The 144,179-nt window shown below is 41.4% G+C and overlaps 1 protein-coding gene across 1 annotated transcript; it reads right to left on the bottom strand.

Moving 5' to 3' along the window:
• Positions 1-41,421: 41,421 nt before the first annotated feature.
• LOC120936730 (protein tilB homolog) lies at positions 41,422-100,718 on the bottom strand. The gene is made up of 7 exons (XM_040349309.1): positions 100,525-100,718; positions 85,437-85,587; positions 64,427-64,520; positions 64,159-64,277; positions 57,177-57,319; positions 51,689-51,886; positions 41,422-41,670 (listed from the first exon to the last, which is right to left on the bottom strand). The coding sequence occupies exons 1-7, from the start codon at positions 100,533-100,535 to the stop codon at positions 41,556-41,558; spliced, it is 831 nt and encodes a 276-aa protein (XP_040205243.1). The 5' UTR covers positions 100,536-100,718; the 3' UTR covers positions 41,422-41,555.
• Between the last annotated feature and the right edge of the window lie 43,461 nt (positions 100,719-144,179).

The following is a 144,179-nucleotide window of genomic DNA, read 5'->3' as shown; positions in this document are numbered from 1 at the left end:
GAAACTGCTTTGCAGAGTGGCAGCGGCACCCGGCAATCTACCACAATTTTATGGGCAGAGTGATCACACCAGTTTCTTTGTGATTAAGATATCATTGTGAAAATTGATGTCAGGACATGGAGCCTACATGGAGGTAAGTCCCCCTGAACACCAATGCAGGTGTATTTTATTAGCCCACTGACACAGCGGGAACCTTTTATGAGCCCACTGACAACGATGGGAGGGGGGGGGGGGGTTTATTGGTCCACTAAAATCAGTGCTTTGGGGGCGAATTATTTTACTATTACCCCTGACATCAATGTGGGAGCATCTTTTATTAGCCCACTGACACCAGTGGGGGAGGCTTGTTTACTAACCAATTGACAGCAATGTTGATGGGTTCTGTTATTATCACACTGACACCAATGATGAGGAGGGATGCTTTTATGAGCCTCCTGACACTAATGGGAAAAAGGGGGGGGGGTTGTAATTAGCCCACTGACACCAATGCCTGGAGGAGTTATTTTATTAGTCCACTGACAGCCATCCCAGGGGTTTTCGTTTTTTTTGCTTAACATATTAATTATAGTGGAATAAACATTCCTAAGTATACTCTTTGTTAAGATTCCTAACTAGTTCCTCTCTAACGTCCTGCAGTCACCAGGGGAATAGCTGTTGGATTGGGCGCTGGGCCCTGCGTGACTACTGTGGCCATCTTTGGTGAGGGCAAAGCTTATTTAAGCCACCGGCCCCCTGACTTTGCACGCATTATGCAAGCGGTTAGTGTAGAGACAGGTTCCCCATCTGTTAGGGACAGTGTATAGCAGCAGTGAGAGCTTCCAGAGGAGTAGAGAACCCCATTGAAGCTGCACCTTAGTCTCATCGAAGCACCAAGCAAAAGCAAGGTGTAAACAGGACTGTAAGCTAACCATTTTATTTAGTGGCAGGGGCTTTGACTGGCGTTCGGAGAGCTTTAACAAAACATGTCCGAAGCCTTGTTTTGAAGCAAGTGTAAACTAGCTCTAACTGTTTTTTTTTCTGCCTCCTTGTGACATCCTCCATGAGCTCCTGAGCCTCCCTACGTCCAACACTTCTGTTTATTTGGAACGAGCAGTGTACATTAGCTGCAGTCACATGCACTACCCTATGCACACTGTAAATCCCATAGTCCTTAGTCTATCTCGGGAGCAAGCAAGAGTGTGTGGCTATACTCCTACATACAGTGGGACCATGGAGGATGAAAATAGCCACCCTCTAACAGGAAGTTGGATCACAGCAGCAAAAAGAAAATATTTGGCGATTCAGAGGAGGCGAGAGCAATAGACATTACTTTATAAGTGTATCGCCTGGTTACTAAGGGGGTCAGAGAGTTATTAGCTCAGACCCAGCTGATTTGTTCAAATTTGGGTCTCTGTCTCAGCTTGTCTGACTGTGGGCTCATTCTGTCGTTTCTGGGGTGCTGTTCCCACCCCAGGACGACAGGTAGCAGCAGTGGAGTCGAGGTTTGGGTGCTCTTCCCCAGCAGCCTATCAGGAGGGTTTTTCCCCGCTGTGCATGCTGGGGGAAGGTACTTTTGAGACAGACACCATTGGTCTGGGTTCTTCTTCGAGTGCGGCACCCACCTTCCGGGTGTCAGCATCACGGCCCCCCGCGAAATGGCCTTCCAGGCCAGGGTGCGCGTGCCACGTGGTGTTCCTGGTTCCGGGACCACATTGGTCCTGAACATTTAAAGCTGTGGCCAGGCCTCAGTAACTGGGTGTCGACCTGGGCTTGAACCTGGGACCTCTTCTGTGTCTGGCATTAACGCTTCTCATTGAGCTATCTGGGATGCTGGATAGCTCCTTGTCTGATCTGCTGGACAAACCTTCCCGATCCATTGGAATACTCTGTCTTGTGTCTTGATTGTTGTTAAACCTTGAACCCCTTGCTCCTCCCATAAACTTCCTATAAAAACCTTGTCTTAGCACTTCCCCATTGCCAGGTTATTGTGCCTTCCCAGCCAGTGCCTTGCGATTTGTCTGCACTGCTGCCATTTGTCCCTGCAACCACCCGTGTTTGACCCTCAGCCTGTTCCTGGACTACTCTTCTGCCTGATCCTAATCTGCAACCACCCGTGTTTGACCCTCGGCCTGTTCTTTGACTACTCTTCTGCCTGATCCCAACCTGCAGCCACTCGTGATTCATCCCTTGGCTTGTTTACTGACCACGCTGCTGTTTCATCCTTGTCTGCTCATCCACTACTGTACCCCGGCTTGCTCACACCCTGGTGGGGTAAACTTGAGGACTGCGACCTGGTACTAGCTTGCAGCTAAATCCACCTCCACCATCAGGAGCTCTGGGGAAAACCAGCTAGTACTTAGACTCCGCACCTCAGGGGAGCCTGCGTCATCTGCCAGAAGTGACGGCCTGTATACCTGTCCTGCGACTGCTATAGCTATTGGCCTCTGAGCCTGACTCCAGATCGTGACACTGGGTCCCCAATCCTGAGAAGATCCCAAGCGAGATAACTGTTCGGTGAGGAGTCCATCTGAGGAGAGCCAAGAGAGCCTGGCGATCCAATAGGGTCTCGACAATCCACCGGGGATCAAGGTAACCGGGTACTGAGAGGTTGGACGTTGGTAACCTGCAAACTACCTGAAGGAGATCCAGGCCAAAGTCTTTTAAGGAGAGTTATCTCCGCTATTTCAATCCTAAGGAGGGTCTGTGGCAGAGACTTTTCCTCTAAGTTCCGAGTGATACTCTGGCTGCCAGGTCAGTGAGAGAGCCCTGTCCAGGTACGCTATACCCACTCCGGCTGGAGCGGCAAAGAAGACTAAGTGTTGTTGGAAGCAGGACTGTTTCCATACTACTACAACTGAATCTGCTATTTCTCCTTCTGCTTCATCACCTCTACTCTTCACCACAAGTTTTATTGTTTTACCTAGCTGAGTAATAAAGAGCACAGAAAAAGACACCTGTCGTGGACAATCCATTACTGCTATATGCACCATACACCCTTAGACGGCGGAGGAGCCATGAGGTAACATGCCACCCAAAACAAACCAGCAGCTCCTTCAGGGGTAGTGCTACATAAGTTAAGAATTCTTTCTTTCTAAACCAGAGTTGGGTTGCATTCACTCAGTGCTACTATTGTAAAAAAGCATCCTGACAGAAGGACAGTGGGGGCTAGGAGAATGTAATTTCCCTACACCGACGCAATGTGCAAGTGTAGTGCCAGCTATCCCATGTGTTTGCTAATTTGTTGGCGCCTGTGTCAGGTTTCCACATAAAAGAGCCATGTTTCATTCTGACTATCAAGACGCATTATGTTTTTCAAGCAAAAATGAGCAATGTTTATCATCTTCCACATGTGTAGGATTACCCTTCCTGTTACTTTCCTAGCAACTAAATCCAGCTGACTTCTTTGTCTTTCTATAGCTTCAAAGCTATTAACCCTAATAAAGTGCCCACCGTCTGCCAGCCGCCTCATTCCATTTTATTACTATGTTAATTCACAGTAACTCCTCTACTTTGTTTCTAAATATCATATGACAAGCCGCCTGGCACTTCTTCCTGGTGAAAGTTGCTGTCAGTGGATTTTAATAGACTACAAATTGACTGACTCTGTTTTGAATCAGCAGTACGAGGTTGCCTCGGTAACTCAAAGGTCTTTTGACTGTGGCCTATTAAATTAAGTTTTCCCTATCAGTTCTGCTTAATTTTCGCTGCGTTCCTGATATGTCAGTATATAGGAAAGAAGTAGAAAGCATATCAAAAACAAATCAGCTACGTGAGTGTTCACCGTCTTTGTGTTGTGCTGACTTATTTCTGGGAAAATGATTTACATGCCCGCTAACGAGGTGGTGTTTTCCGTAGGGTGGGATATTCGCTGTTAATTTTCTCCGCTGCGGTACTCAGAGTTCTTGGGCATGAGGCAGAAGCAATTCCACTTTCTCTGGCTTTAATAATTGGATGGTGCAATTCAATCTACTTTGCCAGAGGATTTAAAATGCTGGGCCAATTTTCAATAATGATTCAGAAGGTAAGATGCCTGAATGTGCTTAATGGAAACAGAGCAGCATATAACTAATGTGACCACATTTATCTTCCTCTACACAAGTGGAGTACGATGTATACCTCTGGGATCCAGCTAAAGCTACAGCAAGCACAGAGACTTTATATACTGCATACTCCTGCAAAGATTATACTGGAGCTTAGTCTGGGAAGACATGCTGCCTTAGGGCAGTCTGGTGACTACGTGAATGATGTAGTAGGCGTTAATGTTATTTCACAAGCTGAGCTAGGCCCAGCCAATTGCCGATCACTGAGATGCTTATAGCACTATTAGCATGCTGTATGCAGATGGTCATGCCACAATAATTAGGAATTAATTCAGCATGGCAGTACAATGATGTAATTTTCCTTTTTGATGTTAACAATGGCCCAGAGTTGGCTTTTAAGAGATCGCTTATTATATATATATATATATATATATATATATATATATATATATAGAGTGCCATCATTCCTTCTGCATTATTACATAGGAAGATCCCTTAAAGTGTATCTATGTTTATGATGCTTAAAGTAGAAAAAGAGGCCGTGCTGTGAAACTGCATGCAGTAAGTAGCCTGGATTAAAGTGAGTTGTAAACCTCTGAAAAACGAGCAACGCATGTCCATCTATAGTGTGTACTTGCCTTGATCTAAAGCACCTAGTGTGATTTCTCTTTGCTTTGCCATTCACTGAGCATCTCTAAAGCCTCGTACACACAATCGGATATCTGATGGAATCTAATCCGATGGATTTTTTCGTCGGATATCCGATGAAGCTGACTTTCATCAGTCTTGCCTACACACCATCAGTCAAAAACCTGACCGTGTCCAACGTGGTGGAGTAAAACACTACGACATGCTGAGAAAAATGAAGTTCAATGCTTCCGAGCATGCGTCGAGTTGATTCTGAACATGCATGGATTTTTCTTCCGATGAAGTTCCACCCAGACGATCATTTTTTTTCCTGTCAGTTTTTTATCCATAGGAAAATTTTAAAACATGTTCTATTTTTTTTTCAAAGATTGAAAACAAACCGATGGGGCCCACACACGATCGTTTTTTCTGATGAAAATGGTCCATCGGTCCGTTTTCATCAGACAAACCGATTGTGTGTACAGGGCTTTAGTCCACAAATCAGGTTTTATGTGCACCAGAAGTGTGCAGTGACTTTGTGGGACCTTCCTACTGTGGGGTAGATTCAGGTAGATTGGCGCATCTTTATACCGGCGTAGCACATCTCATTTGCGATACGCCGACGTATATCAGAGAGGCAAGTACAATATTCACAATGCACTTGCTCCTAACGTTGCGCCGGCGTAACTTAATTTCGTCGGCGTAAGTGTAAGTGGGTGTGACCTTATGCAAATGATGGTCGGAACGTGTAGTAGTGATATACGCCCGGCGTATCCTGAACGGAGCATGCGCAGTGAAGTGGACGTATGATCGCTCCCCTGTGCGCATGCTCACAACTACGCCAGCCCAACTTCCTGGGATATGCCGAGCCTATAAATACACCCAGACATGCGCCCATCCGGTGCAAAAGTACATCCTGATTCCCCCCCCCCTATAGGGAAAGTACTTTTACTAAGCAATGGCGGCTGGTGCAAATACCAAGAAGAGGGATCGGAGGAAGAGAAACTATTGCCCGGAGGAGAGGGCAATTATTGTTGCGGGCATAGTGGAACATGATAAGTTTCTCCATGGTGCCCTCAGTAACCAGACAAGCAAGGCCCGCAAAAAGGAGATCCTGACGGAGCTCAGCCTGCAGGTCAGTGCCGTGGGCAATGCCACCAGGACCACACACGACATCCAAAAGAAGATCAATGATCTAAAAAGGAAGGTCCGTGAGAAGTTGGGTGCAATATCAAGTCATGCCAGGGGCACAGGAGGAGGACCACCCTGTACTGTGCGGTTGACCCCGGAGGACGAGATGATCGCCCAATGCCGCAGCGTGAGCAGGTGGAGGGCATGGAGGGGTACGACTCCGGACACCAGGCCTTGAGGACAGGTAAGTGTATTTTATCTCCTATACAGTGTGTAGCATGTGAGGGGTGGAAGGGAACATGTGACAAGTGTGTGGGTCCACCAACATGTGAATGCTTTGCGTCATCCACAGATGTGTAGGAGGGAGCTGGGCCGTCGTCGGCTGCAGGGCGACCCATGCCATCCAGGGTTGAGAGTGCCCATACCTCTCCCCTGGAGGAAGTATAGGAGGAGAACAGGGACATGGAGGATGCCATTTTTATCCTTGAAGAAAATCCCAGCATCCCTGAACCCTCTCAACCCTCCTCCCCCATCCCTGAACCCTCTCAACCCTCCTCCCCCATCATGGGACCCTCACAACCCTCCTCCCCTATCAGTGAACCCTCCCAACCCTCCTCCTCCATCAGGGGAAGCTCCACACGGGCCTCCCCATATGCACGGCCCAAAGCCTCTCCTGCCCCCAGGAAGGCCACCAAAAAAACGAGAGGGGTTCCAGAGGCCATCCAGGAAACCCTTGCGAGGGATCAGGCCCGCCAGACCCAGCATGTGGGTGCTGTTGCATGGGACATAAAGCAGCTCGCAGACAGCCTGGCCTCCTCTGCCCAGATACCAGAGTGTTTGGGGGATATCAGCGCCAATTCTGCAGCAGTTGCAACATGTGTTGGGGAGCTGCAGGCCACGACCTCTCGCCTGGTGTCTGAGGTCAAGAGCCTCAAAGTGGCTGTAAAGGCCAATACGGCAGAGGTAAGGCACCTGAGGCGGCAACAAAATATCAACACCACCCACCAGCTGCGGATGCACGCTGAGACCACCGCGGTGCTCACCCACATAACGTTGGCGTTGGAGGGCAGGCAGCCAGAACCTGCCAGGAGTGGGAGACTTGAGGAGGAGTCTCCAGATGATGCTCCACCCCCACATGAAGTTGCCCCCAGGCAAGTGAGGAGCCAAAAATGGGGCACCAGGCAGAGCCCACGACGGGGCAATTGATTATTTTATTTATTTTTTGTTCATCTCCGGTGAGGAGATTTATTTTTATTTTATCTCCGGTGAGGAGATTTATTTTTATTTTATCTCCGGCGAGGAGCGTTTTGTTTTATTTTAATACTGCACAAGATCAGTAGTGCAGGCTACAGCGTGACTGGTGTGTGAATGTGGGGGGTGACACTCCTGACAGTTAGGCCTTGTACACACGGTCGGACCAAACCGATGTGACTGGTCCGTCGGACCGTTTTCATCGGTTCACCTCTGAAGTGGCCGTACGGCCTGATATGCTTACACACCGTCAGTCCAAAAACCAGATCGGGTCAGACCGCAGACACGTGACCCACGTTCGACGTCACTATAAAGGGGTAGGCCAAAGCCTTCGTTACCGCCCTTGAGTCCGCTTTTGCTAATTCCGTGTAACTGCGTGTTAGTGAAAGGTTGGTGAGAGCCGATTCGCGCTTTTCAGTCTCCGTGCTTTTTCAGATCGTATTCTCGGGTTCAGTGTGTGCTTGTGGGATCGTATTTGTCATTCAGTGCTGGCTTTCGGGTCGTTTCTGCTTTGCAGTGCCGTCCTGTCTGCTCGTATATGGGTGCAGTGCGATCTTTACAGGTATTGCTGGATTTGGGGATGCTATCTGTTTGAAGTGCGTTCTGACTAGCCGGCCGGTTTGAAGCCATGATGGAGCAGCGTGATTTTGCAAGAATTCGTGCTGCGTATGGGCTGTCTTCTGCAGTTCATACAAACTCAAGGACTTTGGCCAGGACCAGAGGGAGGAGGAAGTCCTGGGCCAAGAATTGGTTGCGCCAGCGTGACCAATTTTCTCATATGCCTCTGCTTAAGGAAATCCAGGAGAATAATCCTGATGGATCCTCAGGAACTTTCTCCGTACGACGGACCCCGTTTTCCACCGTCTATTGGATCCTCTGTCCCCCTATATCACGAGGCAGGACACTGTGATGCGCCAAGCCATCACGGCCGAGCAGAGGCTTATTGCCACGTTGCGGTACCTGGCGACTGGGAGGAGCCTGCAGGACCTCAAGTTCTCGACAGGCATCTCTCCCCAGGCGCTTGGGATCATCATACCGGAGACGTGTTCTGCCATCATACAAGTCATGCAGGAGGAGTATATTAAGGTAAGCTTCCTCCTTTAAACTTCACAATTTAGGTATTTTTCATGTATGCTAATATGTTTTTTTTTTTTTTTTTGCAGATTTACCTACTTCCTATGATTGTATTATGCTGTGAATATTCCCCTTTGTCCCCATGCCTGTTTGAAGCTTTACATGCTATTTTATTGTCCTACATGCATCTTTCCCTTCACTAAACCTGTCCAGCATGCTATCCTAGGGCCAAACACACCTAGCCTAGTATTTTTTCAACCTTATTTTTGTCTGCTCCATTGTAGTTTTGTCCCCCCCCCCCCCCTTATATATATTTTTTGTTTTTTTTTATTTAGTAAATATTTTTAGGCATAGTGCTACCTGTTTTCAATTTTTATGGCCTACACTCAGCTTGCACCCCCCCCTAAAATTGTTTAATGCCCCATCAGAGAGGTGAGGAGTCTGATTGAAGTGGGCCTATATTTTTGGACATGTAATACTCACTCCAATGCTAGTAAATGTTATAATAATGATGTAGCACAAGGATTTGTTTGTCCCCACAGTTTCCCTCCACGCCACAGGAATGGCAGACTGTGGCTTCCCAATTTGCCCAGCGGTGTGATTTTCCGAACTGCGGAGGGGCAATCGATGGGAAACACGTCCGCATAGTGCCGCCACCCCGTTCGGGGTCGTACTATTTTAACTACAAAGGTTTTCATAGTATCGTGTTGATGGCTGTGGTGTGGGCGCAGTACGAGTTTCTGTATGTGGACGTGGGGACGAACGGTCGGCTGTCAGATGGGGGAGTGTTCGCGCAGACGGAGTTTGCCAAGCGTCTACAATCTGGTGGTCTGGAACTGCCACAGGATGAAGACAATTTGGAGGGACTTCCGTTTGTTTTTCTCGCGGATGAAGCTTTCGGGCTTGGACCTCACCTCATGTGGCCTTTTCCCCAGAGGACCCTCACCCCAGAGAGGAGGGTTTTCAATTTTTGGTTGGCCAGAGCTCAGAGGGTAGTCGAGAATGCCTTTGGGATACTCGCCAGCCGGTTCCGCCTGTTCCTGACAGCGATACATCTGGCGGAATATAAATTGAACACTGTTGTTTATGCCCGTTGCATTTTGCACAATTTTTTACACAGGCACTCCCAGTCGTACCTAGCCAACATTGGTGCTGAGGCAAGACTACCCTCAGATATCTTCCCCAAAAGAAAGAAAGATTAATTACCTAATAAATAATTTGACCATTGGAATTTATACAGTTGTTTGTCATTCTTGCTTTGGTTTCATTTTCTCTGTCTCCCTGGGTCTCCTTCAAGTGCACTTCTAGTGCCAAATGTATCATTCTATTTCTCATAATGTCCATTTCCGTACTGCATTCCATAATCTGTTGGATGACAATTTGGGCACTAGCCCTGGAAAAAGTTGAACTACCACTTGCAGGGATACCACCATCTTCATCCCCTAAAAAAACTAAAAATAATATTCTGAGTAATATGCAGGCCTACCTACATCACTTTTTCCCTTGAAGGCTGGGGGGATACTGACCTGTTGTGCTGATAATCTCCACCTCTCCATATTCAACAACTCCTTCTTCCACCACTCCTTCCTCCTCGATTTCTTCCACCTCTACATCTACCATCACTCCTTCTTCCACCACTCCATCTTCCATCACTCCTTCTTCCACCACTCCATCTTCCATCACTCCTTCTTCCACCACTCCATCTCCCATCACTCCTTCTTCCACCACTCCATCTTCAACATCCTCCTCCTCCACATGCTGTGGTTGGTGGGGTTTATTGGGTCTGGCCCTCCTTGCCTCCTCCGAAGGCTGTCCTCTTCTTTCCCCTAATAACAAGAAAAAAAGGTAGACTCAGCACACTGAGTTTTGAGGGCAGAAAGAGCAAACATTGTTTAGAAGTGAGCTCTAATTTTGTGTTTAGGAGCATTCCTACAAACATAAACTTTGTTTGTCTGACTTCTCCCAAGCTGGGATCCTGCCCCTTTTTGGCAAAGTGACACACATGGATGCACCCCAAATATAATATTTGTGGGTGACCCTATTAAAAAAGTTAGTTAGGGGGGGACACACAGGTGCTACTAAGTACAGATATGAAAACAGCTGTTTACTATCACTGTATGAATGAATGGTTCACGTTTGCCCTTCACATTCTAGCAAAGTTGAACAAACACATCATCTTGTCAACATTGTTTATAAACGATGTTTTTCGCAAAAAAGTCATGTCCACAGGTGTGCTTTTCCTGGAATAACGGAAAACATCGGATTTGTGAAGAACGATGTGGAGGAACGATGTTTACTATGAAGGGTCAAATACTACCCTTAGCCAGGTTCAATAACTTAGCCAGGTTCAAAGTACTACCAGGCCAAAAAAGCACATGGAGCAAAACATGTTTACAAATTAGAAAGTCAATTGCAAAATAAACATTAAAATTACCTACTTTTATCTAGAATTCGCTTGATCCTCAACTGCTCTGACTCACGCAGTTTCAAGTCAGACCATCTCTTTCTCAGCTGTTCCTTGGACCTTGTGACCCCAAATCTGGCATACAGTCTCCTTACCACTTTCTCCATAATTTTGGCCTTCCTACGATTAGGGGTGTTGTATGGGCCATAATCCCCATCATACTCCTTCCTCAGCAGAACCTCCACCATCTCCACCATTTCGTCTCGTGACATGTTTGTCGCTTTGAATCGCCTTGGCCTGGGATCGGGACGTTCCCGCCTCCTGGAAAAGAGGCGTGGAAAAGAGGTAAGGGTCCGTCATGGGCTGGCGAAGAGGGCGGCGCTTCACGCATACGCGGGGATATAACAAGAATGACGTGATTACGTGAGTTAACGCGGAGTCTGCTCGAGCGGAAGTTTGTCATGGGAGAAACAAAGGTACTTTTAAAACTAGAACCAGCAAAGGCCTAGAGACTTGAGTCTAATGGGATGTGGGGTTTATATGTTGATTGCACCCTTGCACAATTATGTAGCTTGGGGCCCACCATGCTTTTTTTACCTCCTTTTGCTTGGAGACTGCTTCAAATATAGATGTGAGATTTAAAAACATCATACTTTTAGTGTGTATCACATCAGGCAACATGTGTGATGGTGGACAGAGGTAATTAGCCACTGTATCATCTCATCAATGCTGAGAGGGGCATGATATCTACACTGAATAGTGCTTTGATGAATGCTATCATTACCTTGTAATGTGATTATGCCACTTATTTAGTGAAATTAAAACACAGGAATTGCAGGTAAAGTCAGCATTTACACCAACAATGGGGCAGAGCTGGGCATCATTTTAGCCGCAGGAGACAGTGGGGTAGATTCAGTAAGCAATTGCGTCTGCATAACCATAGTTACGCAGCGCAATTGCTTAGTTGCGCCGGCGTAACGACTTTTCTGTATTCAGAAAGCTTGTTTCGCCGACTGCAGCCTAAGATATGACTGGCATAAGGCTCTTATGCCGTCGTATCGTAGGCTGCATTCTTACGATGGCCGCTAGGTGGCGTTCCCATAGTGGTCAGCGTAGAGTATGCAAATTGCATACTAACGCCGATTCACAACCGTACGCGCCCTATGTACGCAGTTTACGTCGTTTACGTTCGTCGGGTTCCGCGTAAGGCTGCCCGTGCTATTAGCAGGGGCAGCCAATGCTAAGTATACCCGTCGTTCCCGCGTTGTGATGTTTGAAAATTACGTCGTTTGCGTAAGTGAATCGTGAATGGCGCTGGACGCCATTTACGTTCACGTTGAAGCAAATGACGTCCTTGCGACGTCATTTGCCGCAATGCACATCGGGAAAGTTTCCCGACGGAGCATGCGCACTACGTTCGGCGCGGGAACGCGCCTAATTTAAATGATCCACGCCCCCTACGGGATCATTTAAATTACGCGCCCTTACGCCGGGCAGTTTTAAGGAGCGCCCGCGCAAATTACGTAGCTACTGCTTCATGAATGAAGCATAGCGCAGGTAATTTACGGAGGCGCAGCGTTAAAACGGTACGCTGCGCCTCCGTAAGAGGGCGCAATTCCTACCTGAATCCAGCCCAGTGTGTTTGAGGCTCAAAAGATTGGGCGCAGAATCTGACAATGTCAAAGCTGAGCCAAGTGGTTCTAATTAGATTTTTTTGGTAATCTCATTTCAGATGGACCTACTGAATCTCAAAGAGAATCTGGAAAGGATGATCCAAAAGTATAGGGAACTCCCATGCCTATGGGATGCGAGGCTCCCATCATATCATCGGACCGATATGAGAACGGAAGCACTCAACCAAGTTGCAACATACATGCAGACATGGATACCGGAGTGCACAGGCATCATGATCCGGGAAAAAATAAATAACATCAGGGGCACATACAGAAAGGCCTATCGGAAACAACACATACCACAGAGGTCAGGAGCAGCAGCACGTGCTGCAAAGGAACCCAAGCTGTGGTACTACACAGAGCTCAGTTTTTTGGATGATCAAATGGATGGCCGGGATTCACTTTCCAGTCTTCCTTCCACACTTTCTTCCGGGCGTCGTCCCACCAGAACTTCCACGGTTCCCCCCACCCCTGCAGAGTGTGATCAGGAGCTGGCTGACATGGAGGACGCAGATCTGCCGGGCTTCAGTGAGGTATAGTAGTTTACAACATATTTCTTGGCTGCAAAATCTGGTGGGTTTATTGAGATGAATTTGTTAGCAACAAGGAAAGCTTGTAAACACAACCAAAAGTTGGGGGCACAAAAAAATGTGTCAGGGATGCCAAATGCAGGGTTCCAGAATGAGAGTCTGTTCAATTTCTATTCGTACAAATAAAAATGTCAAGAGCATGAAAATGTGTGTAATTGATTGTGCAAAATATTAAAACATGTCCCTTTTTACTACACAGGAGGAGACCAGCCAGGAGGCGGCAGATACCCAAAATGTCAGCCAGGTGAAAGGGGTGAGTGGCAGCCAGGAGGAGGCCGGGCCCAGTGGATGTCAGCCAGTCCTCAGGCTCAGCACCATCTCCCAAGTGCCTCCCCTCCAGATGCACCCACCAGGCCAAAGGAGGTGCTTGAGGCAGATGGAGGAGGAGAGCATGCAGGTCATGAGGGAGGCAGCTGAATTAATGAGGGCCCCCCTGAACCCCGCGGAGAGCTTCAGCACTTCCCTGGCCCATGACCTGCAGGAATTGGGAGAGGTGCAACGTGACCTGGCTAAGGATATGCTAAACCAGGTCATGTGGTGGGCCAGAAGGGACTGGCTGACCAGGGACATTGAACTGAGTGACCCGGCCCGGCCTGCTAGTCCTCTTGTGACTCCTGCTGCCCCACCTTCACCACCTGCAAGGGGCCGTGGACGGGGCCGTGGAAGTTCTGCTGCAAGGCAGCCCAGAGGGAAGGCTGGAAAGAAGACCAGAAAGTGAATCCCTGCCTTCCTGCTGATTTTTCTAAAAAATTAGCTTAGTGTAGTACCACAGCTTGGGGTCTGTTATGGCATTTTCTGCTGCTTTTGAGTTCTGTGGTTTGTGTTGCACATTGTGACCCCTGATGTTGTTTATTTTGTCCCTGATCATGGTGGACTGTGCCTTTGGTATCTATAAAGTCTGCATGTATGTTGTAAATTGGTTGAGTGTTTCCATCCTTTTTCTTATTTGCCTTTTCCAGAATAAATGGAAATTTAGTTTACGTTACAACCTTGTCTATTGTGTTTTTCTGGTGAATAGCCATCAAACATTTCAAAAATACAATGTGTAATTAACAAAGTACACAAACTCCTTGAAGGGGGGGAGGGGAACATTGGTGTGATAACTTGGCATCAAAAACAAAAAAACAGGCTAAACTCCAAAAAAATATATATATATATATATAAAGTATATAAAACATTGGTGTGATAACTTGGCACAAAACAGCAAAAAAATATTGTGTAGTACAAAGAAATATTTTTGAGATCTGGCTAAGGAAACATGATTACAAAAAAGGAGATCAGAAGCAAAAAACAAAATAATTCTGTATGGGAGAACGCTGGCTAAATAGCATCAGCTAAACAATGTGTTCATTCTAGCAATAGAGCGAAGAAACAAATGCTCAGCAAGAAACGGAACACTACTTTGAAAAATGTAGAATGTGCCATCTCAAAAACGAATGCAAGGTTTACAAGAACGAGCGCTCCCGTCCCCTCATTTAGTCTGAGCATACGCGGGTTTTGAACCGACGCGTCGGCTTTTGAACCAATGCTTTTCTGTACTAACCATCGGTTTGGTCCGATCGGCCAGTGGTCCATCGGTTCGGTTTTGAAGCATGTTTTAACATTTTGGACCGAAGGAAAACAGACCGATGGCCTATACACACGGTCGGTTTGGTCCGATGAAAATGAACTTCGGTTCATTCTCATTGGACTAAACCGACCGTGTGTACGGGGCCTTAGTTTTATACCATCCAAGTTGCGTGTTTAACAAAATATGACTTTTCTATTTTGTTCCATGGTTGAAGAATTTTTAGATGAACATATGGCAGAAAAATAAAGATCCCTGTAAGACTGTGTAAAATGTCTATGCTCTGTTGGCACAAGATTTAAAGAATTATTTCACTGATTATCGGTATGAATGATAATTCAGAAATAACAACAGTGTAAACAACAAAGAACCTGACAAGTTTTATAGATAATATTAATACAATAAGATCATTTACAGAAATGGAAAGACAATAAATAGTGGTATTGTACATTGAAATCAGCAATTGCTTTCATTTTCCAACCTTCAAAAAAATAATCAATTGGAATAGGATTACTTGCTATGGATAGCTATGCCTTTCTTATCTGTCTTACATCACGATTATCCTATTATATTACACAAACATGATTCTGCCAGTATTGCTGTGCATGAGAAGATTGGAGATTACCTCATAAAATGAGATAAATGTGGGGTTTAAACAGAAAATGTAATATGGTATCTTGTTTCCCTGTGCAAAAATAAAGTGTAGAATGTAATTATTAGGCTTACCTAGAGGTATTCATATCTAGTCGATATTTCCAGAAATGATTTACTTTGCAAAACAGGCAGATGCAAATGCACAGGTTTCGGAAATGGAGAAGGCTGGTCTTCGAACATTACTTTAAAGTGACTCTGTCACTCAGATATAAAGTGCAAACATCCCACTATGCCTGATTGCTGGGCCCTTCTCATTAGGCAGAGCACCTCATATACATTTCTATTTACCAGTAACTATGATGGACTACACAAACAGACACACATTTGCAAATATATGTGGAAGCCGCAGCAACTATGCCTAGGCTCCTCTGTGTACTGTGGTCCTAACGCTATACTTTTTAAAAGACTCTTATGTAAGGGCATAAGGTTTTTTTACCTTCATACCTTCCATATTCTGCAGCAGCCCCCTCTTATACTTAACCGGGGCCCCATCTCAATCCAGCGATGTGCACGAGAGCAGGAGCTCCCCCGTGTCTCTTCCTCTTCATTGAATTAGACAGCAATGTCAGCCATTTTCTCCCACTATTGTCAATCATAGCCAGTGAGCCAATGAAGAGAGAGCGGGGGCGGGCCATGCTGCGCTTCATGTGTAAATGGACACACAGAGCAGCTGCTTGGGAGCGAGTCTGCTCGGGTGCCCCCATAGCAAGCTGCTTGCAATGGGGCACTTGGCAGGAGGGAGGGACTAGAATTGGGGCTGCTCTGTGCAAAACCACTGCACAGAGCAGGTAAGTATGACATCTGTGTTTTTTTTATTTGCCTTTAATGTTAATTTGAAGTGATATTAAAGTTTTTTTTAAAGAAAACACAAATGTTATACTAACCTGCTCTGTGCAGGGGTTTTGCACAGAGCAGACACAATTATCTTCTTCTTGGGTCTCGCGCCAGGGCTCCAGGCCGCCTCCCTCCTGCACAGTGCCCCCACAGCAAGCAGCTTGCTATGGGGGCACCTGAGCCAAGCCACTGCTCTGTGTGTCCATTCAGACATGGAACCAATCTCTCCGGGCTTAGCCAATCAGGAGGGAGAGTCCCTGACAGCCGAATCTCCCAAGCAACATCACTGGATCAAGATGCAGCTCAGGTAAGTATTAGGGGGGCTGAGGAAGGATTTAAAGTGTATGTCTAACTGACAGTACATAAGTAAACCTGAGTAATCATAAACAAACAAACCCACAGAAGCTGGTCTTTTTGTTCACCACACACATCCACCACACAGTACTGTTGAGACATTTCCTCCATGGCTCCCTATTGGAAGTAATGCACAGCTTACATTAGAGCTTGTGCTGATGAGCTTTGGGCCGATAGCATCATTTTGAATTCAATATGAGATGCTTCGGATACTATTCAAAATTCAATGACATGTGCATTTGACCCATGGTTGACCTGAAACATGGCCTGGTAATAAATGGATTTTACAGACTGCAGCTCAAGTGCTTAAGATTTAGTGACTCCAAAGGTTTTGACACACATGCATTAATGTAACAGCCAGGGAACTTGTATTTTCAGAAGAAGAGATAAACAATGGCAGCCTACATATTTCTCTCTGGTATACTTTAAACTAGTCTAGGCCATTTGCCCTAAGGCAGAATATGATCTTTGACAGGCTGTCTTGACAGAGGCTTTGAGAACGTGGTGATCTCAACATTACAATAGAATTATCAGTATATTTTGTTCTATAATGTGTCACCAGCCAGGTTTAGGAGTAAAAGGTAAAACCCAACTCTAGGCTGATTATAAATGTAGCTATGTAATGTGATCCACACTGCACTGCATTGGTTAAAAGCTAATTTGGCGGAGAGGGAGGTAATGGGGGATTGGTACACACACTTACCATATTCCTCACCCATGCAGACTTTCTCCTCCTGTGCAACCCGTTCCCCCGATATTTACTTCACTTTACTGGCTCTACTGGTTACAGTTCTGTGATGTCACATTGTACAATGCAGGAACAACGGTCTGCCCATTTCCAAGGATGTTGAACAGCAGAAGAGATTGCCGGCTGCCAGGGAACTCTTGGTTTTGCTTGGTTTTATTCCAAGGATACCGTACTCAGCATACTTGGGTTTATTCCAAGGATACTGTATTTAGCATACCTGGTTTTATTCCAAGGATACTGTACTTGGCATACTTGGTTTTATTCCAAGGATACGGTACTCAGCATACTTGGTTTTATTCCAAGGATATTGTACTCGGCATACTTGGTTTTATTCCAAGGATACTGTACTCGACATACTTGTTTTTTTTCCAAGGATACTGTACTCAGCATACTTGGTTTTAATCCAAGGATACTGTACTCAGTATACCTGGTTTTATTCCAAGGATACTGTACTTGGCATACTTGGTTTTATTCCAAGGATACTGTACTTGGCATACTTGGTTTTATTCCAAGGATACTGTACTCGGCTTACTTGGTTTTATTCCAAGGATATTGTACTCAGCATACCTGGTTTTATTCCAAGGATATTGTACTCAGCATACTTGGTTTTATTCCAAGGATACTGTACTTGGCATACTTGGTTTATTCCAAGGATATTGTACTCGGCGTACTTGGTTTTATTCCAAGGATACTGTACTCAGCATACCTGGTTTTATTCCAAGGATATTGTACTCGGCATACTTGGTTTTATTCCAAAAATACTGTACACGGCATACTTGGTTTTATTCCAAAAATACTGTACTCGGCGTACTTGGTTTTATTCCAAGGATACTGTACTCGGCATACTTGGTTTTAGAGCTATGTATGCTTAACTCTGTGTACTGAAGGCATAGAATACAGGTTAGTTCAGGCTGGAAGCAGGCATATTAGATGTTCAGATAACCCTTTGGATAACATTGGCGGACTCCCAATAGGTAATTGCATGGAGGCTTGGGACACTCTTGCAGTTTATTTATTCAACATCACATTTGCAGTAGGGTCCATGAGCACATTTGCTGGAAGGCTGAGAGAGTACGTACACTGAGTACAAACAGAGAGGTGCAGCTGCTCTACTTGGCCTTGTGTATTGATGTCTAAAGGCTGCAAAGTCCTCTGGATTTAAATCTCTGATGCACTACAGGTGTTGGGTACAGCTTCCTATACAAGTGAATAGTTTACGGGGCTGTAAACCCTGATGGCCTGATGGCTTCTGCATTGGCATTTACCCACATATATAACATATTTTTCACAATAGGAAAGTGGCACTTTTGAGAGAATATGTTGTAAGCTCATGCTTGGGTAAACACTGATGCAGAAAGTATTGTATTGGCCATGTAAAGCTATTCACTTGTATGTGGCATCCCAGGTGTGGGAAAGCACTGGGAATTTTAGTTTTTTCAGCCTCTCGATGTCCCTGTGCTTGAGGCTGTAAAGTTTCACCAGACTGCAGCTTATATATTGTCTGCATAAAAGGGGACATTCAGGTTGCTGGACATAAGTACGTTTTTTACGAAACAGAGGTAGGGCGAGTAGCGTGCTGTCATCACCCAAGAAGCTCCTGACGTTCCCCCAGTGGACGGGTGCCTGAGAGTTTTGTGTACCGGCCGGCACATTAGATTCAAGGCAAATTTTAAACTGCATAACTGTAAGTGCAATTTTAACTTTTTAAATACATTTCTACACATTTAATGCACTATGTGGAGCTGTCACTATTTCTTACATGGTGGGCAATGTTACTGCTGAAATTTCTTGAAGAACGAGATCCAACAGGACCGCATATCCGAAACTGCGAGATTGGGACCTATTATATGCTGTTTCTGATCCCCTGTAATAAGGGATCGTGGGAATTCGGTAAGAGGCCAATTTATAAGCTTGGTGGAGGAGATATCACGTTTTCCTTTGGACACATTTATACCCAATCTGTAATGTGGCACAGATGCATGGGTGTTTGACATACTACCTGCTGTCTAACGGACTTTCTGCTGTTAATATTTTGGACTATTAACTCATTCATAGCCAAAGTTCACATTTAGCTAATGTCTTTTTGATCCAAGTGTTTTTTCGTTTGTTTTTTGTTTTCACTTGTAAATCACCATCCCCATCACTGGTGTGGGATTTTGAGATGGCTGCATGCTGCACCCTAGTGGCCATTATAGGTCGCTCCTGACATAGCAGCCGGCCTTTCACTTATATCACTATAGATCACCCACTTGCATACGCTTGTGTCCGGCAAAGAGGGTGGTTGAGGTAGCGCGATTTATATTTTTCTTATGTTTATTTCTTGTAATTATTGTTTACATAATAATCGCAGCACCTGGAGGGATTAGACTGTGACCACGTTGCAGTTTATTTTCCCTTTTCTCATCTTTTCGGTATTTTTTAGCGCAGTTTCTTTTCATTTTTCAGATTTTTTTTGTGTGCCGTATGTCTGCCCTGGCTGCAGTAGGGGACAGTGTGGTGCACGATTCTGCAGGGAGGCTGCACACTGAAGGTTTTTTTTTTTTAATGCATAGAAAAATAAAAAATAAAACAAAAAAACCCAGATCTCATATGTAAGAGGTCCTGCCATGCTTTTTTTCTATTACAAGGGATGTTTACATTCCTTGTAATAGGAATAAAAGTGACACATTTTTTTTTAAAAAGAACAGTGTAAAAATAAAAGGTAAAATAAATAAGAAATAAGAATTTAACCGCGCCTTGTCCTGCCAAGCTCGCATGCAGAAGCGAACGCATACATGATTAACACCCCATATGAAAATGGTGTTCAAACCACATATGTGAGATATCGCTGCAATCGTTAGAGTGAGAGCAATAATTCTAGCCCTAGACCTCCTCTGTAACTCAAAACATGCAACCTGTAAACGTCACCTATGGAGATTTTTAAGGGTAAAAGTTTGTCGCCATTCCATGAAGCGTGACATGTTGGGTCGTATTTTACTGGGCGTAACATTATCTTTCACAATATAAAAAAAATTGGGCTAAATTTTCAGATTTTTTCTCCAAAAAAAGTGCGCTTGTAAGACTGTTGCGCAGATACGGAGTGACAAAAAGTATTGCAACACCCGCCATTTTATTTTCTAGTGTGTTGGGAAAATATATATAATGTTTGGGGGTTTAGTATATAATGTATATGTTGGTTCTATGAGCACATCGAGGCGTTCGGGTAATGACTGCGCTCCAAATAAGCATTTTAATAAATTTAATGAATAATTTCCTAGCAAAAAAAAAATGTTTTAACTTGTAAACACCGAATCTCAGAGGAAGGCTCAGGGCTTAAAGCGGAGGTTCACCCAAAAAAAAAAATGTTAACATTACATTCAGCCGAGTTGTTAGAATGACAATCAGCTGTTTTTTTAATCTCCTTCCCATACATACCGTTTTATAGATATATGTTCACCGCAGCTTCCGGGTATGTAATCTGCGGGACTGGGCATTCCTAATTGATTGACATGCTTCCGACCGGTGCATACAGCACGTCACAAGTTGCCGAAAGAAGCCGAACGTTGGTGCACAGGCGCAGTATAGAGCCGACTCGCAGTCCGGCTTCTTTCGGCAACTCGTGACGCACTGTATGCGCCGGTCGGAAGCATGTCAATCAATTAGGAATGCCCAGTCCCGCAGATTCCATACCCGGAAGCCGGGGTGAACATATATATATAAAACGGTATGTACGGCAAGGAGATTAAAAAAAACAGCCGATTGTCATTCTAACAACTCGGCTGAATGTAATGTTAAAAAATGTTTTGGGGTGAACCCCCGCTTTAAGTTAGGGTGACCAGACATCCCTGATTTCCAGGGACAGTCTCGGATTGAGCACACTGTGACCAGGTGCTCAATTCAGGTCTGTCTCCGGCTTTGTCCCCAGGTTGGATTTGAACAGGGGCTGGGGCAATTTCAAAGACAGTCAGTGCAGAATTAAAAAAAAAATATTGAATTACACACCCCAGCTCCACCGCACCTACTGGCTTAGGGGGTGTATTTTTTCCATTATCTGTGCCCCTTTCTGATGATCATATGCTGGTCAGAGTGGAGGGACCATTTCATCAGTTTCAGGGCACATGCCCATTCATCTCCACTCACATGTTCTTCTGCCTTGGCCTAAGTCCCAGCCAGCCACCTGCCTGTTTATCTCCTTGCCTTCCCTGGTGAAGTGATCTTCCTCTGCTCCCCACCCAGTAGTAGCTGGGGCCCGGAGACAGTGAGACTTGAGAGGCTGCAAGGCGGGCGGTGGCAGTGATGGACAGAGAGAGGCAGCTGAACTCAGCTGATGGTGTCCATCAGCAGGAACAGGCGCTATTCACAGAAAGACATTTTTCTCCTTGGTTGGCTTAGCAAAAACTATATCCTCTGTCACATTTGGCGGGCAGTACTGCTGCCTTATTCAAGTGGATGGGGTCATGCCTCAACCACTCTGTAATCACAAGAGTGTGGTTGCAGCTCCTTGGTGCAATATTTAAAGGGTTAAAGCAGGCAGTTAGGAGGTGTCATATCGCAAGGTCTGCTGCACATCTAAACGTAACAGCCTAATTGCGAATACATGCTACTGTGTGGCTGACACAAAGTAACGTAATTTGCTCCATCCCCCTGTAATTGATTGTGGCTATTCACATGTACTGTAATTTTAGTTGCAAGGTTGAACTGCTAACCTCACAGCTTAAAGAAAATAATCAGCCTGACAAGTAGGAGGATGCAAGTAGTATGCTATAGAAGATGACTGCCGGAACAATCAGCGGTACTTTATATTTTTGCTTTGTGCAAAAAAAATTTTCTAAAAGCTCTGCACAACGTGGATATATTATTATATTATAATATATTGTATATCTCCCTGTGATTTTTTTTTTTAAATAATATTAGTTCCATTGTTTACAAAAAAAATGAACCCATTAATTGCGTCAGTGCTTTGTCATTCAATAATCAAACACTGCAAAGTAGAAAGAATTGCCTTAAATGTAGTCCCCATAACCTCCCAGGTGTCCTCAGTGCTTAGGAACAGGTTTAATCTTGTCAAAGTTCTTCATCTGCGCTGCCCTGTCAGTGGATGAGCTGTTTGCAGTGGCACATACATTAATCACCTCAAGGCTGGATGACTGCAATGTACTCAGTGTTGGGATGATCCTCTAACTCATTTGCAGGCTGCAGCCAGTACTGAATACAGAAATGAGACTCCTGCTCTGAAGAGAATTAATCAACAAGAGTCGTTCAGTAGCACAAAGCAAGTGTGGGACTGCTGGCTGCTTCGTTTGGGAATGTATATTGATTTTGTCAGAAATGACATATCCACCCATTTTTGCCCTTCATCCCTTTTATAAGGCTGCCATCGGCTGTACTTGTTTTAACTCTCTTTACCCGATGAAAGTCTTGTATGTTGAGGTCATCAGTTTAGATCTTGCTTATTTGAAAAAGACACCTCTTCTCTTAATCTTCCAAGTAACTGGCATTCGTGCTTGTGCGAGCATACATCATCTATCAAGATAGCGTTGCTGGGCAGACACAGATGCCCACCAATGCTGCCACGGGAAAGTACCTCTGCATGCATTTACTTTATGGATAAATTCTAATGCATTGTGGTGCACTGTTAAAAAAAAACGTACACATTTTAAACTGATGTTTAAAATCCTTTATGTATTACATATATTTAAATATGAAAAAATGCTCAATCTATTTCATTAGGCAATTTTCTCAAAATCTACAACTCTAACATGCAATTCAGGCGCAAAATTGCAGTTGAGAAATGCAGAAGTCGGAATCAACATTAATTACAGAGGTTGTGTCTGCAGTGGAGAAAAGAGGATTGATCTCCCGCATATATCAGTGGCTGCTTTACTGAATTCTGCTGCACTTAAGTGTAGGGCTTCATGGTCAGAAGATATAGGGGAGATAAATGGCCTCAGTCCCCCTTATCTCCCTATCCACTTCCCACAAGCTTTCACAGCTCTTTATTTTACACCAGGCCTATAGAACTACAGCAAAACTATTTTATTGGGGTCTAAGGGACTCACTCCTATGCCCTAAATGTCACCCTCATAGAGGTTATTTCATACATCTGATTTGGAGATGCCCGAAACTCAAGCGTCACTGGACTCAGGTGGTACAAACTATTTCATTAGTTGACCAAGCAAACATACCTACTGAACCCTTAGTATGTCTATTGGACCCTGTGACGGGAGTCACTTTGGGTGGGGGGGTCTGTGGAACCCAGCTTACCCTAGAGAGGTCAGGAAGCTCCAGGTACAGTTTCCTAGGTCCCTCTTATGTGTAAGTTACCCTGTGTCTATTAGGGGCACAGGGTGACTGAGAAAATGAGGGACAGCTACTTAAAGCGGGTGCGGCTCTATACGGCGCCTACGCACTGACGTTCGGCTACTTTCGGAAACTCGTGACGCGCTGTATGCGACGGTCGGAAGGCTGTCAATCAAATAGGAACGCCCAGTCCCGCAGCCCATACCCGGAAGCGGCGGAGAACATCTATCTCTAAAACGGTAAGTACTGCATCGATTTTTTTAAAAAAAACACCCGATTCTGCTTCCCATAATTAGCCTCAATCTAATGTTAACAATTGATTTTTTGGGTGAACCTCCACTTTAATGGCTACTGAGGAGGATGTGGTTTGGATTACTTCAAATGAGACAGTAATATTTATCAACAGAGATATATGGAGACTATTCCTGGTTTTGTTTTGGAAGGGCCAGCAAATCCTGCGTAATGTCTGAAAATGTGCTGCTTAAATTCCAACCAAATACAAGTCAGTAAGGGACCAATCGGCATGGAAGTGTCAAAAATGGCATTGGGAGCTGGGCACTGCCATCTGGTACTTGTACCAGTGAAACAAAAAAAATCCCCAATTATCTTCAGGGCAGCACAATGTCTCATGATTTCAGGGACAATGATCTAGAGGAGTGCATACCTGGCTCTCCTTGGCTGGGATTACTCCTGTTAGTATTTTAGTGTAGGACCTTCCCTCCTCATATCTTTCTCGTTTTTCTACAGAGTCTCTTCTTCGCTTTGGGAGAAACAAACCTTCCTCCATGGCACAGAAGCTGTAATGAAGCCCTCCCATACCCACATTAGTTACGCTCTGGACCTTCCCCTGTATTACCATTAGAAGGTGTGGTGTATGGGGGGGTGGTTCTCCCATATGGCCATCTGAGCCACCAATGTATATTATTGACTGTTGTGGATGGACCATGGTTGCCATCATCCCTGGGTCCTTTGTGGGGCTGCACACAGCTGAAGCAGGTCCATTCTTCTTCTCCCTGGGTATCACCGAGATGGGAGCAAAGGAGTCTGGCAGCCCCTGACCACTATATTAAGACATGTGATGTACTTCCTGTGGCAGGCCAGGATGGAATGCAGCCTAGGTACACCATGGGTCTCCTCTTAAGTGCTTTTCAGCGCTTTGGAATTCGCTGTGCATTTATTGCAATGGGCAGGGGCGTTATGGGGGCCCTGTTTACATCACTCCCAAAGCGCCCCAAAGATGCTCATGCAGGACTTTTCCAAACTCCTGCAAGCGCAGCGCCCTGGTGTGAAAGCACCCATTGTAATGAATGGGGGGGCAGTTTTTAGGCGCTTTACAGGCACTATTTCTATTGCTAAATCACCTGAAAACTGCTAAGTGGTGAAAGGGGTCTAAGGTAAGCAGAAGCTCCAACCTGTTATTTCTTCCATACATGTATGTTACACTTGTTGAAATGCAGAGATACTGGGTCTGCTTACTCATTTTACCCTCAATCTAACTCGCCTTTAGTCCTTTTTTGCAGCAAGGAAAGATTATTGCCGAGGGGGTATCTGCTGTAGTATAATCATGACTCTTTGAGTTAGGCTTTAGGCTATAGCCCACCGCTAGGCTTACTAGAAAGATAACATTTAGATCCTGCAATACTTAATTTACAAGCTCTCAGGCTAAACTTCTGTGTAAGGACTGCTTGACAAACCTGTACTTAATGATTGCTCATTAACGCATGCAGGTGTTGGACTTCTTATTACACTCATACACCCTCCAGGCTAATATGTTTGCTACCTCTTCTTTCAGTGTCAGCAGCTTCAATTTATCACTAGGACTGGACTCATTAAGGACTTTATGAGCTGGGAGTCTTTGATTGTCTCCCATCTGAAGTGTGGGCTAGATAAGGGTACTCATATGAACGACAGTGTAGTGGGGGCATCACTGTGTACAGTATATGAATTGATTAAATACGTAGTAATGATGTGACTCATTTGCTTTTCTGCAAAAACCTTTGGCTATGTTCAGGACAGAGAGCTGAATCTGTACTTATAATTAGTTACTAGTGTCTACTATACATCCTAGTTGGCGTGCCCAACCTTAAACCTCTATCACCTGGTGAACTTCTATCCCTGAGTTCCTCCACTGGATAGATGTATGTGTTGGTAAACAGGACAAGGTTATAGCTATGATATGTTAATATGCTAATTGTCTGCTTGTGGGAATGGGCTTAATTTGTATATAATTTGCTGATTGTTGGGTATTTCTTAAAAAAACATAATGACTCCCATGAGGCTGCTTCTTCAGTATAACTCCTATGCATTAAAATATACATCATTGGAGCTTATGCTTGTAATAATTTGTCTATGTTGTTGTTGTTTTATCATGAACATACATATGAAATAGGTAAATTAGGAGCAGGTGCACTAAGATTTCTCTTTGCTTTGTGGCATATGCTTGTTTGCATAAAAGGCTCCATGAATTAGGCTTTTTTAGTTAAAATATACCTTAACCCAAGGGTGCCCGACCAGTAGCCCGGGGGCCACATGTGGCCCACGGAGCCTTCTCATGTGGCCCGCGACCTGCTCTGGGATGCAATAGAATACTGTTATTAAAGGTCGGTTTTATTACTAAAATCACAGTGTATATATGGGCATATCTGTTCTGCAGTGGTTACTGGGCTGCTTTCAAACTGATCTGCAGGTGCAGAGCAGTTTACTTGCAGGGTACCTGCACTAAGCCATAGACTTCTGTTATTACCTGTAAGTTTGGTGAGCTTTCTGAAAGTGCACCAAACCTACAGCATATAGAAGTCTATTGCAAATAAACCGCAGCGCATCAGTTTGAAAGCAGCATTGGGCCTCTTTCACATGGTCAGTCCGACAGTCTGACCAATTGGACCTTCCATTCACCTCTAAGTAGTGGCAGACAAAAACCGACTTGTGTTCTACCTCCAATACAAAAAAAGTATTGTGGGCTGTGTCCGTGTCTGCTCTGCAAATGCAGAGCAGACACGGACATGCCATCCACCCGCTTTGCTCATTGTGGCCCACGACCGGTTTACCAAGTTGCTTAAGTGGCCCTCGCTTATCAAAAGGTGGGCACCCCTGCCTTAACCACTTATGGTCCACTCTATAGCAGTTTTTATATATGTGATCTGAGGATTCCAGGTAGAGGGCACACATGCATGCTGCCATCGGCAGCTAGCTTTGGCTGTGATTACACACAGCCGAAGCCATTCGGCGGGTGCACGGTACCCGATGTCCTCCAGCACCCACCGATCGTTAGGCAGAGAGACAGAACTGCGATCTGCCTATGTAAACAAAACAGGGAATAAATTCCATCTCTTCCCCTAGTAAAAGCACCTCACACAGTATAATAAAACACTGGCTAGGCACACAGTTAACCCTTTGATTGCCCATTATGTTTAACCCCTTCCCAGACAGTGTCATTAGTATAGTGACAGTGTATATTTTTTTAGGACTGATCACTGTATTAGTGTCACTAGCCCCTGAAAAAGTGTGAGTTGTGTCAAAATGTCTGCTGCAATATTGCAGTCCTGCAGTCGCTGATTGCCACCATTTTTAAGTAAATAAAATAAATACCAATCAACATACGTTTATAAGGATTTTATTTTACCAAAAATATGTAGCAGAATACATATTTCCCTAAATTTATGAAGAAATTATATATATATATATTTTTTTATTTATGAGTGAGTGAAAAAACTTATATAGCGCAGCACATGCAAACTAATCCCCTCTGGGCGCTCGTTGTCCATTTCTCCTTTGTCATCAAAAGAGATGGGTTTTGATCTTTCTTCTAAAGGCCAAGTGGTTCTCCTCCAACCGAATGCTGGTTGGTAAAGCGTTCCATAGTCTGGGACCTTGGACCGCAAATCTTCTTTCTCCTTTGGACTTGAATCTGGCTTTGGGTATCTGGAGTAGATTTTGGTTGGTGGATAGCCCCTGGAAGAAGTAAGTTTTTTCGAAACAGACGTAGGGCGGATCGGCGCGCTATCGTCACCCTAAAGGCTCCAAACGTTCCCCCAGTGGACGAGTGTCTTGAATTTGTTATCCGGCCGGCACATTAGATTCAAGGCAATCTTTTAACTGCATTTCCGTAAGTGTATTACCATTTTTTAATATACCTCTTTACTCATTTAATACACTATGTGGAGCTATTATTATTCTTACATGGTGGGCACTGTTGCCGGTAAAAATCACTTGTGAATGAGACCCAATTCGATCATATATGTCTGAACCACGTGACTAGGAGTGACTACCCTTTACATGCTGTTTATGATGCCCTGTAATAAGGGATCGTGGGGATCTGGTAAGGAGCCAATCCATAGCCTGGTGGAGGATATATCACTGTTTTCTTTGGATACGTTTTCAACTTAGATGAAATTCAGCACAAACCACGGGTGTTTGATAATACATTTGCTAAAACTTATGGACTTTACTGTCACAGTTTACTATTTCCTAATATAATCTTATATTTTAAATTTTTTATTTCCATTCCTAGCTTTGGTTTATATATGTTTTTTTTATTGAAATGTATATAATTTATTCTTTTTTTGATATTTTTTATATCACTGTTTATTAATATTGAAGGGTTCTGAGATTGCCACACAGCGCCTCTAGTGGCTATCAAACTCCATTAATTTTGGTATAGTAATGAGCTATATATATCACCATATATCACTCACGTTTAAATCACAGTTTTGCGCTTTTAAAAAGTTTTTTATGTTTAGAGTCAGCGCGATTTATATATTTCTCACATTTTTTCACTTGTATTTATTGTTTACATGCTAATCGCAGCTCTCAGAGTGAATAGACTGTCATTGGGTTGTAGGTCCCTTTTTCCTCTTTTTTCACTTTTTTCTGTTTATGATGTTTTAGCGCAGTTTCTTTCCAATTTTCCAGGTTTATAGCAGAAAGTAAAAAATAGAATTTTTTCTTGTTTCAAAATTATTGGTCTTTTTTTGTTTATAGCACACAAAACAAAAAACGCAGAGGTGATTAAATACCACCAAAAGAAAGCTCTATTTGTGGGGAAAAAATGACATTTTTTTGGGGTACAGCGTTGTATGACTGCACAATTGTCAGTTAAATTAATGCAGTGCCAAAAATTGGCCTGATCATAAAGGGGGTAAATCTTCCAGAGGACAAGTGGTTAACACAGACATTCTGCAGCATAGCTGAATTTATGCCTTAATGTACATAGACAATATGGGAGTAGAAGATTTAGGGAAAAGATCATAGGTTGCTGAGGCCTGACTAAGGTATCTTTATGCAATGCATAAGGCCTCATAAATTAAATTTGTGATGCTTCTTTTAGTATTGTATTCCCCAGGGGTCAAGTCCTGGGGGGAAAAAAGCGGGAACTCCCACCCAAGATCCACTCCCCCACCAAAAAATAAATAAATGATACGCTCATATGCATAATTACTAAACCGCATGTATTTTTTTCTTTTTCGATCCACTGTACCTTAGTAATCCTTTATGTTACTGGCCGCTTCCTGTATATGGATTCATCGGGTATTGTGCGGGTATTCCATCACTTCCTCGATGCCGCAATGTCTCCTGGGAGCTTTTGTCATTGTTCCCAGGAGATATTGCGGAGGTCTGCCGTGAGTTATCGCCGGATTTAGAAAGAACTTTAAGCAAGACAGTGACTCGAGCTGGGCATCGCCGATTAGTGAAGGATTGGCTTCGGGCGGCTCGGCTGCTCTCAGCTGCTCTAGTCTTGCAAAGGGAACTGCGTTCCTGCTGTGAAAAAAGTGCAGGAACTCCGTTCCCACGCGTTCCCGCAGGACTTGAGCCCTGGTATTCCCCCACTCGCACTGCCAGACACGAGTAGAGGAGAGCCGATTGACTGCTCTCCTGACAGAGAAGGGGTCTGTGCTGATTATCAGTGCAGCGCTTTCTGTGGATGCCCACCCAAGACCACCAGGGATGCCGACCCAGGACCACCAGGTATGCCAATCAATGTCCAATAGGGATGGCACTTAGTGCCCATCAGTGATGCCTATCAGTCCCTCCTGATCTGTGCTGCGTAACAGTGCCATCTATAAGTGCCACCTATCAGTGCCCATAAGTGCCCACCAGTGCCACCCATCAGTGCCACCTATTAGGTGTCTAGCTACACCTGATTGAGTTTACAAGTCATTTTTAGGAGAGGGGTGATCCTTTTTCAAACTCAGTGATTCTCAGTGAATCTGACAGCGCTCGTCCCGCCCCCCTCCCCATTCTCTCCGAGGCAGCCCAAATTGCAGTATTGGTGTATAACACGCACACACTATTTGCAACCGATTTGCAGGGTGAAAAAAGTGAGTGTTATACACCAATAAATACAGTAATCACCCCCCTTTAAAATAATCAAATGTTGTTGCTTTGTAGGCTGAAATGAAGACAGACATGGTTTTTGTTTTATCCAGCTGTATTTACTAGTGCAACTTATAACATCCAAGTGAAAGATATAACACCAACATGTCAGAAAAAAATGTAAACAAATCAAAGAATCGCTGAGTTGAAAAAAGAATCTGGGCTCTGACTAAGCCATGCAAGGACATTCACATTTTTCTCCTTCAACCACTGTGTGGTCATTTTTTCTGTGCACTTTGGGTCATTGTCATGTTGGAAGGTAAACTTTCTTCTCAATGACAACTTTCTGACAGAGAGCAGCAGATTTTCCTCAAGAATTTTCCTTCTATCTTGACAAGTACTCCAGTCCCTTCTGCAGAGAACCCCCCCCCCCCCCCCCAATAACAGGATATTACCACATCCATGTATTACTGTAGGAATGGTGTTATTTGGCTAGTGAGCTGTATTGGATTTTCGCCAGACATATTGTTTGGTGTTGAAGCCAAATAGTTCAGACCATCTGACCACCTAAATGTACCTTGACGATTCTGAGCCACATGGAAAAAGGTGTTATCGTCAGATGAGACTAAACTATTTTTGTTGGTGTTATATCTTTCACTTGGATGTTATAAGTTTCACTAGTAAATACAGCTTTAAAAAAACAAAAACGGTGTCGGTTTTCATTTTGGGCTGCAAAGCAAAAAAAATTATTATTTAAAAAGGGGGGAGTGCTGATTCTTTTATATACCCACTGTATATGCAGGTGTGGGATCTGTATGGTCCTAATCAGACAAGTGTATTAGCCTTAAAATGCCTACCAGCGATCATATCCATGGACTATTGGGCGTCAAACATGTGTCTTTAACTGGAAGTTGCCCAAAATGCTCTTGAGGTACTAGCTTGTTCTGAAGCACGTGTTTTGATAAGCACCATTCCAGGTTTGTTGGAAAACAGTTAGAGGATCTCCCTGTGACCACTGATCTTGTCTTCAAGTCTCTTAGACAAAGAGAGACGCTGCATCGTCTTCAGGAGCTCCTGCAACATTCTCTAAATGCTGTAACATTCATCTGGAGATATTTCTATTCATAAATATATATACCAGGGTATATGTGTACAATTCCGCCAGGACTCCTGCTGATAATACATGTCTGTATATTGGATGTATGTACTGTTATTAATCACTTCTTATATAAAGCTTGTATTATATGGAATCACTGCAAACTTTATTATCAAACCCACTCTTCTTCTTAGCAAAGGTTCTGGTTCTCTTATTTACTTACAGGTTTAGCCCAAAATCCTGTTTGAGGAGGGCTTTTCTCATTTTCTCATTTCTCAACTCCCCTCCCCAAAAGAGGGCTACACTAACTACTGTAGGGAGCCTCTCCCGATTGCTACCAGAAAAAGGCTGTTCCAGTGGGGTGGCCCTTTGCCCTTGGGCCCCAGATTTTGCAGCTGCTTGCCTTTGTTATCAGAGTTACAACAGATTTCAGTCTGAGGGATACTGTTTATCAGGATATTGCAAGAAGCTGTTTATGTCCTAAACTGTTTTGCTGAAGCAGTGAAGCCTCGTACACACGACCGAGGAACTTGACGGGCGAAACACATTGTTTTCCTCATCGAGTTCCTTGTCAGGCTGTAGAGGAACTCGACAAGGCAAGTTTCTCCATTCCCGTCGAGGAAATGGAGAACATGCTTTCTTTTTGTCTCATCGAGTTTCTCGACAGTTTCCTCGACGAAAATGTACACACGACCGTTTTCCTCGGCAAAAAAATATCTCCCAGCAAGTTTCTTGCTGGTTTTTGCCGAGAAACTTGGTCGTGTGTACGAGTGTAATGACACTGCCTATGTTAAGTAATTAGAACTGTTGGATCACAGCTGCAGAGGCTTCTCAGGTCTAACCACCAAAACACTCTCTTAATTAGCCAGAAAGTTTGGGGTTAATTCATCACAACCTCAATCCGTACCAACATAAGAAAGCTTATTATTTCATAAGCCAAATATAATAAATGTCTATAGTAATAGAGTCTCTTGAAATGAAAAGGAATCCTACTGTATAGTTCCTAGTTCCTAGGGAGTAATATGTCACACTTGAATCTATGGCAGAGTACTAATATCTGATAATATATTGTTACTTCACAATATAGGCTTAGTACTATAGTAAGCAAAGTCCATCAATGTAATAAATGGGAAATAGTAACAGAAATACAGGTTCAATGCAGTCCTTTTGTGTAACAAGCAAGTGAGTGTGACTCAGTTCAACAGGTATGAATATGAACAGGATACTTGCGGTTGTGCTGGGTCTTGTGGTACACTGCTGCAGGATGTAAGTTGGAGAAAGCCAGGAGACTTATTGTGGAGGAGTCCTTGAAGGTCTAGAGTGAAGTACTGGAGAATGGAGGTTCACAACCTGCTGGTGCAGGGGGTTAATGATCGCTCGGTAGAGGTGCTGGAACTGGGAAAGGTCCTTAGAGGCTCCTGGGTTCAGTGGTGTGATCCGCTCTTCCACAGGTGACGGCAGGCATCCGACAGAATAACCGAACACCCTGCCGTCATCTGTGGGAAGTTTAAATAGCCGCGATTTCGCGGGGAAAACGGGAAGGGTCCTGAGACGCACTTCCGCGTTCCAGCTTGGAACGCAAACGTCCGCGCACCGGAAGTGACGCGGACATCTCGCAGAACGGAGCGCAGCTGCTAGGATAGGGCACAGCTGCGCTCGTTCTGCGAGAAGTAACATCAAAGATGTTACATACTCCCCTCCTCAAGGGGGCACCACCAGTGCTCCCAGAAATAGAGGGTCGAGTAGGATATCTCGAATGAAATTGTCTGATTAGACGTGGGGCATGTATGTCTGAAGAATCCTCCCAAGAGTCATCAAGTTGATCATAACCTTTCCAACGTATAAGGTATTGAAGAGTGGAACCACGTTTCCTAGAGTCCAGTATTTTCTCAACTTCGTATTCAGTCTCACCATGGACCTTGATTGGTGAAGGAGGACATGGCTTTCTATTAGGAAATGGATTAGAAACAAAAGGTTTAATGAGAGAAACATGAAATGAAGAATGTATCTTCCAGTCTGAGGGTAAAAGTAATTTGACAGCATTAGGACTGATTAAATGTGATATCTGGAATGGTCCAGTGAATTGGGTGCCTAGTTTCTTTGATGGTATTTTAAGCTGAAGATTGCGGGTGGAAAGCCAGACTAAATCCCCAACCTTATATTTAGGAGGTACCGATCTGTGAGCATCATAGTAGTGTTTTTGTCTTTGTTGAGCAAATTTTAAGTTAGAACGGAGAATCTCCAGTGTATCCTTTAAAGTAGATAGATAATGATCAGCTGCTGGAACACTATTTGGGAGGTAAGAGGTTGGTAAACTGTTGGGGTGGAAACCAAAATTGGCGAAAAAAGGTGTGAATCGAGACGAAGAACTGGTGGAATTGTTATAAGAGAACTCAGCAAGGGGTAGAAGTTGAAACCAATCATCCTGTAGATGTGTACAGTAACAGCGTAGATATTGTTCCAGGATTTGGTTGACACGTTCTGTCTGCCCATTTGTCTGAGGGTGGTAGGCAGTGGACATGCGGTGGTCAATCTGTAGAGCATTACATAGGACTTTCCAAAATCTAGAAACAAACTGACTGCCGCGATCCGAAATGATTTTTGAGGGTAAACCATGTAATTTGAGAATATTGGAGATGAATGCGTTTGCTGTCTCAAGGGAAGTTGGTAACTTCTTCAAAGGGACGAAGTGTGCCATCTTGGTTAAGAGGTCTACTATGACCATGATGGTGTTGGCACCATTGGATTTAGGAAGATCAACTATAAAGTCCATCGACACAACTTCCCAAGGTCTATTAGGTAGAAGCGAGAAGACCGAAAGGAGGTCTCCTAAAATGTTTGTTACGAGCACAAATTTCACATGAACTAACATATTCATGGACCGTCTTAGCCAGATTGGGCCACCAGTAATCTCTCCTGATGAGGTGAGTAGTCTTGTTGATCCCAGGGTGTGCGGCTAGGGGTGAGTCATGAAGATGTCTAAGTAACGAGAGTTGTAAGTTAGGGGGAACGAAGATCTTGTCGTTGAAAGTATAAACTCCATCTGGTAATCTAGTAAGGTCTTTTGGTAGACAAGAGCGATCTTTGGAGAGTGATTGAGAAATTAATTGCCTAAAGGTGGTGGAAACGCCAATGAATCGGTTTGATGGAATGATAGAAAGTGGAGGAATCTCAGTAGTTTGGTCTTCATTCATACGAGACAAGGAGTCGGCTTTGATGTTTTGTGTGCCAGGCCTGTAGGATATATAAAAATCAAACCTGTCAAAAAATAAGCTCCATCTGACCTGACGGGCAGAGAGCGTCTTACATGTTTTCAGATGTTGTAAGTTACGGTGATCGGTCAGGATTGTTATTGGATGAGTGCTACCCTCCAATAGGTGTCTCCAATTCTCTAAAGCATCTTTAATTGCAAGGAGTTCCTTTTCACCGATGGGGTAGTTCTTTTCTGCTGGCGAGAGGGTCCTGGAGTAAAAAGCTACAGGGTGAAGTGGCTCTGATAGACTTGGACGTTGGGACAGGATAGCACCCAAAGCATAATGAGAGGCGTCTACTTCTACAGTGAAGTGGTATTGGGGGTTAGGTAGTTGTAAGATGGGGGCTGAAGTGTAACAGTGCTTTAGGGTGTCAAAAGAATCCTGGGCTTCCTTTGACCAGGAGAAAGGTGTCTTCGAGCTAGTGAGAGTACTCAATGGTTTGACAATTGCTGAGAAATTTTTGATAAATTTGCGATAATAGTTTGAGAAACCGAGGAACCGTTGAAGAGCTTTTCTAGAGTGAGGTATTGGCCAGGAGGTAATACATTTTACTTTAGAAGAGTCCATTTGGATACCTTGAGGTGTAATTTGGTAGCCTAGAAAAGATATAGTTGTCTGGCTGAAAACACATTTCTCCAGTTTGGCATATAGGGAATGTGTTCTAAGTCTGGCCAAAACCCAACGAACATGTTTAGTGTGTTCCTCAAAAGCATCAGAGTAGATCAAAATGTCATCCAGATAAATTACTACGCAGACGTCAAGCAGATCCCTAAAAATGTCATTTATGAACCACTGGAAGGTTGCAGGTGCGTTACAAAGTCCAAATGGCATCACAGTGTATTCATAAAGACCATAACGAGTCTTGAAAGCAGTCTTCCACTCATCACCTGGACGAATCCTGATCAAATTATAGGCACCCCTAAGGTCTAATTTTGTGAAAACCTTTGAGGTTTGAAGACGTTCAATGAGCTCTGGAATGAGAGGTAAGGGGTAGCGGTTCTTCACAGTGATACTATTGAGGGCACGGTAATCAATGATAGGCCGTAGTGAGCCATCCTTGTTTTTGACAAAGAACATGGCGGCACTTGCGGGAGAAGTGGATGGTCTAATAAAGCCCTTTTTCAGGTTCTCATCAAGGTAACTCTTAAGGTGTACAAGCTCTGGTTGTGATAGGGGATAGATACGTGCAGTTGGAATTGGAGAGCTAGGAATGAGATCTATAGGGCAATCATAAATTCGATGGGGGGGAAGAACCTCTGCCTTGGATTTACTGAAAACATCTGAAAAATCTTGCAAATAAGTAGGGAGATCTTTATAGTAAATCTCCGTGGAGAGAATAGTGAAAATGGGGTAGCAAGTTTCTTGGCAAAATGTGGAGTTTAGATTGAGTGAGTGGTTAGTCCAGAGGAAAGTAGGCTGATGTAAGAGTAGCCAAGGTAACCCGAGAACTATTGGAAAAAGCAGAGATGGAATGACATCAAAGACAAGGGTCTCTGTATGGTTATTCCCGCAAGTAACCAGTAGGGGTGTGGTTTGAGAGGAAATTGGACCTGAGGTGGAACTAGAACCATCAATAAATGTGACAGAGAGAGGATTTTGCTTAACCACACAAGGAATTTTATTTGAATTGACAATTGCTAAATCAATAAAATTTCCACAGGCACCGGTGTCGACCATCGCGTCAATGGTAGTTCTATTTTGATCCCACTGTAATGTAAGAGTGACATAAATAAATTGATTAGTGGTAGTTCCAGGTGGATTGATCTTACAAATGTTAGAAATGTTACCTTCTGAGTTCCTCTTTAGAAGTGGACAAGTGGAGACCATATGGTCTGGGGCTGAACAGTAGAGGCAAAGGTTATTAGCTCTGCGCCGTTGTTTCTCAGCCAATGATAAAGGACCTTTGACAGCTCCTAGTTTCATGGGAACATCCTTTGGAGGTGACTTAGATCTCCTGAATTGTGGAGGTAAGTAAGTGTTAAATCGTTCAGCCTTCCTTTCACGGAGACGCCGGTCAATGGTGAGAGATAAATGCATCAGATCTTCTAGGGATGGAGGAAGCTCTACGTGAGCTAACTCGTCCTTCATTGGTTCAGATAAACCTAATCTAAATTGATTACGGAGTGAAATGTCTGTCCACTGTGTCTCTCTGCTCCAACACTTGAATTCCGAAATATAGTCCTCCACATGTCTTTTCCCTTGTTTAAGGCTCCTAATGGTGTTCTCAGCTGTAAGCTGTTTGTTAGGGTCCTCGTAGAGGAGTGACATCTCATCCAAAAATGTATTAAATGCCCCCAGTAAATCACCATGTTCTTCGACATACGCATCAGCCCAGACCCTAGGCTCTCCTTTCAAATATGATATGAGGGTGAGGATACGAACCCTATCTGAATGATAAGTGCGGGGGCGCAGTTCAAACATGAGGCGGCAAGCACTAACAAATTGGCGGAAACATTTTCGTTCCCCTGAAAAGGGTTCAGGGGGGCAAACTTTGGGTTCAGGTCTCTCCCTGGGTAATGCAAAATTTTGGTTGCGTAAAGCATCATTTTCTTGACGTAAATCATTGACAGTGGCAGTGAGGTTATCCACTCTTTGTGAAAGTCCAACTAGGTGGTTAGCAAGCTCTGCTGGATCCATTATCCTTTTAAAAGGGGGTTCGGTTATTATGTAATGACACTGCCTATGTTAAGTAATTAGAACTGTTGGATCACAGCTGCAGAGGCTTCTCAGGTCTAACCACCAAAACACTCTCTTAATTAGCCAGAAAGTTTGGGGTTAATTCATCACAACCTCAATCCGTACCAACATAAGAAAGCTTATTATTTCATAAGCCAAATATAATAAATGTCTATAGTAATAGAGTCTCTTGAAATGAAAAGGAATCCTACTGTATAGTTCCTAGTTCCTAGGGAGTAATATGTCACACTTGAATCTATGGCAGAGTACTAATATCTGATAATATATTGTTACTTCACAATATAGGCTTAGTACTATAGTAAGCAAAGTCCATCAATGTAATAAATGGGAAATAGTAACAGAAATACAGGTTCAATGCAGTCCTTTTGTGTAACAAGCAAGTGAGTGTGACTCAGTTCAACAGGTATGAATATGAACAGGATACTTGCGGTTGTGCTGGGTCTTGTGGTACACTGCTGCAGGATGTAAGTTGGAGAAAGCCAGGAGACTTATTGTGGAGGAGTCCTTGAAGGTCTAGAGTGAAGTACTGGAGAGTGGAGGTTCACAACCTGCTGGTGCAGGGGGTTAATGATCGCTCGGTAGAGGTGCTGGAACTGGGAAAGGTCCTTAGAGGCTCCTGGGTTCAGTGGTGTGATCCGCTCTTCCACAGGTGACGGCAGGCATCCGACAGAATAACCGAACACCCTGCCGTCATCTGTGGGAAGTTTAAATAGCCGCGATTTCGCGGGGAAAACGGAAAGGGTCCTGAGACGCACTTCCGCGTTCCAGCTTGGAACGCAAACGTCCGCGCACCGGAAGTGACGCGGACATCTCGCAGAACGGAGCGCAGCTGCTAGGATAGGGCACAGCTGCGCTCGTTCTGCGAGAAGTAACATCAAAGATGTTACAACGAGGCCTGATTCTCAGATAGACTCTCTGTTGTCTTATAGAGACTTTGCTATGCAGGCACATGTTACACTGATTGAGACACAGAGACATTGCCATGAAGAGTCCATGGTGGTGCACATTTCATATATTGTTTAACTGTTCTGCAGTGTATGCATGCTTGTTGCCATCCTGAACCTGTTTTGCATTATTGACTCTAATTTTGTACCTCTTTTAATTAACTGAAAATTAGTTATTTCCTGTTTGGCCATTTAACTACCTACCTATTTAACTACCTACCTATTCTATTATAACCCCACTCCAGGAAGAAATTAGGTTTCTACCTCCCATACCAGCTACCCTCCTACAGTGGGGAGAACAAGTATTTGATACACTGCCGATTTTGCAGGTTTTCCTACTTACAAAGCATGTAGAGGTCTGTCATTTTTATCATAGGTACTCTTCAACTGTGAGAGTTGGAATCTAAAACATCATAAAATCCAGAAAATTACATTGTATGATTTTTAAATAATTAATTTGCATTTTATTGCATGACATAAGTATTTGATCACCTACCAACCAGTAAGAATTCCGGCTTTCACAGACCTGTTATTTTTTCTTTAAAAAGCCCTCCTGTTCTTCACTCATTACCTGTATTAACTGCACCTGTTTGAACTTGTTACCTGTATAAAAGACATTCCACACACTCAATCAAACAGACTCCAACCTCTCCACAATGGCCAAGACCAGAGAGCTGTGTAAGGACATCAGGGATAAAATTGTAGACCTGCACAAGGCTGGGATGGGATAAAGGACAATAGGCAAGCAGCTTGGTGAAAAGCCAACAACTGTTAGCGCAATTATTACAAAATGGAAGAAGTTAATCTCCCTTAGTCTGGGGCTCCATGTAAGATCTCACCTCATGGGGCATCAATGATTATGAGAAAGGTGAGGGATCAACCCAGAACTACACAGCAGGACCTGGTCAATGGCCTGATGAGAGCTGGGACCACAGTCTCAAAGAAAACCATTAGTAACACACTACGCCATCATGGATTAAAATCCTGCAGGGCACACAAGGTCCCCCTGCTCAAGCCAGCGCATGTCCAGGCCCGTCTGAAGCTTGCCAATGACCATCTGGATGATCCTGAGAAGGAATGGGAGAAGGTTATGTGGTCTGATGAGACAAAAATCAAGATTTTTGGTATAAACTTTATTCGCCGTGTTTGGAGGAAGAAGAAGAATGAGTACAACCCCAAGAACACCATCCCAACCGTGAAGCATGGAGGTGGAAACATCATTCTTTGGGGATGCTTTTCTGCAAAGGGGACAGGATGACTGCACCGTATTGAGGGGAGGATAGATGGGGACATGTATCATGAGAGCTTGAGCAACAACCTCCTTCCCTCAGTAAGAGCATTGAATATGGGTCGTGGCTGGGTCTTCCAGCATTACAACAACCCGAAACACACAGCCAGGGCAGCTAAGGCCGCGTACACACGGTCGGACAAAACCGATGAGAATGAACCGAGGTTCAGTTTCATCGGTCCAAACCGACCACGTGTATAGCCCATCGGTCTGTTTTCCTTCGGTCCAAAATTTTAAAACATGCTACAAAATCGAACCGATGGACCGCTGCCAGATGGGTCCAAACCGATGGTTAGTACAGAAAGCATCGGTTCAAAACCCACGCATGCTCAGAATCAAGTCGACGCATGCTTGGAAGCATTGAACTTCGTTTTATTCAGCACGTTGTGTGTTTGACATCACCGCGTTCTGACCCGATCGGTTTTTGGAACGATGGTGTGTACGCACATCAGACCATCAGGCCACTTCAGCGGTGAACTGATGGAAATGGCCCGTCGGACCATTCTCATCGGTTTGGAACGACCGTGTGTACACGGCCTAAGACATAGCTCCATAAGAGCCTGTCTCCAGACCTGAACCCAATAGAAAATCTTTGGAGGGAGCTGAAAGTCCGTATTGCTCAGCAACAGCCCCGAAACCTGAAGGATCTGGAGAAGCTCTGTATGGAGAAGTGGGCCAAAATCCCTGCTGCAGTGTGTGCAAACCTGGTCAAGAACTACAGGAAACTTATGATCTCTGTAATTTCAAACAAAGGTTTCTGTACCAAGTATTAAGTTCTGCTTTTCTGATGTATCAAATACTTATGTCATGCAATAAATGCAAATTAATTACTTAAAAATCATACAATGATTTTCTGGATTTAGATTCCGTCTCTCTCAGTTGAAGAGTACCTATGATAAAAATTACAGAAATTTCCATTCACAGTCCTGTAGACGAGAAGAGAGGATATATTTCCAATGTGAGGGAAATGCCTTCTTAGACAGTTATCATTAAGCAAAGTGTCCCCACTGGAAGATTTACCCTCTATTTTTGTTCAATTGGCAGCTCATAATTTTGGATTCACCCTTACTTTCATTCCTGGTGTCATGGGTGACCAGGACATGTAGTGAGTCTCCCTAATGGGGAAAGAGACAGCAATAAAAACCTGAAATTGAATCTAACCCCTCACCACTCAAGTCTATAAAAAGGTTTGCCTGTAGCTACACTTTCAGTTGTCTGCACTGGAGCTCTCTGGGACTTTGAATCAAGCAGAGCACCATTAAACTGAATAATATAAAGTGGAACTATAGGAAAAACTTTTTTTTAATTTTGGATAGAGTAAGAAAGGGTTATAACCCCTGTAAGATTTATTTTTGCCATATTTTTTCCACTGTAGAGATTTCCCTTCACTTCCTGTCCCATAGCCAAACAGGAAGTTTGAGGAAATCCGTGCACATTCAGGAAATCACTTGGGGGTCACCCAGGTCCCCAGAACGAGTGTCCCCTTTGGAAGATTTCCCCTCTATTACTTTTCTTTTACTTTAATTTTATTTCACTTTCAACGATAACAGTAAACAGTACAAATAGAGAGAGTCAGTTTCCCTAACAAGGACACAGGCAGCATTAAAAATGTATAGGTGTTCTAATCCATCTTCCCTTTATCCAAAAAATAAATACAAAATAAAATAAATACATTTGCCTTTAGTTATACGTTAAAAACAAAGCCATGAGAATGGCTTCTCCTCCAATCATGGATTCCTCTCTGCAGGTTTAATTAGAGAGAAATACAAAGAGCACCACAGAGTCCACACCATAGGCAACACTTTATGAATGGTTTGATGGTGTGCAAATGCAGATGGCAGTGTAGAATGAACACTGTAGTGTATAGTAGAAGGCAGATAACATTGAGCCATCTAAACACTGCAAACTACGGGGTAAAAGGTAGGGATGTCACTTGGAATTAAAGTTTGTTTAGGTTCCCGAGTCAAGTCCTATTTGGGATAGCTGGAACCATGTGATTATGTGAGTTGTACTACTAGTAGATTTGGTTTTATTTACTGTAAGGATCACAAACATTTTACTTTTTTTTATAAAATCTTGAGGTGATCATACTGGACCAGAGAAAATGTGTTATAGACCATCTGCAATTTGCACGTATATGACACTTCCCATATATGAGACATTATCAGATATTGAATCAAGTTGTTGGGTGGAAGATTGATATAAACAATAAGAATATCACTGTTATTATTACTGAGAATTAGTGCATACTTGTCCAATATCACTCTGGAAGGATTTAGTTTAGGTTTTAGACTGTGCTGCACTAGGCAAGACAAACATTGTAGACAAGGATCTTTAAGTCCAAACTATGCCAAGTCCAAGTTTAACATACTCACCTACAAACCAGTATGGATATAAAAGATTGCTAGCATATTGATTTCATGGAGCATATACTACCTACCAGAACCAACAGTGACAATTTCAAAAGAAAGATGCATAAGTTGACTTCTAGCCCATATTCACTCTAATGTCCCCACTGCACTTCTCCTTGCTCCAAAACCTTTTTATTTTTTGACATCTGAAACTATAAACCCGTGTTTTCCATTTACCTAGATGTGGTCTTATAATAAGTAAACCAACATTCTATAGTTTAACTTTGTATTTATTTTTATATAAAAATAGAATGTGCTTAGCACCTTGAGAAAATACATTTATTCTTGTTACCAGTGAAATCTACTTTTTCTGAAGAACAGATGTCAGGCACCTCTGCAATCAAATGGTTACAAAATTGTGCATTTGCTTGAAAAGAAATGGCTTTCTTCTATTACTGACCAATCTTCTGACAACTTGGGAATCCCGTCTAATGTTTTCAAGTTTGGCAAAATAGAAAATACTCTGGAAAAGTAAAGAAAATATATTTAAAACAGATAAGATCTTAATTTCCACCATGTCATGCAAGGCTCATGGTTCCTCAACAGCTTGAAGGCTAATCCCTTTGCTGTCTAAAGGGACAAAATAGAGTAGCTATGCAAGTTTCAATTAAAGGGAAATTTTGATGGTTTTGGATTAATTTCACTTAAAGTGAATGTAAACCCTCACATATACCCAGTGAAGTTAAAGTGGAGGTTCACCCAAAAACTAAATTTTTAACATTAGATTGAGTCTCGTTTTGTGAAGGGGAATCGGGTGTTTTTTTTTAAATCGTAGCAGTACTTACCGTTTTAGAGATAGATCTTCTCCGCGGGTTCCGGGTATGGGCTGCGGGACTAGGCGTTCCTATTTGATCGACAGGCTTCCGTCGGTCGCATACAGCGCGTCATGATTTTCCGAAAGTAGCCGAACGTCGGTGCGGCTCTATACGGCGCCTGCGCACCGACGTTCGGCTTCTTTCGGCTACTCGTGACGCGATGTATGCGACCGTCGGAAGCCTGTCAGAAGCCTGTCAATCAAATAGGAACGCCCAGTCCCGAAGACCATACCCGGAAGCGGCGGAGAAGATCTATCTCTAAAACGGTAAGTACTGCTTCGATTTTAAAAAAAAACACCCGATTCCCCTTCAAAAAATGAGCCTCAATCTAATGTTAAAAATTGTTTTTTCGGGTGAACTCCCGCTTTAACAGCCTCAGATGATACACAGGGATGAAACAAATCTCCCTACATACGTTTTACTTGTATATGTGCTGTCTTCAACTTTCTAGACTTTTAGACGTTAAGAAAGTGCACATCTTGTTAGCATTTTCCCTTCATGTTCCACCACTGGATGTGGATTCTTGTCATACACTGTGTGACAGCTGATTGGTGGAAAGGCACACACCTCCTCTCCACATAGGCAGAGGAAGGAAGAAATGTGCAGAGCTGTGCTGTGAATAGACCAGCTCTCTGCTAATCTATGTATGGCACAACCCCCGACACAAATTTCAGGCTGATTTTATCACGGCTGTCGAAGAGCTTGTCAGAAGTTATCATGGTGATAACAGAAGAGATAACAGAAGAGATAACAGAAGAGAGATAAGTAAACACCACAGATAGATGTGCCCAGGTCAAATTTCATAAAAGTTGTTTACATCCACTTTAATTTTTTCATGTTTATCGATTTTTGCACTCATATTTTATATCAATACTTTTTAAAACATATACTTTTTTACAAAATAACATTTAAAGCACATTTTAGGCAAAGCTCAACCCCACAGTTATTCACCAATTTAAAAAAAAATGCTTTCTGAAGTATTTTTTTTTTCACCCACATAAGTTTGCCATCTGTCTCTCTCCCCTGTGTTGTTTCTTGGAATGATAGATAGTGGATCCCGTGCTGTAGGCCTTTACCACTTACCAGTTGCCGCTTCATGATGTCATCATACCACTGTGATCATCTAAATGCCGATAGGAAACTGCCACTGGACAACCAATAGGAAGTGTCCATGCCATGTGAACACCCAAAGAAATACCATTCTTCACAGGATGGAAGAAGACTTGGGGCCTGGTATGTCACATGACCATGGACATAGGTCATTTGGGATTTTTTTTTTCTTTTTAACCAAATCAGCAATTAGCTAGGATGGGAGGGGGGAGATGACATAGGACTTCTAAACCACCTTGGATATGCTAAACAGATAACACAGCCACAGTGTCTCTTTTTCTGGTTGGTCCCAAGGCATTCCATTCTAGCCACTGGTGTAACCCCTGAAACTCTTTGGTTTTATGGAAATATTTTTAATAAAGAAATGTATATACTTGGATTTTACAATTGCTGTGCCACACTCTTCTTTCCATATACAGTACTATAAATCTCGCATCTCACGGTGGCCTAGTGCCTCATTCAAGAGCAGGACTCACCAAGTCATTACACCTTGATACATGAAACCTACAATCTATACACCAAGACCTAGCATTTTGAGATCCAGCATTATAGAAACTACATTCGCCATGGGAATGAGCCCATCCTTTGACTTTGTACATTTCAGCTATTGATCTCGGTAAACCACATATTTTATAAAACACCAGTTCTACCTGCTGGCTGGTTAATAAATTAAAAAAATTGTTATGTGCATATTTCCTATTTACCTGACTAAAACAATGGAAAAAAAAACAGTAAAAGTCTTATTGTTTTAGCCCTGACCTTAACAGTTAAAAAAAATATATAGAAAACCAGCATAGATTTCCGTTAAATGTACAAACACAGCTGCAGTGTTTGTCACATCTGACTGCTTTACACATACACTATTCCACCAGAAACCTGCTGAAAGGGACAGCAACAATGAGGTTCCAGCCAGACTGCATTGGCAGACATGGTGACAATGTAGAACATTTTATTATGCTCCAAAATGTGCTAATGACAGCCAATGATACGTGTGTGAATGTCTGCTGCCCTAGGCCATGGCTTTTGTTAGCTATGCAGAAATCTGGCTCTGCATAGGAAACGTTAAATTCTGTAGAATAAATTGCACAAATGTATTTGATTCTATTTACAATGCTTCTAACATGATATATACTGTATACGTTTACAACCTATCATTCAAGTCACAGTCAGCTCTATTTCCAATTTGCGCCTCATACAACATCTACATTAGGCCCCTTTGACATGTGCGGACCGTTCAGATCTGCCTGTCAGGTTTTTCTGGTGGATATGAACGGGCGCTCCATGTACCTGTATGGAGAGTCGGATGAGATCAGCCCTGATCCGATCCTCTCTGCTAAAACGTGACAAACACAAACCCTATTTTGCATCCGTCTGGTAGATCGGATTGGATGAAAACGAACAGATGTTTCATTTTCATCCGATCTCCCATAAAGGAGAGCAGAGATCTGACAGGGCGGTCCCTGCACAGTGTTCAGAGACAGACCTGTCATCTGCCGGCTCAGCGGGGATCAATGGAGCGATTGCTGCATTTCTAAATTTCAAAAGCCAATAAAAAAGGAATAGTAGTGGTAAAAAGAAAAGCCCTTGTGGGTTTAACTAATTTTAATTTTGTTTAATGCTCCTTTAAGGGGGTGTGGCAGGTTGTGTGTCCTATGCCTACATACATTTGCTAGTAGGTGTCCCTCGTTCCTATCTCAAAAAGTTTACAGTATGAAGTGGTATATTCTTTCTGCCTGGACTTAAATTTGTGTACATGCAACATTTAGGTAAAATGATCACATATATTATCAAGACACATTAGAACATGGCAATAAATAAAATCAGACACAAAGGAATTTGTTATTCAGAAAAAATAATACAAAGTAACAAAATCAGTGTTGGAAGTTGTAAAGATACCTGAAAGGGTTTATAAACCCAGAAACAAAACTTTAATATATTACTGTGCACAGTCCTTAACCACTTGCTACCCAGGCCAATTCTTAAACTTCGCTCCTACATGTAAAAATCATAATTTTTTGGCTAGAAAGTTACTCAGAACCCACAAACATTATATATGTTTTTTTTAGCAGGGAATACAATGGTGGTCATTGCAACATTTTATCTAACACGGTATTTGTGCAGTAATTATTCAAACGTGTTTTTTGGACAAAAAAAATGTTTAATGCATTAAAAAGAAACATAACAGTAACGTTTGCCCAATTTTTTTTTTTTGGGATAATGTGAAAGATGATGTTACGCCGACTAAATAGATAGCTAACATTTCATGCTTTGAAATTGTGGACACTCGTGGAATGGCCCCAAACTTCAGTACTTAAAAATCCCCATAGTTGACGCTTTATTATTTACAGATTGCATGTGTAGAGTTACAGAGGAGGTCCAGCACTATAATTATTACTCTCGCTCTAACGTTTGCAGTAATACCTCACATGTGTGGTTTGAATGTTGTTTACATATGTGGGTATGACCTACATATGTGTTTGCTTCTGTACATGGGGATGTACACACTTTAAATTTTTGGAGGCATGGACACTTTTTTCAAATACAGAGACTGGGTGTGATGTCATAACTTTGCACCCGGCCACTGAATGATCATAGAGATGCTGGAGGGCCATGGGGCCCACTGGATTATCTATGATGAACTTCCAGCATGGACCAATTACTTCTCCTGCTTGCCGATCGTACACACCGGAGGGTGACGGGAGGGAGGAAGTCCCCTTCCACTGTCTGTAAGAACGATCAAACGGCAGAACAGCCGCTATGATTGTTCTTACGATGCAGGGAATCGCTGGCTCTGAAAGAAGATATCTGAATGATGCCTGTAGCTGCCGGCATCATTCAGATATCCCCATTCAAATTTGACAACGTCATATGACGTCATTGGGCGTGAAGTGTTTAAACGTGGTATGTGGAATGACAAGCAGAAATTAACAAACTGAATGCTTATGTCGTCACCAATGTAAAACCAGCTTTAATATAATAAATAAAGAATTCACAACATATAGTCTTGCATGTCCACCTCACGGTCCAAAAGGTTTCACCCCACAAAGGACCTAATCATGGAAACCTTTATTTGATTGAACCTTGATTGGAGACCTTTGTGGTTGTAGCACATTGGAGCAGGAGGCGGACTGGCGAGACTATATGTTGTGAATCCTCTATTTATAGTCAATGTTATATAGTCTGGTTGAAAAAAGTCCACCAAGTTTAACCAATAGAAGAAAAAAATAAGATAAAATTATATATATATATATATATATATATATATATATATATATATAGCAGCATAGCGTTGCCACCTCACCCCTTTAAAACTGAACACAAATTAATTACACTGTTCTGTAGCTCTGGTTCTAATTCAATGCATATAAGGCACTAAGTAAGTTTAATTACCACCTTAAAAGGTATGAGGTGGCAACCCTACTTCAATTTTGGGACCGCATTTGTTTTCTTTTTTAGGCTTTCTTCTTCCCTTTATTTTCACCTTCTGATCTGGCCAGTAACACACTTCCTGTCTTATGGTTTCTCCACTCTGAATGGAGGGGCAACAGTGACACCTTTGGACATTGTCATTCTGGGCAAAGGGTAGTTTAGATACACTAGCAGATTTAGATGGACTTGTATTTCTTAGCCAAAATGAGTTTGCTTGTTTCCATGTCTACCTTGCATTCAATTGTGATTTGGTTATGAAAGGCAACACATTCAGACTATTCTGCTATAGACAGGAACTATCATAACACACTGCACCTTACCTGTCAATAGTCCTTTGTGATTTATGTTGATCTGCACATGCAGGCTTATCTATCTGAGAAAACCATTAAACAAATAAAGCATAGGATAGCATAGCACCGCACACACATTGGACTAAACCAAATTAATTCACCTGTCTCTAGATATTTTGCTAGAATGGGTCACAAGAATAGTGCTTTATGATTTTAGATGAGGAGAGGATGTGATCTCCTAGAATGAGGAGAGGAGGCAATCAGGTGTTGTAATGTAAAAAAGAGAGAAATTAGATGGATTCACAGATTGTCAGCATAGCACCCATCTGGAACAAGGATTATGATCTACAGTATTTTGTTTTTATAAATCTTTGTGAAGAGGTTTTTGATGTAAACTTCAGGTTTCTTTACAATGTCTGGTACTGATATTGTTACTTTGTATTCTTTTGTGAATTACCAGGATCCGGTTCACTGCTATTTAAACAATTATTTATTGATATTCTACACACCTATGAACTTGAGAAAGGGCTGGAACTCCTGAAACAGTTATTCCATTGTGTGTGGATATACGTAAATAAAAGCAAGAGTTCCTTCACTGCGCTCCTTCTGAAATATATATATATATATATATATATATATATATATATATATATATCTGTATATACACACAGTGCTCAGCATTAATGAGTACACCCCTTTTGAAAAGTCAGATTTTAATCAATATCTCAATAAACGCAAAAGCAATTTTCCAAATTTTTACAAAACTGCGTTTTTAGACCATTTGTTTAGCTTATTACATGAAAGTAAGGTTAGTAATATAACTTGGATTACAACATCTTCAGTTTTACTCATCTAGTATTTTGTATGACCTTTATGATTTGTAAAGACAGCACCAAGTCTTCTAGGCATGGAATGAACGAGTTGGCGACATATTGCAACATCTATCTTTTTCCATTCTTCAAGAATTACCTCTTTTAGAGCCTGGATGCTGGATGAGTGATGCCCAACTTGTCTCTTCAGAATTTCCCATGGGTGTTCGATTGGGTTCAGATCAGGAGACATACTTGGCCATGGAATTACTATCACCCTGTTCTTCTTCGGAAATGCAACAGTGGCCTTAGATGTGTGTTTTGGATCATTGCCAAAGTGCATGACGAACAAGGGCACGGAGTGATGGCAGCATCTTCTCTTTCAATGAAAATGTAGCTCCCTGACACCAGCAGCATCCGTGCATCCCCACCGATGGAAACTTCAACCACCATGTTTCACTGTAGGCACCATGCATTTTTTTTGTGCTCTTCACCTTTGCGACACTATACAGTTTTGAAGCCAACAGTTCCAAAAACATTTATCTTGGTCTCATCACTCCAGAGTACAGAGTCCCAGTAGTCTTCTTTTTCAGCATGTGGCCTGGCAAATTTTAGGCAGGATTTTTTGTGCATGGGCTTTAGTAGAGGCTTCCTTTGTGGACAACACCAATGCATGCCATTCCTTTGCAGTGTACACCATATTGTGTGACAGGAAACAATCATCCCAGTTTGGCTCTCTACTTCTTTAGCTAACTGCAGTGAACTTGCATGGTGACTTTCTACAACCCTTCTCATCAGAAGATGCTCCTGTTGAGGTGTTAACTTTCCTGGACGGCCTGGACATCTCTGTAACATCTTTGTTAATTTTTTGTATCACCTTGAAAAAGTCACGTGGTAGTGACGCAACGCGTTGGAAGGATCCGGGTGACACCACATCCAGTCACGGTGCTGCTGATCTGTGCTTTTTAATATGCAAATTACTGCTTTAATTAAATGGAATTTGTTTTAAATACTACGCAATGGAGATTTCTTTTATCCCTGCATAACATCCATTAATGGGAGGATACTTGGAGAGTGGTTGGCAAGGACGTGAAATATACAGGATAAGAGTCTTCGTCATCTGCAGATACTGCTGTTTCCCGGGTTCCATTTTGATATCCCCAAGAAGGAAGGAAAGGAGATTGCCTTCAAGGAGTATTCAGATGTTTGACTAGAACCACTGGGGTCTATATTGGAGGTGAGAGGCTAGAACACACTCTGGGGGTTATTTACGAAAGGCAAATCCACTTTGCACTACAAGTGCAAAGTGCACTTAAAATTGCACTGAAAGTGCACTTGGAAGTGCAGTCGCTATAGATCCGAGGGGGACATGCAAGGAAAATTAAAAAACAGCATTTTAGTTTGCACATGATCAGATAATAAAATCAGCAGAGCTTCCCCTCATTTTAGATCTACCCCTCAGATCTACAGCGACTGCACTTTGCACTTGTAGTTTGCACTTGTAATCTAAAGTGGATTTGCCTTTCGTAAATAACCCCCTAACTATGTAACCCAGTCTTCTTCTGGGTTTGTCGGCTCTGGATTGGCCAAGTGGATTTGCCTTTCGTAAATAACCCCCTATGTGTGGATTGCTAAAGGTGTCTCCAATTCTCTGATCACGTTTACATTGGAACTTTTCCTACACTTGGACATTTTTTTCTCTTTCCCTTTTCTTGCATTTTTGCACTTTTTGGAGAGACTGATTTCTCGATGTATAATATTTTTTTCAGTTTATTTTGGATTTTCTCACACGCTTTTTTTTTTGCACTGAATTGATTGGACTATTGTCGTTCATGAATTTTCCACCTTTATTATGAAGTTTTGATTATGAATTTTAAATATTTAATATCACAATTTGCACTTTATTAAATATTTTGCACTTTAAGGAAGTATCTTTGTGACAATGTGGAGATTATATCATAATGTTTGAGTCACTTAAAGAGGAGTTCCACCCAAATATGGAACTTCCTCTTAACCCACTCCTCTCCCCCTTACATGCCACATTTGGCATGTAATTTTTTTGGGGGGGGAGTGGGGGCTTCAGCACGAGTGGGACTTCCTATCCCACTTCCTCCTTCCTGTAGGCGACTAAGCTTAATCGCCTTCAGGAAGTGGCTGCTGTAGGCGATCGCCTAGGACACGTCACAGGTCCTAGGTGATCTACTGGCCAATTACACGGCGCGGCGCCGGGCCGCGCCGCTCGCGCATGCGCAGTGCCGCACCGCTCGCGCTCGCGCATGCGCAGTGGGTGCCCGGCCGTGAAGCCGAAAGCTGTCACGGCCGGGTGCCCACACTAAAAATGAAGACGCCGGCCGGGGAGGGGGGGAGAGGAGCGGAGCTCCGGCTGGCGCGTCGCTGGAGCGCTGGAGCAGGTAAGTGCCTGTTTATTAAAAGCCAGCAGCTACACTTTTTGTTGCTGCTGACTTTTAATAAACATACAAATGGCTGGAACTCCCCTTTAAGTGTTTAAATATAGCGCTGCTCCATTTGATTGTAATACTTTTTTATTAGGTGCTGGTGACACTGTAGGTGTTCAGCAGCTATATGTCTACGCATTGCACTTTATTTATTAATTCAAGTAGCGCACAGGTACTTTTTTCTATTTTTGTATCACTTTTGCTATCTGACTGATAAGTAAAGCTTTGCTGATCTTCTTGTAGCCTTCCCTTTTCTTGTGTAAATAGATGATTTTCTTTCTCAGGCCTTTTGATATTTCTCTTCCATGTGGTGCCATTGCTGGCAGCATGAAATGGGAAGGGGTTTTCTTTATTAACCACTTAAGGACCCAGCCTCTTTCTGAGATTTGGTGTTTACAAGTTAAAAACATTTTTTTTCTTGAAAATTACTTAGCACCCCCAAACATTATATATATATATATTTTTTCTAACACCCTAGAGCACAGGTGTCAAACATAATGCCCGTGGGCTGAATCCCAGTCCTCCATTCCAATTCATGTGGCCCTCGCACCTCTCCGGCAGCTGCAGGAGAGCTCCAGCCCTCCTCTGGTCCTCCTCCAAACCCCTACTTTCTGCATTCAAGCAATGCATCCAGCTTCTTCTCAACAGCAACATAAGGAAAGGGGGTGCACTGTGATGTAAGGGGGAGTGGGGGACTCTACTTCTGATGGTGGAGTGGCTCTTGACATCTAATGTAACGGGAGGAGATGCGCTGGACATCTAATTTTACAGATACAACAGGCTCTTTTAAGGACAATCATAATGCTGATGCGGCCCACGATGGAATTGAGTTTGACACTCCTGCCCTAGAGAATAAAATGGCGGTCGTTATACTTTCAGTCACACTGTATTTGTGAACAAGTGTACAAGCACATTTTTTTTTGAAAAGATACACTCCGGTAAGCAGCGGAAGGCACCGGAGCGCTGTGGGAGGGGTGTCCCTCTCCCGCTGCCAATAAAAGTGATCTTGCGGCGAATCCGCCACAGAAACCAATTTTATCTAAAAGTGGACTGCTAGCTGAAGAAGAGGATACCAAGGTTATGACAGCTAGCTGCTGCCATAACAACGATATTCTTCTTCAAAGTAGCGACATATAACGACTGCAGGTGGTCTGTAAGTGGTTAAGTAACACTCTTTTATAATCAACTGTCTGCTGGACACCTATTTAATGAATAATTAGACTCACCTGTAGTGGAATTCTTGTTTATTAAGATTTTGTTGTGTAAAATTTAGCTTTCACTGGGGTGTATTTATTTTTGCAACATGGTCTTGAATAAATTTGTTAGGAAAATGTTGTTTGCAATCAATGGCCTGCATTTGTGGAAGTATGTTGTAGTATAGTGTCCTATAGAAAATGTTGATTCTGAAAGGAAAGGAAAGGTTCTCTGACATATCTGTTGGGGTGTACTCATTTATGCTGAGCACTGTATATATATATATATATACCGTATATATATGAGAACTGGGAGAGTTTAACAAACTTGGATACTTGAACAAATATTTCAATGAAGCTAAAGGTAATTGTTACTTACCTTTGTCTATAATCATCCAGAAACTCACATGGATTTGACTTCAGAACCAATGATTCTAGTGGGGAATGCTTTAGGTCTGCAAGTCCACACAATGCTTCAATATTATTCTCTGCAAGTGATAAGTGCTGAATTGCAGGAAGCTTTGGCAGTTGTTTAAAGGTTGTAAAGTGATTTTTACTTAAGTTTAATTCTTTACACCTGTGATAAGCAAAAGCAGCCTATGGTTACCATAGTGTATATTTGCAGTATGTATAAATACAGTACTGTGCAAAGGTTTTATGCAGGTTTATATAGATTCTGCAAAGTATCAATGCAATCAAAAACATATATTTAAATTGTTTATTTTTATGAATTTACAAAATGTAAAGTGAGCGAACAAAAGAGAAATACAAATCGCATCAATATTAGGTTGACTACCTGGCTGGTGTGTGGCTACCTGAGTTGTTTTCCAACATCAATTCTTCTAGGTACACACAGTGTTTGCGCACACAGTTTTTGAAGGAACTCAGCAGGTAGCTTGTTTCAGACAACTTGGAGAAATAAGAAACAGTGCTGTGCTACTAAAAACCAGAGATCTTCTGTGGATGTAGGCTGCCAAAAATTCTTCTGTCACTTCATGTAATCCTAGACAGACTCGATGATGTTGAGATCAGAGCTTTGTGGGGCCAAACCATCACTTCCAGGACTCTTCTTTACACTGAAGCTAGTTCTGAATGACATTGACATTGGCAATGACATTGACAATGACTTTTGGGGTCATTGTCCTGCTGCAGAATGTTTTGGGGCCAATTACATGTCTCCTTAATGATATGGAATGATGAATAAGTATCTTTCTGTATTTCTCAGTATTGAGGACACCATTGATCGAGCAACATTGAGGACCATAGATGCAGTGGTTGGCCAAGGAAACTTAATGCAACAGATGAAAGACACATCATGCTTACTTTCCTTTCACATCGGAAGATATCCAGCAGTGACATCCACACAGAACAGGTGGAAACTAGTTGGACCCAGGTACACCCCTCTACTGTCAGGAAAAAGTCTGGCCAGAAGTGGTCTTCATGGAAGAATTGTGGCAAAAAATACATACATGGAACATGGCTAAACAAGTACATGGGGAACTGGGGAGCAAAAAAAAATGTCAGCTGGTGCTCTGGTCTGAGGAGACCAAATTTGAAAAGATTTGGCTGTAGCAGGAGGCAGTTTGTTCGCCAAAGGCCTAGAGAGCGGTATAATACCCTGTTTTCTCAAAAATAAAACCTACCCCTAAAATAAGACCTAGCGTAATTTTCCAGGAGGACTGCAAGATAAGCCCTACCCTGAAAATAAGCCCTAGTTTAAAATCCTATAACCCACTCTATTACAGTAGTACACAATATACTGTGTTTCTGTAACATAAATGCAGGGAAATGAGCTCTGGCAGGTCACAGAAGCGCAGAGCGGTGCTATAATGAAGGTATTTGGCACAATTATATTACAGAAATACACACATTGTACATTATATACTACAGTAATAGAGTGGATTACAAGATTTTACAAGCATTTTAACTAAGTTCACACTGGGGATTCCTAACAGGCAGGTCGAGAGAGGGGAAGAGAAGACAACACATTACATGGTAAGACCTACCCCAAAAATAAGCCCTACTGTGTCTTTTGTTGCCAAAATTAATATAAGACCCGGGCTTATTTTCGGGGAAACATGGTAATGAATATCTGCAGGCAACAATGAAGCATAGTGAAGGTTTCCTGCAAGTTGGGGGCTGCATTTCCGATAATGGAGTTGGAAATTTGGTCTGGTGTCCTTAATGCTGAAAAATACAGGCATATACTTATTCATCGTGCCATACCATCAGGGAGGTGTGTGATTGGCCCCAAATGTATTCTGCAGCAGGACAACAATCCCAAGCATACAGCCAATGTCTCATTTAGAACTATCTTCAGCATAAGGAAGTCCTGAAAGTGATGGTTGAGTCCCCAGTGAACCCTGATCTCAACATCATTGAATCTGTCAGGGATAACAGGAAGAAACAGAAGAATTTGAGAGCCTACATTCACAGACGATGTGTGGTTAGTTCTCCAAGATGTCTGAAACATCCTACTTGTCAAGTTCCTTTCCAAAAATGTGTGGCCAAGCATTGTGTTTACCTAATATGTATCTGGTTTTGAAGCCAAAGGGTAGTAACACCAAACATTGACTTGATTTGGATTTCTCTTCTGTCCATCTACTTTCCTTTTCTTTAATTAATCAAAATAAACTATAAACACTTCTATATCTGAAAGCATTCTCAATTTACAGCATTTTCCACTTCCACCTAAAGCATTTGCACAGTGCTGTGTATATCGGCAGACCACACAAAAAGCAGACACAAATTGTTTCCCTATTTGTCTACATTGTGTGAACACTGAGGAGTAAGTAGTGATGAATTATTTATATTATGAAACCATTAGCACATAATTATAAAGCTCTGTAAATTATCTATTCTCAGCATGTTCATTAGGCATTTACATGAAGGAATGCAAGCCAGATCAGAAATGGATCCTGTAGCATTCTACGTACAGAGTATGTTGTTTCCAATGACACTAATTAAACTCATCCTAGAAATCAGAGTCAATTTGGTCACTGGTTAGCTATTCCAAGTGGCTCAGTAACTGCACTGCGACGTGCTGTGTATTTGATGCCATAAATAACTGCAAGGAAATTCCATAAATAGTTAATGAAATTCTAAAAATGAATAACTCTAGATTTATTTTATAAAAACATTGAATATTGATGGCAGATTAAGGCGATGTAGAGTGTTTACTGAAGGAGTAATTTTATGCTTGGCAAGCAACCTGATTGTCTTCTAAATTCAGTTGAAAGGAAATATGTTCTGAGAGAAATACATAGGCTACCAATGCTGACTTTTTTCTAAAAATGCTAGCTGCTTTACAATCTGTGATGAAAGTCAGAGTGAAATCAGTATCCCCCGATCTGCATACCAATTCCTAGTTAGTTAGTGACTTAGAAAGTATGAATCACATGACAGACAAAGCAATTAGCATTTTCAAAAAGAAAGATCAACAATTGCAGTCTTTTTTTAACCAGTTTTTAACCAGGGAATTCTTTTTTTTTTTGTTTCACAAAGAAGTTTAAATCTACATTTATTGATAGAAAATAACTTTAAGCCCCCAGATAATTATAGATTTTCTTAAACAGAGGCTCTGTTTAAATGGTGGCAGTTGCAAAAAAAAAATGATGTCGCCTAACTGTTTATTAATACATATTTTTAGGGAACAAATACACTAAAATGCATTTTAGTACTTACAAACAAAATACAATACCCATTTTTGGTAAAATATTAAATATTAATATATTAAATATTAAAATATTAAATTTGGAGTTGCATCCAGTGCATAGTAAAGCCATACAATTGCACGTGCTTGTGAAATGGTGAAAAACGACAGCACCAATAATTGACAATTGGCAATATTTTAAAGCGGTAGTAAAGTTTAAAAAAAAAATCTAAGAAAAGGGCCCCCCTTCAGGTTTAAGCCATAATGAGCTAGTATGTACTGCATACTAGCACATTATGTCAGACTTTCCTTTAGAATGGATCCATTACCAATGAAAGGGATTCCATCTTAATGAAATTGGTGTTGAGATATTCACTTTAAGGTCATCACAGAGGACAATGGAGCACTCTTTACTTTTGGAGGAAAGGAGATTTAATCTCCAAATATGGAAAGATTTCTTCACAGTAAAAGCTGTGAAAATGTAGAAAATACTCCCTCAAGAGCTGGTTCTGTCCAACTCAGTAGATTGTTTTAAAAAATGTATGGATTATTTCCTAAATGTACATAATATAACTGGATAATAACATTTATACAGTAGGTAAAGTTGATCCAGGGGACATCCAATTGACTCTTGGGGGATCAGGAAGGATTATTTCCCCTCCTAGAGCAAATTGGATCATGTTTTGCTAGGTTTTTTGCCTTCCTATATGGACTTGTATCTTTTGTCAACCAGACTAACTATGTAACCCAGTCTTCTTCTGGATTCGTTGGCTCTGGATTGGTCAAGTTGCAATAATGTCACTCCCACGCACGCATGCGAGAGCCCTAGGCACGGCACAGAGCTCTGAAGAAACTGAAACGTACGCCGTTCTTTCAGAGCGCATGTGCCAGTGACGTCGCCGGCTGCTGCTCACTGGAATATTTCCTAAACGGTGCACATTTAGGAGAGATTCATTTTACCTACAGGTAAGCTGTATTACAAGCTTACCTGTAGGTAAAAAAAAAACAGAGAGTTTACTACCACTTTAAAAGTCTTTACAGGTTATCAGTTTAGAATTACTTGTAAATTATGGCTGTAGAATTACGGCTCACCCTCCAATGTTCATGGTGATACCTCACATGTGGTGCAATTGCCGTTTACATACACATGCATGCCCTACAGATATATTCGCATGTATGCATAAGCTTACGGGGTTGCTTTAAATGCTCTTATTATTTTTTTATTTACCTAATTACAAAGTAATTTTTTTAACATAATTTTTTTCCTTTCATTTAACTTTACTGCTATTACAAGAAGTTAACAAGCCCACCATGTAATAGCATGGCAGGCGTCAGGCCTTCTTTTTTTTTTTGAGACATCAGGGGTTGATTGGGCTAACTTTTTAGCCAGATGTGATGTGTACTTTTCATGAAATCATGTGACAGATAACTTCTTACGAAGAGTATTTGATCCTCCCTTTCAGAAAAAAAAACACTGAGGCCCCGTACACACGACCGAGTTTCTCGGCAGAATTCAGCCAGAAACTCGGTTCAGAGCTGAATTCTGCCGAGAAACCCGGCCGTGTGTACACTTTCGGCCGAGGAAGCCGACGAGGACCTCGGCGAGGAAATAGAGAACATGTTCTCTATTTCCTCGTTGTTCAATGGCAAAAGTCGGCCCATTTCACACTGACACGTTTTTCAGGCGGTTTAGCGTTAAAAATAGTGCTGCTATTCCACCTAAAAAAATCGTGCCCTGCAGTCTTCAGTGGGAAAGCCCGAAGGCTTTCCCACTGAAGCGGTGCGCTAGCAGGACCGCTCCAAAAGTCCTGCTAGCCGCATCTTTGGAGCAGTATAGGAGCGGGGTGTTTACCACTCCTACACCGCTCCTTCCCATTAAAATCAATGGGAAACCGTGGTAATACAGCCGGCAATGTGCCTTTTTTGGCCGCTAGCGGCCGAATATCGCGGTAAATACGATAAGTATAGCGGCGCTAAAAATCACACAGATATATCGCCACCACACCTCCCGTGCCCATTGTGAAAGGGGCCTTAATCAAATGCCTGGAAATCTGTCCACATGGCCAGCTGCCACAGGATACTAAAGCAGCTATTTCTGCAGCCAAGGGGTTTCATGGTTTCTGTTCGGGAGGGCAGTGGGGACTTCTTATTTTACCACAGTTCTTTAGAGACTCCTGAGTGCTTGCAAACCACTTTTTACACATCTTTTACATACCTTGGCAATCGAATGGCACTCAAATCTTTCAATGAGTTATCAACCAGCCATAGTCTCTCCACTCTTATCAGTCGTCGAAGAATACGGTGAAGGTTGTTTTGTTGGTAAGGGTCCCCGAGACCCTGATAAGACAGATTTATATTCTGGAAATGAAAGTAGTAAATCAGTCACAATTTTACATTGAGTTTATATGACCTCTTCACCATATTCTGGATGATCAATGTTTAAGCGCACCTTTTTCTTATGTATTGCAATTTCCCTTCTTTATGAAGATTTTATACACCAGCCATAAATAAACACGTGGGGGAAAAATGACTCTAGGCGAAATGGAAGTTTTATTATACTACAAAAACAGCAATATATAATTTTCATTGGAATACAATATTTCTGGTAGAATTCTGAGATTTATCATATTCCCTAACAAGCTGCTAAAAGTTCCACTTCAGCTACTCAGAGAAAATTGGTTTTCTTTATAACAATCACAGCTTACGCTACAAGTCACTTGCGCATAGTCAGTCATGGTTTGCCATTTGTTATGTATGAATTCATTGTAGGCAGGCTGCATTGAAGCTGAAGCCCTGTTGGCTCCCTGGGGCAGTTTGCAACACCTTGTTGGGCAAAGCTTTGCAACCTCTGCCTCCACCAGAGAAGGGAATCAGCCACCGAGGCATGTAATGCCAGCTTTATTGTCTCTAATGATTTCAAGCGTTCAGAGATGTTAGACAACCTTTTGTTTTATATATATATTTTAACAAATGTAAGATTGTGTTCAGACCAGCAAAAGCCAATTTATGTCTCCATGGAGTGTTAAAACATTATAAAATATCACTCGAAATGCACTGGTGATCATGTTTAGCAGACTAAAAACTTGCTAAGTCTGGTTGTCATGAAATTGTGCCACACTTTTGATTTTTTGCGCATCAGCGGACACTGTTTCACCCAGAACTCAGTGTTCTTAATAGTCTTTTCTGTGTCACCGTGTGCCTGCTCTCATGAGTACAAAATTACATTATTAAAACTTTAATGCTTGGAAAATGTTAAAATGCTGCTTTAGAATTATTGTTTTTCATTACTGTATTCAGGAACACAAAGCTGCTTAAAATGTTATGGTGCACATATAAACGTAATACAGAGATGATATTCTTGCTCAGTTTCCTGTTTTTTAAGGATACAGAAAAATTATGAGACTTATGTATCAACATATTTTTACTAAACACCTTCAAATATACAAGCCCAAAAAAGCCAAACAAAAATGTTAAAGGGGAAGTTCCCCTTACCAAACTGTCCTGACCGAAGATATTTATAAACCAAACAATACAGCATATATGCAGCACAATCACTTTAAAACTATAACTCTCATATGAAACCCAATACTATAATGTATATGTAGTAAATAAGATCAACATATAAATACACACATAGTGAATATAATCCTATACATGCAGTGTAATTATAGTCCTATTGATGATCATCACATCCCCGATGCCCTGTATTCAAATTGGATGACTCTCTTAGCCTTGCTGCATGGCAGACTCCTGGCCTATGGATTGAGGTTCTCCTGACACCCAGGTAGGAGCCTATCTGACTCCTGGAACAAAACCTCCTGTCTCCTGGCTTCTTACTGGGGTACCGCTGACCCCTCAGTGAGACCCTCTGTCTTTTAGCTTTTGGCTGGGGCCCTCTGACTCCCCTTGGTGAGACCTTCAGTCTTCCACACTGGGAGCTGTCTCAAACTGGTTGCACTGAGCCATCCTCAGACCTGAGTATATAATGACCCCGCACACCTGTGTACCCTGCCAGGGTACAGGCATCTAGCAAAACCCAGACACAGGATTGAATGTTCTGATCCAGAGCTACAGAATCTGGAGAAAGTCAAAGGCAAAAAGTTTTTTATCTTGATGCATTATGCATTAAGATAAAAAGCCTTCTGTGTGCAGCAGCTCCCCTCAGCCCCTCGAATACTTACCTGAGGTCCATCTAGAAAAAGCAATGTTGCAGGAGTGTCTCGGCTGCCCATGACTCCCCTCCTCATTGGCTGAGACAACAGTGGGGCACCATTGACTCCCGCTGCTGTCAATCAAAGTCAGTCAGTCAATGAGGAAAGAAAGGGCCGCAGCTCTGTGTCTGAATGGACACACAGAGCAGCGGCTCAGGTGCCCTCATAGCAAGCTGCTTGCTGTGGGGGTACTCGGTAGGAGGGAGCGGCCAGGAGCACTGAAGAGGGACATGAGAAGAGGAGGATCTGGACTGCTCTGTGCAAAACCACAAGGTAAGTATAACATGTTTTTTTTATTTTTAACAAAAAAAATTGAGACTTCAGTATCACTTTAACTTATAAAGGAATGCACTGCCTCTTTAACCTCTTCCGGACTGCCCACCAGTGTTGCATGACCGCGCAATTGTCAATTAAAATGTGACAGCACTAAAAGCCGAAAAGTAGCCTGGAAAGGAAGAGGGTGAAAGTACCCAGCATTGAAGCAGTTAAATACCACATAAGTTATTTTAAATAATCATGCAGTATTTAAAGTGGTTGTAAATCTTCTCATATAACCAGTGAAGTGAACAGCCTCAGATGATACACATAGATTAACCACTTGCCGCCCGCCCTATAACAAAAAGACGTTGGCAAAGTGGTTTCAATATCATATGACGTCCTCAGGATATTGAGCCGCTGCGATCGTTGTTGCAGGGTGTCAGTCTGACACCCCGCAACACCGATCTAGGTAAAGAGTCTCTGACGGAGACTCTTTACCACGTGATCAGCCGTGTCCAAGCACGGCTGATCACGATGTAAACAAGAAGAGACGGTTATCGGCTTTTCCTCACTCGCGTCTGTCAGACACAATGGATGCCAATCAGTGCCCACAATGGATGCCAAACAGTGCCCAAAATGGGCATCAAATTGGCAGGCATTGTTGTTTGGCACTGATTGGCATCCATAAGTACAATACAGTACATCCGTGACACCTATCAGTGCCCATCCATGCCCATCCGTGCCACCTATCAGTGCCCATACATGCCCATCCGTGCCACCTATCAGTGCCCATCCATGCTGCCTATCTGTGCCCATCCGGGTTGCCTATCCGTGCCCATCCATGCCGCCTATCCGTGCCCATCCATGCCGCCTATCTGTGCCCATCTGTGCCGCCTATCAGTGCCCATCCGTGCCGCCTATCAGTACCCATCCATGCCGCCTATCAGTGCCTCATCAGTGCTGCATATTAGTGCCCATCAATTTCACCTTATCAGTGCCACCTCATTGGTGCCCATCAGTGCCGCCTTATCAGTGCCCGTCAGTGCAGCCCCATCAGTGCCCATTAGTGAAGGAGAAAAGGTACTTATTTAAAAAGTTTTGTAACGGAAACAAAAAAAAAGCATTTGTTTTTCAACATTTTCAGTCTATTTTTATTTTTTTTTGCAGAAAATAAAAATCCTAGAGGTGATCAAATACCACCAAAAGAAAGCTCTATTTGTGGGAACAAAATTATACAAATTTAGTTTGGGTACAGCGTAGCATGACAGTGCAATTGTCATTCAAAGTGCAACAGCGCTAAAAGCTGAAAATTGGTCTGGGCAGGAAGGTGTATAAGTGCCCTGTATGGAAGTGGTTAAACAAATCTTCCTACATAAGTTGTACTTGTTTATCTGTGGTCTTCTCTTCCATATACCCATTCAAAGGGTAAAATCCTTCTTCATCTGTTAGGAGCACAGAGGAAGGGGTGGAGAGCTGCAGTTACAGTATGTGAGAGCTGACTGGAGGGAAGGCACACACCCCCTTCATATAGCACACATGAGCAAAGGAAGGATACAGAACTGTGTTCTGCATAGACAAACTGTGTGCTGAGCTCCCACCCCATCACAAATGTATTTCATGTGTCGGAAAACTTCTCAGCATTGATTCATGATGATAACAGAAGAATGAGGCACCAGAGAGAAACCACAATTAGAGCTTTGGGGAGAGATAGGTAAACACTACATATTCTGTATATAGGTACTGTATGTGCATTGTTCATGACTGAGGTTTACAACCACTTTAATTCTTAGTAAATTGACCCCTATCTCTTGTAAGATTTATTTTTTAAATAAAAGTATTTTTTTTTTTTACCTGCACTATTTGGAGTGATTTTTCCTTGCATGTATATGACAAAACACATGATGTGATGTAAAGGACTGCTGTATGGCCAGGGGATTCCAGGTATTGTGGATGTGATGGTTTTTGGGTAAAAACAGAGGTCTGATTTAAAAAAAAAATATCTTGTTGATTTAGTTCCAGGACTTGGCAACTAATTACAAACTTGATAAACTAAAATATGTGTTAGAGCACTTTCACACAGGGGCGACCTGGGATCCGACTTGAAGTTGCCCCAAGTCGTCCCAAGTCGTGTGGTTGAGAAAATCAATGGAAGTGAATGGTGCCGTCTTAATACACACTACTGAAGTCGCTCCAACTTCAGAAAAGGTTCCTGTACTACTTCAATCCGACTTCTAGGCAACTTGTAGGCAACTTGTACCCATTTATTTCAATGGAAGTCACCTCAGAAGTCGGATCACTGTCTTAACCTTCCTGGCGGTGTTCCCGAGACTGACTCGGGGTTAGATTTTCCTGCTACGATCGGTAACCCCGAGTCAGTCTCGGGCTTGCCTCGCTAGATCCACAGGCACTTTTTACTTACCTTGTCCCTGGATCCAGTGATGCCACCGTGCTGTGTGAGCGAGCGGGACCTCGCTCGATTCACATAGTGCCTCCGTGTGACGCCGATCTCCGTTCCCTGCGACGTTACGACGCACGGGGACGGAGAACGGCGCCAAATTCAAAAACGTAAACAAACACCTTACATACAGTATACTGTAATCTTATAGATTACAGTACTGTATGTAAAAAAAACACACCCCCCCCTGTCCCTAGTGGTCTGTCCTGTGTCATGCATGTCATTTTATATAATAAAAACCTTTTTTTCTCCCTGCAAACTGTAGATTGTCCATAGCAACCAAAAGTGTCCCTTTATGTCAAAAATAGTTTTAGATCAGCTAAAAAACAGCGATAATAAATTATAATCACTTGCAGAATTGTGCGATAGCGATTTGTGGGGAAATTCGTCATAAAAAAAAAAAAATAATGACAGCAACAATTCTGCAACTGAGCAAATTTCAGTGATTTTAATTTGATTACATTATTGAATAATTTTTATTATAATTATATTATTATTTGTTATAATTATTTATAATTATTTATTATATTATAATTTATAATTTTGTTTTTAAAAAAATGTCATACCCGGGATGCCTATTAGAATCTTGTTTGGTCAGATTTAAGCGAGTTATTTCTAAAAATTACAGACCTACAATATAAAACGCCAAATTTCCTTGCAAATAATGGTACCGCTTTCAGCATGTTTTTTCGGAAAGAATCATACCGCCAGGGAGGTTAACTGAAGCAACAATACAGGAAGATAACATACATTTCTCAGGCAAACCCCTCCCTCTCACAGAGCTGATTGTTGTTTGATTGGCCACTGGAAAGCCTCCTGTCTTGGAGGCAACTTGAAGTTGCATTGTAAGTTGCCTGATGATTCATACTCAAGTCATGTCCAAGTTGCCTCTCAAAGTTGTGCTGGAAGTCGTGTTGCCCCTGTGTGAACCGGCTCTTATAGGAAAAGGTACAAACCTGTTTTGAATATATTGTGTATATACTGCTTTTTAGGGTAACTTGCTGACAATTTTTCTTAATGTCTAATTACTAATTTTACAGGACAGAGCTTTGCCAACCAGAACATTTATAGGTGTGAATATCAAGTTACTGGTGGTAAGGATGGTTTCTGGTTCACTAATTTAATAGGAAAAGGTACAAACCTGTTTTGAATATAAGGGCCCAGATCCACAAGGAAATTACGCCGGCGGCTGGCCGCTAGGTGGCGCTTCCGTTGATTTCCGCGCAGAGTATGCAAATAAGCTAGATACGGCGATCCTCAAACGTCCGTTTTTTTACGTCGTTTACGTAAGGCTTTTTTCGGCGTAACGTTACCCCTCATAAAGCAGGGGTAAGTCATGTTAGGTATGGACGTCGGAATTGTACGAACAGCGTCATGTTTTACTTTGTTTGCGTAAGTCGTCAGTGAATGTGGCGGTACGTAATTTACGTTCACGTCGAAAGCATTGACTATTTGCGACAGGATTTAGAGCATGCGCACTGGGATACCCCCACGGACGGCGCATGCGCCGTTCAAAAAAAAAGTCATTTACGCGGGGTCAAGATGAATTACCATAAAACACGCCCACATCTTAGTCATTTGAATTGCGTGCCCTTACGCCGACACATTTACACTACGCCGCCGTAACTTACGGCGCAAATTCTTTGTGGATACGGAAACTACACTCTAAGTTACGGCGGCGTAGTGTATCTGAGATACGCTACGCCTGCCTAAAGATAGGCAGATCTTTGTAGATCTGGCTCATTGTGTACATACTACTTTTTATGGTTTGATGGTTTCTGGTTCACTAATTTCCATTATTATCATACATGATTCATAAAGCACCCACAGTTTATGCAGTGCTTTAAAAGAATAAAGAAAGACGGTACAGTTAAGCTGGGTACACAATAGAAGTTTTTTCCTTCAACCCAGCGGTCTTCCCCCTGGAGGATTGCGGGCCCTCCCTCCAAAGCCAAAATGCCCTCTAAAGCGCTCTGATAAAATGTCAACTTAGGTAAACTTATAGGCAAGTGTGTGGGGAGACCAAGTGATTTGAAGTGCCCTCCCTTTTTCCAGGGTCAGCTGAGACATGCATAGTCTCCATTCCATGATGAACAGCACACTGTCTGCACCTGCTATCTGGATAACTAACACATCTGCCATCAGAGAAAGGAAAAACATGGTAAAATTCCTGTTGCTACAGGTGGACAAAAAATTACAATCCCTATATCAGGGACTGGGTTAGATTAATAGTGCAAAACGTTGGCAAGCAACAATTAGCATTCCATTCTCACCACACAATTCTCCCAGTTTTCTTGTAGCCTCCGTCTCCAAATCTCTTTATCGCTGGTCTGTGCGCTTTCAAGTGATAAATGTGCCTCTCCTCGTATTACAAGCTCCTCGTCTGGTGGCCCTGTGATCATGTAAAATGTACACATATGTATAAACAGAATACATTTCAGATGTACCCAACAACAAATAATAATAATAAGGAAATATATGTCTTGGATCAAATGTAGATAAATAGTTCTAGGGAGACGTTGGATAAGTTTGTTACTTTACCTTCTCTCACTCTAGGAGAACGAATTTGAGTCCCCTGCACATCGTGTTCTTTCAACTTGTGCCAAGTTAGATATTTGAACGCATCACATGGCAGCTTAAAATGTAGAGAAGAAAGAACGCTAATTATGTTTTGAAGTGTTTTCATGTGCATTCATGGAACACTTGAAAATGATTAAACCACAGAAGCAACACCTTGAAATCACCAAAGTCAAACAAGGACAACGGTGATTACATTTGCAATTAAATGTTTTCATAAAAAAAAAATATTACATCCAAGATATGTTCTTCTCTCATTAGGGAATGGCATTTGACCTAAAATAAACATAATCAACACACAAGCTCCCATCCTAGAGATATCAGCAGGTACTTCATATATTTTGTTTTAGGACACTTTATATGGACTGCCAGCGTGTGATGCCTTAACAGGGCCATTCATTATCAGAATTACTGAGTTATTATAAATGATTAAATCATAGAGTATGTTATTGGCAACACACATTGCAAAAATTAGATTCTCACCACAGGGAAAGTCTACTTATAACAAGTACAGGACAATGTTGCATGGTTTTGTAAGAGCCAACTACATGCAGGGCTTTTTTCAGCTGGAAGGCGGTGAATGCCCTTCCGGCACCTCCAGCACAGAATGTATGTACTGGCAAAGGTGATGGGGTGTGCTTGAGGGTCTATTGATGCTGGCTGCTGGGGATCTCTTATATCTGGGGGTTGTAGTGTTGCTGGGGGGGAGAGGTCAATTATTGCTGGAGGGATCCACCAATGCGGGGGGGGATCTGTTGCTGGTGGGGAATCTTCTGCTCTGGGGTTCTTAAGTTGTTGGATGGCTCTACTATTAAAGGGAGGAGGATCTATTGATGTTGTCTGCTGGGGGATCTATTGTTGCCAGCAAGGGTCTTTTGTTGCTGGGGCAGATTTATTGTTGCTGGTGGGTGTATTTTGTTTCTGAAGTCTAATGTTGCTAAAGGGAGTCAATTAATAATAGACGATAAGGGGGTTTACTTACACTTTAAGTAATTTGTATGGAATTGGTTAATGATAATAGACTGTTATCATTAGCCAATTCCATACCAATTACTTAAAGTGTAAGTAACCCCCCCCCCCTTATCGTCTTAAGCCAAGGAAGCTGCCATCTTGGCCTCTGTTTAATCTACAACTGCCATGATGCTGCACGTGTGATCAATTATGACACCAGCCATTGGATGGTTTGACAGTTCGGTTGAGAGCTCAACCAATGGGAGTGTTACATTTCCGGCACGTGGCGGAAAGGTAACTGTTTTATGGACGGGTTTACTTCCGCTTTAAAACCACAAAATAATACTTGGCTACATATTCTCTAAAGGGATAAAAGGAGCGGTACTGGGAGGTGGATAAGGGGCTGAAACAAGTAATAGTGCTCAGAGGTAGATCAAGGTGGAAAGAGTACCTGCACCTATTCTATGGGGGGAAAAAAGCCCTGACTACATGCCAACTGATGCTATGTGACTCAGCTATGTGAATCAGCAAATCAGACCCAGTACACCAAGCATGTCAGAATTCTTTATTTTTGCCTATCGCCAACAGTATACACACATACTGTAATAATATGTTCCCACGTGTTAAATGTATATTGTGACAGACTCACCCCGGACATCCCTGAACCATCTTATGTCCACTAGGGGCATAGGATGACTGAGGAATGATATCTTGGACTACCTGAGATGGGATTATTATGTAATTATTATCCACAATATATTCAAGGATATCTGTAAAGAACTATTTACTGTTTGTTGATTCTGAACTCAATGGGTTAAATGTAAGAGTGACTCATTCATCATGTTGGGACACATACTGTTAGATGCTAATGCCATCCCCTCCAGCCATCTGTTCTCTGTGCCAATTGACCCTGCTAGTGTGTGAAGATGTCCTGTGTTTACACTTATGATAATGTGTATTGTATAGCAGGTGAGCGGAGACGGGAGTCTACTCTGAAAGGTCATATCTGAGAGTCACCTTGTCTGGGTAAATGATTAGTTAATTAGCTCATGTTAATTTATGTTCTGGTTGCCTCCTCCTTAAACTGTATATAAGGTTGCATTCTTGGCTCTATTAAACACTCCATGTTTAGCACACAAACAAGTTTCGTCTCATTGTGTGTTGAGAGCAGCTGGAATATCCGATATCTATATCCAGACTGATAGGAAGTGGTATATGACGGAAACACTCAAGCGGAGTGTGGGACGTTCCGTTACATTGGTGGCGAGCAGCGGGACGCTTCCTGCAGTCGGGGACATCCAACCTCCACCTGGATCCAAGGTTCGCAGATACCAGCCGCCATGGAAGAGGAATTCGGAAGGAGGTTGGGAGAGAAGCAGATACAGCACAGAGGACCGGTATTAGAGCAGGTCCTGCTGGGATGGTTAGATTCTATTTGCTGGAAGGAAGCGCTAGCCCATGAGCAGCGACACCAGGGAAAAGTTCTCCCCTCCAACCGGGAAAGGTACTGGTCGCAGTATGAATTGCGGGTGCTGTTGGGAGAAAAAACGCACAAGGAACAGACAGCTGAATAAAGCAGGCTGGTTGTAGTTCTGGACAAAGTCGGGAAAGATTTGAAGACAAGGCATGTTTTTATTGCCGACTGTGACCCCCCTGGGTAAATCTACCCTTTCTACGTTGTATACAGGGGTGGACTGACAACTCATGGGGCCCCCGGGCAATAGGAGATTATGGGGCCCCCAGGCAATAGGAGATTATGGGACCCCCAGGCAATAGGAGATTATGGGGCACCCAGACAATAGATTATGGGGCCCACACAGTATACACACACACACACACACACATAATGTATGCATACACAGTATACACACACAGTATACATACACACAGAATACACATACAAACACTGAAAAGGTACTGGAGAGGCGGGTCAGCTATAATCTTGGGATTTTTAGACCAAAAGGATGTCTGTAGGGAACATTTCAGGGGAAGATGTAAAAAAACACAGATTTTTACTTACTGTCCCTGATTTTACTGAGGCTGGCAACCCTGATGGGAATAATTGTGATTGTATAATTGGAAATCAAAAATTTAACAGGGGTAGGGATTTCTTTCACTTCCTGCTGGGTTTCAGGGACAGGAAGTGACAGATATTCTCTCCAACAAGACAGTGAAAAATGAAATAAAAAGTTTCTATGTTTTTAAAAAGATAAAAGTTTTTTATAGTTTTAAATAATATGTTTTCCAATGAACTGGAAAACATTTGAATAGGAGCCTAAACCTCCCCCTGCTTGTTGCATATAAAAATACAGAAAATAAATATACAATATTTCAGATTTACCTGATAAAAAAATAGAGAAAACATATGCTTTGTCCTGACCATAATACCTAAAGCTAGAAAAATATATACAAAACCCACTACAAGACTAAGACAAATGAATTACTGAAACACTATTTGTTTTTTAAAGTATATGTAAACTCCAACAATTAACTTCTCTTATTTGCTAATTATTCGTCTGTTAATTAAATATACTATTGAGTGTTTTGTTATATCTGTTCTTTAAGTGCAATAAAATACCTGTTTATCATGTCAGAAACTCATAGTGAGTAGGTTCAAGTAGTTTAGCAAAGGAAGGGTGATCACATTCCCTCTGTTCTCCGCTGCATAAGAGCTGGGGAAGGAGAAACAGCAGCACTCTAAACTTCCCAGTGAAAGGTGTGTGTCAAGACAAGTCTTTTCATTGGAGGAGAGCAGGCTGCATTCCCAGCACAGCTAAAGAACTGAGAATGGTGTGCTCTCCTGCTTACAGTGGTCAGTTTTTAATAGGAAAGCAGAGGGACTGACAGGATTACCAGGGATTTCACACAAAGGAAGCAATGCAAAGAGAACAGGATACTCTTTTCATACAAGTACATGGTACAGCAAGCACATATCAGGAATATGAAAAGTTGTGTTTACATATTCTTTAAAGTGTTACTAAACCCGGGACCCTGCATTTACTTTATCTGGTCTCCCACAGTACACAGAATATGGGATTGCAATAGTTTTAGTAAATATATACAGTACTGCTAAATACCTTTTTTTCACTAGAAGTTAGAGCACTTTTGGGAGCACTCTTGGGAATTCTATCAGTGTCTGGTTAAAGCTTGTAGGAGGGGTTTTCATTCTGCTCTTACTGTCCTATAAGGCTTCAGGACCTCTGACCCTCTTGTCTAGACAGTGCTGATTGGCCCTGTACTGATAACATGCACTCTCCCAAGAAAATAAAAAAAATCTACCTCTAACAATACTCACCAAACTAAGCATGTGCAGCTTGTGCCCTAGAGTTTGTGGACAGTGGAAGAAGGTTAGGAAAAGATAAGACAGAATAAACAGCCTTTTTACACAATGCAGAGGAATAACCCTTAAGGTTACAGAGTGAATATAACAAGCATGCTTTACTGCATATAAACACTGCTTTTACTGTTGTGGGTTTAGTAACACTTTAAGTGATGACAACCTTATTAAAAAATATGCATGCCCATTGTGGAAATGCAGAAATTGAACTGGTTCATAAAGGGTACAATTTTGAAAGATCTGAAGTGCTTAAAGGGGGAAAAAAATAGAGAATGTACAAGTATTGCAGATATGTACTGCACACTGTATGTTGTTTCTTGCCCTGACATACGCTTTAAATTGTGCATCAGGGTGCCATATTTGTTGCTATGGCATAAAACAGTTTAGAAATAAACTGTAAATAAAGTAAATACTTTGGCCCATATTCTCTCTAAAAATCCGTGGGCTGCGCTTAAGGCACTTACACTCCGCTGTCCCAACTTACAGAAGCAAGTGTTGTATTCCCCAAACACTTGCTCCATAAGTTGGGACGGCGGAGTGTAAATGCCCCGGCATAGCCTGGCGGATCTCCAAGGGGGCGGCTTCTATTCAAATTAAGCGTGCCCCGATTCTAATGAACTGCGCATGCGCCGGGCTTCAAAAAGCCCAGTGCGCATGCTCCAGTTCTCGGCGGAAAACGTCAATGACGCTGACGTGTGCGTCATTGACGTAAAGTCGTATTCAAGAACGACTTGTACCCGACGAAAAAACACGACGCGGACCCGACGCCATCCGTAACATGGCCTACGTGGGACTTGCGGAAACTTACCCCTCATATAGCAGGGGTAAGTTTCCGCTTACGCAAACGACGTTAGCGACGGTTACGCGACGCGAACTCGTTCGGGAATCGGCGTAGAAGGCTCATTTGCATAAGCAAATGAGTCCTTCACGTAAATGCCATCTAGCGGCGGCCGGCGGCATTACATTTAAGATCCGCCAGTGTAAGTGACTTACAGATGGCGGATCTTAAGTGTATCTATGCGAAAATGATTCTAAGAATCAGTCGCATAGATACACTGGCCAAAAAAGGGAGTTACGATGGAGTATCCTGAGATACTCCATCGTAACTTCACTGAGAATATGGGCCTTTGGGTTTATAAAATGTACTAGAAAAGATAATTTTACATAGTGTCAATTTTAAGTAGAACTAAAGTCAAACTTTATTTTTTTTTCATTTTGGATAGAGGAGTTTTTTATGCCATCTGTGTGCCACTGGGGAGATTCACCTTCACTTCCTGTTCCATAGCTAAAATAGGAAGTAAAGGGAAATCCCTACAAATTAAGGGAATATATTGGGCCCCCTTAGTAATCAGAGCAAATAGCGAGGGTAAATCTTCCTAATGGGTGCAGAGATAGCAATAAAGACCTGACAGGCGTTCTAATCACAGGTGCCCTTTAGTAATAGGGGGCAACATTTGTATCAAGGCTCACTGCTTTCTTTGTTTTTCCCTTAACTGAGATATGAGCATTTACTAGCTAAAGTGGGTCTTGTTTATGTGAGTCTGAAGGAGGACCAATCTAGGATAGTTTGTACTATGCTGATGTTCTAAAGCACACGTGTCAAACACAAGGCCCGCGTGTGGAATCTGGCCCCCCAGGCCATTTCATGTGGCCCTCGCACCTAGCCTTCAGCTGCAGCAACGCTCTAGTGTGATGTAAGGGAGGATGGGGGACGATTGACTTCTGATGGTGGGGTGTTCTGGACATCTAGTCTTAAAGATAAGATGCCCTTTGAGGGCAACCATAATGCTGATGTGGCCCGCAATGAAAATTGCTTTTGACACCCCTGTTCTAAAGTATCTACCCAGATTTAGATATTTCTCAGATGTAATTTTACTGTACGTATTTGAATCTCATAAGTTACTCTAAGTCAGATCAGATGGTCTGGGACCCATAATCCTGACATATTCGAATAAATGTGTCACTTTATTAAAAAGGGGGATGTAAGGTGATTGTGCATTAGTTAAAGAACAATTTACATGTGATATCTATGTTTCATATTTGTGATATTCAGAAAACCTGTCACTTCCATATACTGCATGCCAAATCAAGCACTTATGTTTATGCAGCGACCAGCCAGCAGCAGTGCCTGAGGGGAGTTGGCCCATGCCTACATGTCTGACAGCTTGCTTTAAATGTCTGGGCTCCCTTAAATGCTAACACTTCATAGTTTGTAAAGTACAGATGTTGGCAAAACAAATCCTCTTCCCTATATGAAATAAAAAGTGACTGCATCTCTTAATAATTTATTATGTAATTCAAAGGCACATCGTGAACGGACAGGTCATTTCACCTTTCTAGTATTTACACATTCAACAATGTTTTCCACCAATTATAGGTCAAGTGTTCTAATGTTTTACCAGTATAATCTTGCGAGCAGCTAATAAATAATCAAAGGAACAAGCAGGCAACTGGTAACACACTCACTCCTAATATAAATGTGAAAAAATATATAAATAAATCAAATAAAACCGCTGCACTAAATTTAATTTAAGCTAATCTTGTGTTAAATTGTCAACACAAAATGGTGATATATAACATACTTTACAAAGATAGTAATAAACTAGAAAAATAAAGTGCTTAATAGTGCATATACAGTATCTCACACAAGTTAGTACACCCCTCACATTTTTGTAAATATTTTATTATATGTTTTCATGTGACAACACTGAAGAAATTACATTTTGCTACAATGTAAAGTAGTGAGTGTACAGCAGGGGTCTCAAACGGGTAGCCCTCCAGCTGTTGCAAAATTACAAGTCCCATCATGCCTCTGCCTGTGGGAGTCATGCTTGTAACTGTCAGCCTTGCAATGCCTCATGGGCAGCTGGAGGGCCGCCAGTTTGAGACCCCTGGTGTACAGCTCGTAGAACAGTGTAAATTTGCTGTCCACTCAAAATAACTCAACACACAGCCACTAATGTCTAAACCGTTGGCAGCAAAAGTGAGTACACCCCTAAGTGAAAATGTTCAAATTGGGCCCAAAGTGTCAATATTTTGTGTGGCCACCTATATTTTCCATCACAGCCTTAACCCTCTTGGGCATAGAGTTCACCAGAGCTTCACATGTTGCCACTAGAGTCCTTTTCCACTCCTCCATGATGACTTTACGGATGTTAGAGACCTTGCGCTCCTCCATCTTCCATTTGAGGATGCCCCACAGATGCTCAATAGGGTTTAGGTCTGGAGACATGCTTGGCCAGTCCATCACCTTTACCCTCAGCTTCTTTAACAAGGCAGTGGTCGTCTTGGAAGTGTGTTTGGGGGCCATTATCATGTTGGAATACTGCCCTGCAGCCCAGTCTCTGGAGGGAGAGGATCATGCTCTGCTTCAGTATGTCACAGTACATTTTGGCATTTATGGTTGCCTTATTGAACTGTAGCTCCCCAGTGCTGGCAGCACTCATGCAGCCCCAGACCATGACACTCCCACCACCATGCTTGACTGTAGGTAAGACACACTTGTCTTCGTACTCCTCACCTGGTTGCTGCCATACGCGCTTGACACCAACTGAACCAAATATGTTTATCTTGGTCTCATGAGACCACAGGACATGGTTCCAGTAATTCTTGATCTTAGTCTGCTTGTCTTCAGCAAACTGTTTATGGGATTTCTTGTGCATCATCTTTAGAAGAGGCTTGCTTCTGGGACGACAGCCATGCAGACCAATTTGATGCATTGTGCAGTGTATGGTCTGTGCACTGACAGACTCACCCCCCCATGCCTTCAACCTCTCCAGCAATGCTGGCAGCACTCATATGTTTATTTCCCAAAGACAACCTCTGTACATGACGCTGAGCACATGCACTCAACTTCTTTGGTTGACCATGGCGAGACCTGTTCTGAGCGAAACCTGTCTTGTTAAACCGTTGTATGGTCTTCTTGGCCACCATGCTGCAGCTCAGTTTCAGGGTCTTTGAAATCTTCTTATAGCCTAGGATATCTTTATGTAGAGCAACAAATCTTTTTTTCAGATCCTCAGACAATTCTTTGCCATGAGGTGCCATGTTGAACTTCCAGTGACCAGTATGAGAGAGTAAGAGTGATAACACCAAATTTAATACACCTGCTCCCCATTCACACATGAGACCTTGTAACACTAATGAGTCACATGACAGCGGGGAGGGAAATGGCTAATTGGGCCCAATTTAGACATTTTCACATAGGGGTGTACTCACTTTTGTTGCCAGCGGTTTAGATATTAATGGCTGTGTGTTGAGTTATTTTGAGGGGACAGCAAACTGACACTGTTATACAAGCTGTACACTCACTACTTTACATTGTAGCAAAGTGTAATTTCTTCAGTGTTGTCACATGAAAAGATATAATTAAATAATTACAAAAATATGAGGGGTGTACTCACTTTTGTGAGATACTGTATATGAATCCTTGATAATGTTAGTAAAAAGTCAAAATTCTTGAATCATATATAGTGTTAAAGTGCAAAGTGATATCTTATAAAAACTTATTTGAATGAATCTTCTTATTCATACATGTGCCAAACTTCCACCCCAGTGCTCCCCCATCAGGTGTATGCTCACCTCAATTAGTGTGACCTCATAATTAAGTTTGGTCAGATAAAGATTTTTAGTCTCCCAGGACTAATCATATGTGATTGCTTCCTTTAAATTTGTCTGTGTGTGTCTCCACGTGGCGTTGTTTAACCAGTATATGAAAAAGGGAAGGAGCTCCACATAGTGCTTAAACTGTTAAAAACTTGACTTTATTAAAAGATGTGTATGTTACAATCACATTTGTAGGCGGCTCCAGTGCACCAGCTATGTAAAAATAAAAAAAATAAAATCCAAGTGCATATATAGGAATCCCCCTGAGGAAGTCACGTAATCCTGTGACGTAAAGTGCAGGGGAGGGGTGCATGGTTGTAACGAGACGCTTTGTTATCCATTGGAACAGCACAGAATTGTTGTTGCAGTGCCTTGGATTTTTTTTTACTTGTTTGTACACAGCTCACTTACTAAGCTCTGGAGCAATTGCTCCTGCAGAGTGCAACTGCAGTTTTCAAAGTGCACAGCCTATATGCCTTTAGTAAATCAACCTATCACCTCCGAAACTGCTGTACTAACTATGCAAAATTAATGAAGCGATCTCCACCGCTGAGCTGTTGTGTTCTGACAGGGGGACAGCCTGCCAGAACACTCTGATCAGCTTTTGTCAATGGACACACAGAGCAGGCTCAGGATCGAACACACACGAGTGCCTGCATAGCACCAGCTTGCTGTGGGGGGCATTCAGTGGGGGGTAGGAAGCAGAAGCGCTGGCAGGGGGACCAAGAAGAGAAGGATCAGAGATGCTCTGTACAAAACTATTGTACTCAGCGGGTGGGCATAACATGTTTGTTCTTTTTAAAAAGTAAAAAGTGATCCTTTACAATCACTTTAAAGGGAATAATTACCTTCACACAAAAACAAAAGAAAGACCAGGAATATGACAACCCATACCAATTATTCTCAACCAGGATTCCCTGGAACCCTAGGGTTCCTCCAGAGGTTGCTAAAGGTTCCTTAAACTCTGGCTGAGCCAGTGCCTTCAATGATCTTTGTAGCATGTTGCAATGTGACCACCTATGTAAGGGTGCCATTCTACTTACTAACCACCAACATAAGGGGCATTCTTTCAACTGGTCTCGATAAATTGATTTTAGCAGGGGTTCCCTGAGATTAAAAATTATTTCAAGGGTTCTTCTAGGGTAAAAGGGTTGGGAAAGGTTGACCTATACTTTCATTTTTTTCCTACATGAGTATAATGGAAGTTGAAACTTTGCCAAGGGCAGCAAATGCAATTGTTCTTCTTCCATCTCTAGTAATATAGTACTGTTTTATGAATGAAGAACTGGTGAAACATGACTCCTCGGTCAGATTTTGCCATAGAGAAAAAAAAAATTCTACTTAAATTAGTAGATATAATCTCCATTGGATGCCTGATAACAGCCTGTTTTTATAGACTTGCCTTTATCTTAAATAAATAGGAAATTGAATGCTTTACTTGGGTTAAATCTTTGGCACTCTACTCTATATCACTCAAAATATCTTACTTAGATGTAGACAGAGAAACTCTGCATTGCTTTATTTAAGATGCGAAGAATATATTTTTTGGCTGAGGACATGAAGTTCAAGACACTTAAGCATCCCAATGCAACATCCACTGCTGCCAAAGCAAACTGGCTTTGTATTATGCATTGATGGGGAATTAATGTTTCTATAGACACATAAGGGAACAAAAATTAGCTTTATGTATTCGTCTCAGTGCGTGTTAATGTCTGTGTGTGTCCTACAATTAGCTTGTTTTTTATGTGTACATGATCCTGGCTCCTGAGGAGAACTAGGAACATTTAGCTTGGGGACAAACACATCCAACTGACTCTCTCACCGTAGGGGCAGAGTTTTGTAGCCTTAATAAAGTGTAGTATAAGGTCTTATAGATAGATGGGCATGGTGAAAGATGCGTGACACACCTTTTCACATCTTTCTGCATCAGTTTCCTTTGTGCCTCTTGACAGTCAGTCACATGACATCTCAGAGACACAAAGAAGGTTTGAGTTTTAAGGTTTCCCTTTGTCAAATGCTGTAATTGCAGGTTTTCACAAGGTAGCCTTTGCATGCCCAGCATGTGTCATTGACTGCGGGTCCTGCTCTGATCAAATATCTGAATAGCTTAGGGTCTCCACTTAGCGCCACTAGCCCATCATATCTTATTAATACTGGCCCAGGGGATGAATACTTTGCTGTCACCTAACACCGTCCTCCACTGATATGGTAGCAGCCATAATAGTTATGCCTTGCTGATCCTCCTATTTCATTGTCCGAGATAGTTTTCTCTCTATGGTTAAAATCACAGAGAAGGAAAATTCTGGAGCAAAAAAACATCAGAGGTGGGGAGAGTTAGGCTGGGTGTATATACCACCTGTAACAATATTGTTCATTGTATAAAATACAAAAGTATGAGTGCGCTGAAAATTTTATGAATTGTGAATAAAAAGTGTGGCAAATACATATATAATACTTCACTGCACAATTATTAACATACATATGTGCAAACCAGCATAGGTGAATGATCCAAGTGTTAAAATTCATCAATAAATACAATAAAAAGTGAAAATTCATCAAAAAAAAAAACACATTAAAAGAGCAAAAAATCTTTGAAAATATAAAGAATCCGGTGTCCAAGTTCATCAAAGGCTTTTTAACATCCAATTTCAAAGATTCATCTGAAGAAAGTCCTAACAATGAATGTATAAAGTGCCTTTGTGCAAAAAGTTCACATTGGTCTTTAGATGACTCTTTGAAATTGGAAGAGAAGAAATCACAAAAAAACCTTTGATGAACTTGGACATTGGATTGTTAACATATTCTTATTTCTTTTATTGATTTTTTTCACTTTTAATTAATTTATTTTTATGAATTTGAACACGTAGATCTAGTCATTCACCTAGGATGGTTTGCACATATGTACAGTATGTGATTTATTGTTCAGGGAAGTACTATTAATATGTGCATTTTCTACACCTTTTATTCATAATTAATTTCATTTTTAGCGCAGTCACGCATATTTTTTAGTTTGAGAATTGTTGTCTTTTATTAACAGCATCAGTTTACAACTCTGAAACCTCGTACAAACGGTTGTGTGTATGTTTTTCGTCGAGAAAACTGTTGTGGATCTCGGCGAGAAAAAAAGAGAACATGTTTTCTTTTTTCTCGTCGGAAGACTCAATTTCCTCGTTGTGTTTCTCGTCGGGCTGGTTTACGACGAGAAACACGTTCGTGTGTATGCTTAGAAACCCGCGCATGCTCAGAATAAAGTATGAGACGGGAGCGCACCTTCGGTAAAAGTAGCGATTCTCGACAAGCCTGACAAGAACCTCGTCGAGGAAAATGGCATTTCTTTTATGACGAGATTCTCGGTCGTGTGTACGAGGCCTGAGGGTACCCATTAGGCACAGACACAAGTACCAGATACATGTTTAGTGTATGCTGGTATATTTGGAGTGTATCTTTCGTTGTATAAGGGTTTGTCTGAAAGCATTAGGTTTTCTGCATTCTCTAATGGAATGAAATATTCAGAATGTTCCTTATATTCAAAGAATAGTAGCAAGGTTATTCAGGAGCAGTAGCTTTGCTAAGAATTTTTTTTTTTACTCAAATTAATAATGTTATTTGGTTACACTTTTTTGAGTTTTATTTTTGGCTCCACTTTTAAAACTAAGCCATCTCAGATATTAACGGTTTGGATAACTGCGGGATATAATGCCCAGACCAATATCTTCAGTGGTAAGATCTGTTCATCAAAATCCCTATATCTATTTTATTGACATGGCTGTTTGCATTAAACAAAGGTTTTCTCATCTGGCAGCATTTTAATGGAGAATATGGCTTTTAATAAAGTCATACAGTTTATATGTTTATTGGATATGCAGGCAAACTGTATTTGACAAATGGTTGTTTCTTAATGCTCATTCCATTAAAGTGTATCTATAGCTCAAAACAAAGATGTGATATATTGCAGCTTACTAGTCCTGTGGCTGCATTACTATTATTTTTTTCAAGCTTATTTTAAATCATTTTCACTTGGTGATTGTATACACCTCCTGCCCTCGGGTGTCTTCATCACTCTTCCACTTTATCTATAGAGGGAGCGATGGTTGTCACCCAGGCTGTCCCCCTGATATAGACTTCTATATTTTCTTATTTTTTCATCTCCATAACATGGAGGATAGGGCAATTGATAGTTTACAGAACATAGCTAGGAAGAACAATATTCTTCCGTTCAGCTCGCAGACAATGACAGGCACACTGCCATTCTGGCAAGGTTAACGGGTATTTTGTATACTTGCTGAAAATATTTCTAGCTTACAAAAAAGAAGAAGAAAACAAAGGTTTCGGTTTAGTTATCTTTAAACATGTATTTACAGATAATTCAGTTGTGGATGTTCATGCTGCCTTGGAGGAGAGAGGTGGAAAAGCAGTCAAACACATACGGAAACAACCAATAGAGTTGAAACTGAATACTATAATGTACTACTGTATTTAAAATCTCAGGTGACAGTACATGAATGTGCCAAATTCTGAAGCTGGCCATAGAAGCATCTGGCGGCTGATCAAAAACCTGAATGAATTCCCCCATCCTCACAGTCAAGGTGGATGAAGGAATCCTCGCTACTGCTGCACTAGTACTCTGACAGCAGTACTACTCCACTGTTAGAATATACAGATCAGCGCTGCAGCCAATTGACTGCAGGTCTGATCAAATTAAAATTTTCAACATTCCTATTCAAGAGATGGACCTCTGTTGATGGATCAAAATTCAGCCTCTCCCTGCTGAAATGGGTGTATTTCGAACCATCTATGACCAGCTTTAGAAAAGTAAAATGATATTGCATTCTTGTAAACCCTACCTCCTCCACTTCTCAAAGGATATGGAGGCCTCCTCCTATCAAGTACATTTGATGTACAGTAAGTGGATGGAATGGCACAGGGCCACCAGCAGAAATCACAGAGCCTTTTTCACTGTCTTTCTGATGAAAAAGGACCCTTTTCAGCTCCCATACATTGAATATTGCTTCTAATATAGATTTATATTGTACTATGGCTCAAAGCTACAATCCATGTGAATGCAAATTTTTTTGTTAAATTCATGTTCAACCCAATTATTAAAATTCCCATTGTGCTGCTTGGATTAACAAATAAGAAAGGAAAGCCGAATTACTGCAGTTATTTGGTTTGCTGACTGAAAACACTCTTTTGTCTTAGCAGTAACTTCTCATACATAGCAAGGCCCAACAGATGATGTGAATTCTGGATGACCAGGGCCTATCCTGACAAGCCCCTGTCAAAAATATTCTGTTTGGTGCTCTGATGGGATTTTTTTAATAGCTTACCCAATGATCATTACACATTCTGCAGTAAAGGCACATACTAGAAATGTTTACACAATGGGGAAGATTTACTAAAACTGGTGCAGCTGTGAATTGTAGCCAATCAACGTCTAACTCAGACAATATTAACCAAATCAGCAGTATGCAATTTCATGTTGCTGTTTAGTAGATATGCGCCACATACAGTATGCAAAAAGAACATTCTTATAGAATAAAACATTTCTGAACGCCTCTGCTTGTATGCAGCTGCCAACATTATAACTCCTGTCTTCCGTGTCTCAATAATGTTTTTCTTTTCTGCCCACACTCTTTATTTGTGGCCATAATCCCACACATGCACATTAGTTCCTGAAGCCAAGCATCGTTTTTGTTTCCGACAGACAGGCTCTGTCTTCGGCACCGCTCTCCATCTCTACAACCCCTGTGATGTAGCAAGTCACATAGGGTTAAGGCCCAGCTTGTCACTGAGGAACAAGTAATGCAGGATCTTGGGGATGACAGCAACTGAAGAAAATTACGCAGCCCCAGCATGTACACGTCAATTTTCCCAGAAAGAAAAGTTTGCGGGAAAAATAGGACTAACAGCGCATGCGCCGGTGACGTCATTGAAAACAAAACAAAGGACTACACAGAAAGCAAGCAGGTAGGAAGCCATACACACAGAGCAAACAGTACATTAGGTTGAAATGATTTATTTTACAGAAACTTGTGGGTTTGCAACCCTACATTTAGATTTTCTGCCAGACCCCCTATTTTTAGCTTCCATCCTACACTGTATAAGTGTTTGTTAAAATCAAAGCCTCTAAATACCTTTTTCTGATGTATCTTAAGGCCGGTCACGTCTCTCCTGGCCGCTCTGATACAGGGCTATAGCAGGAGGAGCCAAGCTCTCCCTCTGACATCAACCGGGAGTCACGTGACCGCTGAGCTAGCCGCTCCGCTCCTCCTGCTGTAGTCCTGGATTGGAGTATCAGAGCAGACGGGAGTAACATGACCGGCCTGAAGATACATCATAAAAAGGTATTTAGAGTCTTTATTTATAATAAACATTTATACAGTGCAGGACGGAAGCTTAAAAGGGGGTGGGCAGGATTGGCCAGGTTTTTTATAGGTTCCAGAGGGGCAGGTTAGACAGCACAAGCACTGTGCTGTTTAACATGCTATAGGGGAACAGGATCTCTATTTTTTTAAGGGTAACAACCATTTTAAGCTTTGGCAATAAAACCTGGAAGTGAATTGGTTTCTATGCAGAGCTGCACCAGATTTTGCATGCTCCGGTTTTAGTAAATGACCAGATTATTCTAAGCTCTGTTACAAAATGACATATAAATTATACTGTCTATGAATGTATCATTATTTTGCATAGTCATTATATTCTGTTATAGTGGAGTTAACTGTGTATGTTTACCAATCCCTGAAGAGAAATTAACATTTCATAGCCAGACGAATTGCTATTAATCTAAAAACACTCCACGCCCTGATGATCCCGAGGTATCCTCACACTGTTCTCCTGTCCTCCATGAATGAAACCCACCTCCACACGACTTGCAGGAAGTCACCTCCTTATAGAACCGGGGGAAGAGGGTTGGGGGGGAGGGGCGCACAAGGGCACCCGTAATTTTCAAAATTGCTAAATTTTAAAAGATTTTATTTAATATGCCACAGACAGATCATTCAAGGCTTAATAATGCATGTGCAGGGATAGCAATATGGTATCTGATTAGCATGGATTACCTAATAGGCAGATTACCAATAAGTATATATACACGCACACATATGGCGGAACGATAATACTTTATTATATCTATATTAGGGATGAGCCGAACGCCCCCCCGTTCAGTTCGCACCAGAACCTTCGAACGGACCGACCGTTCGCGCGAACATTTAGAACCCCATTGACGTCTATGGGACTCGAACGTTCAAATTCAAAAGTGCTCATTTTAAAGCCTAATATGCAAGTTATTGTCGTAAAACGTCTTTGAGAACCCGGGTCTTTCCCCAGGGAACATGTATCAATGGAAAAAAAAGTTTTAAAAACGGTTGTTTTTTTCTGGAGCAGTGATTTTAATGATGCTTAAAGTGAAAAAATAAATAAATGAAAAATTCCTTTAAATATCGTACCTGCTGGGTATCTATAGTATGCCTGTGAAGTGGCACATGTTTAGAACTGTCCCTGAACAAAATGAGATTACTATAAGAAAAAAGTAATTTAAGGACACAGGCCACTGTAAAGAGGACACAGGCAGTACACCACGTGAGAATACTGCAGCTAGCACAATCACCTGCCTGCCAGTAAATTAGGAAGAGCTGATCTAGCTAAACTATACAGTGTATAAATATATATACAACACCTGGGATGCATATATATCCTCTACACACTGTAACTTTAACTGACTAGCCTGCCTGCCTGCCTGCCTGCCTTTTCCTATATCTACCTACTAATAATGACACTCTCTCTCTCTGTCTTCACTCTTTTAACCAACGCAACACACTACACAAGGCCGACCTGCAGGCGGCCTTTTATAGTGTGGGGCGTGTACTAAACCCCCTGAGCCATAATTGGCCAAAGCCACCCTGGCTTTGGCCAATTATGGCTCTCCGTTTTTTGCAAGTTGTGATTGGCCAAGCATGTGGGTCATAGTGCATGCTTGGCCAATCATCAGCCAGCAATGCACTGCGATGCTGCAGTGAATTATGGGCCATGAAACGCAATCGAATTTGGCGTGAACGGCCCAAAACGTTCGTAATACGACGAACGATCAAACATACGATGTTCGAGTTGAACATGAGTTCGACTCGAATATGAAGCTCATCCCTAATCTATATGTATTAGAATTAATCATTTTTTCAATTAAACATGATATCAATTCAATATGTAATACCAATCAACTTAAAGCCAGAGTGTGCGCATATAAATCCACATAATTGGTTTTTGATATTATATTAATTGGTTAGTAGAAATATAATTAAAATATTGATGAAATAGATAAGTACTGAGAGGATGAAGTGAAAGATTGTTAGTTTGTGTGGTGATTGTTGTGTTATTGTTTTAATTGTGTGGTGTTGTATGTGTGAGTGTGCATTTATTGCATTCACACACACACACAACACCACACAATTAACACCATAACACAACAATCACCACACAAACTAACACTCTTTCACTTCATCCTCTCAGTATTTATCTATTTCATCAATATTTTAATTATATTTCTACTAACCAATTAATTAATATAATATCAAAAACGAATTATGTGGATTTATAAGCGCACACTATGGCTTTAAGTTGATTGGTATTACATATTGAATTGATATCATGTTTAATTGAAAAAATTATTAATTTTAATACATAGATATAATAAAGTATTATCGTTCGGCCATATGTGTGTGTGCATATATACTTATTGGTTATATGCCTACTAGGTAATCCATGCCAATCAGATACTATATTGCTATCCCTGCACATGCATTATTAAGCCTTGAATGATCTGTCTGTGGCATTCTTTGGAGTCATTACAAATTAAATAAAATCTTTTAAAATTTTGAAAATATGGGTGCCCCTGTGCGCCCCCAAACCTCTTTCCCCGGTCCTATAAAGGGGTGACTTTCTGCAAGTTGTGTGGAGGTGGGGCTTCTTCCGTGGAGGACAGGAGAACAGTGTGAGGATACCTCGGGATCATCAGGGTGTTGATTTTTTTAGATAAACAGCAATTCGTCTGGCTATGGAAAGTTATTTTCTCGTCAGGAATTGGTAAACATACACAGTTAACTCCATTATAACAGAATATAATGACTATGCAAAATATTGATACATTCATAGACAGTATAATTCATAAATCTTTTTTTCTTTTTTGCATAAAATAAATTACCCTGAAGACGACCTTTACCCAAATAGGTCGAAACACGTGGGGATATCATGTGAAATTCTACACAAGCTCTATGGTTTTATATAGAACTTGAGTTCATGTGCAGTTTTCCTATTGTTGATGAGATATGTTTTTATGTCAAGGCCAGAATTGCTTTTTACGACTCCTATGTATTCATGCTTACATATCCATTTTGATACTATGATACAAATAAAGAAAGATACATTTTTAAGAAAATCATTCTTACTTGTTTCTAACATCATCTTGGTGCTAAAAAAAAAACCTTGAGGGCTTCAATAGATCATTCTCATATCTTACACATAAAAATATAAATGTAAGGGGTTGTAAAGGTAAATGTTTTTTCACCTTAACCCCCCTGGCGGTATTCCCAAGCGTGACTCGGGGTGGATTTTTTGTGCTAAAATCGGTAACCCCGAGTCACGCTCGGGGTAGCTATGCAGAGCCTGCAGCGCGTGCTGGCTTACCTTGTCCCTGGATCCAGCGATGCCACCGCGCTGTGTGAGCGAGCGGGACCTCGCTTGATTCACACAGTGTCCTCCTGTGCCGCCGAGCTCCGTTCCCTGCGACGTTACGACGCACGGGGACGGAGAACGGCGCCAAATTCAAAAAGGTAAACAAACACATTACATACAGTATACTGTAATCTTATAGATTACAGTACTGTTTGTAAAAAATACACACCCCCTTGTCCGTAGTGGTCTGCCCAGTGTCCTACATGTACTTTTATAAAATAAAAACGGTTCTTTCTGCCTGCAAATTGGAGATTGTCCATAGCAACCAAAAGTGTCCCTTTATGTAAAAAATGATGATAATTTATAATCACTTGCAGAATTGAGCGATAGTGATTTGTGGGGAAATTCGTCATAAAAAAATAAAAGTAATGACAGCGACAATTCTGCAACTGAGAAAATTTCAGTGATTTTGAGTTGATTACATTATTGAATATTTTTTTTTAGAATTATATTATTATTTGTTATAATTATTTATAATTATTTATTATATTATAATTTATGATTTTGTTTTTAAAAAAATGTCATACCCGGGATGCCTACTAGACTCTTGTTTGGTCAGATTTAAGTGAGTTATTCCTAAGAACTACAGGCCTACAGTATAAAACGCCAAATTTCCTTGCAAATAATGGTACTGCTTTCAGCACCTTTTTTCTGAAATAATCATACCGCCAGGGAGGTTAATGCATCCTATGCATTAAGATGAAAAAACATCGGACCCCTCAAAATTTCTGCGCTCGTCCCGTCATCCTCCTCGGTTCTCAGCCTGGCCATTGATTGGCTACACTGGATGGATTGAAAGCAATCACATCCAGTGACGCGGTGCGCCGGGGGCGGGGCCGAGTGATACAGTCGGTGGCTATGGCCGGCGCTGTATCACGGGCAAGAGCTTTCCACCATGCGAGCTCGCTCGCATGTGTAACAGCTCTGGTGAACGGGAGTGAACCACAACTGCGGTTAGCAAGGATTTCAATGCACTTCTCTATGTGAGAATTCAATATTGGACCCCAGGCGTCACTCCAAACAGAACAGGAGTTTGGGGGTTCTCTACATCATCTCTCTCTCACATAAATGAATGCGTTGAGCTACTAGGGGTGGACGTATTACAACATGCGACCAACCCCTAGTGTTAAAAGAATACAATATACATGAAGATTCCAATGCACCTCTGTATGCAAGTGATTATCAGTACCGGACCCCAGGCGTCACTCCACACATAACAGGAGTTTGGGGGTTCTCTACATCATATCACTTAAGCATAAAGAAGTGCATTAGGCCACTAAGGGAGTAGGTATAAAATACCTTCAACCCTTAGCATAGAAAAGTTAACGTGAACATGTTCAGCAACTTAGGGCATGGGCCCATAAACAAGTAACAACTTATGTCAAGCACATAGTAGTTAAATAAGATGTAGGCAACTAATAGTTGCGTAAGAGAGGCAAATATAGCTCAGGGTATTTGAGAGTGTATGTCCCTTTAAGATACTCCACAGTAAGCAGCTCAGAACACAACAGCCAATCTCAAGCAGTATGCTAATACTTAGTAAGCCAGAGTTGATTACAGCAATTGGTTAGATGCAATATATGTAGCAGATGATTCTGAAGCACTACAAGTGAAACAATGGCTGCTTATCCGTTTGTAGAGGATGGGTCTTTGTTGTAGTTCAGCAGCAATGGAATTCCGTAGTGTAGGGACTCTGGCTGGAAGATATCTTTAGGGTGTCCCCGGCAATGGCAGCAGGAATCAGTAAGGCATTTAGCTAGACGCTATGGAATTCCAACCTGGCTTGATGTCCAGCAAGGGGAGCGATGGCAGCGGTGTTGTAGCGTGGCCAAGCTACGGCTGACATTAATAGAACGGTGTGTATAATACACGCCGTTCTGTTTATTCTAGAGCAGCATGTGTGCCAAATGCAGAGCTAATTGCATTCAGCACTTCCGTGTTCCAGGTTGGAACGCACGCGGCGCTGGGCGATGACGTCATCGCACCGCGCTGCGTTCCAGCGTGGAACACATTGCGGCGCCAGGTGCCGATTACAGCATGAAGGTGGAAAGCTCTTGCGGGGGGAGCCGAGACAGCCGACAAGAGACCCCAGAAGACGTGGGTCGGGGCTACTGTGTGCAAAACGAGCCGCACAGTGGAGGCAAGTATAACATGTTTGTTATTTTAAAAAAAATTAAAACATTTACTTTAGTGTTCCTTTAAGATAACTTCATAAGTTGCCAACATTTAGCAGTAGAGATAACAGTACCAGCATTATAAGACCCAGTCACAATTGCAGTAATACCCCTACATCTGTATAGGCAACTGTCCTGCAATGTTTAGTTGTTACAGAATAAAAAAATCATTCAAAGTACTCACTGGAGATGAGATGCCAGAATCACAGCTTTGCGGCAGAGTTCTTCTTTTACTTGACAGTATTGGTAAAGGTGTGTTAGTTTCACTGAGATCAGAGCAGTGTGATGAGTAGGATTTAGAAAAGCTGTTGCTGCTCGTGTTCACACCTGAGGAGCTAAAGAGATAATATTTTAAACAGAGCGTGGAAATCACAAGCTGTGCTTCATTTGGCCTTATATTCTTAGCACACTGATTTGTTTCACAAACAGCTGCCATTTCTTTTGTTAATACACAGAAGCTCATTACTTAAAAGTTTGTTTGGATTATACAATGCTGTTGAATATGGAAATGACTGATAGCTATGAAGCAGTTACTTTATCTTGTTTGGTGTCACTCCACATGAATATACAGCCTCGGCCTATGGCTTTGGGCCTTGTTCCGAGCAGCTTTGAAATACTCCTAAAGAGAGACAGCGATGAAAGTGACTGGACCTTTTGAATGCAGCCAGGGACAAACAACAAAGCAAAGCCTTTGCTATGAGCTTGTGTGTGTTGACTCAGTTTGGCTCAAACCAAAACAATGTACCCATTTAAATCTTAACAATCAATTTATGTGTCCCTGTGAAGCCCATAGGACCCTAAGCCCAGTTTGTACGCAGAACCTCGACTGTGAATCTTAACTTCTTTCCAAGTCAAGATTAACCCTAGTCTCTCTGGCCCAGATTCACAAAGGAGATACGACGGAGTATCTCAGATACTCCGTCGTATCTCTCAGAGTATCTATGTGACTGATTCATAGAATCAGTTACGCATAGATATCCCTAAGATCCGACATGTGTAATTGTTTTACACTGTCGGATCTTAGGATGCAGTACCGCGGACGCCGCTGGGGGGAGTTTGCGTCGTAAACCAGCGTCGGGTATGCAAATTAGGAGTTACGGCGATCCACAACGGATTTTCGCATTCGCTAATTCGCCGCTAGTCTAGTTTCCCGTCGCAAAGTTAGTCGTCGTTTTGGGTGCCTTAACTTTAGACAGCAAACGTATTGCTGTCTAAAGTATGGCCGTCGTTCCCGCGTCGAAATTGAAAATTTCACGTCGTTTGCGTAACACGTCCGGGAATACGGAAGTATGCTACGCACGTCGCCGTTCGAAAAAATGACGTCACTTCGCGCAAAGCACGGCGGGAGTTACGAAACGGAGCATGCGCAGTAGGTCCGGCGCGGGAGCGCGCCTAATTTAAATGTTACCCGCCCATTCGATTTGGACCGCCTTGCGCCGGACGTATTTACGATACACCGCCGCAAGTTTCCAGGTAAGTGCTTTGTGGATCGGGCACTAAAACTGAAAACTTGCGGCGGTGTAACGTAAACGGCTTACACGGGCGCTATTGTACCTGAATCTGGCCCTCTGTCTTTAAGCCTTCCACTTGTCATTCAACTGTTAAATGCCTTTACAGCTCCTTGAGTTCCTGGCAGTTAAATAATAGGAGTGAAGTTTAGAATTATGAAGGATGGGGCTTAACTTATACTGTAAGAAAGCCCTTTGTACAGTATCAATTTAATACTTTTTACATTGTCCTAATTAATCAGCCCAATGGATTCTCATTCAAAATGACCAGATCCAAAGTGTGGGCATGGGTAGGTAGATGTCCTACTGAGAATAGCAAGTGGCAAAAGATACAACTGTCCTCAACTCTGGGTGATCTTACTTTCTGACTCAAACAGATACAGCTCTGGCATGGTGACATGTTTGCTCCCTTTCTAATGGACAAAATGATAAAATCGATTGTAGAATATTTCAAACATGTGACAAGCATGGGCATCCGCTCCATAGGGCAAAGGGGGTCATTTGCCCCCCCTGGAATCACCAGGGAGAGCCAGAAGCAGGGCTGAACTGGCCCTTGGGCCGATTTAAGTGGTGACTGCAGCGCTCCCCTCCCCTCTACTTGTCCCTTATTTAGAGTGTCTGTCCCTCTTCTGGAATCAAATCCATTTGTCACTCATTCCAAAAGGTTCCTCTTTTTGACCTGAAATAAATATACTGTCAATATAGTGTAGTGTTTCAATCAAGGGAAAGGGGTGCTGTGTAATGTAAAGAAGTCCAGTGATGTAGGGTGCTGTGTAATGTAAAGGGGGCCAGTGATGCAGGGTGCTGTGTAATGTAAAGGGGTCCAGAGCTGTGGGGTGCTGTGTAATGTAAAGGGGTCCAGAGCTGTGGGGTGCTGTGTAATTTAAAGGGGTCCAGAGGTGCAGTTGTGGAGAGGGGGTACACAGTAGTGACAAAGAGATATTGAAATATGCAGGGGGCACAGTGGGGTGTTTTTACATTTTAACGTGGGGGGGGGCGCTTTTAACCAGCGCTGGAGGTTCGAAGAAAGGGTAAAATGCAACTGTGTATCGCCGCTGCCGAAGCGCCCCCCTCTGAAAAAATTTCAGCGGACACCCATGGTGACAAGATGTAATGAACCTTTTATATACCACTAACTATAGACATGACACGATAGCTGCCCTATCCAGACATATTTGGCAATTATACGTAACAATCTGATGCCTATGGAAATCTAACAATAACACTAACCAGCCAATCTCTGTGGGAACATCCTGTTTGGAAGGTTACAATGCCTGCCCTGACATTGATGACTGCCCTTAATGTAAAGGCCCGTACACACAATCAGATAATTCAACGGGAATTGTGTGATGACAGGCTGTTGTTGGATAATCCAACCGTTTGCTCCATTGTTGTCGCTATTTTCCACCAACAAATGTGGGATAGCATGCTTTAAAATTGTCCGCCAACAAATGTGTGTTGTCATATTATCCGATCGTGTGTACATAAGTCAGGTCACTTAAAAATCCAAAGCACAAGCACGCATGCTCAGAAGTAATGCTAACCATAACACAACATTAGCAGAAGTTGCCCAAAGGGTGGCGCTAAAGAGCTGAAAAACACGTATTTTTGTGTTTGTTGTCCAACAGTTCTTTGCTGTTTGTATGCAATACAAGTTCACAGCCAACGCCCTTTGGACAAAAATTTGAGGCTTTATCCGCAGAAAATCCGATCGTGTATACGAGGCTTAGGTGTTGTCAGCAATATCTGCCAGTGCTGAATATATTTTTTCACTTCTTTCTTCCAAGCTGTACATTGAGCATTTTGACAGCAGAGGTGGTGAAATGGTATCATACTATATCGTACTCTCAAATGCCCTTTAAAATGCCACTGATAGCACTCAAGGTGCTCTGGTAAATCCTTGTCTTACAGCAATATAAGGGTGCAGGCTGTTTTATGCTTAATCCAGAACGCATTGAATTATGAGGGGATGAAAGATGCCACTAGCTCAACAGGTGATGAGAAATATGAACAGTCCCATCCATGAGCTCCTCCTGAACCCCACCTCTGATGCATTTCACCCCGCCCATCGGGGCTTAATCATAGAGAATAGAGAGCATTCATGATTATGCCATAATAATTTTAAGAATTTTGTTTACAGTATCCGCAGTAAACTCTCTGGGGCAGATCCACATACATACACTGTGCCCGGCGCAAATGTAAGATACGCTATGCCGCTGTAACTTACTTGGCTTTGGTTTGAATCCTCAACGTATTCGCGCCGTAAGTTACGGCAGCGTAGTGTATCTCTCGCGGCATAATTCAAATTGGGCGGGCAGGGGGCGTGTTTCATTTAAATGAAGCGCGTCCCCGCGCCAAACGAACTGCGCATGCGCCATCCGTAAAAACTCCCAGGGTGCATTGCTCCAAATGACGTCGCAAGGACGTCATTGTTTTCAACGTGAACGTAAATGGCGTCCAGCCCCATTCACGGACGACTTACGCAAACAGCGTAAAATTTTCAAAATTAGACGCGGGAACGACGGCCATACTTAACATTGAGTACGCCACCATATAGCAGCTTTAACTTTACGCCGGAAAAACCTGAACGGAAACGACGTAAAAAAATGCGACGGCCGGTCGTACGTTAGTGGATCGTCGGAAATAGCTAATTTCCATACTCGCTGCGGATTACGACAGAAACGCCACCTAGCGGACGCCGAAAAATTGCATCTAAGATCCGACGTTGTACGAAGACGTACGCCTGTCGGATCTAACACAGATGCCGTCGTATCTTGTTTTGTGGATACCAAAACAAAGATACGACGCGCAAAATTTGAAATTTGAAAGTAATTTCTTTGAGGATCTGCCCCACTGTGTCTAAGTTCAAGTAAATGCTTTTGGTTTAAAGCCAAAATTAAAAGAAAAAAAACAGCATTAGAGACAGTACTTGCATTCAAAGAGAAGTGTCCGTTGTGCTGCTGATTTAGAAAAATCCAAAGTCCTCCCATCCCTTCCCTATACCCCCGTAGCTGTGATCTTCTGATTAATAGAGTCAAGGAACTGATATATAAATGGAGGAGGCAGACCTTTCATTTAGCAGCATGTCCTCCATTCATACTGTAGATCTCATTTAAAGTGATAACAAGTAAAATAACAAGCAGGTTATACTTACTTGCTCTGTAAAGTGGTTTTGCCCAGAGCAGCCAAGATCATCCTCTTCTTGGGTCCCTCGCCAGCATTCCTGGCACCTCCCTCCTGTTCAATGCCCCAACAGCAAGCAGCTTGCTATTGGGACACCCGAACAGAGCCACAGCTTTGTGTGTCCATTCAGACATGGAGCTGTGACCCGGCCCTGCCCCCTCTCTCTCCTCATTGGCTCTCTGACTTTGACAGCAGTGGGAGCCAATGAAGGAAGAGTCCCATACAGCTGCGTCTCTCCTGCAAAATCGCCGGATCTAGATGAGGCTTGGGTAATTATTAGAGGGGCTGATGCCGACAGGAGGCTTTTTATCTTAATGTATAGAACTCATTAGGTTAAAAAAACCTGCTGCCACTTTAACCACTTCATATCCCGGCCATTATACTTTGATGGTCACAAGGTGGCTCTACAATGCCGGGAGGACGTCTATTGACGTCCTCGGCTCCTCTGGCCACTTGGGGCGTGCGAGCGGCACCTGCCTGCCACGTGACTGAGGTGCCAATGCGCGTGCCTGGCGGCCACGATGTCCGCCAGGTGCCCTCGATCGGCCGTTACACAGTCAAGGACATGGATCTGTGTGTAAACACACAGATCCATGTCCTGTCAGGGAGAGGAGACTGATGCTGTGTCCCTTGTACAAAGGGACACAGATCGGTCACCTCCCCCCACAGTAAGAATCACTCCTAGGAAACACATTTAACCCCTTCCTCGCCCCCTAGTGTTAACCCCTTTCCTGCCAGTCACATTTATACAGTAATCATATTTATAGCACTGATCGCTGTATAAATGTGAATGGTCCCAAAAATGTGTCAAAAGTGTCCGATATAATGTCGCAGTCCCAATAAAAATCACAGATCGCCGTCATTACTAGTAAAAAAATAAATAAAAAAAAATACATTTTCAGCAATTGACTACATAACACAGTCACAGATCTAATGCCGCGTACACACCAAACGACATTTTCTGTGAAGTAAAAAACGACATTTTTTAAACTTAAATTTTCAAAAACGATGTTGCCTACACACCATTGTTTTTTCACAATGCTCTAGCAAAGCGAGGTTACGTTCACCACTTTTTTCCATTGAAGCTCGCTTCATAACTAGCTTCTGGGCATGCGCGGGTTTAAAAACGTTGTTTTTTGCTACACACGGTGAAACAAAAAATGACGTTTTGAAAAACGACACATAAAATTGAAGCATGCTTCAATTTTTTTTTGTCGTTTTTCACAAGACATAAAACAACGTTTTCCCCCACACACGGTCATTTAAATTGACGTTTATAAAAACGTCGTTTTTTTTCATCACATAAAGTGATGGTGTGTACGCGGCATAAGGTTTATCCTTAATCCAGTTTATATCAATTTTCTCTGAAAATGATTATTGTATGAAATACCATATTACCGATTAAAGAGCACATAAAAGAACCAATGAAGGCAAGAATAAAAAAGAATTCTCATCTGGTGGCTCAAACTTGACCTAATTGTTTGCCATTTATGTTTTCTGCTCTGCTGTGCATGTTTTGTTGTGTTTTTTTTTTTTTTCCATGAACATTAGAACCCCAAATCCATACAAAAGCAAAATGGAGAACAAATTGCTAGGGCTCATAAGAGGTTTGAACATCCTACATCGTCTTCCATTATGTGACTGCTGGGTGCAGGTGAAACTAAAGGACAAAAAGCAATCTTTGATTTTTATGGAGTGACACCCACAGCAGTTACTTAGAAAGTCTTAAAAACAGATCAAAGCCACACAGCACACCTCAGCATGTCATATTGCTGTTATCTGTCTATTTCTAAAAGTCTGTGTCCTAGCTGTGATGGATTAGCAGCTTTAGTTTTCTGCGGGATAGCAAGGCATGGCTGGAAATGTTTAATCTCCTGGAGAAAAAAAAATGAAATCTGTCTAATGATTGTGTTTATAGCCAGTGAAATCTTTTAAACATCTGTAAAGGATAAGTCACTGTGCCCTCACTCTGTTGTATATCCTAATCATAAGCATCATAGAAGGTGGTCATTGCAGAATCTTAATGCTTTGTCCAGATAAAAGTGATATTCACATTTGCCCTTTCCTACATGCCTTTCTTCTTTAATAAGGATTTTCCTCAAGACAGAAGCAGACGATCAATTTTCTTAGGGACAGGGCTATTTGTTGTGATAATGATTTTAAAATGACCTATAAAATTATCCAAAACAAATTGCCACATCTTTTTACATAAGCCAACTATTATGATTATTTGAAAATCCACAGTGAGGTTAGTTATTTACAGGATGTGTAATTCACACTTTTTGGCTTAAAGGGGTTGTAAAGGTTTGTTTTTTATTTTCTAAATAGGTTCCCTTAAGCTAGTGCATTGTTTCTAAATGTTTTCTTTCTTTGTTTTTTTTGTCTGAATTTCTCACTTCCTGTTCCTCCTCAGATAGCTGTTCTGGCTGACTAACCCCCAGCCAGAACGGCTTGGATGATGGAGGCAATCTTACTGAGGAGAAACAGGAAGTTAGAAATTCAGACAAAGAAAAAAAACATTTAGAGCTAGATTCACGTAGCCCGGCGTAGAGTTTGGCCGGCGTTGCGCATCTCATATGCGCTACGACGACGTAAAATAGGGCACCCAGACCATTATTCACAAAGATCTGGCGCCGTACATTGCGCATCGGCGTAGGGTAAATAGGCAGGCATAAGCCCGCCTAATTCAAATGTTGAAGGTAGTGGGCGTGTTGTATACAAAGTAGCCGTGATCCCATGTAAATGTTTTCACTAACGATCCGCGCATGCGCGCGCCTGCTCAGAGTCACGTCGCATATACTCCCTAAGATACGTTGGCTCAATGCTTTCGACGTGAACGTAACCTACGCAGATCCCAATTCACATACCACTTACGTAAACGATGTAAAATTCGACAGCTGTTCCGACCATACTTTAACATTGGCTGCGCCTCATATAGCAGGGGTAACGTTACGCCGGACGTAAGCCTTTACGTAAATGGCGTAGCGGGCGCAAGTACGTTCGTGAATCGGCGTATCTAGGTCATTTACATATTCTACGCGTAAATCTACGGAAGCGCCCCTAGCGGCCAGCGTAAATATGCACCCTAGATACGACGGCGTAGCAACACTTACGTCGGTCGGAGGAAGCTAGAATTCAGGCGTATCTAGCTACCAGAGTGGCACGCATAGATACGACGGCGCATCTTTCTACTTACGCGGCGTATCTATAGATACGCCAACGTAAAAGAATGCTGAATCTAGCTCTTAGAAGGGAAATCAAAGGACAAGGTAAGTGAACTAACAATGCACTAGCTTAAAGGAACCTTTTTAGAAAAAAAAAAAAAACTTTACAACCCCTTTAACGTGGACCTATCACTAGCACACATTTTACTAGAATCAAAAGTGCTCCTATCACCTTTGGAAGATCATGATTTTGCACAATATGACAAAAAACGATTTATAGTTGCCCTATGTGACATTAATCCTAGACAAAGGTCATATGGTCTCTAGTTGCAAGGAAGGAGTATTATTAGTGCTTCACTAAAGACTATGTAGAGTTTATTTTTGAAATTAGACCCATCATGTCTGGAAGACTTACAGAATTATAAATCAGAAAGGCACAAAGCACTAAGGGGGTTGATTTAAAATGGAGAGCAGATTTTGCATACCCTCTTTCGGTTATACTCCACTGCAGCCTGTATTTAACAGCCCATTCATAAAATGCAGGTTGTAGTTTGGAGCCTTCAGTACCCAAATCGGTTCCCTCTCCTTAGCAAAACATGAATCCTGCTTCTTCCCTTGAAAAAAACAGTATTACCAGCAACACATTGGGAGAGATATAAAGGGCAAACTAGACTGCCCCCTGAAGTGAAACTACTGCTAGGTACTTGTAGAGCCAAGGGTTTGATAATAAAGAAACTTCTGTCTAAAGGTGACTGTTGAATGCATGGAAATGGAGATTGATCACAGCACTATATAACAATAATGAAGCACATAACTTATAGAGAGGAGGTGCTGTTCCCAGAGGACCCATGAAGTACACAGTGACACATTTTTTTTTAGTCCTGGCGACACTTAAAAGGGGTTGTAAAGGTTAGTTTTTTATTTTCTAAATAGGTTCCTTTAAGCTAGTGCATTGTTGGTTCACTTACCTTTTCCTTCCATTTCCCTTCTAAATGTTGTTTTTTTTGTCTGAATTTCTCACTTCCTGTTCCTCCTCAGTAAGTTTGCCCCCATAGTCAGCCAGATCAGCTTACTGAGGAGGAACAGGAAGTGAGAAATTCAGACAAAGAAAAAAAAACATTTAGAAGTGACCAACAATGCACTAGCTTAAAGGAACCTATTTAGAAAATAAAAAACAAACCTTTACAACCCCTTTAAGAAGCTGAGACAGTGGCAGACAATCACCTCTTTCCAACTAAATGTGAATCTGTATGAAAGAGACAAGTAAATGTGAGTAAAGACAGGCCATCCCTATACAACTTTTATGGCATAAATATAAGGTTGCTTTTGGACACAAATTATAAGCATGTGCAAATAATATGATGGTGTGCATTCCACCTACAATAATCTTGAGACCCTACCGTTTAGAGGCTAAATTAAGAGAACTAAGGAAGATCTAGTGCATTATATACAGCAGGCCCGGATTGGCTAATCGGGAGAACCGGGACAATTCCCGGTGGGCTGGTCGGGTTGCGGGCCGGTCCCGCGGCAGCCTTCCGGCTCCCTTATAAATTTAGCCCCCGGCGCGGCGGCCTGTAGCGTTGCACTTACGCTACATACATGGGGCGTACACGTACTTGGCCAGGGGGAGGGAGCAACTGACGCGCGCATTAAACGGCCGGTGATTGGCCAGACTCCGCCTCTGGTATGACATGCACCCGGTCTGGCCAATCACCAGCCGTTTAATGCGGGCGTCAGAGAAGGAGAGGCGGGGTATGCACACTTCAGCCTCGCACCTGCAGCATCTCCCGAAGCCTGCGCCGGCAGCCTGACATGGGGTAAGGTAAGGTACAGTACTTCTCTTCTGCTGTGCACTAGACAGGGAGGAGGAGAACGGTCGGGAAAAGAGAGAGAGAGGGGTGCTCTGCACTGTGGGGGGGGGGGGCAGAAATTTGGGGACAGAGCTTGGTACAGGGAAGTTATAAACTGGCCTATGGATTTATGCACACCTCCACGCTGTACATAAGCAAACCTGAACCCTTCACTCTGCATGTAAGGCACTCCTGAACCACGCACTCTGTACATCACGCACTCCTGAACCATGCACTCTATACGTAACGCACTCTGTATGTAACGCACTCCTGAACCACGCACTCTGTACGTAACGCACTCCTGAACCACGCACTCTGTACGTAACGCACTCCTGAACCAAGCACTCTGTTTGTAATGCACTCTTGAACCACGCACTCCTGAACCACGCACTCCTGAACCACGCACTCCTGAACCACGCACTCCTGAACGTAACGCACTCCTGAACCACGCACTCTGTACGTAATGCACTCCTGAACCACGCACTCTGTACGTAACGCACTCCTGAACCGCGCACTCTGTACGTAACGCACTCCTGAACCACGCACTCTGTACGTAACGCACTCCTGAACCACGCACGCTGTACGTAATGCACTCCTGAACCACGCACACGCTGTACGTAACGCACTCCTGAACTACGCACGCTGTACGTAACACACTTCTGAACCACACACTCTGTACGTAACGCTTTTCTAAGCGTAATGTCGTGAACTAAAGTGGGCTGGTCTAAGGCATGAAACTCCAGGGCTGAAAATGAGTCCCACTCCGGCCCTGATATACAGTACATACAAATCTATTTTGAGACGTGTGGCCTTGAGTACATATGGTAGCAATAGCGGCAGTGGTTTACACTTAAAAATATATGCACGCTGGGGTAAAATATAGCTTAAGAGTCTTTTTTTTTTATTATTTGATTTTATTTAGAGAGATTATACATTGCACTTAAAAACACAGAAACATCCCGCCATGCAATGCAGAACAGACATTAATCCAAGAAGAGAAATGGAGTGACCATCTCTGGACAAAACAAACAGTATCCACAAAAGACTTCTAGTACATTAGACATAATTATGCTTCAGTATTACAGATTATGACCAGATAGGATCAGCTTAAAAACCCAGAAAGGCAATTTGAAACCTAAAAAAAGAGTAGGGCACATATATCAGAAGACGGATCAAAACTCTGCTCTTTTGATGTCATGAGACACGAACAACTAGCGCCCAGAAGCGATTCAGTTCGCATGCGCCGCGCTTTATAAGTTTTTCATTCATTCATTCATTCATATTCTTTCCATTGGGACCTAATGTCAATAAGCATTTGCATGGAATTACTAAGATAGTAAGTGTTCTTTTCATAAGAAATACACTTTTTAAGATCTGTTATCCATTCAGAAAGGGTGGGCAGTCAAGGCGAGATCCATTTAAGTACAATTAGTCTGTGAGCTATGAAAAATTCTCCAGAATCTGTAAGCACAACATTTTGGTCAATTGAGGATGAATCAATATACCCAAGCAAACAGGTAAGGGGGCAGCTGAGAGGTTAAAGGGGTTGTAAAGGTTCGTTTTTTATTTTCTAAATTGGTGCCTTTAAGCTGGTACCATTGTTGGTTCACTTACCTTTTCCTTCGATTTCCCTTCTAAAATAGTTTTTTCTTTGTTTGAATTTCTCACTTCCTGTTTCTCCTCAGTAAGCTTTCCACCATCATCTGAGCGGTGGAAAGTCATTTAAAACAGCTTACTGAACACTTTACTGAGGAGGAACAGGAAGTGAAAAATTCAGACAAAAGAAAACAAAGAAAAAAAAAAAAGAAGGGAGATCGAAGGAAAAGGTAAGTGAACCAACAATGCACTAGCTTAAAGCGGGGGTTCACCCAAAAATAATTTTTTAACATTACATTCAGCCGAGTTGTCCTAATGACAATCGGCTGTTTTTTTTCCCGTACATACCGTATTTCACCGCCGCTTCCGGGTATGTCTTCTGCGGGACTGGGCGTTCCTATCTGATTGACAGGCTTCTGACCGTCGCATACAGCGCATCACGAGTTGCCGAAAGAAGCCGAACGTTGGTGCGGCTCTATACGACGCCTGCGCACCGACGTTCGGCTTCTTTCGGCAACTCGTGACGCGTAGAATGCGACGGTCGGAAGCCTGTCAATCAGATAGGAACACCCAGTCCCGCAGAAGACATACCCGGAAGCGGCGGTAAAAATACAGTATGTACGAAAAAAAAAAACAGCCGATTGTCATTAGGACAACTCGGCTGAATGTAATGTTAAAAATTTATTTTTTGGGTGAAACTCCACTTTAAAGGAACCTATTTAGAAAATAAAAAACAAACCTTTACAACCCCTTTAATCCCTAGGAGGCCATTAAGAGTCCCTATTACCTTGGCCAATACAGCCTTAACTTGGGACAGTGCCCCAAAGATGGATAAGGGATCAAGGAGAGTGACCACACCTGGCATATCACAGATCATCTCTCACATCTATAGTGTATGGAAATTAGGAGGTTCTGTAGAGCCTGTGCAAAATAAATATTTGCGTGAGCCTGTGGAAACGGATAAAGACACCGTCTAAAGGGACTGCAGGACATCTTCCCAAAAATTACCAGAAATGAGGTCCATATCCCTCTCCCATCAAGCTTTGCATAACAGGGGACATTTTTTTAAATAAAGCAGTTTAGCAGTGCAAGCTAGGTATCTGAGATCAATCCCTTATTGGAGGTGGATAGTGTCAATGATAGACATGGGGGGAAAGGAGACTGAAGCCATGTTGGACTGGGCTTGGATAGTTTGCCTGATTTGGAGATTTTGTTAAAACCATTGAGGCCTCGTACACACGACCGAGTTTGTCGGCAAAAACCAGCAATAAACTTGCAGGGAGATATTTTTTTGCCGAGGAAACCGGTCGTGTGTACATTTTCGTCGAGGAAACTGTCGAGAAACTCGACAAGAGCCAAAAAGAGAGCAAGTTCTCTATTTCCTTGACGGGAATGGAGAAAATTGGCTTGTCGAGTTCCTCGACAGCCTAACAAGGAATTCGACGAGGAAAACGATGTGTTTCGCCCGTCAAGTTCCTCGGTCGTGTGTACGAGGCTTTAGGGTTGAGGACAAACTCTTCCATTAGTTGTGTATAGGACCTTAATGTATCATTGTCATATAAATGTGTCAAAATACTATGAGAACACTAATAATTTGTAATCTTGTATGGTAAACAATCCTTTTGAAGAAGACTTGGGAATCTGGCTGCATACATTTATATTTAGATTGCTCTATCCTTGTGTAAAGCCACACAAATTAATAAATTAGCAGTAAAATATATAGCTGGATATGGATCAAGTCTGCTCGTACTGGGTGGTAAAAATCTATAAACCCTGAAAGTGGAGAATAAAGAAAAGAAAATAAGAAATATTGCATACAAATATTTTATGTTTTCATATGCAGCCAGCAGGTGGAGCTCCAGGCTCCCTTTCACATCTTTTTATGTTTTTTTAGACCTTCTGTTTACAGAGCTCAATAGCTGAAGTTTAAATTTACATACACAACTCAGGGTCAGTGCAGTGACTTATCTCCCTGCACCCCTTTTTGTCTGCCTCTTCGTTATAGAGCACTTCAGTTAGGGTCAGATTTGAAAAATTAAGGTTTTATAAAAATACTAAAACAGTGAAGCCTCGTACACACGACCGAGGAACTCGACAGGCGAAACACATCGTTTTCCTCGTCGAGTTCCTTGTCTGGTTGTCGAGGAACTCGACAAGGCAAGTTTCTCCATTCCCGTCGAGGAAACAGAGAACTTGCTCTCTTTTTGGCTCGTCGAGTTTCTCGACAGTTTCCTCGAAGAAAATGTACACACGACCGGTTTCCTCTCCCAGCAAGTTTCTTGCTGTTTTTTGCCAAGAAACTCGGTCGTGTGTACGGGGCCTTATAAAACCTCAGTTTAAAAAAGTATAAACGTTTAAAAAAAATGTGCACAATAAAACAGATGACACAGTGTATATTTTTGCATCTATATGGTATAGTATTATCTACCATAAAAGTGTGGGCTGTGCATTAAATGCATATAATTATGAAGTGCACAGCATTACTAAGAACAAGGGAACTATTTATTGGGACACATTCATTAAGTATTGTAGTACCAGATCTCGCCAGTAGGTCATGCTGCAGCCGTGAACTGTAATTGCAGATAATTGGCATGGAAGACACACAGGTCCTGCAGAAAGAGGGTGTCCCTCTATATCTGTATACAAACAGGTCCATTACAGTAAGGATATTTCTACTTTTGCTTAAAGAAGGCATACACCCCTATGAGATTCTTGAAGTCTATGTGCACTATGTTTTCCCTATGGGACTGTCACACCATAGATGCTGAACAGTTCCTGAACAAAGGAATGTGATACATTTTGTAGTCTTTATTCAAAGAGACTGCAGGTGAATTTCTCCATTTGTAGTGTAGTAGGAAACATAATTTGCAAGTGTGTTTGTACTCTAATGTGTTTTCTCAAATCCCTAGCTAAAACACAAAAATCCATGTCTACAGTAACAATACAGCATCAGCTTGATATTTCTGTACTTCAATTTACATCTTATGTTCCGGAAAATGCCTGACCTAAAAACCGCAGATGCTACTTTTATTGCAGCTTTAATTTTCATAGTTATTATGATTTAGCCCTGTACCATAATCCAGTAATATACTTTACTCTCCAAAATAAAATACATATACTGTGAGAATACAGCAGTCTCTGTGCAGCACTGCAACATGCATTTTTCATAAGTGTCCTCTTTTAAAGCGAAGGTCTACTAACCTATGCAAACGATGCGATCCTGAGATTATAGCAGAAAAGTAAACCGGTGACAGAGAAACGTAATTCGTTTTTAAATCGCTTAAAAATTTACATTTTAAAGCAAAATGCTGCCTTTCAGAAGCAATACAGCGAATTATGTGAAAAAATACTCTCACTGCAATATGTTACTGTGCACTTTGCAACAAGTGATTATCATTGCATTTGGAAATTTTACAATTAGACCCCAATGTATAGCACTGATGTCCATTTGGTATAAAATTATCCATAATGCCAATTTTATTATGCACATTTAATGTCACATTATTTCAAGGCCATTCTGAACTAGATGTAATGGAATTGCATAGCTCAAAATGATAACATTGTATTTTTACATTGTGGAGTGCAATTAGTGGTTATTAAGGGATAATGCTGCACCCAAGGCCAGCCAGCACAAAATACATTTAGCTGTACAATAAAGAAACGTAATTCTGAGGTCTTTTAAATGGCACTTGTCTTCAAGAAATGATTTCAATCTATTGCCAAACTCATTTCAAAGTGCTCATATAAGAAATATAGCCAAAGAAGCCAACTTCTAAAGTTTAATTTAATTAGATGGAACATGCCGTTACAAAAAAAGCTGTTTTTAAGCTCATTTCAGCCTTTATCAGCTGTTCAGGTCTCTGTGCACTTTTGAAAAAGACACTTAATCCTGTAACAGTAGACCGTCTTTCAGTTGTTCTCCGAAAGGACAGCAGCCACACAAGCTGCAATAGTTTGTCTGTAACTCTTACCTTTCCGACATGACTTCATGTGGTCAGTCCCCTGACTGTGTGTCTGGAAATGTAGCATTCATTTGTGGAGGGTCTTTGTCTTCACCTTTGCAGATCCCCAGCTTCCGGCATTGTGCAGTTTCTGTGGAATATTTAGGATGGCTCCATGGATCTAGTTTCTCCAGGAACACTATCTGTTACCTAGTAACACACCGTCACTTCCGCTGCCCAGCTTTCCATATGACTCCTTATTGAAGAGCTCATCTTTGATACAATGCCATCAATTGGCTACTTTATTTTGGTTGAAAATTAAAGATGCTTGTAAATGGCAAAACATAACAAGGCAAGATAAAAAGCTCTCTGAATTGTGATAAAGGGAAAAACTGACCTATTATAAAATAGAATTTGAAAAAATCTAGAATAAACTAGAGTATTTAAGATGAACAACATATAGCCATTACACCTTGATTCCTCCACATTGTAACACAGATTTCCACACACCTCTTCTTAACAAGATCATGTCATTGCCAGACCCCAGTCTTGTTCTTATATTATTTTGTCCACTTTGGCTACAGCGAAGATTTCTGCACTAAATGGTGTAACATTTTCCATGGTTAAAGGGGTTGTAAAGGTGAAACATTTTTTTTCTTAAATAGCTTTCTTTACCTTAGTGCAGTCATCCATCACTTACCTCATCCTTCCATTTTGCTTTTAAATGTCCTTATTTCTGCAGATCATCTAAGCTAGCAATTAATTTTTAATTTCAATATCCTCCTATATCGAATTGTCTTTGTCTTCTGTACCATTGCTATACAAACTTTACAAACAAAGTGATTAAAGGGGTTGTAAAGGTAAATTGTTTCCCTAAATAGCTTCCTTTACCTTACCCTTTACCTTTACCTTTACACTTACCTCATCCTTCGATTTTGCTTTTAAATGTCCTTATTTCTTCTGAGAAATCCTCACTTCCTGTTCTTCTGTCTGTAACTCCACACAGTAATGCAAGGCTTTCTCCCTGGTGTGGAGTGTCACGCTCGACCCCTCCCTTGCACTACAGGAGAGTCAGGATTCCCACTAACACACAGCTCCTTTCTCTATCTGCAACGTAGAGAGCGTCCTGACTCTCCTGTATTCCAGGGGAGGGGTCGAGCACGACACTCCACACCAGGGAGAAAGCCTCACATTACGGTGTGTAGCTACAGACAGAAGAACAGGAAGTGAGGATTTCTTAGAAGGACATTTAAAAGCAAAATCAAAGGATAAAGGTAAGTGAAGGAGGACTGCACTAATGTAAAGGAAGCTATTTAGGGAAATAATGTACCTTTACAACCCCTTTAAATCACTTTGTTTGTAAAGTTTGTATAGCATCGGTACAGAAGACAAAGACAATTTGATATAGGAGGATATTGAAATGAAAAATTAATTTCTAACTAAGATGATCTGCAGGATTTATGGTGGCATATTAAAGTCATGAATATCTATAATAAGTTTACCTGTTTACTTTTCTTGTGAACTATCTATCTATCTATCTATCTATCTATCTATCTATCTATCTATCTATCTATCTATCTATCTATCTAAATCCCTCTATATTTCTCTGTCTTCTTTCATTCTGTCTCCATGTTTGACCATTATCTCTTGTGATTTGCCAACCTCGGTCCTCATACCAAAACCTTAAAATAATAAAATGGACTGCTTGACATTGGTTTAGTTGGCCACAGCATCTATTTTATTTACAATTTAGAAATGCAACCAGGAGGGGATCTTTAGGTGTCCTCAGCTGCAACCCAACCAGCTCAAAGATTTTACAAACCCATGTGTTCTGACATTTTCCCCCAGGGGACCTAGCTCCTGGCTGAACCACCAATAACCAATCAAGTGGAAGCACCATACCGAGATGGACACCTGAGTTTTGTAACAATTCAAATATTCACTAATCCCTCAAAGACCCCCTCAACCCACCAAGTTGCTATGACTTTTCTTTTCTTTTTTCAATACAGGCATACCCCATTTTTAAGTACACAATGGGGTTTATTTACTAAAGATGGAACGCGCAAAATCAGACTTCTGCATAAAAACCAATGACCTGCCAAGTTTTATTACCAAAGCTTAATTGAACAAGCTGGGGTTAGAAGCTCTTGGGTTCTATGTAGAAGTGAGCCTGATTTTGCGCTTTCCAGCTTTAGTAAATAATCCCCATTGTGTACTTAAAAGTGGGGTATGCCTGTAATAATTCTCTGCAACCCCATGACTCAAAATTAACCTCCATTCTAGGGTGTACGAGTGGGGAAATGTTCTCTTTGCGTGAACTTTCCAGAATGAATACCAAACATCCCTCACAAAAAACACCCTTGTGGCTTCACCTCGCCCATCTGACCTTCAGCCTTGCTGAGAAATGGTCACAAAGTTAGGACCAACCAGTCATTCCTAATGGCACACAGGTCTTTGACAATACAATTAAAACATACCCAGAAGATGAATGCCAGCAGTTTTCATCTGGTCTAAAAGCTGGCTAAACCTTTTCAAATGTACTGTGCATATTTAAATGAGATTTGGGTTGATTTACTAAAGGCAAATAGTTTACTTTGCAAGGAAAGTTGCACTATGATAATTTTCCACAGAGCTTAGTAAATGTGGTGAAAATTCACTTCGTAAAGAATGCTTAACCTCCCTGGCGGTATGATTCTTTCAGAAAAAACATGCTGAAAGCGGTACCATTATTTGCAAGGAAATTTGGCGTTTTATATTGTGGGCCTGTAATTTTTAGAAATAACTCACTTAAATCTGACCAAACAAGATTCTAATAGGCATCCCGGGTATGACATTTTTTTAAAAACAAAATTATAAATTATAATATAATAAATAACTATAAATAATTATAACAAATAATAATATAATTATAATAAAAATTATTCAATAATGTAATCAAATCAAAATCACTGAAATTTGCTCAGTTGCAGAATTGTCGTTGTCATTATTTTATTTTTTTTATGACAAATTTCCCCACAAATCACTATCGCACAATTCTGCAAGTGATTATAATTTATTATCACTGTTTTCTAGCTGATCTAAAACTATTTTTGACATAAAGGGACACTTTTGGTTGCTATGGACAATCTACAGTTTGCAGGGAGAAAAAAAGGTTTTTATTATATAAAATGACATGCATGACACAGGGCAGACCACTAGGGACAAGGGGTGTGTGTTTTTTTTACATACAGTACTGCAATCTATAAGATTACAGTATACTGTATGTAAGGTGTTTGTTTACTTTTTTAAATTTGGCGCCGTTCTCCGTCCCCGTGCGTCGTAACGTCGCAGGGAACGGAGATCGGCGGCACAGGAGGAAGCTGTGTGAATCGAGCGAGGTCCCGCTCGCTCACACAGCGCGGTGGCATCGCTGGATCCAGGGACAAGGTAAGTAAACACTCCCTGTACATCCAGCGAGGTAAGCCCGAGTCTGACTCGGGGTTACCGATCCTAGCCCAAAAATCTCACCCCGAGTCAGACTCGGGAACACCGCCCAGGAGGTTAATAACATGCAAGGAAAATACCATTCAGTACAAAGGATTGTGTGGATATTGTAAAGGGTCATCTTGTTTACTGTACTGCCATGGCCTGCCCTATTAGACACCAAGTGCATCCTCTGCTGTACTTTCTGAAGATGTTTAGCTGTTACTGCCCTTTGCTATTCAATTCTGTATATAATGTCTCCTGACAACGTTAGCTAATTTTGTCTTAAAGGGTCACTAAAGGATTTTTTTTTTTTTTAGCTAAATAGCTTCCTTTACCTTACTGCAGTCCTGGTTTCATGTCCTCATTGTTCGTTTTTGCTCTGATGTTGCTGTAATTCTTCTCTGTTCTGGACACTTCCTGGTTGTCTGTTTCCTGATGACCACAGTACTGGGAGATTCTAGTTTCATTTTACAAACCATCACTGCTCTATGGCTCTGTCTAGCACAGAGGCAGGATAACATGCAAAAACGAAACTAGATGCAAAAATGAAACTAGATGCAAAAACAAAACTAGAGGTACATTATATGATTGATTTTTATCTATTTTTTATCAATTTTAAAAGGAATCAGTTAACTATTATGTCTCCATACCCTGTAAACAGTCATTTCCGCAAAACAATTCCTTTACAACTCCTTTAAGGCATGGGGGTTTATGGGGGTTAATTTACTAAAGGTAAATAGGCTGTTCACTTTACAAGGAAAGTGAATTTTCCCCAGAGCTTGGTGAATGTGGTGAAATTTCATTTTGCGAATAATAGCCAATAATAGCCAATTACATGCAAGGAAAAAAAAGCTTCATCTCATTCACTAAGCTCTGGGGAAAGTGCAAGTGCAACTTCCCCTGCAAAGTTTTCAGTCTATTTTCCTTCAGTAAATGAACCCCATTGTCTGTTATGGTTACTTTACTATATACTCCCATTCAAATCCTCAACTTTTACTAACACTACTGTAGGATCATAGGATAAAATCATGAGTTAAAATGATGTATTAAAGCATATCTACACCCAAAACCAATATGTAATATATTGCAGTATACCAGTCTTTAGATGTAGTGGCTGCATTAATTTTTATTTCTTTATTTTTATTTGATAATGTTGCAGATAACACACATCCTGTCCTTGGTGGCTATGCTCACTTCTTTACTGTATCTATGGACAGGCCATGGTTGTTACCCAGGCTGGACTTTAATTATGTCTTCCTAAGTTTATCTTTATTACACAAGCGTTGATGGTATTCGTAGTTTACACAGGAGCGATAACAATGTGTTTGCTTCCAGTTCATCTCAAAGATAGTGACTCTGTTTTTCTGGCAAGATCGCTAGTTATTTTCTGTACTGCCAAAAAATTACAACTATCGCAGCCAATAATTTACTATTAAAATGAATAATACAAACTCCAAACATATTATATTATTTGATATTGTGGTGTATATGGTCCCTAGCCATAGGTATAATACTTTTAGTCCCAAATGCATAAATTCCAAAACAAGTGAGGTAAGCCACTAGAAGAGTGAACATTTTTCAAGTTATTAATTGGAAAAATACTATGATGGTATAATACTATGCCAGTATATTTATTGTATTATTTCTGGAAAAAAAAAATATATATATATATATATTTTTTTTTTTTGTAAATTATGGTAAACAGCTGTTAATATGTTGATGTGCAAATGAATGAGAGGACAGGGTCATGAATTACCTACAGTCAGTGAGATGTAGATGAAAGTTTGGGAATAATTTATTGGACACCATGTGGGGTTTGCATTTGTCAATTCAAACACCAATTACGTTCAAATAACTCTGATAAAGGACACTGAGCTGTCATTCATGTCTGTAGAATGACAATCAGTTGCTTGCTGCTGCCCTGAGGCTCCATGTCCACCAACCAGAAAACACTTTATTTTGTTAACTGCTTGAAAGTCAACATATAGTTGAATGCACAGGGGCAAATGTCCTGTACACTATGTATCTGTTTTCTGTACATTCCTTGCAGGAAGGCTGTAGGATATGTAACTAGTTGACACATAAAGCATCCCCTTAGGCTTAGGACATGCCAATGGTTTTAAGTTAGAGAAAGCATATCTTTTTAGTCAAAAATAGAAAGCGATGGGAAGGAATTTATACCTAAACACCTTGTGCAATATGGCTTTTGGAAACAGTATAATAATTACCATATACGACCAGGAAAATGTGTGCAGGGGGTCTTAAATTTACAATGTGTTTCTACAAGTATCAGTACAATAAATGCTTATAGGTATATGCCTATATATGATAGTTCCAAGTATGCACTGCTGAGTTCTGTAAAAATAGTATATTCTGTAGCTTTAGCATTAATAACAAATGTGAAATAACAAGATGCCATTCAAATGTCCATCTCCTGCATATGTTGAGCATTAAAGCCTGCATGCAAATATGTATTTTATTTGTACTAAATTGGGTTTTATATTATAGAAATAAAATTGTATTTAACTGAGATTGGGATTACTATGGATAAAATAGCTCCAATTGTATATAACAACATAATGCCCACATTACTCAGATGGCATGTTTGGTCTCCTTTACGCAGCCCATGACCCTGCATACCGATGAGTGATATAAAACAATGATTCCTATTGGTGACGATCCATGTTTTTCCAATATTTCTTCCTTGTGTTTAACCACTTAAGCCCCGGACCATTTGGCTGGCCAAAGACCAGGCCGCTTTTTGAGATTCGGCACTGCGTCGCTTTAACTGACAACTACGCGGTCGTGCGACGTGGCTTCCAAACATAATTGACTTCCTTTTTTCCCCCACAAATAGAACTTTCTTTTGGTGGCATTTTATCACCTCTGTGGTTTTTATTTTTTGCGCTATAAACAAAAATAGAGCGACAGTTTTGAAAAAAAAAAACAATATTTTTTACTTTTTGCTATAATAAATATGCCAAAAAAAATATGTTTTCCTCAGTTTAGGTTGATACATATTCTTCTTCATATTCTTCTTCATATTTTTGGTAAAAAAAAAACGCAATAAGCGTTTATTGATTGGTTTGCGCAAAAGTAATTGTGTCTACAAAATAGGGGATCATTTTATGGCATTTGTATTAATACATATATTTTTTTTACTAGTAATGGCAGCGATCAGCGATCTTTACCGTGACTGCGACATTATGGCGGACACATCGGACACCTTTGACACCATTTTGGGACCATTGTCATTTTTACAGCGATCAGTGCTATAAAAATGCACAGATTACTGTAAAAATGACACTGGCAGTGAAGGGGTTAACATGTAGGGGGCGCTGAAGGGGTTAAGTGTGTACTAGGGAGTGATTCTAACTGTTAGGGGCGTGGCTACCAGTGACACAACACTGATCGTTGTTCCCGATGACAGGGAACAGAAGATCAGTGACATGTCACTAGGAAGAACGGGGAGATGTTATGTTTACACTGACATCTCCCTGTTCTTCAGCTCTGTGACCCGATCGTGGGACACCAGCGGACATCAAGTCCGCGGGTCCCACGGGCACGGTCATGTAGCTCGCGCCAGGTGCGCGACCACACGGCGGCAAATTAAAAGGGACGTACCTGTACACCCATTTGCCCAGCCGTGCCCTTCTGTCGACATTAAAAAGGCGTACGGCGGTCCTTAAGCAGTTAAAAATGCATTTTGTTTTAAGAAAAAGTGTTTTAAACATGTGGTTTATTGTCTGATGTGTTGTCAGGGAATTTGATGTGCTGCACATATGTGTTTCAAATCTCAAACATGCATGATTGTTTAAAAATGCACCATATGTAACAGCATCTACATAGGTAAACAATACCATAGAAAAAGTTTTCTCAGCTTTCCTAAATACAGTTCTTTCTTCAGAAAGTTTGAAGGTCATAACTGTGTGCAAAATATCATTATTAAATGTCATCAAATAATTCTCACTTTGTGGGTTTTACATTTCAGCATAATGGGCTTTGAAATGCAAACTGCCATGAGACTGATTTACTAAAACAAAAAGGCTATTCGCTTTGCAAGGAAAGTTGCACTTTGCATGGGAATTATCCCCAGAGCTCAGTGAATGTGGGGAAACGCTACTGATTTCAATTATCCAATCATGTGCAAACAAAAATGTTCCTTTTTTTTCCCACACATGATTGAGTATGCTATACAATATGAAACTTCACCACATTTACTAAGGTATGGGGAAAAGTCCCTGCGCAAAGTGTAACTTCCCTTGCAAAGTGATCAGCTAATTTGCTTTAGTTAAATCAACCTCTGTGCCTTTAATCAGTGGTTCCTTAGGCCTCGTACACACGACCGAGGAACTCGTCGGGGCGAAACACATCGAGTTCCTCGTCGAGTTCCTTGCTAGGCTTGTCGAGGAACTCGACAAGCTTGCTTTGCGTACACACGGTCAAGCCAAAATCTCCTCGTTCTCAAACGCAGTGACATACAACACATACAACGGCAGGGGAAGTTCGATTCCACTGGCTAAACTCTTGGGGCTGCTTTTGCTAATTTCATGTGTTTGCGTGTTAAATAAAAGTTTGGTAAGACACATTTGCACTTTTCAGTCTGTTACAGCTTTAAAAATGTGTTATCTCCATTACAAATGCTACTTTTTCTCCCGTCTCATACTTTAATCTGAGCAAGCGCGGGTTTCTTAGCATACAGATGTCCAAGTTTCTCGTTGAAAACCAGCACGACCAGAAACTCAACAAGCCAAATCAGACTCCCGTCGAGAAAATAGAGAACTTGCTCTCATTTTGGCTCGTCGAGTCTCTCAACGAAAATGTACACATGACCAGTTTCCTCGACCAAAAAATATCTCCCAGCAAGGTTCTTGCTGGTTTTTGCCGAGAAACTCGGTCGTGTGTACAAGGCCTCAGAATTAGTAAATATCTTCTTAATACACACATCTCACATCAGGGGGCAATGCAGCAGGGAACAGTTGCAAACCCACCCATCCAGAGGATGCACCTGCTGTCTAATAGGGCAGGCCATGGCAGTACAGAGTTATTGAGGTGGCCCTTTTGCAAATATTTCAAACCTCTTGTAATGAATTGTATTTTAACTGTACTGTTTCCCTTTGTAAAGTGCTGTGCACATTGTTGGAGCGATTCAAATCCTGGGTAATATTGATAATATTTATGGGGTAGGCTGGGATATGGGGCCATGGGTGAAGCATCTGCTCCTGATAAAACACTTATCAACAATATGGAAGGGCTGGTAGGATGCAAGCCAGTGGGTGTGCACAGATAGCCTATTGATCTAGTGATCTAACGCCACATTGAAATCAAACTGTATAAATAAAAGGAACATAAAACGAAAGAAAACACATGTAAGAAGATTTAACAGATAGGGAGGAATAATAAACAGAGACCTGGAGAATTGAGCTGAATCAAGCTAAACTGGCACAGGGTTATAGGAAGAAGGAAAAAATAATGTAAAAGAAAAAATGAGAGAGAAGGAAAGAAACAAGATGGGTAGAGGGGTTAAAAGGAAAATAAAAAAATAGGTAGAGGGCCTTGATTAAAAGACAATAAATGGCAAACATGCAGAAAAAGTTTTTTTACTCTTCATCCATGAAGTCACACCAATCAAAGCTAAGGCCTCGTACACACGACCGAGTTTCTCTGCAAAAACCAGCAAGAAACTTGCTGGGAGATATTTTTTTGCAGAGGAAACCGGTCGTGTGTACATTTTCGTCAAGGAAACTGTCGAGAAACTCGACGAGCCAAAAAGAGAGCAAGTTCTCTATTTCCATGACGGAAGTCTCAAATTGGCTCGTCGTGTTCCTGGTCGGGCTGGTTTCCGACGAGAAACTCGAGCGTGTGTATGCTAAGAAACCCGTGCTTGCTCAGAATAAAGTATGAGACGGGAGTAAAAGTAGCATTTGTAATGGAGATAACAAATTTTTCAAGCTGTAACAGACTGAAAAGTGCAAATCGTCTCTTAACAAAATTTTACTTAACATGCAATCACATGAGATTAGCAAAAGCAGCCCCAAGAGTTTAGCCAGTGGAATCAAACTTCCCCTGCCGTTGTATGTGTTGTATGTCACCGCGTTTGAGAACGAGGAGATTTTGTCTTGACAGTGTGTACACAAAGCAAGCTTGTCGAGTTCCTTGACAAGCCTAACAAGGAACTCGACGAGGAAAACGATGTGTTTCGCCCATCGAGTTCCTCGGTCGTGTGTACGAGGCCTAAGTGTATATTGTGTAATATACTTGGCCAACATATACTACCAGTCCAGTCTTTGTGAAACCAATGTCTGTAAATAATCCTTATTTAACAAATGGCCATTTGAATTGTTAAATGGTGAGAGTGGGCCCAAAGCTTATCCCTTGCCTTTGGCCTTTTTGGCTTTAATCTTGTATGGTCTGTGGTAATTGAAGATCCCTCAAATAAATTTGTGGAGAATTTAATTGATTGGACATATTTTAGAGCTGTTGATACAATTGATAATTGCCTTGCGATTGAGAAAGCATCGGAGCAGTCCTCCTGTAGCCTACTTCTTTCTATGAATGAGACCATAGGTAATCACACATGCTTGGTGACCTGTTGATCATCAATGGCTTTGTTGATAAACAAAAGCTATGTGATTATGCACAAATGTGGGCACGTTTAAAAGTTTATTAAAAACCCCTTTAGTACCCCCTTACAAATATGCGTACCAAAAAGTAAAGTAACACAGGCAATCAAATGTGAGCTTGCACTGCTGAATGCCACGCCATTGGAGAAGATGTGTCTGCCAAGTATAGAAGTCAAACTGGAGACACCATCAGCCTGGGAACCGGTTCTTCTCAGCTTCCACATGGGTTTAAAGTGAGAGCTTTGCTTTTTTTCTGTCGTAGGACTCAAATGTCTGTCTAAGTCTTGTAAATAACCAACACTCCCTAAAATTTAATTTTCGTGACCCTCATTGTGTTCAGTGGTTGCTCCTACTGTCCTCTACATCATTACAGAACACAGTTGTCATAGGGATCGAGAGATTGACTCTTCAATTTCCTAGCCATCAATTTCTCCTTAAAGTGGACGTAAACCCACTCTCATCCTTTCTAAACTACTGCCATAGTGCTGATCTATAAGGATATACATGCCTCCTGCATGTATCCTTACCTGTCAAATGTCTACCCTCTGTCTGTTAGAAGAACTGAAAAACCACAGATTCTGTGGGTGGGTCTGTTGTCTGGAGCTCGGGGGGGGGAGTCGTGATGTCAGTAGACTCCCCGCCCTCCTCTACACTCCCCTTGTCAACATGCATTTTCTTCTGTGTATTCCTTACACTAAATTCTGCTATGATCACTAACATCCAGTCAAAATCCAGAAAAGTAACCACATGACTTCAGAAAAGGAGTTGGGGTGGGAATTAAAAAAAAAATGCCTGTCTCCGGCTTAGTGCATTAGATATGTAAATAACCGGTCATTCACAGCAAGGGGGCGGACCGGACAAAAATGTTCTCCTGTTTGTCCGTTTATCTCACTGAAAAAAGAAAAGAGGATTGCTCAGAGCTGGATTAACTCTTTGGGGCAAGAATGGGCACAGATGATAGGAAATAGTATACTCTACATTGTGACAGCAAAAAAAAAAAATGGGTTTACATCCACTTTAATAGAATGATTCGAGGCTTGTGCATGGTCAGTATTTATTCTCTTTTTTGATGGGGGACAGGTTTCTTGCCATTTCATTTTTAAGACCTGCTCACTTTGCATTCTTTTATACAATTTTTGTACCTCAGCAGTCAGCACCATTTTTAGTCCATTGGTAGTTAGTCAGACTGCCTGCCACTATGGTACGGTTCATAACATAGGAAAAACTCTAAGCCTGTCACCTATGCAGACATTGTGTGGGCTGATCAGCGCTTCCTTCCACTTGCTTACGTGAAAGAAGCAGACTTCATTCACAAGAATTCTGATTCATGCTCCAAAATAGATGACAGTAAAGACAGTGAAGTATCTGTATTTGTGCTTGAAACAATGATGAAAACAATGTTATTTTTAATTGGCACAAAATAAAACCTTTTTTCTAAAGCAGCAAAATAAAAATGACATGAAACCTCTGAAAAAGACTAATTGGAGAGAATCTTAATCAATTTCTGAAAGGTATGTTATAATACTTCTGGTTGTTTTTTTCATGTACTATTAAATAAACCAGACATTTTTTCAGCCATGCAGAATGCCCCAGCTTAGTTACCAACATGCATCCATCTTGGGTATTTTTTCCTGCACTTGGCTGACGTCTCTAAACAGTTACAATCTAAAGTTTATCTATTAGTGTTATACAAATAGCATAAATCTATTTTACAAATCTTTTACAAATCAGCTTATAGCAACAGATGCCTGATTACTTACAATAAATTGCAGCAAATGTGTGTTTCCCGGTCACAAGGTTTTCTATGTTTTAAAGTAGATGTAAACCTTAACTGGATGTATTTTATTTTGTAAATGATACATTTGCCTTTTTTCAGTATAAAATATTTATTTTCATCTGTTTTCATCCGTTGCTGTGAATCAGTGCTGCTGATCCCCTGCAGCCTATTTTTTAAGGCTTTGTACACATTTATACATTCTAACAATAGCTGCATAGCAATTCTGAGGTTGGGTTTCCAGATGGGGACAACAGTAAAACGTGTCTGTGTAACATAATGGCCAATTGTAGTCTCTGTTGTAAGCCTGTGTGACAGCAGGGTGACATACCAGGAAAACAATTGGAAGACAGGGTCAGTGCATTCTTAGGCCTCGTACACACGACCGAGTTTCTCGTCAAAAAACAGCAAGAAACTTGCTGGGAGATATTTTTTTGCTGAGGAAACCGGTCGTGTGTACATTTTCGTCGAGGAAACTGTCGAGAAACTCGACGAGCCAAAAAGAGAGCAAGTTCTTTATTTCCTCGACGGGAATAGAAAAAATTGCCTTGTCGAGTTCCTCGACAGCCTAACAAGGAACTCGACGAGGAAAACGATGTGTTTCGCCCGTCGAGTTCCTCGGTCGTGTGTACGAGGCTTTAGGCTTCATGCACACTGGGCTTAAAAAAACAACGTCTGTTCTCTTTGGAGTAAAGAACACTTATATAGAGCATTTTTTTGTACAAAGTCTAGACAAGTTTAGGAGAGTTTTATGTTTTTTCTGCCAGTGAGCTCCAATCAGGAACGTGAACCAGAAGGTTTTTTTTCCTGCCTCTAAACGTTGAGCTCAAAATATTGCTATAAACTTCCTAATGTGTATGGACACATAGGATAACATTGAGCTACAGGCAGAACACAAAACTCCTGTAGAAGCCAGGGTGCATAGAGCCTGAGGCCTCGTACACACGGGCCAGAATCTTGTCAGGAAAAAAACGTTGTTTTTCCTGACGAGATTCTTGGCAAGAATCTTTTGCCGCCCGAGTGTACACACAGACCTTTTAAAAGAACCACGGTTCTTTTGAAAGGCAAGAACGCGGTGATGTCACATCTGATGCCTTCGCCGCCATCTTGCTTCACCCTACCTATGCCGTGGAAGCTACCGCGCATGCGTCAAAGTCATTACGAGCATGCGCGGGTTTCCACGGCGACAGGTAAGTATACACACTCTCGGGTTTCTTGCCGGGAAACAGGCCGACAAGAATCTTGACGAGAAAATAGAGAGCAGGATCTCTATTTTTCTCGTCGAGATTCTGGCCAGATTTCCAGATGAGAAATCTGAAAGCCTCGTACACACGCTCGGTTTACTCAGCAAGAAAGCTCTGCCAGCAGTTTTCTTGCTGGTTCTTGCCACGAAAACCGAACGTGTGTACGAGGTTTCAGACCCCTTTCACACTGGAGCGGTTTACTCAGCAAGAAAGCTCTGCCAGCAGTTTTCTTGCTGGTTCTTGCCAAGAAAACCGAGCGTGTGTACGAGGTTTCAGACCCCTTTCACACTGGAGCGGTTTGTAGGTGCTATTGCACTAAAAATAGTGCCTGCAAACCGACCCTAAACAGCCGCTGCTGTGTCTACAGTGTGAAAGCCCAGAGGGCTTTCACTCTGGAGCGGTGCGCTAGCTGGACAGTAAAAAAAAGTCCTGCTAGCCGCATCTTTGAAGCGGTGAAGGAGCGGTGTGTATACCACTCCTCCACCGCTCCTGCCCATTAAAAACAATGGGACACCGTGGCTATACCACCGGCAATGTGCCTCTGCAGAGGTGCTTTGCAGTGGTTTTTAACCCTTTCCCTTTTTTTAACCCGCTAGCAGCCGAATAGTGCAGTGAAATTGGCGGTAAAGCGCCGCTAAAATAGCAGCGCTTTACCACCACCACCGCCCCAGTGTGAAAGGGGCCTTACTCTTTTACAAGAAGTATCTGCACATGGACCTTCATAGCAGAATTATCAAGTGATATTTTAGTGAAAGCTACCAAGTTTGAAATATTAAAAATTACTTTTATGTGATTATGATCTTATATAAGATTTTAGTGATTAGTTTTACATATACTTTAACTTACTTTAATACGTTTAGAACATTGTTTTAGTTCATAGCTTTACAGTTCTATAAAGTGACATTTGTAAAAAAAAAGCTGGCATGACCAAAGGTTTTAATAGGCTTGACTGGGAATCCGAGGTATATGTGGCATATGTGGTATAAGTGGCATTCTCATTAGCTACTGTATACTACAGCTGCAGCATTTCTAGCCTCCAATTAAAAGGAATCGATATCTTTTAAACATCGTTGCTGTGTTTACATATTGTTTTGTGAGCAGTGGTCTTTGTAAAGCTGGTCATAGATACCACTCCAAGTCTGACTACCCTCGGGCATCTTTGCTAGCCAGCACATTTCTAAACATGAATGACCACTTCAAGCAAATGTGCATAGGACTTTGGAGAAAGGAGGGAATGAGAGGCAAGCTGCATGCACCTACAGTGGGTATAGAAAAGAATCACCACCCTTTAAAATAATCACATTTTGTTGCTTTGCAGCCTGAAATGAAGATAGATACAGTTCTTTTTTTTCCAGCTGTAATTACTACTGCAACCTATAACATCCAAGTGAAAGATATAACACCAACATGTCAGAAAAAAAAAAAAAACAGAAACACTGAGTTGGAAAAAGGATCACCCCCCTTATATCAGTATTTTGTTGAACCACCTTTTGCTTTAATTACAGCCTTTAGTCTGTCAGGATGTGTCTCTACTTAATTTGAACATCCAGACTTTGCAATATTTGTCCACTCTTCTTTGCAGAACTGCTCAAGTTCAGTTAAATTTGATGGTGACTGTTTGTGGACTGCAGTTTTCAAATAGTTACACAGATATTCAATGTGGTCTGGACTCTGACTAAGCCATGCAAGGACATTCACCTTTTTCTTCTTCAATCACTGTGAGGTCATTTTTTCTGTCTACTTTGGGTCATTGTCATGTTGGAAGGTAAACCTTCTTCCCATTGACAACTTGCAGAGGGCAGCAGCTTCCCCTCAAGAATTTTACAGTATTTTGCCCCATCCATGTTTCCTTCTATCCTGACAAGTGATCCAGTCCCTGCTGCAGAGAAACACCCCCATAACAGGATATTACCACCTCCATGCTTTACTGTAGGAATGGTGTTATATGGATAGTGAGCTGTATTGGATTTCCACCAGACATATTGTTTGGTGTTGAGGCCAAATAATTACATTTTAGTCTTATGTGTTATGGGGGGTGTTTGTCTGCAGCAGGGACTTTTCAGGATAGAATAAAAATGTAATGCCACGTACACACGACCGTTTTTCATGATGCGAGAAATGCAATTTTTTTTAATTGGTCGTGAAAAACGGTCGTGTGTATGCTCCAGAGCATCGTGTGCGTATGCTTTTACGAGGGGGGAAAAAACACGCATGCTCAGAAGCAAGTTATGAGACGGGAGCGCTCGTGCTGGTAAAACTAGCGATTGTAATGGAGATAACACATTCATCACGCTGTAACGGACTGAAAAGCACGAAGACTGAAAATCTCGAATTGTCTCTCACCAAACTTTTACTAACACGAAGATCAGCAAAAGCAGCCCAAAGGGTGGCGCCGTTTGAATGGAACTTCCCCTTAATAGTCCCGTCGTACGTGGTGTACGTCGCCACGCTTTGCTAGAGCATTTTTTTTTCCACAAACGTCTGTATGCAAGGCAGGCTTGAGAATCACGACAAATCACGTCAAGAAAAAGTCGTTTTTTTGCATGACATGAATAACGGTCGTATGTACGCGGCATAAGACTTCACTTTTTTAGCAATTAATGCCAAATAAGACAGGAACAGAAGTGAAGGTGGTCTATTTACAGACCCTGGGACAACCCAAAGCAATGGACAAGAAGGGAGCCACAAGGCATGAACAATTGTGCCAACAGTACAAACAATACCTTAGGTCAAAGTTAAAGGGAACCTTTAAAAGCATCTCAGATTTTCTGTAAAACCCCCTACACATGATCGGACCTTTGAAGAATAAAGGGGTAGTGCTGCGCTGTGAATAGGGAGTGGGATAACGTGCAGAGGAAGTGTAGCCAATCCTTATATATGGAAAAAAATGGAAAAAATGGAAAATATAATCTGGCTACTAATGAGCAGCAATAATAAAAAATGATACTGGTATACCATACAAGTAAATATCATCAAAATAAACGTGCTACAATGCAGCCAAAGCTAGCTGAAGAAATGTGAAATACAGAGTCACAGTGCTGGTGTCATATGGTGAAATAAATAATAACAAACGTACTGATACACAATAAAGTGTACAGAGTGCGAAGCACACCAGTGACTGTAATAAACTAGGTTAAATTTCCATGCAGCAGATAAGTATAAACATAGCAGCAGGCAAAATCCAAAATAAAAGTGCTGGTGTAGATGCCAAAGTAACGTGACAAAAGGGGTTGATTTCCGGTGTTTTCTTCAGAGTAAGTGAGGATGTCCCCTTACCTTACTGCTGTAAGGTAACAGCATAAAAACCCAGGTACACTTTTCTGGTCTTATCCACATAAGGTGTCATCAAAATGGACTGCAATTGGAAAAAAATAGATCCCTCTCGGTAGTCACGTCCAAACCGTGACAGTGACTCGCACCCAGGGAGATGAAAGTGCCAATAGTGCAGTATCGTTTTAAAATTGGGTTTATTCAAACAAAATAATACACTAGGTACTCACATTGTTGTGATAAAAACAGGCATATAAAAACAGGGCGTTCGCCAACGTCACCTCCGGTACCTCTTGGTGGACTCTATGTAATACTCTTACGCGTATTCGTCACTTCTCGTAACTTCTTCAGGAGTAATTAGAGGGAAAATAAGGGTACTGTTATATAGGGTGACCTAGTAGTGGGACTGGAAGTGGGGCAGTGAGCTACTTCCGAAAAACCGGAAGTAGGGCAGCAAGGATGGGCCAATATATTGATTTTTATCTACAGCCAGCAGTTCAAAACACAAGAGCGTATTTGAGAGACACGAAACAGATGCTACAGTGTCTAGAAAACATACCCAATGAAGATGGCCCTTTTTTGCTAGCTACGGCGGATGTATCTTCGTTATATACGATCATACTACACCATCAAGCATGTGAAGCGGTCAAATGGGGTCTTAGGAAGCACTCCCAGTTGCCCTGTAGTCAACGAAAATATTTGGTAAAATGCCTATGCCAAACCATAGACCAAGCAACAACTTGTTAAGCCCTTTTCCCTTTTATCCAATTTATTTTGCAGTTGCTACTATTGGAGAATTTGTGTTTTACCTTTATCTGGAAATATTTAGCTTGCACCACTTTTTCCTTTTCCTTCAATAAATTATATTTTGAAAAACGTGAGCTTTATCTATCATGCACTCAATCGGAATATAAATAATTCCTATCTCTTTAAAGAGAGCCACTATATTTTAACCTAATCTATATTCCTGTCTGATGTGACGACATGTATTACCAATATTTCTTAAACGTCAGAATTGTTACAGCAGGTAATGTGAATGTTACATATTTCCATTAAAACGCATGGTTACAGTTGTTGTTTGTGTGTAAAGGGCTAACTGTGAAATTAACTGACTCCTGTGTTGATCGCTTTGTTTGCTTGTACTTAGATTGTTGTCTCACAAGCTGGGAAATCTCTGTAGAGTGAGTACCATTATCACAGATAGTAATGTGTTTTTGCTTGACCTTGTGAAAGGTCTAGGTAGTCAATAACTTGAAAAGCACTCTGTGTTCTTTGTCTTTACACTCGTGGTTTCTTATCTCAAGCTGATGTTGCAAAGTTCTAATATCCCACAGTTTTTGTCCCAGTGGGTGGTGGAAGTCATAAAACAGATACCGATCTGCTTGGGAGGGTTTTATGTAGACCTAAAAAGTCAATGCCTTCCTTGACATTCAACAATACTTTTTTACCCAATCCTCTTGTTACACTCTCCATAATAAACTGTAAAAATCCAACAGGAAGAGTAGGGCAGGGAAACAAGACTTCTGTAGCCATAAGCATTGTAGAGAAATGAATCTTTAAATTTCATGTTGGAGGCATTGAAATTACAGATCGTCTCCCCTTATGTTCTGTGGTAGTAAAAACTTGGGATACACTTGGCAGTCTGTCAATCTTCTAGTGTAAAGAAAACACCAAGTGTGTTAATCGTTGAGAATGAATTACTTCATAGTAGATGCAGCTAGGGAGGTCAGGGATGACAAGACAAAAATCGAGGGTGGATCTTCCTAATGGGGACAGATGTAGCAATAAAATGCTGACAGGTGTTCTAATCCATCTCCACTCTGCCCAAAACAAATACCAAGTTTTCCCCTTAGTTGTACTTAAATAACTCATAATAATTGTTCCCCAAATAAAGTGGGTCAACAGTAAAGCCATTATAGAGTGTGACCTGTATCAGTGGATCTTCCATATCATGCAGACTCCCAAGTAAAAATACTACAATAACCCCATGCATGGGCAGGTGTGGCTACCATATGAATACAATCTACATTTCATTTACGAAATAATTTAGACACATTTTAGAACATTTTAGAAAATAATTTAAAAACACTAGAAAAAAATTATTAGAAAAACATATTTTAGTGAGAGGTACGAGGATTAACTACTGGAAATTAGGTATAACATTGCTAACAACTGGCCCATGTGCAGCTGGCTTTTACTTCTGCAAAAATATAAAAATGCTATTGTAAAATATGTTAAATGTTTAACATTTATCATTTGACAGCAAATTATTTTTTACTTTTATTTTATGCATTCTAAAACAGAACATAGTTAGAAAAACAGTTAGCTACCCTGTTTCTCTGAAAATAAGCCCTACCCCGAAAATAAGACCTAGCGTGAGTTTCTGGGATGGCTGCAATATAAGCCCTACCCCAAAAATAAGCCCTAGTTAAAGTCCTTGTAAAAACATGTAATCCGTTCTGTAAAAAGATTATATAATGTGCAGGGTGTCTCCCTTTTGTAACTTTATTGTGGAAAATACCTTATTTACAGCACTGCTGGGCGCTCACGTGACCCACCGGAGCTCTTCTCCTTTCTTTCCTTGCTGATGTCAGCTGTTTTTTTCAATAAAACTTTATTAAGCCCCTACCCACTGCAGTACTCAGAGTGGGGCTGAGGTCATTGGGGATCTTGGCCCCTCCCTCTGCAGTATTTGGAGTAGGAAAGAACAGCTCCAGCGGGTCACGTGAGCGGCAAGCGGCACTGTAATTAAGGTATTTTCCACAATAATGTTACACAAGGAGACACACTGCACATGATATCATCTTTTTACAGAATGGATTACATCATTTTATAAGGTCTTTAAACAAAGGTTTATTTTTGGGATTACAGAATTTCACAATGCTGACTCCAGAGCTGACAGGGGGGGAAACTTTTTTGTACATACCATAAATAAATAAGACATCCCCTGAAAATAAGCCCTAGTGTGTTTTTTGTAGCCAGAATTAATATAAGACCCGGTCTTATTTTCGGGGAAACACGGTATGTAAAATGCAAACATTATTATTTACAAATATCTCATATACATAATTTCTCCCAATTAAATAATAAATCACAATTAATTAAAACTGTAAATACATCAACTTCTCTTGTTAAAAGACTATGGATAACATGTCAGGGTTAAATGAGTAAAATAAATAGTTTTTAATGTATCAGCATAGGGTAAGCTTCTATTCTGTGCCATCCATTGAAATTAGTGTCCTGCACTTGAAAATAAAGTATCAACGCCACCTGTAGACTTTTAGAAGGCAATACAATTACTGTGTTAAGTAAAGGATACATACGTTTTTTTTTTTGTAAGAATTTAAATACTATATATATTATTAATTTATACACTTTATAATACTTTATATATAGAATTTTTTATGAAATAAAAGAAAAAACATCCATAATTTGCAACAATACTTTTCAAAATGTGACCACTGTAAAATGTTGAATGTTAGTAACAAATTAGTGCAACTAGATGCTACCATTTTCTGTCTGTTGTTTTAGAACCCATTCACACTATACCAGAGAGTTGCATTTTTTAGAATAAGAAAAGAGCACATTTCTGAAGGGGCACACAGACAACAATGTTTTTTTTTGTGCCCCGTTTACACTGACTAATAGTAATAGTAAACTGTCTTGTAAAAAGTAAAATAATAACAATTTAAAAATCTACTGACTTTGTCCACTGCCCTACTGACACCATCCACTGAACACCCACCCCCAAAAAAAGCATTGTGATTTTTTTTTTTGCATCAAATAACAATTAAAAAAATGTAAACATAATTCAAAATGTAAAACATATAAAAAAATGTAAGCGCATAAAGTGTGAATGAGCGGATTGTTTGTGTGGCTGGAGCCACCTGTCAGGCCTCATACACACAACCGAGTTTCTCGGCAAAAATCAGCAAGAAACTTGCTGGGAAACCGATCGTGTGTACATTTTCGTTGAGGAAACTGTCGAGAAACTCGACGAGCCAAAAAGAGAGCATGTTCTCTATTTCCTTGACGGGAATGGAGAAAATTGGCTTGTCGAGTTCCTCGACAGCCTAACAAGGAACTCGACGAGGAAAACGATGTGTTTCGCCCGTCGAGTTCCTCGGTCGTGTGTATGAGGCTTCATTCTATGGGGATGCAGCAGCTGTGCAAACACAGCCACAGGTCCTAATTTAACAGGTGCAGGTGAGTGGCCCCATACGCAAACTGTCTGTGTTTGGGGCCATACTGGCCTGTCAAATTAGGACCTGCGGCTGTGTTCATACAGTTTATGCATCCCCATAGTGTAACATAGGTTGCCAGCACACAGCTCCAGCCACATAAAAAACTCACATAAGAAAAAGAAGGCAAATGTGTTATGAGTTTATAAAAATTGGCATATAAACACAGGTAAGCATAGAGGATTGCATGTGAGTTTTTACCTGCATTTTTTATTCACACAAATGTGAACCAGACCTCAACCATGTATTCTGCAATATGAAACATGGCCAATGAAATTTAAGCTCTCATTAGGCTGCTTGCATGTAATAACCCTCTTATTTACAAGTGATCATTAAAATCTTCAAGATTCACAGTTCAAGTTTAAATAATAATAGTTTAAAATCTTAAATACCATCCATTAGTTGGTGCCATCACACCAGAAATTCTGATAGTGATTCTATTTTAATAGCAAATCATTACCATCAATTTCTGAAGTGCCCAATTCATTGCTTTTAATGCAACATTACCCTCTATTAACATCACATTATACGGTTGCACAGAAAATAGTGTTTCAAAGATTAATATGTCATTAAATTAAATAATGGAGCTTAATAAATCTATGCTTGAAGATGGACAATTATCTCACTGGTCTAATAAGATATCATGTACCTGGTATATGTGAATTTTCTTAATAATGTTAAGGTTTTTATTGGTACCCTCATGTTTGTTATCACTCCTTGTCCCCGGGGAGATCTAGCTCTATACATGCGGGAGCAACTATAAACCAGAATACAGAGATGGTTAAAGAGTTGACTGAAAGGAAGGCAGACATATACACCCTGTTACAAATTATTATGCCAATGATATTTTTCTCATACCTAAATAATTGATGTAAACAACAGTCAGCATAATTAACTATTAAGAGTACAATTCACATTTTATTGAAAAAACCTCCTAATGATAACAGTTTTCAAAATAAAAAACGGACAATGCACTGTTCCAAATTATTACGCACAGTAAGTTTCAAAACACTTTATAGGTTGTATAGAACTGAAAATTGTCATTTGTTGTGTTTGCAGAATATTTATTGAAATCAAAAGCTATTTCAATTAAACTTTTTAAACATTTTAACTTTTTAAACATTTTAACAGGTCACGTTACATTTTAACATAGGACCCCTTATTTGATAGCAGCTTCAAAAGTCTTGCATCCATTGAACTTGTGAGTTTTTGGACAGTTTCTGCTTGAATTTGTTTGCAAGATGTCAGACCGAGTCCTTTTTTCCCATTGTTTGGGATACCCTCCTTTTCGCCCACTGCAACATGCGCTAAATTTCTTAATTGGCAGTGACTGAGCTCTTTTGATTCATACCCTTAAGCCTCGTACACATGATAGGTTAACCAGAGGACACTGGTCTGAAGGACCGTTGTCTTAGGTTAACCGATGAAGCTGACTGATGGTCCGTCACGCCTACACACCATAGGTTAAATAACCAATCGTGTCAGAACGCTGTGACGTAAAACACAACTACGTGCTGAAAAAAACGAAGTTCAATGCTTCCAAGCATGCGTTGACTTGATTTTGAGAATGCGCGGGTTTCTAACCAATGGTTTTTCATACTAACGATCGGTTTTGACCAATCGGTTAGCAATCCATCGGTTGAATTTTAAAGCAAGTTTGCTTTTTTTTAACCAAAGGTTAAACAATCTATGGGGCCCACACACGATGGGTTTTGACCGATGAAAACAGTCCGTCGGACCGTTGTCCTCTGGTTAACCTATCGTATGTAAGAGGCTTAAGTGGTCAGACTCTTGTTCTACTCTCCAGGTTACTCCGCTTCTGTCATAGCTCATTACGTGCATGGTTGGAGTATATATAAAGTAAATCTCTCGCGCTACTGTGAGTATATAGATTAATGAGTGGAAGTATAGAAAAAACTAAAGCTGCTGAATCTTGTGACGTTCACCGAACAAAAAATAGAAATGTGTAAATAAATGAATAGCACTAAAGTACAAACATACATTTAAATGATGCTAGCACCATGTGCCGTGTTGACTTCCATGTCCCCTGAAGAAGTCACGTGGAGTGTGACGTAACGCCATAGGGAAATCGAGGCCGACAGCGCGAACCAGGAGCAGCGGAGGTCACAGTAAGACAGTGTTAACACACTGCAAATATACCCTGCTGTCTTTGTTCTTTATAATTGTAAGAGTCCAACTTTTTGTATCATTAAAACTTTTTTACCGAAAATACTACACTATAGTGGCCCTTTCTCCTTTTGCTGGGCTCGGGTTGGAGTGATCCCCCGACGCCCCCCTCCCCCTTTCCAGTTACCTACTCTAGGATACCGGATGGTGGAATACGGTGGACCATTCGTCTGGACACTCCATAGCTACAAGGAGATAGTCATTCAACCTATGTGCCTAATTATAAGATCCCGGAGGTGAGAGTTTTGGGAGACAGGTGGAGGAGCACCAGCATGGTTCAATATTACAACTAAACCAGTAGAGGATCTGAAATTTGAACTGCCAGGAGGACCTAGAGCCTCTTATCCATGGGAATAACCACATTACCTATCTATATTATTCTTTGCATTATTGAACCATTCCATCACGGACATTTATGGCTTAGCAATCACGGACTGCACTTTAATATAGATTAGTTGCTTTCAGCAACAGTTCACGTTTTGCACTTTATTACAGAGGTGTTATATATAGCATTGGTTCACATTTATGTTTTAATCACTGTTTGAAACAGGAGTAATTTTACATATGTCACCTATATTTATTTATTTATTAATTCATAGTAATATTTATCTATTTATATTTGACTTTATACGTCTGTATTATATTGCTTGCTAGGATATTTAGCAACACGGCACATGGTGTTAGCATAATTTACAGTTGTGTTCAAAATTATTCAACCCCCCAATGCTGTAAAGGGTTTTAGGGAATTTAGTGTACATTTGTAATTGTATTCAGAATGAAATCCTACAAGGACTTCTTAAAGAACCATATGCAACTAAAATGACATCAATTGGTTTTGTAATACAGTAGTAAATGTTTATTTTGTGAATTCTTCATTTACACAATTATTCAACCCCTTAAAGACTACCACTCTGAAGAACAGAGGTTCATTGAAGTGTTTTCAATCAGGTATTGAAAACACCTGTGGATGTCAGGGAGCAGCAATAAAGCCTAATAAGCACCAATTAGGCAGCTTTAAAATGACTGTGATACTCAGCTCCTTCTAGACATTTACTGGTGTGGTTACAAACATGGTGAAGTCAAGAGAATGGTCCAGGAAGACAAGAGAAGAGGTGATTACTCTTCACAGGAAGGGCAATGGCTATAAGAAGATTGCAAAGATGTTAAACATACCAAGAGACACCATAGGAAGCATCATTCACAAATTCAAGGCAAAGGGCACGGTTGAAACGCTACCTGGTCGTGGCAGAAAGAAGATGCTGACTTTGACTGCTGGGCGCTACCTGAAGCGTAGAGTGGAGAAAAGTCCCCGTGTGACTGCTGAGGAACTGAGAAAAGATTTGTCAGATGTGGGTACTGAAGTTTCTGCTGAGACAATACAGCGCACACTGCGTAATGAAGGCCTCCATGCCAGAACTCCCAGGCGCACCCCCTTGCTGTCTCCAAAGAATAAGAAGAGTCGACTGCAGTATGCCAAAAGTCATGTGGACAAACCACAGAAGTTTTGGGATTGTGTTCTGTGGACTGATGAAACAAAATTAGAACTGTTTGGGCCCATGGATCAACGCTATGTTTGGAGGAGGAAGAACAAGGCCTATGATGAAAAGAACACCTTGCCTACTGTGAAGCATGGCGGGGGGTCAATCATGCTTTGGGGCTGTTTTGCTTCTGCAGGTACAGGGAAGCTCCAGCATGTGCAAGGTACCATGAATTCTCTTCAGTACCAGGGGATATTGGATGACAATGTGATGCAGTCCGTCACAAACCTGAGGCTTGGGAGACGTTGGACCTTTCAACAGGACAATGATCCCAAGCATACCTCCAAGTCCACTAGAGCATGGTTGCAGATTAAAGGCTGGAACATTTTGGAGTGGCCATCGCAGTCACCAGACTTAAATCCGATTGAGAACCTCTGGTGGGACTTAAAGAAAGCAGTTCCAGTGCGCAAGCCTAAGAATGTGACTGAACTGGAGGCTTTTGCCCATGACGAATGGGCGAAGATACTCGTAGATCGCTGCAACACACTTGTGTCAAGCTATGCTTCACGTTTAAAAGCTGTTATAACTGTAAAAGGATGTTGTACTAAGTACTAAGATTGAATGTCACTTGGGGGTTGAATAAAACTGATAATGATGTGAGCACAGAAAAGACATTTGTGGTTATTTCATTATAAATGTTATGTTATATTTGTCTGACCTACACGTGCCTCTTTGATTTAATTGTAAGCAGGATGACTGAATGATCAAAATCAATGTCAAACTGGCCAAAAAAATCAATTTCAGTGGGGGTTGAATAATTTTGAATACAACTGTAAATGTATGTTTGTACTTTAGCGCTAATCATTTATTTACACATGGTTGGAGTATACACAGGGAGAACATTATTTAAATACATGGTCCTTGATAGACTTTCTGACACAACCTTATACAGATTTAAAATCTCTGCTATCTCAATCTTCCAGGCTGGACCACACAATTTTGCAGATATACCAGATCTTGTTCCCGGGAGTCATACCCAGAGCCACTTTTGTTTCTTTCAAAATTGGACTTGCAAGTATCGACAGTTGATATAGATTTGGACAAAATACTGGCAGTTTCATACAATCTATCTATATCTTCTCATGCGCATGAAAGTACTTATTGGATCTTACCTAGGTGGTACCGTTGCCCTACACTTCTGCAAAAAAATTCTGGCACCATGACTCATATTTGAGGTACCTGTCTGAAAATTCTCCCATTCTGGTATAACATTTTAAACCTAATTCACAAACTGGTTAGAGATAAAAGCTCTAATGAACCTCAGATTACGGTATTGTCTATGTTGCCAGGATCTTTTAGGCAATTTTAAAGAAACGTATTTAGGCACTTTATCACAGCAGCCTGTTCTGTGATAGCCAGGTGTTGGCGATAGGCCGAGGCTCCATCAATGGCTGAATAGGCTTGCGAAATGGACAAGATTCATTATGTGGAACATTTGATCGCATGAGATGAGGACAAATCTGACTAATACAAACTTATGTGGACAGTATGATCTCATTTCAGATATTTTTTTGACTTTAAGGCTCGGTTCACACTTTCACCGCATCCATCGCACAGCAGTGGTCCAGTGCGTGCTGGTTCACCATTTCAGGTCCGATTTCAGCCTGAATTTTGGGCTGAATTCGGACCTGAAACGCACCAAAAAAGCACACGTTTTTCTTGCAAACCGCACCGGACCGCACCGGACCTGAACCGGCTCCATAGAGAGCCAGTCACATTCTTCTTCTTCAATATAGTCCACTGGCTTTTGATGTACTGAAGGTTTTGATTCTATACTTGCTATCTGTGTCGGGTAACCATTGTTTTACTAATTTTTTTCGTTTTACATTGTATTTTAATTATCATATCTGGGTTGTACAAGTTTGGATGCATTTGTTCAGGCAAAATTTGTATTTGTACAGCAAGTCTGTATTATCTGCAAATACTAAATAAAATTGATTAAACATAACAGATTACAGCTAACTATAACAGTGAAAATAGATGCGCTGACAAAGTTTAAGTTTAATAGAAACCCATATGAAAAAAAACTCCTTCTGAAAATCCTATTCGTCTGGTTGTTATGCTGACCCTCTTCCTTCAATACTCGGAGTCACTGGCCCAGAATAAGTATGTTGATAAAGACGATTGACATTTCTGTGCCTTGCATACTTCTTTCGGGTCACTAACTCAAAGTATTAAGACCAATAGGTCAGAATAACAAGCTTAAAACTTCAGAAAGAGGTCACCAATAGCAGCCCTAGATTTCTCTCCTGACAGATTTATTCTAAAAACTATTTAAACTCTGATTATGTGAATACAGATGAGTGTATATAAATAATAATTCTGTACAATAATGTATCTGTGTTTTTATTTCAGGAGAATATGTAATTGCATTTGCTGCTTGTGTGGGTAATAAATAAATAATCTGGTTATTGGTTGAGAAAGGAACACCTTTTAGATGTCCAGGAAAGTCAAGGTGAATATTTACAATTCATTTTATCACTGCTTCATATAGGGGGTTAGTTACTAAAACTGGAGAGTACAAAATCTGGTGCAACTCTACATAGAAATCAATCAGCTTCCAGGTTTTATTACCAAAGTTTAATTGAACAAGCTGAAGTTAGAAGCTGATTGGTTAACATGCACAGCTGCACCAGATTCTGTGTGCACCAGTTTTAGTAAATCTCCCATATAGTGTTACAATAGAAAAACTCTACCACATTCCCTAGAAGTTCTCCAAAAACTCTGAGGCCTTGTACACACGACAGAGGAACTCGACGTGCCAAACACATCGAGTTCCTCGTCGAGTTCAGGGATGAAGCCGCCGAGGAGCTCGGCGGGCCGCCTTCTCCCATAGAACAACGAGAAAATAGAGAACATGTTCTCTATTTTCTCGACGAGTTCCTCGGCGGCTCCATCGGGCCAAAAGTGTACAGACGACAGAGTTTCTCGGCAGAATCCGGCTCTGACCGAGTTTCTCGCCGAATTCTGCCGAGAAACTCTGTTGTGTGTACGAGGCCTGATAAGTGATCATTTATGTCAAGAACAAAAGTTTGTATTTAGCACAGTCTGTAAACGTAATGACCCAAATTTACTAAAAGAATAGAGCATATTAACTTTCCAAGAGAATGTGCATGTAAGTGAATGAGGTCAAACAAGAATTGACTTTGCATAAAATATCCAATCATATGCAAGGAAACTTTGTTTTAAAAATGTGACTTTGAGCATTACCTGGGATAATTTTTTACCCAATGCTTATAGAATTATGGTTTCTTTTAGGCTTGATGCACACTACAACGCTAAAAACTGCTTTAGAAAGGCTGGACAAAAAATGTTTTTTTTGCTGTGTTTAGCAGTATTTTGCCTAGTGTAGTCTACCTTTAGTAGATTCAGCATTAAGGAGCGGGGCCACCAGCATCCTTAACAACCGGGGAATATCTGGTTGTTGAGGAGTGGGTGGGGAAGCCAGGTGCCGTGTTCTTAACAATGGACGAGTCATCAGCTGTCAGCGGGGTTCCCCGTTGACAGCTGAATGTAAAAAAAACATTGCCGGCAATAAACAAAATGTGAAAAAAAATGGTGTGGGGCAGGGGGGCTCTGCCTCCCCCAAAACACCTTGTTCCCATGTTCATGGGGACAAGGGCTTCTTCCCCACAACCCTGGCCAGTGGTTATAGAGGTCTGCAGGCAGGGGGCTTATCGGAATCTGGAAGCCCCAGGTTCCAGGCCCACCCTATGTGAATGAGTATGGGCTACATAGTACTGTACTCATTTACCAAAAAAGTGTAATAAGTAAATAAGAACCTAACACTAATTTTTTGTGCCAAAAATTTGAAAAATGTCCTCCGCTGTTGATCAATCATCAATCATGATGCCTGCCTCCACCACCGACCCCAAAATCAAACAACTGTCAGCTATTAAATAACTAAGCCCCCTTGTGACTTCACCGACCCAGCATGCCCTCGGTCGGTCATGTCACAAGAGGGTGGTGCCTGCTAGGCTGCATGCTCAGATAAGGGTCTGGTTTGTTATAAGTATTGCCCCACAATGCAGAAGTGGAGCAAATTAGAGCTACCTGAATTTGATGCACAAGTCGCTGTTACAACAAGAGCAATTGCTGCACCACTTTAAGAAAAGTGGTGCAGCAGTTTTATTGAATTCCTCCTGTGCTGGTGTACAGTAGTTGTTGTGTATTGTCATCTAGGAAAATCCCTACACAGACCAGCAGTCACCCAGTTGTTGCAAAATGTACTTGATTTGGGCACTTCATTTGTAACTATAACATTGTTGAGCAGCTCTCCTAACAAAGGAATAACTGAAGGTGCAAAGGAAATAAAATATTTAATTTACAAATGTACTATGCAGGATCGTTTTCATTTTGCTCTGTACAAATAGCATTAATTAAATCATTCACTCTCACTAATTACTTCCCCAGGTGGAAACAGCTTCCCTCTTCCATTCAGTTCTTGGTCAATCTGTATAGAAATCTAAAGACTTTCTGTTCTTTTTATGTGTAATTTGAAAAGTCTCTTACAATACAAGTTTTTCCAATAACTAGATTGCACATTCTTTAAAATTGCATTACAGTAATAATGAATAACCATGTCCTCCACAGATGTTTAATTATTTAATGGAAAAGAAAAAAAAAATGTACGCTGGTCTTTTGGCCGCCTCAAGTCCACACTGTATGAATTACCACAAATCCACTGGTGGAATGACAAATTGTCAATCATTGATACTATATGTACGGTACCTGCAACAAGAATGCTGTAAGTACGCTGTACTTGAACAAAATCAAAAACGTACTTTTTTTCTTCAATTGCAAAAAAAATAAAAAATAATAATTAACCTCTGAAATTGTAAAAGATAATTAACGCCATCTGGAGTGCTACAGAGAAAATGACTGTAGTCTAATTACAAACATTGTATAGTTTTCAGTTAATAGCCTTGGTATAGAAAGTTTTATGTGAAATAAAAAAAAAATCTGTTCTAAGTTGAATGTGTGTTCCGGCATGATTCACCATATCTACTGCTGTAAAAATAGAAATGGAGATATGTTTATTTTGTATAAACATTTAAAAAAATAGTACAATTTATGAAGATTAGAACGTAAGATTTAGTTTAAAGCGGTACTAAGCCGCTGGATTTTTTTTTTTAATCCCTGAAAGGCAATGTCAGCATGTGCTAGTATGCATTACATTCTAGCACATAATGTGAAAACCAATCCTTCCAGTGATGTGCTGTCACCACTGAAGGCGTTTCAATTTTCACCCGGTTTTCCTTCCGGATTCACAGACTCCGACCTTGCAAGTGGCCCGAGCCGTGATGATGTCACTGCTGCGCATGCGAGCGGGAACCACCGTTTACAGCACAGGACGGACGGGTAGCCGTTCCTTCAGAGCGTATGTGCCGGTGATGTCACCAGGTGCATCTACAGTACATATCTTCTAAACGGTGCAAGTTCAGGAGATATTTATCGTACCTATATTATAGGCTTACCTATAGGTAAAATTCATGTATGGAAATTTACTCCCACTTTAAAGGCCAACTGCAGCCAAAATGTATTGTTTTGCTTTGGACAGAGCTATAACTTTTAACAGGGATTATTGCTGTATGTGATCCCTGAGAGAACATTCCCCCACACTTCCGGTAAGATGGGAAGTGATGGGAAATCTCTCCAAATGAGCCACAGTGAAAAACAAAAGCATGAAGAAAGGATAGGATGTGTTTATACCTGTCTGTGCCTTCCCGGTGTCAACCACTCCCATTATTTCTTGTTTGGGTTCCACAGATAAAAATAACAGTCTAACAGAAATTAGAACTCTTTCCCATGCCATCCTAAGCAACCAGCATTTCAAGCTATATGTGTACTTAAACTGTAAACCGTCTCCTATTCCCATTGAAGGGAATAGCCTCCGATGATACACAGAGATGAAACAAATATAGATACATAAGTTTTACATGTATATCTGCGGTCTTTCCCTTTCTACACTCTTTCGAAAGTGCAGATCATGTTACAAATCCTGTTTTCCTCATTCAGCACTGGGTGTAGAGTCTGGGCTCACACTGTGTAAGAGCTGACTGGAGGAAAGGCACACCCCCCCTCCACATAGGCAGAGGAACAAAGGAACATGCAGAGCTGCACTGTGAATAGACAAGCTCTCTGCTAATCTCCCTCTAAGCTTCCTCAAACATAAATTCCAGCTGATGTTATCACCTATTTCATGCCTAGTACACACATACGGGATTCCCGGCGGTAAAAAGTCCGCCAGGAATCCCTAGGGGAAAACCGAGAACCTGCTTGGTAAGTTTTTCCCCCTACACAAACGTGAGGTTTTCCCGACAGGAAAACTGCAATGAAGCTTTGGTCGGGAATCCCGGCCATGTGTATGCTCCATCGCATTTTTTTACATAGGAAAACTACCGGGAAAAAGACCACCGGGAATCCCCGGCAGGAAAACTGCGATGGAGCATACACATGGCCAAAAGCTCTCATGGCAGTTTTCCCAAAGGGAAAACCGGTCGTGTGTACAAGGCTTTAGAGAACTTGTCAGAAGTGACTCTGCTGATAACAGAGGAATGTAGCAACAGAAAGACACGGCACTTAGAGCTTTGGAGATGGATGAGTAAATACTACAGATATATGTGCCTAGGTCCGATTTAATGAATGGGGTTAAAACCATTTTAAGCCCTATACACACATACACGTCCAGCTTCTGTTGAAGGGTCATTACCGAAAACGGTCTGCCGATCAGCAACTGATCACCACTTTTGGACTGTTCCTCTGTGTCCTCACATTAAATGCAGGGCTATGATACCTGCATCAGTCTTTATGATGTCAGAGGACCTTGGACCACTGGTGCATAGGGAAGATAAGGCTGCAGGGACCAGACTAGCAGTGCAGATGAGCCTGCAGCAGCAGGATCAGGTAAGAGAAAACTGTTTTTCAACCCTTACTGCACAGCCTTACTGCAAGGGAGTATTTTTAGGTTTTTGGAGTTCAGCTTTAAGTTGATATTAGAGAGGATTAGTATAAAGGTTGAAGTTACAAGGGGGGCTAGTGTTATAGAGACATAGGGTAGGGCATTATTCTCAACATCAGGAGCTATTTTCACAAACCAATGTAGAACAGCTTTTCTTTCTCTTTAATCAACCTGTTGGGGGTGGTGGGGAGGTACATGGACATTTTACTGACATTTACTGCTAGAAAAATGTAGTACTCAGGCTGCTATTTCATTTTCAAAGGACACAAGAGTAATTTAGAGGTAAAATTCACTGAGAATATTCCAACTATTGCACAGTTACCTGCCATGAGTATTGTTCTGTGGGCTCCTTTAACTGCATGTGTCCTTCATATGTGTACCACTAAAGATAAGTGCTAGACACCACTAGTATGTAATTCCTGTAAGGTGGTAGAAGGAGGCCTTAGACATACAGATTGTTCCTATGCAGTGGTAAAAGGTGGCCACAGACAGCATCTTTCCTATAAAACATGATATAAGGTCACCTTAGACAGCAACATTATTGATTTAGAGTTATAAGAGGTGATCTTGGACAGGTACATCTTTCCTAACAGGTTGGTAGAAGATGGCCATAGACAGGCAAACTTTTTCCATAAGATGGTAGAAGGTGGCCTTAGATAGGCAGATATTTACTATACGGTGGGAAAATGTGGCCTTGGACAAATAGTTTTTTTTTGCATGGTGGTAGAAGGTGACATTAGTATGGAAAATCTGTGCGCCACGGCTGGACCTACTCAGGGGTAGGACCAGAATAAAATAAAAATTACAAATATAAAGGTGAAAATGTAAAAGTAACACATATACGGCTGCTCCCCAAATTCAGGTGACTGAAGCAATATGGAACATGTGAGGGAGGGGGCGCTATGTCTAATAAAATCGTGAACATATATAAACGTGAATAAACATAGTAATGAATGAATAATAGTCCATATATGAAAACATCCAAGTAAGTGCTTATGAAAAATAAAAAATAAAAATTATAAGTGATAAATAAAAAGATGATGAAAATTTGTGTAGACAACGAGTGTTCACAAAAGTCCTTAAAAAAGATTTTTTCATAAAGTGAGATCTGTGTCTGAAGAAAATCAATTGAAGCCTCCACCAAAGGAATAACGTTCACCCGACGTGAATAAATAGATTGGCTCCTTACCAACTTGAGTGGACCCTTTAGTTACAAAGAGGTCAAATCAGCTTTGTTACACAACTGTAACCATGGAATAAGCAGGTGAGGACATCTCAATCAACAATAAGGCAGGTAGCAGATCTCACATCCCTCATTCTCACGATGCTTGGATAGTTTCTACAACACAAACGTACACGTTGTTTTGCTGGAAGAATAGCTGGGTTTTTCTTTAAATAAATTCCTGTGTCCCTGTGGAGTCCTCTTGGTCTGGGATGTACAATGGACTTCTGCCCAAGTCAACCAGGTTGACTTGGGCAGAAGTCCATTGTACATCCCAGACCAAGAGGACTCCACAGGGACACAGGAATTTATTTAAAGAAAAACCCAGCTATTCTTCCAGCAAAACAACGTGTACGTTTGTGTTGTAGAAACTATCCAAGCATCGTGAGAATGAGGGATGTGAGATCTGCTACCTGCCTTATTGTTGATTGAGATGTCCCCACCTGCTTATTCCATGGTTACAGTTGTGTAACAAAGCTGATTTGACCTCTTTGTAACTAAACGGTCCACTCAAGTTGTTAAGGAGCTAATCTATTTATTCACGTCGGGTGAACGTTATTCCTTTGGTGGAGGCTTCAATTGATTTTCTTCAGACACAGATCTCACTTTATGAAAAAATCTTTTTTAAGGACTTTTGTGAACACTCGTTGTCTACACAAATTTTCATAATCTTTTTATTTATCACTTATAATTTTTATTTTTTATTTTTCATAAGCACTTACTTGGATGTTTTCATATATGGACTATTATTCATTTATTACTATGTTTATTCACGTTTATATATGTTCACGATTTTATTAGACATAGCGCCCCCTCCCTCACATGTTCCAGAAGGTGACATTAGACAGAAACGTTGTTCCTATAACAGGGTAGAATTTGGTCAAAGATAGGCATGTCTTTTTTATAAGGAGAAAATGGAACAATTGTTTGTGGGCAACATATTGGAAAATCCCACATATCACTAACCAGCACTTCCAATGCTTGTGTGTTTATTTATCCCTCTGGCATGATCTCATTCACTGTTTAACTATCACTGGCATTACAATCAAGCAGTCCAGTATCAGTCATTGTATAGGTAGCGTACCACTCTTGTATTATATTACTATATAGTGCAGAATTGTGTTGTGTTTATGTAGGTCTTCATTTTAGATTATTCGGTTTCTCACATTCAAACCTAGAATTCGTACAACTGCTAAAAGAGTCAATTATAATCCTTTGAGTTTCATGTTAAGCTCAGTACACGCTGTAAGAAAATCGGGCGAACGATCGTCCAGTTTTCCACGCTGTTTCACAGCAGGTCAAAACTGAAGATAGAACTAATGTACGAAAATTTTTGAATGATGAAGGCTTTTTTATTTTTTTATTTTTGTTTAATGTATCTGATCATGCGCAGTCTTTTGTATCTGATTTTTCTTATACAAAAACCATCCGAAAACTGTACACATTAAACGAAAATCATTAGTTCTGTTAACGTACGAGAACATTTTTGGGGTTTGTCCCTTTGGAAATTTTCACTTGGAAAGTCTGAATCGGATGTCAAAAGCTATGTACACACTATACGAAAATCGAATCGTGCCCCATACTGAATTTTTCTTCCAATTTTCTCATAGTGTATACCCCACTTTACTTGAGCTTTCTTCAACTAGGTTAATTCAAGAGTTAGGCCCCATACTCACGACCAAACATGTCTGCTGAAACTGGCCCGCGGACCAGTTTCAGCAGACATGTTTGGTCGTGTGTAGTTACGAGCGTACAGAATTTCACCGTACATTTGCCCGCCGGGCCGTTTTTCAGCAGACATTTATTTGCAAACTTGTTTTAAAACCGTCCGCTCAAATCCTGTCCGAACGGACATGTTTGGTGGTGAGTACACAAAACCAACGTACAAAAACCCCGCGCATGCTCAGACTAAATGAGGCCACGGGAGCGCTCGTTCAGGTAAAACTCACGTTTGTTTGGGATATGGCACATTCGTCAATAGAAAGATTAATTCTAGCAATAGAACACTGAAGCAAACCACACAATAAACAACGCTTGATGCCGTCGTTTTATTCATTCTTCTCTTGCTATAAATAATCAGTTATTTAGCTCATGTTATTTCAACTGAGTTGTTCCATACTGAAAAGTGACATTTGTTAGCTGTGATGTAGTAAGATTTTAGCAATCTTTTATTGGCCCGACGTATCATATTTTTAGTGGTCCTCCACATGTATAATTTTTTGCTTTTAATGTTTAATGTTTATCTTTTCCACTTTATTTATGTGTTTATAGTTATGTCACCATTTAGAATTTTTTAATAGGAAATTGTTTGGATTTTGCTTTTGTTTGTATATTTAACTGGATTATTTTGAAGGTTGTTTAAATTGTCTACCATGTTGGCACACCAAATGCCCCCCCCCCCCCCCAACATGAGTTAGTGAATATTTTAGATTAAACATTTTATTTGTTTGTAATGTTTGATGCCTAAAATAATACCCACAGTATTACAAACAATAGGCACGTTTTTAAAATCAACAAAAAGGCTTTTATTTTAGCAAATGATAAAAAGGAACAAAAACAGAATGGCAGCACTTGAACAGCTAGCAAAATACATGCAAACTTGCATTGTCAAACATGGTGAAGGCTAAACTAGCCAACCTCAGGAGGCACACAAACTAAAATCTGAAGCAGCAGCACATAACCAAAGGAACCCAAGCTGTGGTAGTCCAAACAAGATGCCATTTGTGGGGGATCAAATGGAAGGCAGGGCATCAACGTCTCCTCTTCCTTGCAACCTTCCTTCCAGGCTGCCTTACAGCGGGTCTTCCCTGGGCCCTTGCAGGTGGGGATGATGTGGCAGCAGGAGTATGATGTTCAGCAAGCCGGGCCGGGTCACATAGCCCAGTGTCTGGGGTCAGCAGCTCCCTCTGCATCCACCAAAGGGCCTGGTTGATGATGCCCTTGGCCAATTGCCTCTGCTCCTCCGTGCCTTTATTCAGATCATGTGCCACGGAGGCACTGTAGGCCTCAGTGGGGTTGAGGGGGGCCCTCATGATGGCACTCGCCTCCTTAATCATTTGGAGGCTGGCTTCCTCCACTGCCCCCAATTTCTTCTTACGGCCTGGTGGCCTAATATAAAGGGGAGGAGCCTGGCTGGTGCTGGTTGTCCTGGGGAGCTGCTGAACGCCACTGGGCCCGGCCTCCTCCTGGCTGCCACTGACCCCTTCGGCCTGGCTGTCAGTGAGGAGAGGATCTGCCACCTCCTGGCTGGTCTCTTCTTCCTGTGTAAAAAAAGGGACATGTTGTAATATATTTCTAAATATAATCACTGACATTTTCATGCTTGAATCTTCTTTTTTGCCGTTAATTTAAACTTGAAAACAGACTCACCCTCTGACCCCTGCAGTTGTCATCCCTGACACCTATTTGTTTGCCCACGACTTTTCATTTTTGCTTCCCAGCTTGTATTTTATTAACCAATATCAAGTCAAGAATCAAACAAGAAATAATATTATTCCCTAAATAGTTATGAAACTACTATACCTCATCATCGTAGAGGCGCAGATCTGCCTCTCTGTCAGCCAGGCCCTCTTCATCCGACTCTGCAGGGCTGTTGTGATCTGGGGAAGTCCCGCTGGGAGGTAGCGTGGAGGGAAGGTTGGGATTCAGACTTGACATTGATGGCCTGCCTTCCAGTTGATCCCGCAAAAATGACATCTGGCTGTAATACCATAGCTTGGGTTCCTTTGGTGGTCTTGCTGCTGCTCCAGATCTTAGCTGCTTTTGGTGAGCTTTGTATGCTCTCCTATATGTGCCCCTGAGGTTGGCAAGTTTATCCTTCACCATGTTGGCACTGCATTCTGGCACCCATGTTCTCATGTATGCTGCTAGCTGTTCAAGTGCTGCCGCTCGTACGTCCTTGTTATGGTAGGTGGGCTGCTTTGAATCCCACAGGATGGGCATTTCCCTAAATTTATCCAGCAAGTGCTGGATAATCTCTTGGGTCTGCAGGAGATCCATTGTTAAATGTTGATGTATTGATTTTTATTCTAGATTAAAAAAATAAAAATAAACAAAAAACACAATTAAAAAAAGCCTCAGCATTTACATTGATAGAATATGTTGTTTAAAAAGTAGTACCTATATCGAAATACAAACACAGTGTCTCTTGTTTACAAAATGCTGGCCAGCTCTGCCCCATTGGTTGGTTGTAGCTAACATTTTTTTTATACATGCCGCCCCTTTGGTTACATTGCAGGAAATAATAGAAATGTACAACCATACACAATTCTTACAAATGACAGCATTCATCAAGGCACTATTGCATGTGTAGATATCCTGCCCCTCAGCATTGATTACCTGAAAGAAACTTCCTAATGACCTCTGTCCAACCAACACAGAACAATACTTGTCCTGATCTGAATACACCCTACATAATTGATAATGAGTCACAGCATTTTTGACCTCTCTATTTTGTGATGTCTACAAAAGCATTTGGGTACGAAAATCACATTCTGGTATCCAAGAGACATAATAGCTTAATAAAACTGTGCAACCAACAGACCAAACCCCCATCCCATGGCTCTACATTTTAGAGCCCGCTGCTGATCCCATGTTTAAATTTCTTACCTGCCTCTCTCAAAATCCTCGTTTCTTACGCTCGATGAATTTACACGTAACCAACGTAATCACGTAATGCGCCTTTTATCCACTCCACGTATGTATGAAACGCCGCCCTCGTCACCTTTGCCATGCCCCTAATCAATTGAAAAAGTAAATATGGCGTTAACTGTGTAGGTTCTGGAATCGCGCGAATATTCTCCGCGTAACCTACGTCAATACGTTGTTGGCATTCGCGACACTCCGCATATGCAAGAATCCCCGCCCTCATCTCCGCCCCTGACGGGACATTTCCTCGTTTCCACGCCCCTAATCTCTGTGGGAAGGAAAGATGGCGATGTCACACGAGCGGGCACGGAGCTCTCATGGCGCAAGTGAAGGGACAGAGGCAGGACCGTCCCGATCCAGGCCTAAAAGATATAAAGCCACTAATATGGCGTTTGAAGAAATGGTGGAGTTGGTTTACATCATGAGGAGGAAGGATTATGATGGGGAATGTGGGCCCTACAAAACACCGAACCGTAGAAAGTCACACATAATGGACAAGGTGGCAAGGAGAATGAGGAGAATGTTTGGTGTCACCAGGTCCAAGGAGCAACTCCGGAAGCGTTGGTCCGATTTAAAATTGAGGGAGCCACATCACATGAAGAAGATACTCAAAATTCTGAGGAAAAGTAAGTCCATATTATTTAAGGGGGGGGGGAATGTCTGCAATAATGTGTTGACATGTAGTTTTTCACATCTGCCTCCTTGGCCTGCTTGTACTTTTGAACACGTGTAGATATTGTATTGTGTTTATGTAAAATAACAACCTTTACCAAATTTCGTGAAATAGTAAACACGCGTAATATGACATTGTTTTGCAAAAATGCGAGGTTACTCCAGGAACAACACACCTGGACATGGCTGACTGGCCCCAAACTTTGTTTTCAAACATTGTTGAATATCAAAATCACAGAAATTAAATTGAGTGAATGTGACAGGCAAACAAGATTCATTCTCCAAAATGCAAATAAAGCTGATGTTTTAACATCTGGAAATGCAAAGCACCTGTGTCTCAACAATCAAAGGCTATTTATTTGGAGGGTCGACGAGAATTAATGTTTTGGGGGGACATCCATGTGTGTCACTTCTTTGCAAAAAAGGGGCAGGATCAGAGCTTGGCCTAGAACTACGCCAAAAATGGAGGATTGCTGAAAGAATAAACAAACAAAAATCATCATAAATGTATCGTCTATGCAATGTGTGCGATTTATGATATACAATATCAGTGTGCTGATGAGTATACCTTTTGTTTTTGATTATTTCTTATAGGGGAAAGAAGACGCCAGCAATTGGAGGAGGCAGAGAGGGCCAGACACCCACAAAATCAAACACCTCCACATGTTGAGGAGGAGGAGGCTGTGGAAGGAAGAGAGGAGGCTGTGGAAGGAAGAGAGGAGGCTGTGGAAGGAAGAGAGGAGGCTGTGGAAGGAAGAGAGGAGGATGTGGAAGGAAGAGAGGAGGCTGTGGAAGGAAGAGAGGAGGATGTGGAAGGAAGAGAGGAGGAAGACTTAACTCTGGATTTAGAATTCGGTGAAGATGAGGCGGAACTGGACGAAGCAGAATTGCGTGATTTTGAAGGGGTAGTGATGGATAAAGAAGGAGTTCTGGAAGAAGATGGAGGAGTCGTGGAGGATGAGGGGGAGGTGGTGGAAGAAGGAGGAGTCGTGGAGGATGAGGCTGAGGTGGTGGAAGAAGGAGGAGTGATAGAAGATGAAGAAATTGGGGATGTGGAAATTATCAGGCCATCAGGTCAGTGTCACCCCAACATTAATAGGGCCAAACATATGCAGATAGGCCGGAAAGTATTTACATATTTTGAATGCCAATTTGTTTGTTTTTAGGGGATGAAGATGGTGTAGCACATTTTTCACGTGCAAGTGCTTCAATAATTGTGCAGCACGGAAATGGACAATATGCGGGAAAGGATGGTCGTCATGGAGCAGAATGTTCGAAATGTAATTTCAGAGTGTAGCAGAGTGATCACCCATGATGTCAGGTAGCACATGTGGCCATTTGTCTGTTTAACCAATGACATTTGGCGAGTTTTCACTGAATGTGTGCATTTAGAAATTTTGGCGTGTTCCAGTGTGAAAGCACACTATCCATGACTGACTGCTGTTCTTTTTTTATATTTTTGTTTGGTGTTGATCTTTTTTGGTTTGTAAATGTTTACAGTTTTAGATCACAAAACGAACCAGAAATCTCACCTAAAGAAATAAGTTAAATAATTTTCTTTAAAAACTAAAAAATTTTTGGGTTGTGATAAAATTTTTACAAAAAATTTATACACAAACAAATACAAAGCAAAAAAATGTTTTGTAGAAAAACAATACCCAAACATTTCTAAATGTAAAGAAATGTCTTTAAAAAAAAAAAAAAAATTTTAAAACCAAAAAAAAATAAAATCTAAAAATAACCAAAAAAAATTAAACATAAATTATTCTGGGTTATTGAAAACCAAAATAAATAATAACTTTAATTTAGAACAAAAGTATAAAAAAATATATGTTTAGAAGTGTATATATATATATATATATATATATATATATATATCTATCTATCTCTAGAGATAGATATATAGGAGACAAGCCAAAAAATTCTGGCGTATAGTTTCAGTGAAATTATTATTACATTGTGTTTCGATCAGTATTATTGCTAATCACTGTCAATAAAGACAAAAAACTAAATAATTCCAAGCCAATTTTTTCTACAAAAAAATATGAAAAAATGTTTTCTGACAAAAAAAACACATTTCTTGTTGAAAAATGACTAAAATAAAAATATATAGTTGTGACATCAAAAGCAGAAAAATGAGTGGCTTCTTATTTCTAGACTGAATACCCAGTTTGTAGATGAGTGAATAATGTGCAAATGTGGTTAGTTAATACATCTGAGTAAGTAAATTTGGCACTAGAAGTGCACTATTTTTGGAGAGAACCTGGAAGACAGAAAAATATCGAAAAAGCAGTAATGACAAACAACTGTATAAAGTCCAATGGTCTAATTATTTATTAGTTGTGAGAATATTCCTTTCTTTGGGGGGCCGAATTAGAAAGAAATATGATCTGGCATAGCAATGGCCCCCCGACCCATGAAGTACTCAACATATTTGTCGCGTACCTCACGAGCAGATTGGGGGGCCAAGCCAGCGCGACCAGTGTCCAGGCCAGGAATGTTCTCTGAGGGTAGTCCTGCCTCAGAGCCCATGGGGGCTAGGTACATCTGGGAGTGCCTGCGTAGAAAATTGTGCAAAATGCAGCAGGCAAATATAATGGTGTTCAATTTATATTCCGCCAAATGTATCGATGTCAGGAACAGGCGGAACCGGTTGGAGAGTATCCCAAAGGCATTCTCGACTACCCTCCGAGCCCTGGCCAACCGAAAATTAAACACACTCCTCTCTGAGGTGAGGGTCCTCTGGGGAAAAGGCCGCATTAGGTGAGGTCCAAGCCCGAAAGCCTCGTCCGCTAGGAACACAAACGGAAGTCCTTCCACATTATCTTCATCTGGTGGCAATGCCAGACCACCAGTTTGGAGACGATCATAGAAATCAGTCCGTGAGAACACTCCCCCATCTGACATCCGGCCATTCTTCCCCACGTCCACATATAGAAACTCATACTGTGCCGACACCACCGCCATCAACACGATACTATGATAACCCTTGTAGTTATAATAGTAGGACCCCGAGTGGGGTGGGGGCACAATGCGGACGTGTTTCCCATCTATTGCTCCACCGCAGTTAGGAAAATCCCACCGCTCGGCAAATTGGGAAGCCACAGACTGCCATTCCTGTGGTGTGGAGGGTAGCTGTGGGGACAAACAAAAAATGAGATTTAGTACTTTGGCACATAAACATTGCAAACATAATCCTACAAGCATCCTTGTGCAACTTTACATTTTTAAAATAGCATTTTCAAATTATGAAGGGAGAATTTTGGGGCACAAATAGATAGGCCCACTTAATTAATAAGAGACTCCACAGCCCTCTGATGGAAAAAAAAAAAGTGGCAAGGTGGGTTGGCCCGAAGATAGCATGCTGGACAGGTTAATATTGGGTAAGATCCAAATATGCAGGTAGGCCAAAATAAAAATAACATGTAAAAGCTGATATCAACATGCATAGGGAGAAAAGGGAACGTTAGTTAAACACAAAGCATATCTGGGAATAAAAAATAAATGTTAGTTGCCAACATTATTAAAGACACATTGTGAGGTTAAAATGAGGAAACTTACCTTCATATACTCCTCGTGCATAACTTTAATGATGGCAGCACACGTGTCCGGTATGATGACCCCAAGTGCCTGCGGAGAGATGCCTGTCGAGAACTTGAGGTCCTGCAGGCTCCTCCCAGTCGCCAGGTACCGCAACGTGGCAATAAGCCTCTGCTCGGCCGTGATGGCTTGGCGCATCACAGTGTCCTGCCTCATGATATAGGGGGACAGAAGATCCAGCAGACTGTTGAATACGGGGTCCGTCATGCGGAGAAAATTCCTATAGTCATTAGGATTATTCTCCTGGATTTCCCTAAGCAGAGGCATATGTGAGAACTGGTCACGCTGGCGCAACCAATTCTTGGTCCAGAAACGCCTCCGCCCCCTGTTTCTGGCCAAAGTACTGGAATAATGAACATATCCAGCAGCCATCCCATAAACAGCACCAACTCGCGAAAATTGACGCTGCTGCTCCATCATGGCTTCAAACCGGCCGGCTGGTCAGTCAAGAACACACTCCAACAGAAAGCACAATCAAATCCAGCGGTACCTGCAAAGAACGCACGACACACAGATACGAACGCACAGTACGAAACTGCAAAGCAGAACGAACTGCACGCCTGTACCCGGATGCCAACTACGTACCCACAAGCACACGCACTGAACGAGAAAATACTACCTGCTAAAGCCTGGAGACCGAGAAGCGCGAATCAGCTCTAACCAAACCTTCACTAACACGAGCAAAGCCGTAACTAGCAAAAGCGGAACAGAGGGCGTCGCCATTGACTTTGGCCTTTCCCTTTATAGTGACGTCAAACGTGGATTACGTGCACGCGTTCAGGTCCGCAGGGAAATATGGTCCGCTGGTGTGTACAAGCCAGCGGGCCAAATGAAAAAACAGCCTTGTACGCCGGAAACAGCCCGTCGGACATTTCGAGCGAACATGTTTGGTCGTGAGTACTCGGCCTTAAAGGTTAATGTTTTAGTAAGCCTCATGCCCTGTACACACGATCGGTTCGTCTGATGAAAACGGATTTTTAGCCATAAGAAAAATTTAAAACAGGTTCTATTTTTTTTCACAGATTGGAAAAAAACTGATGGGGCCCACACACGATTGGTTCGCTCGATGAAAACGGTCTATTTTCATCAGACGAACCGATCGTGTGTACAGGGCATAAGAGTAATTTGTAAAGTTATGTCCAAATAAAAAGAACACAAAGCACAGTAAGGAAATCCTCAAAAAGTTTTACTCTCCAACAACTAACCTGTTCCTTTGTGTTTCTTCTCACAACTTTAGGCAATACATCTCTTAGTAATAACACCCTTAAAGGAGCTGCTTCAATACAAATGGTCTACATTTGGATATAAATACTTTCTGCTGTACACTTTCCTGTACATTTTGTACACTATAATCCTGACTTTATGCTGCATGTATCGGCCTTTAATGGAAGAGACTGCAGATGGAGAAAAAAGAAAGATCATCACAAGGCCATTTTATGTAAGTGTTCTATGTGCTATTCATTTCATTACAGCTATCCATCCTCTTCGTAGAATGTCTTGAGACAGCACAATACAGTAATACACACATACATCTGTCTTTTACTGTATAACCCTCTTGCTAATAAAAACCTGCCAGGCATTACTGCTCAGATTAAAACTGTATCTCCAAAACCATAAATTGTTCAGCAATTTGTGCTTATGTAGGCTGTGATCACGCCATCCTTATAAAAAAACAACTGAATACAGGAAATTCATCTTGAATTGAATATGTTTTATTAAAGACTCTAGTAAATTATAAAATAGTGACATTTAATACAGGATTTTGTACTGTAATCTAAAAAATGGACAAGCTTCTGTATAGCAACACTAAAGGAGCAATTCATGAAACCTGGAGCAAAAACAACTGGATCAAACAAATCTCTGTTATTTGTAGTAATAATCAACATTTGAAAGGATACACTTGATTATTAGGAAGTAATTAGTTACATTCAACTAGCTGTGTTCTATAATGTTGAAGACATTTCATCACTCTCCGAATCAGTTCACTTCCTGAGTGTGGGGACCCATACCCCTGCATTTTTATCTGCTCAATTAACTCAAGTCACCTTAACCACTTAAGTCCAGGACCTTTATGCAGGTAAAGGACCTAGCCAGGTTTTGCGATTCGGCACTGCGTCGCTTTAACTGACAATTGCGCGGTCGTGCGATGTGGCTCCAAAACAAAATTGGCGTCTTTTTTTCCCCACAAATGGAGCTTTCTTTTGGTGGTATTTGATCACCTCTGCGGTTTTTATTTTTTGC

This window comes from Rana temporaria, chromosome 4 (assembly GCF_905171775.1).
Source record: "Rana temporaria chromosome 4, aRanTem1.1, whole genome shotgun sequence".
Lineage (NCBI taxonomy): Eukaryota > Metazoa > Chordata > Amphibia > Anura > Ranidae > Rana > Rana temporaria.
This window is presented reverse-complemented; position numbering and strand designations above follow the sequence as displayed.

Bases quoted from the DNA above. Each gene is read 5' to 3' on its own strand.
- LOC120936730 (XM_040349309.1), bottom strand. The intron at 64,521-85,436 runs GTGAGTACTTTG...CTACATTTTAAG, and splicing joins ATTCTGGCATCTCATCTCCA to CTGCCATGTGATGCGTTCAA. The intron at 64,278-64,426 runs GTAAAGTAACAA...ACATGATCACAG, and splicing joins TTCTCCTAGAGTGAGAGAAG to GGCCACCAGACGAGGAGCTT.